We start from the raw sequence: 144,179 nt of genomic DNA on the forward strand, positions 1-144,179 counted from the left end.
GTGTCTTCCATGAAAATAATTCTGTTTACAAATTTGGAGATGTTCTCTGTACAAACACTGAAACCCTCGTATGCTCCCCGCCACCTTCCCCGTGCTTTAAGGCTGCACATTTCCATCTCGTACGTGTGCATCCAAGTTAGGAAAACCGCTGCTGCTGGGCTTTCAGCTGAACTGAAAATCCAGTCGCTTAATACCAGTCAGCCCACAAGGACGATTCATTGGTGCGTTCGACTGACTCTGGAGGCCTCAATACATTCAGTCGTTTTCATGTTTAATTCTAAAGTGTGAACTTATAGTCACCTCTAAAATAGCTAGAATAAACTCACCCTTTATGAAACCAATAGCAGATTTGTACTGGCTGTTCAGAAACAGGATTATCTCCTGGCTTTCCTCCCCCCCGCTCCTTTAAAAGAAAAGGTAGCTGGAGGTGATACACCGATTGTATCAAATTATTAACATACAAGCTAGTGTCTGCAAAAACACGCTTTAAAATACTGGCGTTTTCCCCTTCCATTGTATGATATTTAAACTCTGGAGCTTGGTGGATATTTGGTCGTTTGTCTGTGTCACATGCAGGCCGATAATGGCTGGGATTCCAGGCGCTGTGTATTGCGCATTACAGAGATGCCTGGTACGTAATGAAGGGTCTGATCAGTGTTTCTAGTATAAAACCCCGTCATGGAGGGTTTATAAATCAACTGCAAAAATTAGCTGCAGACTCAGACTCGAGACGCAAAGAGCTTTAATTTAAACACGAATTTTAGCAAGCGATTAGGTCTCACAGAGATTGAATTGCTCTGTTTAGAGCTCAGGGTCTCTCCGTAGTAGTTTCAGTGTCTCCATGTACAGTCCGTGTATGCTACCAATATTTAGATCATTGCGTTGCGAACTAGAGTATAAAAAGGGCTGCAAAACCAAAATAGTGTATTCTATTTTTTATCCCCTTTGAGAATTCTCAGCCCCCTCCCCTTCAGGGCCCTGCTTCGCAGCTGCATCTTCCTGCTAGGAAAACTGGACAGGATTTCAGACAGTAGTTCTTTCAGAACCTGTCAGCATCGCTCCTTGACTGGTTGTCAGAGCACTAGGAGGCTAACCCTCCCCCTCAGGATGGGCATGTTGCTGCTTCTGCAGCACCCCAGAAGTGACAGGCAGAGTCTAACACAACTCTGCTTTCCAGTGTGCCAGCAGAAAAAGCTACTCCTTGCTCATCAGTGTCTTCCCTAACTATTTCTAGTGTTTTGAACCAAGCCAACAATCAAAATGGCTGAAACATTAAAGTTCAAGAGGTGGGTACTGTTCACTCGCTATTTATGGTTTTGTTTCGGAGATATTAATCATGGTTTTTCCAATATGCTTCCTAAAAGAAGAACTCGAAGGGACAGCCTTCTTTCTCCAGGAAACACATATTTTTGTGTAATTTACCTATTCAAGGAGCTGATCAGGTACACGATACATAAAACTGCCCAAGTAGTGAAAATGAAGGGTTAGATGTACTAATCTGGTGACTACCGAGTATTTCAGGAAGGTGAGAATTATTAAATTAGTTGTTACAATTTTTTGTGCTTTGTGCCATCTGCCAAAACCAGCCAGGAAAAAGACAAACAAAGCTGACATACTATCCTTAACTTTTTTGCTGGGTTTGTTTCCTTAATATTATAAATTAAGGATAGAAAAACAGCCTTGGCTTTGAGTTTTATCTCTGTTGTGGATGAGTGTCACAACTTTTACAAAACCTAAACATATTTTTTCTGTTTGGTTATTGAATTATGCTGATCTGTACAAGCCATAGACGTTTACCATTATAATAGCTATTGTTCAGGATTTTTAACTGTAAGGTTCCAAGTAATCAGACCTAAACCTGAAATACAAATTATAGAAGTGAATCTTTTATTGTTAGTTAAGATGGTTTAAAACATAGTTGGGAGATGTCAAAAACATCAATACTGTTTAACTGGGTGGGGGAATGGTGTGAAGCAATATTTTTGTCACTTCCCTTTGGAAACAATCTCAGATACTAGCCATAAGGAACTAAAAATGGATCTGTTATGAACAGAATTGCCTTGTGCTACAAAATACAATTATAGTAGTTGTAATATGCAAAATCCCTTTGATTTCAATGGGAGTTTGTAGGATTTTGTAACAATATGCTGGCGTTGTCAGGCCTGAAAGAACTACTGTACAGACCCTGCATAAGGCCCACTGAAGGTTGTCTTGCTTTGTTATTCAGATTTCTCCACTTCCATTTAAAAACAGACTTACAATTTGCAAGGATAAAGGTTTGGTTTAAGACACACACTGGCAGGACAATTCAAAGCTCAGGATAGTGATCTGTTATTTGTAGGCTTTTTCATGGCACTAATCATCATAGTTTCTGAGCACCACGTATGCATTATTAATGTATCCTCACAGTATCTCTGTAAGGTGAGAAAGTATTATAATTTTGCAGATGGAGAACTGAGGCACACAGATATTAAAGTCCCAGTCTAGTGCACTAGCCATAAGGTTTTCTTTGAGTGCTGGTATGGGATTTAACCCGTCACCTTCTAGTCTAGAAGTACAGTGATAACAGAGGTACACACAGATTTCAGAATAAGGTATTATCTGTACTATTGTGAACCACAGAATGGCAGGTAAATGTAAAGAGGGAGTGAAATGTTAGAAGTCCCATTCTACCGTTAACAATGGATTTGTCTTTACGAAGTTAAGTGCTTCATGTTGTTGGAACAGTTGTGTTTGTGAACGTATTCTCACCATACTTTATAAAAACATCAGCGCAAGGACCCCAGCGTCTGTGTACGGCAGCGCTCTCTCTAAGCTTTCATTCAAATCCTCCCTTCACTGAGTGCAGTGTACAGCGGCCTGACCTCCAGGTCAGCTCCCTTAAGGGCTTGTAGGAGGGGGGAGGCGGCCTGATAGTCTGCAGGCAACACTATGCTCCGAATGTACCGAGGCGTTGCCTTCATCGGCTTGAAGGAAATGCAGCCCTGTGCGTTCAGAAGAACCGAGCCAACCCGGTTGAGGGATTGAACTGCAGCTCCAATGGCTTCACAGAGAAGTGTGGATCACATCTGCCACTCTCCAATTGCAAAGCTTTGGGACGTGAAAAAAACAACAATAAAGCAGACAGAAGAACAAACACGTTTCTGTTCCTCTGAACAACGAACAAAGTTAAAGAAAGTAGTTTTAAAAAAATAAGAGTGATCAGTTTGGTCTTTTCTCAAGATAATTTGAACGGAATAGTTCTAAAAATACGTGTGAAACAGGACCCTTTATAAACCAAGGGCCGGGGTAACTTTCATTACAACATGTAGAATTTATATACACTATGAATCAGGAAATGTAAAGAAAGAAAATATTTTTGACAGAGAATTAACTCAATCCAATAGCAGACCTTACCCACAAGGAGAGGGGAACCTATAGTTCTACTTTTCAAGGAAAACAAAAAAGGGCAATTTAATTAGGTTTTTCCCCAGGGGAACAAAAATACCAGAGGCCTTTCCTCCAGCTCTGTGTCTGTAACCACGTGTGTTCAGTCTAATAACTTCTCATGTTTAACCCTAAAACGTCTTTATAAAAAATTAGCTTTACAAGGTAATAGGCCAGGTGTCCTTCTGCTTGTTATCAGAGATTAAAAAAAACCGTGGGATAGTTTTCAGTTGTAAACCCGATAAACCTGGAATAAAATATAGAAACTTTTTTCAGTGTTTGAATGTGAACTCTTAGTATCATCACAGTGGAAAACATCTCAGATGCTCAGTATATCTGTAAGGCACTTGCAACTGTTTCCTTAAGCCTAGGTATCTACCTACTGCTTAAAAATGCCATTTCATTTGCATGAGCTGTTTTTAAGAGGTTCAGGGCAAGGCAATTCAGTTATGTGTCTAGAGTTTCGGGTTGATATTTCACTTCTGCTTTGAAAGGGAGGATATTTCTTAAATAGATACATACCGAACAGTATGAATAAAACCTCACAGAGTATCAACTCTATTGTCAGAACTTTTTTATTTTTTATCTGACTGATAAAACACTGTTGGTAACTAAGATTCACAACTTCATTTGTTTTTTAGTCCAGTCTTCTTTAGGGAACCTTTTTTTCCCCACCCTTAAAGATAAATCACTCCTGTCATTCCAAAATAAACCTTTATGAACCAATACCTTTTGCGCCTGTATTGAATAGACACCTTTTAAAGTCAAGGTTAAAGGTATGTAAAAGTACTAAGGTAAACACGTTATTACATTTCTCACACTGAATCCTCCGCGTAGAGATGAAAAATATAATAGGTTTAATTGCCTATGTTAACTATGCTCTATCTGGAAAGAATTAACAACGAACAGTACTAATAAAGGCCAGATCCTGCTCCCATTAGACGCAATGGCAAAACTCCAAGGCACTTCTGTGGGACCGGTATCGGGCTCCAAAGATTACTTGTGTAAGTAAAGCGAGCAGCAATTGTCCCTGAGCATCCTTAAATGGGCCGGGGGTAGGGCTATGCTGTAGTCTCTCTTCTACTGTTAATTTCAGCTACTAACGCTATGAAAAATTACCTAGCCCTTCATATAACTATACCGTTGACGCAGAGCAAGCAAATGTATGAGTATCTGTCAAGTCGGGCGTTAGGAACATGAAATTTACCAGCTGGGCTGCCTGAGCCGAAAGCTGCGCTGCCAAAGTAAATAGATGCAGTAGATAACCACCAACCCAGCGATTGAAGGGTCCCAAACCCATGCAGAAATCTTAAATCAGCAGTAGAAAATCCAGGAAGGAGAACTGCGTTCTTCACGCGCCACCCCGCCGCACTGTTTCCAAACACTTCACACTCTGTGAAAATGTGTTAAGGGGTCTCAGACTTGGATCAGGCAAAAGATTGATACTCGGGGGGAAACGGGAGAAGAAGGGGAATGTGGGGTAAGTAGAGCAGTCCAGTGGAGAGGGGGTGTTGATGAGAAGGGGAAGCTGAGCGCTGCGATGTGGAGAAAGACATTTTTGGGAAAAGGCTGGTGGACGCAGTACGGGAAAGGGGGGGGGGGCGAAGTGGAAAGTGTGTTTCGGAGCGGGGGGAATCCAGGCAATCTTCCACTCGAGGATGATTGTGAATGAGAATGTAACGAGTGGCTGTGTTGTGGCGCGGGGAATACACTTGTGAGGGAAAAGCGGGGGAGGGCCGCGGGGGAAAACTGGGGCGGTGGAGGGCTGTGACCGGGAATGAAGGGTCTGATGGGGCAGCGGCGGGCTTGCTAAGGAAAGCGAGTACTTCGGGAGGGAACAAAGAGACACGCCGGCTGGGGAAGCGGTGCTGCGCGTGGGGCCGGGGCGGCTGAAGGCAAAGAGCGCCTCACCTGGGGGGCTGGGCGCCCCCTCACCTGAGCAAGCGCAGGCGATTCGGAGTGAGGCTGGCAAGTGGGAGCAGGGAATAAAGAGCCGCCCCTCCCCCAACCCTGCCACTCGGGAAGGGGGCTGCCGCGGGAGGCTCCGTGTCGGGAGCAGCGGGAGGCCGGCGAGCCGGGGGCTGCTGAGTGCCGGGCGCGGGGGGGACAGAGGGACTGAAAGGTGCGCGGCGGGGGGAGCCGCGGAAAGGGGCCCAGAGCCCACGCGGAGCGGAGCGGAGCGGGGCTCTCCCCGGCGGCACCCGGCGCGCGGTCTGGCGGAGCGAGCCGCTGCAGCTGCCGGGCTTTGACAGCTTGGCGGAGCGGAGTGAGCGGAGCTTTATGGTAATTGCGGTTCTCCACTGGCCTTCTGGGTAGCGAGCGAGGGGAGCAGCGGCGCGGGCGGGGGAGCCACTTTCCTCTCAGCCGCTGCTGGCTGAGGAGAGCGCGGAGTCTCCCCGGGACGCCCTCAGCTTGGGGGCGGGGGCGGGGGCGGGGGCGGAGTGCCAGCCCGCAGGGGCGGGAAGGGGGAGCGGCCGGCCGGGGGGGACGCGAGAAGCCTCGGAAGGGAGACGCGGGCGGGGGGTAACTTGCTCCGGGAGAGCGCGGTGGCGGCGCTGCTGCTGCTGGCGGCGGCTCCCTGAGCGCAGCGCCCGCCCGCGGGGGGAGGCGGCGGCTGGAGCAGGAGGCGGAGGAAGGGGGGTGTGAGGGGAGCGCGGCGGGCAGCACACGGAGTCCGGGCTCCCAGCGGCAAGGGGAGGAAGAGCGGCTTTCCCGGCGGAGGGGGTTAAATCCCCAGCCCCACACACAAAGCCGCGGCCAGGCCACTGGAGACGCCGGCCCCGCGGCGGGAGCGCGATGTAGGAGGGCAGCCGGCGCCGGCAGGGGACACTCCGCCCGGAGCAGCCAGCAACATGGCGCTGCCAGCCCAGCGCCCGCAGCCCGAGTGAGCCTCGCGGGCAGCGGAGCCCAGGCAGCAGCGCAGCCCTCGCGGCGGCCACCTGCCCCGCCAACCTCCGCTGCCCCCTGCGCCGCACGGAGCGCCGCCAGCCCAGCGCCGCAGCGCGGACACACGCCCCGAGAGGGGGAGGGGAGCAGCAAACTTTTTGCATCCACCCAGCCTGAGCCTCCCTTCCGGGGAGAGGAGGGGACTACAGCCCCGGGACCCAGGCGGCCGCACTCGGCGCTGCTGCTCTCCCGGCCGGAGCACAAGGTCAGTGCTGCGCGGAGTCTCGAGAGTCCCTTCCCCCGGGCGGCGGGCGGCTGGGCTCTGGAGAGCGGCCCGGCCCTGGGGGACGTGGGGCGAGGGCTCGCTGTGTGGCGGGGCCAAGGGCGAGGAAAGGGGCAGCGAGCCGAGCGGGGCGAGGGGGCCTCCTGGGGCGCGCCTCGCGGGCGTGGGTGCCGCGGAGTGGAAGTTTGGCGGCTGTTGGCTTGTGGCGATGCCCCCGGGGAGGCAGGGTGGGGTAAGCGAAGGGGAAGCTGCAGGTCGCGCTCTGTCTGCTCCCCAGCCGGAAAGAGGAGGTGGGGGGGTTCCCGTCGTGTCTCGCTTTCCGATCTGGAAAGGGCGGTGAAAGCCCCACCTCTGGCAGCCGCCACGGCTTGGCTCCCGGGGGGAAGGGGGTGGGGGACACTTTCAGACCAGGGGAGAGGGAGGGCACATATTCTAGGGCCTCGTGTCCGGCTTCCCCTCCACGCCAGTGCAGCTGGGGGAGAAGCCCGAGCGAGACTGGCCACATTCGTGGGGAAGAGGCTGGGGCTTTCGGGCGCTGTTTGTTCCCCAGGTAAAGGATGGACTTTTAACACTATTTTTAAAGGAGCTGCTACTGCGTGAGGTTTTCTCGTTGATTTGCGAATGCAAAGGGGTTTTGTTCTTTGAAGCCGGGGCCCGCGGGGGGGGGGGGGGAGGAAAGGGAGCCAGTCACCGTGGTTACCCGTTCAAAGATCATTGCTGGTGTGGGGTCCAGTCTGATGTAGAAGTTTATTCATTTTAAAGCTAGTTTTTAGTGGAAAGAAAACTAGAGGGAGGATAGGAACTTGCTATCAAAGGCCGATCGGGGGAATTCAGACAGGTCTATTTTCTGCAAGCCTTCGCCAACTCCGTGGCTGGTCTGTGCAGCATATGGGTCATGCATTTGATGTTCATGAAGCGAGTCCGGGGGCGATATTTGCGAAGGTTTCACGTTCCTCTTTTCTCTCTCTCTCTCTCTCTTCCTTTCTTCTTTCCGCGATGTGTGTAGGATCCGAGGTTGCGGGCGGGGGGGGGGCAATGACTGGTGTAACACTGACGAACTGTGGGATTGTGTTTAATGGTCTAGCCTCAGAGCTTGTTGCAGCATTAATTTCTTCTAATTAATCTTTTGCAGAAAGTCCGCTCATTGCTTTCATGTGCTCCGCGGAGCCTGCAGCTTTGCATTCGTGTTTTGTATTAAAAACTAGAAGAGCTTAGCCCGCCTACAATCTGGTAGCAGAGCCTGGTTGTTTCAAGGCTTTATTAACTTTTCCGTGGTGAAGAGGTCATCGCTCCCTATAAAGTGGGGATTGGCAAAGGGTCTGCGTAGCCGACCCTACTAGTACGATCTGGGAACAAAGATAAAAAGGAAACCTCCCCATAAGGTGGTGTTAAGTGCAGTCTTGAGTATTTCTTGCTGTGGCGTTGGAAACAGATACCAGCCACCGAAATCAATTGTTACTAGGTGTTTAATTCAGCTTTGCCAACAGAACTGCATTTTCCCCCATATCGCAGACCATTTACATTCTGTTAACCTTGGAGAATTGTGTCTAGCTGCTTCTGTCACGCGAGGCTATTAATGTGGCTTCTTCACTGAGACGTTGGTGCTTATATATTTGTCTAGGATTCGGTGCAATTGCATTGGTGTACACGGATTAATTTTCCTTTCAGTTTTTAAGTGGAAGCCGTCGGTTTTTCTGAGAGGAGGACAAGGCAACGGGCACCTTAACTGCTTTTAGGGGATTAGGAAGGCGTGTGTGTGTGTTGTGGGGGAGGGGGGGTGTTTTTTTTTTCCAGGCAGGGGTTGCAGTTTATCTCTAGTTCAGCTCTTTGAATTGCTGTCACAAATAGGTGACTGAGAGTTAATTAGGAAGTATGCTCTGGATCAATGAGTTGCACAGCTCATTAGCTATTCCCCAGTTTTTTGCAGGATTGGACCTACACCTCTAATACCGTCCCTCTTGAATACGCAACTCCTAGGGAGAACTAGAGACAGAGCAGCACTTCGGTTGACTATAGATGGGTGTGAAAAGGGCGTGATTAAGAAATATTTAAGTTTTCCGGTTAATAGGTTTGTTCGCAAGGGGAGGGGGCTGTTCTTCTGCCTTCCACACTGACCCTATCTTTCTCGAAGGGCAGGAAAGGCCCTGGTACTTTGAGCTAAGTATTATGATTGTGGAGTAGAAAAAGTGTGTGTCGTAGCAAACGCTACAAGAGCAGACAAAATCCTATTTGTCAGGCATGAAGGTGGGCTGTTTTGAAGGCTACACATGTACAGTGAAGGATTATGTTGCGGACACTGTTTCTTTATTTCCTTCGCCATTTCTAAGGTGAGTGGCGGAGGCTGAGGGACCGGGAAAGGGCTTCTCCTGGTATTGTTTGTCCGGCTGTGATAGATCGGTCTAGACAGCCGTTCAGGCTCCCTGCGAGCTCAAGAACCGGAGCCTGAAAGGGAGAATGGGGGAGACCGAGAGGAAAAGGTCACCGCGATATTTTTTGTTAACCCTTAAAGAGGAGGAAAATCTAGACGGCTGGTGCGGTTAAAAGAACCGGAGAAGAGATTGGAATGAGCCCGGAGGGAAAGGGGGCAGCGCTGTGGATCGTGGGCTTACCCTCATGCATCTAATTGCATTTTAAGAGCTGTTTCCCACAACAGGAAAAGACTTTACGAGGCGAGTGCCAGATTATTTCGTTCCCAGAAGTTTCCTCTGTTTAGAAACTCCGAGGAGCGCGTTAACCCCGTGTCAGATTGGTGCGGGGCCAGACAAACACAGAGAGGCGCACGCAGGCTGAGCCTGGCGTGCAAGGGGCCCCGCGAGCGAGCGGAGCGCGCAGTTAGTGTTTCCCCATCTCGTCCCTCCGCCCCCCTCCCCCGGGTCACGATGGAAAACCCACCGCGGAGATTCACAACCACTCCGGGCGAATACCGAAAGGAAAGCGAGTTTCCGCGAGAGCTCTTCACATCGGATCATCTTCCCCCCTCCCACCCCGGAGCCTTAATGACCTGGGGGTGGGGAGGGAGTCGACTTTGTTTTATAGCACCGGGCTGCCCTCGACTTGTTTAATGTATACACTGAAAGGCAGGCGAACCTACCTCAGGTTGTTTTGAAGCATAGCGGACTTCACAGGGAGGGTCATACCTTGTGGCCCGAAAAGGCAAACAGGGACTAAGGCTTCCGTTCCTGTTTGGGTTACTTTGAGTGGCGTATGGGTTTTCCTTTTGTCACAAGACATTGTCAGTGGAATACAGGCGATCGTGTTGTGTAAGCCTATGCGGTGCAGATTAAAAGGAGTTAAAGGCTCCAGAGCCGTAGATAAAAGCTGGTTTGTGTTGGATTTGCCTGCAGCGCAGACCATCCTCATTCCTCTTTGTCTGAGCCCTGGCTCCAGGCGCTCCAGCCTTATTGGAAATATTTCCGAGGAGTCAGCGCAGAGCCAGGGCAGCAGGCAGCTCAGCGTTTATTTACACTTCACATCTAAATACATCTCTAATTAGATAGAAGCAACACCGGAAATGGCAGATTGGTACTCGTCTCTATTAGATATGCAACCAATAGGCCCTACAGAATTTCCCTCCACCGCCCAAAAAAAGAGCCCATGAAAACCAAGTAAAAATTTGGAGACTGAACTGAAATAACCTCGTAATAAACCACACAGACCTATTTTGAGGTTATTCTAATGTTAAAGAAGTACTTAACCGTTGGAGAAGCGAGGGCCCAAACTGCAGTGAGTGGTTATCGATGTATGTCTGGGGTCTATACTAGGCTGGTGGACACAGGCTAGAGTGCTATGTGCACTGAGTCCCCATCCTTCAGTACCAGGATGCTATCTTTATCTATAGACCTTGTGATTTGGCTAATTTCATAACAACCCTGCCCAAAACATTTCACTTTCTTCATAAACAGGGGCTTTAAAAAATCGGGAGGGTTTATAGCCATTCTAAGCTAGTATTTAGAAGATTCAGTAGAATCACTCATGGATAATTTTGGTTAGTCCTAGGATTGAAAAACAATACACAAGGTTTAAATCCCATTGGTCCTTAATTTGTGGACATAAAAAATGTAAGGCCACCATTAAAAAAAATTGAACAATACGACACTAATGTCTGAATTATAGGAATGAAAATCTGTGACTTTTTTTCCCCCAGAGAACCTTACAACTTTGAAAATGGAGTGGTTAAAGGATGAATTCAGTCTAAAGGCCTCATCTTGAGCCTGGTAGCAGGGGTGTAAAAATACTGTAATTCTGTTGACAAGGGAGTTAATTCCTATTTTACTCAGGCCTTTTAATGTTGGCTGATGTACACAAAAGGCCACTTCATTACACGGATGACATGTGATACTGTCTCTTACGTCTACATCTATAGCACATTTTAGTGTGGGCCTTTAAACAGCAGTACATAGGGTATGAACAACAGGCTTTACACTTTCTCCTTAAACTGATGTTGTTTAAAAATAAATGGTAGCTAGGATAAATGTTATACTTCTTGCTTTTTGCAGTAATCTAACCACTTAGAGATCAAGTAGATTCCTTCCAGCGAGCCAGACTAACCCCTTTTAACTAGGTCGTAAAGCTCTCGGTGTGTGTATAATGAGAGGCAGAGGAGGCCTCATCTGCAGATAGGGGGAGTTCCCTTTTCCGTGAGCAGCACTGGCTACATGTAATCCGTGTGTCCTTTCACCGAAGAGGCTGATAGGGAGTATTACTCTGAATCGACCTTTCCCTCAGACCTCTTCGGCTGTCAGGACTTGAACCTTTAGCTAGAAGCCTGAACGATCTTTCAAGCAGAAGTTAATGAATGTTTCACAAGGGTTTCTCTGTCATGTGTAGCACCTTTTAATGGATGAGTTGACTAGTTAGGGACAGAAAGCAAGAAGGCCAGCAGCTCACAGAAAACAGTTCTCTAAAGTTCTGTTCATTTGCAGGAGGCGGTTCTATTTTTTTCTTTTTGCTGCACAACAAAACAACCTTCAGCTAGTATTAAGATTTTCCTAGATATCTTTCCCCTCCAGTGGGACAAGTTAAGATTTTTGCATTACTACCTCTCTCTCTCTCTCTAAATAGCAAACACATACTAAAATGTTGTAGGGGTTATTTTGGTGCTGTTTTTCTCTATGAAATTTACCTTTATATATTATTAGATTTGGTGTCCTGTGATTAGGCATGCAAGGAAGTCCACTTGGAGAAGACCCTGGCAGCATAAAATATAATTTGTGATCTGAAAGACAGTTTCCAGTATAATCTCATTATGCACCACAGACTCCCGGTGTTATTTTGTAGAAGGCGGACAATGATCAATTTACATTGACCTGGGGCTGGGCAAGCTTTTAGATGGTAATTGCCATATTGATTTGCATGCAGAGAGGAGACCTGCTAAAATTAAAGACCGGAAGCTAAATTAAACTAAATTTATTGTCTAGGTGCAAACTAAAAGACCCGTTAAAGTGTAGGGTAGAGTTTAAGAATCTGAAACTTGGAGAGGAAAGACGTTTACATTGCTAGTCCCTTTAAAAATTACATATTCTTAAAAAGTGGAATGTAAATACCTGGTTTTGACAAAGTATATATGCCAATTCTATGTCATGTAAGCATTGCTACTTCTAAAAAAACCCTATATAATAAAATCCTTGCTTTTTTTAATCCCCTTCCCCCAAGTCCCTTTGTGATTTGTTTCCTTAGTGTGACAGTAAACACACAAGTGCTTTATTTGAGTAGAACAATTAAAGTAGAAAGTACAGACTCCACCAACTACACTGGAAATTCTTTGTATAGAGTTGAGTGCAACCCTTAGGAAAGAAAGTAGGCTAGAAGTTCCGCTCTACATCAGCACTCACACCAGTAAGTACTTCATGCATGTATTATCACCTTAATTGATCAGCAGGATCACTTTTAATAATAGCTAGCTCTTATATAGTGTGTTTTATAAGTAGATCTCAGAGCACTTTACAAAAAGGTCAGCATCCTTATCCCCATTTTACAGTTGCGGAAACTGAGTGGGAGAGCAGTGAAGTGGTTTGCCCAAGCTCACCCAGCAGATTAATGGAAGAGACAGGATTAGAGCCTAGGTCTGCTGAGTCCCACCCCAGTGCTCTATCCAGTAGGCCACAAATTAAACTTTCCCCTTAAATTATGCTTACCAAACATGTGGAACTCTCATGCCATTAAAAACTGCAATAACATAAAGCTCTATGCTGTCATTCACTTTACAGATGTCTCAGTGTATTTTAGTATGGCATAGGTATGTCAATACTGCCATTTAGCAGTTACTTGTAAGAGTTCTGGCTCAACTTTTGAAACGGATTAAAATTTAAAAAATATATTAAACTCTTATCCTAAGTGTTCATTTAAAATACTCTGGAATATATCACCTAGTGACCCTTGCCTTTAAATAGCTTTATACCACAAAATACTTAGGCTTATATTCTTAGTTTTAAAAGTCCAGGCAATGGGACAATTGAACACTCCAAAGTAATTGATATTTGCATTTACACATCAGGAATCATATTTTTGTACAAGTCCAACCACTCAGTAGTTCTGTGGTATAGGCACTAAACCCTATAGACATTTTACCTAAATAACTAAGAAAATATTAAAATTACATCTAGGTTCATGTTTTGTGTTAGCACTAATACCCAAACAAAGACACTACCTTTGTGAGGGTTTCTTGTGTACCCAACGGGAAGAAGGAAAGAATTAAATTCATCCAGTTTTATATTTGGTTAGTTGCACTCCCTCTGCTGAGGTTGGATATTAGTTGATGTTAATCTGTTTTTTTTTATGCTGTAGCATATAGACACACAGAAGTGAATTAAGGATTGAGAGGCAGATTCTCAGTATTGCTTTGAATTCTCAGAAAACTTTTTAATGGTATTAGAAGGGACAGAGACAAACCCATTTTCACTGGAAGATCTGATGCTGCTGTGACCCAAACATCTTCCACATGATAGTTTAGGATTTTGGGTAGGTACCACCAGGGTTCCTTAATCCACCCACTGGTGCTATAGAATCTAAATGTATAGGGACCTTTTAATGCACATATTATTGCTAAGACAGACAGTAACATGTTTTTAGAGTCACACTATTGAGCATTTAGGAGGGTATTTAAAATCATCTATAATCTGGGTACCATAGTTCACAACTATTTTAGAAGGTAAACAGATGTGTGTGTGCTTGCACACAAACTGCACTCTGAATCTCCCTACCTCATTCATCCCTCTTAGCTCTCATTGTGGGAACTACTTTTAACATGTCACTCCCAGCCATTATACGTTGTTAGGGTCAAATTTAATTGGCCCCTCAGGAAGCAGTACCTTTTACATACATCCCCAAATATATCAATCAAAACACTTTACAGGTTTATGTAGGGGCTTCATTAGCACAGTTAACTATAGAGGTATCAATTTGGAACTCAAAAAAGGCCCATATATACTGTACCTTGGCTTTCCAAGGTTTGCCTGGATATAAAATCTGGGGAAATAACACTTCCCAATTCCAGCCAAAGCAATTAGGTAGATCAGAACAGTACTATGCAGCAGGAAGTGGTCTTCCCCTCATTTCTCCTTCTTCTGGTCCAGTGAATTGTGTCCTACCTATGTGTGGCCAACATTTGCTTCAGCCATTTTAGCACGTCTTCCACAAGGCCTGTGTCTTTACCGGAAGGTGGGCAAGGTCTGAGCTCCCACAGCTTGGCCAGGGGACCTGAGTGGAAAGTTGGCATAGGCATCATTGAGGTAGACTTCAGCTAAAGCTGACCCAGATTACATCTGCCTTTTTAAAAAAACCAAAACAGCTGTAATGTATTTTAATGGTAAACATTTTAATAGCTATGTGACTTGACCTTAAAAAGGCCCATTAAAAAGTATCTGTTGGTAGATGAAGTCAGATGATCCAGTCAGAGAAGAAAATATGTGAGATGTAAGTTGTAAACTATCACTTTCCTCATAAGTTAGTGAGGTTGGGAAAGAGGAGAGCGCCCTCCTGAGCAGACATTTCAAGGTTGTTTTATTTTAGCTATAGAAAGAACCCATTACTATGAGATCGCATTTTTTAAAAAAACTGTATTGGCTCTCCTCTTTATACAAATTGCTGGTATGAAAGAAAAGCAAGCCTATATGCATGGAGGCAGGCATAAGCTAGTGAGATCAGGTTTCCGACTGAGCTCCCGGAGGAGAAGTGAGCATTTGATTGAAGCTACACTTGGTTCTTGGTTCCCAAGGGACAGCAGCCCTGAAACACGAGAGCTCTCCCTCCCTCCCGCTCGCTCTCTTCTTCCTCTAAAAGCCTTTGTGCTGAAAGAGCTTTAGTAGGCACGAATCGCTGGTCTCTCACAAGAATGTGTTGCAGCCTTTGCTGACATTGTTTTGTTAGCAATGGGTTTTACCAGGCAAGCAGATTTTTAGCTCCGTACAGGCAATGAATAGTCGATGCCACCAACCTGCAAATACCTACTGGAATAATTTTACGGGGGAAGCTGGCTGGGAAGTTCAGTGCAGACCCACCACGTCAGTAGTAGCCACTGTGCCTATCTTGAGAAACGTTAACCTATAGCAATAGCTGGGCCGAGATGAAAATGCTCTTCAAAACAAAACAAAACAAAACATCGTCAGTCTTTTCTTGCAGCCTGTCACAAAGCTATATATTGTGCATCCGGGAGCTATATATTGTGCATCTCAGTGCCGGTTCTCATAGTCTCTTTATCAAATTTAATCTATTTTTAAACTCTTAGGCAAAATGGCTTACTGTTAAACATTTCTGTAAAGATATACATTCCAATTAATCATACATACTGTAGCCAAGAATAAATTAAAGGGAGAAAATATACTTTCAGTCAGTTCTAGCGAAATCTCCACCTTTCCCTTCCCAATAGAAAATGTACACAGAACGGGAGAGATACTAGCACAAGTGTAATCAATGAAAGAGCAGGCAACTTGTAGCTAACCTGATTTTTAATTATTGTACAGAGTATTTCACAAGTAAAGTCAGATTTGCATCAAAATAGTAGTTTAAAGTAGGAAAAGAGAAACTGCACGTGCATGATTTAAGATTCAGTTTAGAAACATTCTTAAGACGAGTGGAATCAGTAGGGGTGACAGTTTATTTTAACTGGACATATGCAGATAGAAAATAAAGTACTTCTTCTGTTCAAGTGTTTGGGACAATAACGGATGTCCATCGTGGGATAATCAATATATGTGCAGAGCTCAAAGCAAGAGGGAGGTGAAAGGGTGCAGGAAACCCAAGGGTAGTCATGTAAATATGACACACAGCCCGTTTCATTTGCTATGTCAAACTAAAGGCAAACAGATTTGACTCAATATCTTAAAATCTAATCGTAGTTGCCTTACTCGCTCCTACAATCACTGGGGATATCAACCTGAGCAAAGCCATCTGGAATGGTCCATTATGTAGATTCGGTATTGTAATACAGCAAAAGAGGGTTGTTCTTTACTGTAGGCCTTCATGATGGAGAAATTTTATAACAAAAATATTTTGTCATAAAGTGAGGTTTATACTTAATTAAAGACGAGGTGGGGTGCAATTTGCTCCGATACTGACGATTATGGAAAGTCAGCTTAATACAAAATAAAGGAAACGTGTCCTCACCCCCCGCGCCCCACCCGTATGGGGGGCAGTCAGTGGTATCCATTCAGTCATGACATTTCTGCAGCAGAACAAGGGGCCTTAAGCTTCCAAACGCTACAATGACCGGGACATAGTAAGGGGCACGGCGTACTTTACACGAGAAAGTCAAAGCTGCAGCTGTACTTTATGGCTTCTTTTGACGGGAAATAAAAAACAATTGCAGTTGTGACAAAACTTTATTATCAAGGAGAAGAGTGTGTGCGCGTGCTTGGTCTGTCTCGAGTTTGGAGAAAAACCGAAATATCGTCTGGTGGGGAAATTAATAAAAGGAACTCCACTGTATCGGACAGCAGCAATATTCTGTTTGAAAAATCGGATGAAACAAACACGGTTCTCTCTCCACAGTAGGAGTGGGGTAGAGGAGGTTCCTTGTTTGGACTAAACCAGCTGCAGTACTTGATGCTACAGCACTGAAGGCAGACACAATGCTGCTGTTGTTGGTTTGATCTCGAACTGTGGATTGTTAGTCTGGATTTAACTATGCGGTGGGGGGGGGGGGGGAGGGGGAGAATGTGAAGGCTGTTTACAGCTAGTGCAAATAATGTGACAGCTGTTGGAGCGCGAGTAGCCTGCGCCTCTTCGGCACCTACAACAAAGCTCTCACTATGCAGGCAGCAGTAGCACTTCAGAGCGCTCGGACAGATAGCGGCCGCGCGGATTAAGAACTAATGAGCTGGGCTAGGGTGTGTGTGTGTTGCTTTTCAATGTAATAGTTCGAGAGAGGTGTGATTTTTTTTCCCAATCATAACTTGAGTGCACATACCTGGGCTAAATTTCAGATAGACCCCCTTGATATCGCAGTTGAGTAATACACCTGTAGGGGAAAAGCTCTTCCTGGAGTGGAGGGTCTCTATAAAACAAGAGACTAGATAATATGACTTCAATTCCTTTTCTTAAGCTTGAGAGTCTAAAGGTCAGATTCTGCCCTGGCTGTCAGCAAGGGCAAAGGCAGGGACAACAGCAGGCTGCTTGGAGTCTAAACCAGCTTGGAATTTCGCCAAAAAAAAAAATGTTGGCTACTAAACCCTGCTCACTTTCCTGGAAGTGGGTAGAGTGCTGAAATTTGCATATACCAGGCCAGATCCTATTGAAGGCAATAGCAAAGTTCCCCTTGAATTCCGTGAGAAGAAAAGCAGGCCCTGTGGTGCAGGGGATTGTACACATGGGATGATGATGTTCTGAATTTCCTTTGGACTCAGCTTGGACAGCATTTCTCAAAACAGTATGGTGAATCGCATCCTTTGTTTTTAATGCAGGTGCTGCTGTAATCAAAGTTGTTATCCTGAGATCAGTTGTAGGCATTCTCTGATCAACTAGACATGTTGTCAGGACGGTATGTAAGTAAGGTTCTGGGTCAAAAACAGCTCCAACAAAAGTAAAAAGGAGAAAGTAATTGGTCAGGCTAGATCTCTTAAAACAAAGGCTTTAAAACTTAAAGAGAAATATCTGATTCTGTCTGTCCTTAAGATTTCCTTATATATCCAAACCCAGCCCGCAGCCTTTATGGAAGTCTCCCAAAAGTCAGAGGGAGTTTTGTATGATTAAGAACTGTAGGATCTGGCCTATATTTTCAAATTAGGTAGTTTTAACTGCAACAGAGAATCCTTATGTTTTTACACACAAAGTAACCTCTAAAATCTATTTTCGTTTCACCTGGAACTCTTTAGAACGACAAAATTTCACATAGTGGCTATAATCTTGGTTTAAGGTGGTTGCCTTTATTATCTATCTTCAGTCTCTCCCCTCCATATACTATTGGGTCTTTATGAATAATGTGCTGTTGATGGCGGAAGTTACTCCAACAGTAATTCAATAATCTTAGCGTCAATGCTATAAATTAATCTTTGTATATGATGTATGTCGTTTCTGTAGGAACGTTGCTTGTGAAACTAGTTTCGCCTTGAAGCCAAGGTGGAAAGATAAACAAGTCTAGATCGCCAAAATACTGGCACTCTCTTCCTTCTTCCAAATCTTTTAAAGTCACGGAGCAGTATTTCCAGGATTATAGTGCTGCCTCTGCGGTGGGACTGTCGCTGGCTTTAAAAAAAGCTAATGCAAATTAGAGAAAAATAATTTTCTTTCAGAGATATGCAATGTATTAGTCACTTGTTATCGTGCTTAGAGGCAGACCTCATTTGCGCGTCTGCCAACTCGCTCACATCTGCTCAGAGCTGTTCAGGGCATTTTAACCTTGGCGGTGTAGTGTCGTAGTCCCACGGATCAAGAGCGAGTAATTAAAGCTCTAAGCAGCAGCAAAAATTCATAGCGCCCATCTGCATAGCAGTTGCTTCAGTGCTTTGTTTCGGTGCTGAGTTCTAAGATGAAAAAGCAGAGATTGCAATAGTCCGTAGTCTTTCCCTCTACGACCGATGTCTGTGTGAGTCTTCATACAACTGGGGGGTATTAACCCAGAGGAACATCGCAAAACTTTGTATAGAAAGCCTGACGTTGCTTTTACAGTAACTTTCGGATTCACGTGATAAACGTACGTTTCGGCTGTTTGAACAAGAGTTGTAAAATCAAATGACTGGCACATCTCTCTCTACCTGCTCTCTATAGGATAACTATGTCTTTACACGGTTTGGAGAAGACGATGTGAGGGTTTGGGACCAGTAGTTATGTAAAAACGTATAGCTGTGCACGCAGCTCCTTGTTTATAACCGTTGTCTAAAATGTTCCGTGATTTTCAGAAGTACTCGGAAAGTATTTCCCTGGAGGGGGAAACAGTCGAATTGGAAACACTATATATATTTTGAGGCGGGGCGGTACTCTTCAAGTATTGCTAAGCATACGCCGACTGAGTTGTTTATAAGCCGCTCCAACTTCCCAAGCGCATGTCTTAAATGATCGCTGAATATAACTGTCTGTCTTGTGCCTAAAAGAGTGCAGTTGAGTTACGCCCCCCGACAAACCTCGCTCCTGCAGGGAGCAGACGGACCCCAGGCTAGTTAAGCTAGATATGCTAGACGGGGGACCAAGTTTAATATCTCGCTGTCGGCGCGCCGGCCATTTGCTGTATAATGAGGAGCTGCTTTATTCTCCGGAGAGAATCGCCTTCAAACTGCCTCCTCTTGGTGATGGGTTGTGTGTCTGTCTGGGGAAAGGGGGGGAGGGGGCTGCTCCTAATCAATCAGCCTCTCAAAGCTGTTGCTCCGTAAATGAGGGAACCACAGGCACTGTCAGCCACAATTATGCAAAATCAACTCGTCCTTGATCAATATCTGCTAACGTCCCCCGTGGATACTGCGGAGGGAGTGTGTGTGGGGGGGTTCCTCCTCTACCGTACAGTACAGCTTGAGCTGGTGACTGCGAGAGAAAGCAACGTGGATCAGGGGCGGTCAGAGGAAAACCAAGGGCGTACGTCCTATTAATCATTCTAGCAGGGGGTGCTGTGTGGGGAGAAGGGGCCCAGAACGGTGGTATTTATAGCCAGATAATGCTGCGGAAATGAGTGCACCATTTCGCTCGGCTCTCACAGAAACAGGCGGACTTATCTATTCAATGTGTGTGTGGGGTATTTTTTTTCCAACCTGAAGTTTCCTGTCAGCAAAATAAGCGGGGAAGAGGCGGGGGGGAAGATGGAAAATGCGTTTGTGAAGGGAGCGGAGTTAGATGTGCGCAGCGAGCCTCGCCAAAGCCAGTCGTGTGTGTGGAGGGAAAGGTGGCTAAAGATGTTTTTTTTTATTCTTCAAAGCAATAGCCATACGAAATCAACCCAGCATAGGAAGCTCCTGAGCTGTAAGGACTCTGAAGGGTTAAGGGGGGGGGGGGCGGCCCTGCGCGCTCTCCCTTCTCCCCGAGACTGCGCTCGGCGGATGCAATGTTAGCTTAATTACCTGAAATGCACATTTGTGCCAGGCCGGCTGTATCTATCTCTCTTCTCCTCCTGCTCCTCCTGCGCAGCTCAGGCTAGGCTGCTGCCTGTTGTCTCTGGCAGCAGCAGCGGAAACCCTCGCTCCTCTGTGTGTCTCTAAAATGGCGCGGACGGTCTAGGAACTGAGAGATGCAGAAGAGGGGGTCGGTGGCACAGGAAGCCTAAACTATCGGTTGGAAAGGGGGGCCAGACGGTGGCTAAGAGCCATCGATAAAAGGGGTTCAGATCTAGTGGCTCTGTAGCGTATGGTGCAGGAGCTCCCTTCTCTGGCAAGCATGTCCGCCTAGCTGCCTCTCTCCCCAGTCATCTCCTCCCAGGAGCAGGGGGCGTTATTAATGTCGCTGCTGGAGAAGTGGCAGGATGAAATGCGAAGCTGCCCTTCGCGATTTATACTCTAGAACCCTCCCCTCCCCCGCGTGGAGCCGAAGCCTTTTCCGCTTCAGCTCCGCCATTCACACAAGGGAAATGTGTGGCGGGGCGGGGGGAGAGACGCAGAAGCGCAATGGAACTGGTGTCGCCACTTACCGCTTGCCAAGTACACGTTTCGGCGGTGACCCTTATAACACTCTCACAGGGTGGCCCGTGGAGGGTCCGCTCCCCTGTGTGGCCTCTCTTCACCTTAAACAACCCCAACTTGGGTGCCAGCCGTGTCTCTGCTTCAGCAAATAAAATGTCCTCCTTCCCCCCACCTCCTCGATGTTTTTCAGTGGGGTGCTCAAGCATGTGCTTCACCGTGCTCCAGATCTAATAACCTGCAGACACCGGCACCTCTGTGAACTCTCCAAAGTGAGCCGGGTGCTTCCTTCCCCGCCCCTTTTGCCGCGGGGTTCCCCCTGAAATAGGTGGGGTGGTTCCCCAGCGCTGGCAGGGAAGGCTGTGACTCTGTCGCGTACGTGGGCTAGGCGGCCAGGGTTATTTGAAGGATCGCCAGCCATTTTAACTTTCCCTCGTTGGCCTCCTCTCCGCCGCCCTTCCGCCGATCCCAGGTTTATCATTAATTTAAAACTTTTGTTTGCAAATGGCGGTGAGAGCTCGGCACCGCTTCGCCTGGTAGTTCAGGCAGCTGCTGGGGTGGGGGTGCGGGGCTACCGCCGCAGAGTTACTTTCTGTAGCAGGCTCGGACGCGCGACAGAGACCGAGCGGAGCAGACGCTCGTGACCCAAGCGCTGCTGCTCTGCCTCCTCCCGGGCGAAGGGTGCCCCTGCCCGCGCCCCTGATCACGCACAGAGGCGGAGGAAGGGGTGCATGTGGGAGGGCTCCCTCATAGGGCAGGGAATCGTCACTGGGTCAGGCAAGGGGACAGTGCCCGGCCGTGAATGGGGATCGATTGAAGTCCTCATTGCTTTCCTTCCTTCCCCACGTCTGCCGCCCCCGGGAGCCCCTCGTATCCTTCGCCCCAGTGGGAAACACCCTCCTCTGCCCCCCAATGTCTAATCCCTCATATCCCTCCCCCCCTTGATCCTCTGTGTCTGCCCCAAGGGCGGAGGCTTGCCCTTTGCGGCCCTCCCCCGCGACTCCAATCGCTAGCAGCTGGAGAGCCGCAGACAGAGGCCACAGTCATCTCTGCCTCCCCACTTCCCCCTCCCGTGGCTGCAGCGTCTGTCTGTGGGTGGAGTCCCTCTGGGCGCACCCCTGTCCCCGTCCTCTTCCCAATGTAGCTGATGCCGAGTAGCAGCTCTGGCTGCCCTCAGATGGCTCCGCCGCGTTTTGTTTACACGGTAGAAAGTCCTGATAGCCTCGCTACACGTGACTGTGTGGGAGCCTCGGCAGGAAAGGAGTCAACACGCAGAGGAAAGAGGTTGTTTTAAAATCTTAAAATAGACACCGACCCTCGTGTGTGTGTGTTTCTTAAACCGAAATGCACTAGTGTTGTGCATGACTCAATATGTATTTTAAATCGGTTTAGAGACTAGCTGGCACATTGTACTTAGTTTTATGGTTAAATGAAATGCCACACGTCCCGGGTAAAGGTCAAACTTCTTTTTCTAATCCGCAGATCCATGCGGCGGCTACTTAGCCTGCTGCTTCCTAGCCTGGCTTGCACAATGTGTGTCAAATCAGTGATAGCTGTGTAGATCTCGCAAAATATACCTTGGGTATTTTTTATTTAAAAAAAGCCCTCCCCTTTAACTGCCTGTCTAATATTGGACCGCCGATCGCAAAGTTCTACACTAGGTATCCTAAACTGTGCAATATAGTGTCTTTAAAGTAATTTCTACCATCAGTAATTGTATAATTTGTAAATATATTAGCCATGGGTATAAGAGAAACGAGGTGGCTAAACACGTTTATAAGTAGCTGTGTCGCTGTTTAAGCTTACAAATACTGTAGGAGTTCTGCCCTATAAATCAAAGTCCGGCTGAACAGTTTGGTCTAATCGAAGTCGATTGCTATGAATCCCCAATTGCTTTTCACTTCTCTTAGGGATTTTCACAAACCTAGAAATGATCCTCCCAGTGGCCTGGAGACAATCAGGACGGGGTAATTTATTGCGCTATTTTCATTTCCGAGGGCCAGATTGTTTGTTTAACTACCTCTTGCTCTGTCGGTGCCACTCGCTTACTACGTTACTCGCAGACTTTAACCCATTCAGCTTTCTAGCCGCCTGCAGTCGCACTGAGGGTGGGTCTGTGGCTTTTGCAGTGGAAACTGGCGAGCTGCCAGAAGGAGCTGGAGGTGGAAAGAGTAAAGGCGCCAAAAGGGAACTCGTGCGCCGTTGCATTCTCTCCCCTTCCTGGCTCTCTGCAGCTGCCTGTTCCCAGCCTGGCTTCCTCTCCTTTCTTTACCCTGCTTTCACCTTTTCCACTTGTTCCTAATCAAGAAGACGTCCTCACAATAGAGACTCCAGGGAAGGCGGGGGGAGGGGCAAGGCGCTACCACTTTGCACTGGCTTCCCTGCCCAAGAGGCAAGAATGAGCGGCGGCGTCCCCTGGCCCGCGGCATCGGGTTTTTCTAGTTTCCAAGCCAGGAGTGTGTTAACAAAACTTTGCTGCTGCTGGCGTCAATGGCTGCCAAAAGTCTGTTGACGTTGCGAGGGAGACCCAAACGTTTCCTTTTTTAATCAAATGCCCAAACAGCGCTGTATGTGTCTGTGCCTGTCTCTGCATCGCCGAGCTCTGCCTGCGTGCGGAGAGCACCGAGAACTGGGTATTCCGGGCACCAGCGCTGCCCTGCAAAGTGAGCACGTCTGGTGGGGAGGGGAGGGAGGCAAGAGGGCAAAGGGGCTGCTCAGCGGTGTGCTTGGAGCCTGCTTAGTGTTTGTAAGTGGTTCTCACACGCCGGCATTGCTCTGAAATTGTGTGTGTATCACGCTCTATATATAGCGCCAAAGGGCTCGCCCAGCCAGACACCTCCGGGAGGAAATTCCGTGCTCGCTCATATTGGGCTGAATTCTGCTGGGCACCCCTCCCGCAGCAGGCTAGTTTGCGAGAAGTTGGCGGAGCAGCGCTCGGTAATTCCTGCCCCCGAGGGGAACAGGCTTTCCAGTCCGTGCTGGTACGTACGCGAGAGCTGCATGGCAGCAGCCAGCAACTGCAGCGCTGACTCTTGTGCGGAGGCGGCAGGGTCTCGCACCGACTGACTCCGGGCTGGATAAACCAGCTTGGAAACAGCCGGCCGTGATGTGGTCTGTGGATGGTGCGGGAAACTGGATCCAAGGTGGGCGGGCAAGGGTTTAAACGCGTCCTTTCCTGCGCTGGGTGCAGTCACAGAGGCGCATAGGGCTGTGTTCGGAGCACGGCCGCTTACGCTTCAGATTAGAGATCGGGGCGATCCGTGGAGGAAAATACCAGAGGATCCGGATTTCTCCCTGCGGGGAGGGTGGTAGACCCGCTATAAATGGAGGGCAGGAGTCCCCCCCACCTTTGCGTATTAAGTGCTTCAGGGTTGGTGGAAGCGACAGAGGTTTCACAGAGGGATTTGCCTGCTGATAATGGGGTGCTGGAGGAGGTGGATTATTTGAGGGGAGCCATCCCCAGGGCTGTGGTTCACCCTCCTTCATCTTGTGACCCCTTGTCCGCAGAGGGGAAAAAAGGAATCGGAAGAGTTAACGTCTCTTGCTTGTTGCAATGAAATTATGGCTGGCAGTGGCGCCGCTGTTTGTTCAACAGACCTCCACTTTTAAACAGTTCACAAAAAGTTCATCAGGGCGGCGATTATAAATACAGCCACACGTACGTATCCACAGCACAGCGCGACCCCGAAAGCGATCGCAAAGCCCCTGCCTCCCCCCTCCGCTCCGAAAGGATAACTGGGATCAGTGTAGCTCTGTTAGAGAGCATTAATATTGCACGCCCTGGAGAAGCTGCTCAGTTGCACACGCGAAACGACTGTGTATGGGGAGGCGGGGGGGGGGGGGGAGAGAAGACGTTTCTTCGCACGCTCAGGGGACTGCAGTGCTGCTTCGGAGAAGGGATTGCAACATTTTCCTTTGCAAACGCTCAGTAGCAGGTCTGTGCTTCCAGCCGCACGCAGCCTGCCGGCACAGACACCTCGGCCTCAGGCAAACTTCGTGCAGCTGGCGGAGGAGGGGAGGTTCTTGGCTTGCAGTCGAAACGTAGGTTTTTTTTTTTTGTTTTTTTTTGTTAAATACTTCGGGCGTTGGCTGCCTTTTTATGGGGCACTTTCAGTTTGATCTCTCGTATTGCCCGATCCAGCGAGCCAGTGAACCTTTAAGCCGCGAACGTAATTTTTAGTATTTCATTATTTGCAAATGGCAGGGGCTTGACAGGCTTTAATTCAGGCACCGCAGCTGATGTTAATAATACACTTCCAGCGAGGAAACGAGGAGCATTAGCAGTTCCGCTAATGAGTAATATCAGTCTGCCTTTCGTGCCCTCCGTTTAAAAAAAGGGAGAGCAGTGGGCCTCTTTACACACAGCCCTATCTATTTGGACTTTGTGTCCATTCCTTACAGATGAGGCAGCGCACGGGGCGGCTACTAACCGTCTGTAAAACCCTAAATCACTCTCTCCATGCTGCTGCTCTATTGAAAACATTACGAGCCGTGCATCTGGAAACCAGTAAATCTGTCCAGAAACCGTCTTTCCAGTGAAATAACTCCTTTTGAGTGATAGTGCGCTATCTAATCTACAGATTTTTGTGTCCTCAGCGCAGTTTTTGTGGACTTCATTATTGAAAACTAACTATTCTGGAGGGAGGAGGGGGAGCGTGTTATTGTATTAATATGCATTTGTTCCAGGCATGGGGCTTTATACAATAGTCTTCTCTAAGGGGGTGTTTGAGAACACGGGGCTTTCCTGCCGTTTTATTTCCTGAATCTCGCTGAACGGGTGTGAAGTGTTGTGTTAAACACACAATGTGGGATTCTTCCTCCTTAAATAGCAAAGTAATCATTTGCATACCGTGGACTCTGACAAAGGAAATTAGTTTACTCGAGAAGCATATATGCTTTGGGAAACCATCCATTACTGGCTTGTATGCATGTGTAAAAAGAGTGCCGTGCCTCCCGTTTGAAGGACTCTATTTTTGTAAGAGAGGAAGAGCTGAGGGATATCCTGTGCATTAAAGTCTCCCCCTACTTATTAACCCAGCATTTAACAGCAGGATGCAGGCTGAAGCTCAGTCAAAAGAAACGACTCAACCTCCAAAGAGCAATTAAAATCCTGCACTGGAATAAATCATGCGCCGCGATAATCCTGTTAATAAAACGCAGCTTGTCCTGACACTTCACTCATGCAGCAAACTAGAATTTAATGGGGGTGGCGATGGCATAAGAAAGGAAGAAAAGGCATTCCCTCTCCGCGACAATCCGGTACCTTTCACCTGCCTTTGCTTCTGCACCACACAGCGCCTATCCTCTCGGACTGCTAATACTCCTCCAGTGAGCCCGCTAATGATTTCTTTCCCTGGAGTAAGCAGGCGTCATTTGAGTTACTGAAAGCACTCGCAGCAGCTCCAATGCAAAAGCCATCAGGGTTTGGTGTTTAATCAAATCAAGGGGTAGGGAGCTCAGCTATTTTTAACCCATGTGCAAACGTTAGAAGGGAGTTTTCCTTTAGATCCATTTCACAGAGGCACCTCTTCAGTTTAACTCCTACTGTGCAAGCTTTCTCAGCAGTTAGTAGGGTGGGTGATAGGGAAGGTATATACTTGTTATTGTAATGCGCTTTCTGCTATTGTGTATTCCTAATGTAGATTTTTTTTCCAGTTTAAAACGCATGCAGAATTTCTCCTTATTTGGGTGTAGGTAAGGTGCATGGAACATGTTTGGGGATCAGTGTAGACTTTACCAGTCCAATCATTTCTTAGTTCAAATTAAATGCATTGGAGAAACTTTTTTTTTGTAAATTGTCGATAGCTTGGAATGATTCTTAATTTTGTGGTTGTGCACTAGGGAAAAGATCCATCTCCTCTGACCTATAAATGCCCTCAATTTGCTCCTTTATTGCAGGGTATCCCTCCCTTAGCATGTTTAGCCTAGGCAGCTCACTCCCCACACCAATCCTGCATTCATTATTAATTACCCGGAGGGAAGGAGGGAGGCTGGCTGCCTGCTCCACTGTGCTGTTTGCCCTTCCTCCTAGACTAATCTTCTCAACTTTTGTTTTAATAGAATATAAAATCGTGAAGAAAAAGCAGCGCTTTTAGGACGACGTCATGCTTTCTGCAACTCCCCTGTATGGCAACGTTCATAGCTGGATGAGCAATGAAAGGGTCCGCATGTGTGGAATTAATGAAGACAGGTAAATATTTAAGCTTCTGGCAAGTTAAACCAGGGTGAGATTCTGTGATGTGAGATTTCAGAGTTCATTCGCTTTCCTAATGCCTGAGTAGATAGCTGCCTTCTTGCATCGAGATCAGGCCAGCATATGGGGGGGGGGGGGGGGACATGTGCATGACACCAGTAGACCAGCTAGTGATTTACTGTTTAACAGGCAACCTGGTTCAGTGAAGCAGTAACGCCCTTTAAAAAAGATTACTCCCCTAAGCAGCCTTTAAATGCACTTTTACACTTAATTTATTATTTCGTTCTTATGAAGAAGTATTAATCCAAATACATATTCTTTAAGCTCTAAATGCTAGGCATGCCAGTACCATGTGATTTGTCTCTCAGTGCCTTAAAACAAATGTCTTGCCCAGTGATTAAAAATAGAAACAATGGCCTTTTTATCTAGGTACTGGATTCCTTATTGTCATCCCATATGTTATTTTTTTTTCTCCTAATACTATTAATTCAAGAATCTTAGTTATGCTTCTTAATACATATTTTCCAAGTGGACTCTATGGCTAAAGGGACACCACAAACTTGAAATCTAGTTTATTTAAAAACAATAAACCTCAACAGTACTTTCAGAGACTACTCTTAACATTGAGTAACCCTGCCAACTTTTGTGATATACATTTTTTTACAATAATATTTTCCTGTTTCTTCCACCTCCTCCTCCTGTTTTTTAAACAACTTTCTCCTTTGATGCTGACTGACAGCCCCCACAGAAGCAGGGTGTTTGTGATATATGCAGGGGAAAACAATGAAGGTGACTATGTGCTAGCTCTGTTCAAACACAAAGTAAACAAACTGGGTTAAAAAGTTTTGCTATTGTTTTTCCTAATCGTTTCCAGGTATAGTAATATTAGGAGTTATTTGTATCATTAACAGATTTATAAAATCAGAAGTGTAATTTTAATTTTTTTCAAGTTGTTAGTTCTTTAAATATCAGATGGTTGAAACTGTCTCTTCTGGGTAATGATGAAACTTTCATTCTGCTTCATGTCAGCTGTTTTATTCATGGGATTTGAAAGTTGGCACTAAGGTATATTCTTTATTGGGGCTTTCTGTGATAAGTCCCAGCCCTGCAAAACTGGTATGGTGCAGATGTGGAGCTTACTCTTTAGCATGGACTAGGTGATGCTTGTATGATGATAGTCTTCTCTAACATTTAGAGATGGTATGTGAATATGGTACATTAAATTACATAATTATCACTACATATGAAGTTTTAAAAAAACTAACACAGAAGCCACTTGCCTTTGGGATAAGTTCTTTTGAAGTGGACTAAAATTTTCTTAATGTCAAAACCTCTTTTACCTTGAATCTGTTCTCAGGCAATATTTAAATATCATAATTTTTTTTGTGAGTTAACAGAGAATGGAGACAATTTCATATGGGATTGTTATGGGGAAATTGAAATATAGAGCCTTACAATATTTTATTAATATTATATGCAAGGAATATTTTCAAATAGTAAGCTTACATTTTTAATAGGAAAATTCCAGTAAATGATGGCGATGCTCCGAAAAGCAGATTGGAATTGAGGGAAGAAAATCACCTGAATCACAGTGTGGTAAGAGATTAATAGCTTTAGACTGAAATAGCATCTGATTATTTTTATTTCATTTTTGTATGATGACATTTCACTTAAAGAAATTATTAAAATATCTTGAGTGCAGCTAGGACTACAATTAAGACACCAGTTGCTTCAGGTAAGAGGTCGTCTTCAAGTTGTAGTAGAAGATTTTTATTTTTCAAAGGTGTGAAGAAGTCCTCATGGTAGAAACAGTCTCCTTCAGTCTGTTCTGTTATCTTGTTAATTCTTTTGTATGCTGAGTGGTACACCATCAGCACTGCTATTCCTAATGGCTTAGGAATAATGTGTTGTGGTACATTTGTGATTCTGGCAGGATTAGTTTATAAAGTCACTAAATAAATCAAAACACCAGCTATTTGGCTTTCTGTTTAAAAAGTCGGAAGTGGAAATAAAAAAATTTCAGCACGGTTTCATTGATGTACTTTTCATAGAGACATGGTACTGGAAGAGACCTCCTGGGTTATCGAGTCTATCCCCTTGCTATCATTGTCGACCCCCTTATATAATCCTGTTAATAAATTTATTGAGCTCCATCTCCAGACAAGTCAGATTGTTTGTTTGTTTTTCCCCCACTACTGCTGTTGTAGAAAAGGGGTGGTGAGTTTGGGTGTGAAGCACATGTAGCCTCCTATCCTGGATTTTCCCTTGCAGACAGACTTGCAAAAGTGATGCCTGTTGGATATTTCAAAAGGCTTGTGCCCCTGAAAGGACTGCATTTTTGAGATGACCTAGTTGTTGTCTTCTGCCTTGTAGTAAGGGTTTCTGCTGAGAAGTGGAATTTAAGGAGATGATTATTTAAAGGCAGTAGTAACATAGTTAGGTTCCAAGTGTGTAAGGGTCAACACATCTCGTCATATTATTCATTTTAAAAACTTATTTTACTAAATAGTGCCCCTTTACAGCTTGTCAGGTTCTCCAAGACACACATTAAGCAGCCAACATCTTAATTAATTAGATTTATTTCCGGCAGTCGTGTTCACCAGTTCAATCAACCTACATACATTTTAACAATGAACAGTGTATTTGTATTAGTGTTGTTTCTCTTTGAAATTAAAGATGTTTATAGTCTAGAGAAATGTTGTTTTGTTTTAGCAACATGCAAAAATAATACATTTCTTATTCTACAAAGGTGGATGCCACTACAGCACATCGCATTGACAGTCTTGCAGCTCTGAGCATGGACAGGTCTGGACTTATGCGGGAAGGACTTAGAGTTCCCAGTAGTATTGTCTATTCCAGTTTATGTGGACTTGGCTCAGAGAAAGGACGGGATGCTACAAGTTCCATAGCTGGTCTTGGATTTACTCCTGAAAGAAATCCAGAGATGCAGTTCAAATCGAATCCCTCTGAAGCAATAGAAAATGCAGCTGTCTCTGCAAAACCCCCAAATGGCTTCAGTGCTATATATAAAACACCTGGAATACAAAAAAATTCTGTTCCAACAGGGGAAACACTAGGCTTGGACAGAACTTCAAGTGACAAACAAAGTCCTCTTAATGTCAATGGTGCTAGTTACCTAAGGCTTCCCTGGGTAAATCCTTATATGGAGGGTGCAACACCCGCTCTATATCCTTTTCTTGACTCACCAAATAAGTATTCATTGAACATGTATAAGGCATTGCTACCTCAGCAGTCCACATACAGCTTACCACAACATCTGACGTATTCACCTGTATGTACAAATGGCGAACGTTTTTTATATCTACCGCCTTCTCACTACGTTACTCCCCACATTCCATCATCTTTAGCTTCACCAATGAGGATCTCAGCTGCTTCAGCATCTCCAGCAATTCCACCACTAGTGCACTGTCCAGATAAAAGCTTGTCTTGGAAGATGGGAGTCAGTCCTGGAAATCCTATTGACTCTCATGCCTATCCACATATTCAGAACAGCAAACAGCCCAGAGTCCCATCTGCAAAGTCAGCTGCTGGTAATATGTCAACAGACCCTGCTATCTTGTTATCTCATTCACCAAGACCATCTCCTAGAGTTCATCTGCCCACACAAGTTGGGGATACCTACTCGGAGTATCACAAACAGTTTACCAGAATTTCGACGTCCCCTTCTTCAGTTACGCTCCCAAAGCCATATGTGAGTGTAAGTAATGAATTTCCTTCTTCACGACTATCTAATGGAAAAATTCCCAAAACTCATGACACTGGTGAAATTTCACAGCAAGCTGCAACACATGTAAGAAAAACAGGTCATGATAGAAAGGACAGCCGGTCACCTCTGCCAATAGAAAAACAGACAACTGCCAAAGATGTCATAGACAAGCCATTAGACTTGTCATCAAAAGTTGTTGATGCAGAGACAACCAAATCTGACCTTATTAAAAAAATGGCACCTACTGTTTTAGTTCATAGCCGAGGTGGAAGTGGATTAGTTTTACCTGGAAGCGATGTTCAGAAAGAAACTATTTTTCCTTCGGGAAATGGTTGTCCTCTCTATAGACCTGAAATAATTAGCACTGCGCCCTCATCCTGGGTTGTTCCTGGTCCAAGTCCGAACGAAGATACCGGTGGTAAAAACATGCAGTTGAAAAACAAAGCATTAGACTGGGTGATACCACAACAGAGAAGTTCTTCTTGCCCTAGGATGGGTGGAACAGAAGCAGTAGTCAGTAATATTTCAGGGTCTGTGTCAAGTGGAGGTCGGCCAGCATCTGCTTCACCAGCCCCAAATGCCAATGTAGATTGCACCAAGACAAACAGGAGTGCTATGGAAAGTACTGCATCTGTCATACAGCATATAGGACAACCTTTAGCAACGTCTGCAAAACATAACAGTAAAGTGACTAAGTCCAATAATCAAGAATCTAGTTTTAAAGCAAATGAGAATGCCCTTGCATCGAGTTCCATGTTTTTACCTCCAAATGAGGCATTCCGATCTCCACCATTGCCATATCCAAGAAGTTATCTCCCATTTCCGGTTCCAGAGGGTATAGCTATAAGCCCTTTATCTTTACATGGAAAAGGACCTGTGTATCCTCATCCACTTTTGTTACCCAATGGCAGTCTTTTCCCTGGGCATCTGGCACCAAAACCTGGCATTCCATACACCCTGCCAGCTGCTAGAGGAGAGTTTATGACCTATCAAGATGCCCTGGGGATGGGGATGGTACATCCTATGTTGTTACAGCATTCAGCTTTGGAAATAAATAAGGATGAAAAATCAGAAAGAAGATCTAGATCACACGAAAGGCTCCGCTATGAGGATCCTGCTACAAGAAACAGATTGCCAGAGATGCTGGAAACCAATACAAAAACACATTATGAAGTACCTATTGATAAGAACACAAAATTACACCAAAGTTCAAGTCATAGTAAGAACGCAGCCAAAAGTGACAAACATATCTTTTCAGATCTTCTGCGAGATGAACAAGATGTGAAAAGTGAAACAAATGTAGCAAAATCTGGCTTTACTACTGAAAGCAGTAATCAAACTAGTGACATCACGAAGCGCAAGGTAGAACACGTGTTTCAGCACAGAGATTTTATTGTAATGAGAGAAGAGTTTGGAAGAAATAATGATTTCCACGAAACCTATAATTTTAAACAGGCCCAGAATTCATCACTGTTCAATTTAAGGAAAGAGGACGTATCAGGAAGCCAAAATAAAGAAAGATTACCAGTTCAGCCTTCCTCTGCTTTCTTAGAGAATACTCATGGAAGTGATGGTCCAGCTATGTGTTTTGGCAAAGTACAGGATGGTGCAAAACAACTTTGTATGGGAAATATACAGTCAAGTATTGAGTCTAATCAGACATATACCAAAGATGGAACTGATGATCTAGAATCTACTGATGGCAAAATATTGAAACCCAAGCCGTCTAAATTGGCAAAAAGAATTGCAAACTCTGCTGGCTATGTAGGTGATCGATTCAAGTGTGTTACAACTGAACTGTATGCAGATTCTAGTCAACTCAGCCGAGAGCAGCGGGCACTGCAGGTGAGTCTGTGAAGTTTAACTACCAAAGCATTTTTTGTGTTTTTGTTTATAAAGTCACAGTCAAGTATTAAATTTGATATATCCTACACAGGTGGGGAATATGTTGTTTGGTCTAGATGTTGCCAGAAATGGTAACAATAATTTTTTGTTTATAAAATTGTGAAGCCAGGTTATGTGAATAATAGTAGATGTGAACTATATGTATTCACTAGTCAGTTTAAAAAATGCTTTAAATGAGAACTGATAAAGTGCTGATAACATAAGTATTAACTATTCTGCGGTTAGGGGAGCTGAAGAATGCATGATATGTTAGACTAGTGGTTGCTTTAGCTTCTCAAGTAGGCCTGTACTGTAAGATAGCAAAGGGTATCCAGACGTTCTGATTGCTATACCATACGTGACACTTGATGGAGAGGAGAAGCAGCCATGTGTTGGTGGGTTTTATGCAACTTTTATGCAACCTTTTCACCAATCAAGAATGTAGTAAAGGAATAGAAGCAGTATTGAATTTGATGTTGAGCGATGACAGATATTGTGTAGGAATTTCCTTAAGATACTTTACTTTTAATTTAAAAGATGAGTTAAACCAAATTGTTGTGCAATGTTAAGAAAAGAATTGGTTTATGCTTATAAAAATGGATGAAATTATTTAAATGATCCATTGAGTGCCCATTTTAATTACATAGATGGAAGGATTACAAGAGGACAGTATTTTATGTCTACCTGCTGCTTACTGTGAGGTCAGTTCTTCAAATTTTTATTACTAGAATCTTACATAAACCTTTGAGTTAAATTTCATTTCCAAATACACAAAGGGAAGTTTGTGGGCCATGGTCGTCTTTATTCATTGTGCAGTTTCTGTTTTTATGTTTTTGTTTTGTTTCTTATACCTCCAAAACAGAATGTTATTGTTTTATATACAGTATATCTTTATATATGGAAGAATTGTGTGGATTTTTACATATAGATACTAGAAATTTTGAATATTTTTATACAACTGAGATATTTTAAACTTTATATGTTAGATATATATCTCAAACTTTGGTTTTGAGCAGATTTTTCTTTGGAAATACTTTCATATAAGGTAAGGTAAATGGAGTAGCTTTTATTGTGAGATTTTTTTTCATATCAATTCTCTTTCTAGCGTGCAATGATGCGCTTCTCAGAGTTGGAGATGAAAGAGAGAGAAGGCCACACAGCAACCAAAGACTCAGAGGTCTGCAGATTCAACCAGGCAGACTGGGAAAACTTGAAGGGAAATAATGAAAAGAAGCCAAAGTCTGTCACTCTGGAAGATGCCATTGCTGATCAAAATGACAATGATAGATGTAAGCACATTAAGATGGCTTTTTGAAGTGTGTGTGCGTGTGTATGTATGTATACTATAGCAGTTTGTCCTAAAACAACATAATACATGGAAAGTAGTAGAATTTTTATCACTACAGAATGTTGTAAATAAGAATGATTAATAGTGACAACAGTAACTAATACAAATTTACATAACAGTATCTAGTCACATTTTTATATATAGAGTTGTGACCTCTGCTGTTTTCCATGCATTTTTTATTTGATCTATGAATGTCTGTCTGTTGAAAAGTTGCACCTTTTGGCAGTGTCGCTTCTGTGAAAATAGCAGGTTCTTGTGATAGCACTTATCACCCTACACGGATCTACTTTGCAGTAGATGAACTAGTACCTTAACAGCTGAAACTAAAAACTCAGGGTCTTGTTGCACCATTAGTTTTTAAGTAGAACTTTCCCATGTTCCCTTTGTGAAGTTCTGTTTTAAAAATGAGTGGCACTGTTAAGTTCCAATAATATAACTTTCCTTCACTATATGGGGGCAGGCAAAATGGAAGGGTTGCAAGGGAAGTCAAGTAAATAATCTACCACATCTACTTATTTATAAATAAACTGTAGCTGTGAAATTGAAAATGCATTTGTAACTGTCTCATCCCCTCCACTTATTACTGTGGCAGGGTATGTATGTGTTAGATCATCAGAAGTCCTCAAGGGCAGTCACCATGCTGTGAAACTGTCTGTTGCTGATGCATTGTTGTTTGGGCCGAGGGAAAGAGGTTTTGCAGTAGCGTGGGACAGTGTATGGAAGTACTGTCATTGAGCTCTATTGCAAAAGGCACAAAACACTTTTTTCCTAAGTCATATTAATTTTTTAATGGATATTTGTAAAATTAGTTCCAATTCATAGCAAGTAGTCTGGGTTCCATCAGTCTCCAAACTGTTTTCCTTGCAACAGCTTGTAACAAAGTAATTAAGGAGCTTATTACTGTTTTATTCTGTATTTTCAGAAAATTCGAAGTTTCAATTCAAGAAAAATGTTAGTAAAACACTGGATGGTCTATGTATATGTATAATTTAATGGGTTGATGTGCCCCTTCATAGTCGAGGATTTAAGAGTAGGGCTGGTAGAAAATGTCATCTAAGCAATTTAATAATTGTGAGTTATTGTCCTGGTCTTTGTTTAATAATTTTGGTGGACAGGGTGATCAGCACCTGATCAGTTCCTCACCTCAGTCAAGTTACTGTGGTGCTGTGGCCACTAAAATAAAAATATGTGAATAAAAAGATAGCTTGGCAAAGTAACAGCAAAGATTTCATTGTTAATCAAGCTTAGCTTCTAGAACCCTTAGCCTTCTGTTCCCTTCAAGGTGTATTGAGTGAGTTTCCAAGAGGAAAGAGGCCTTGTTGTTCTACAGTATCCCATTGCCTGGTCATAAGCATGATAGACTTTCTACAGGGTGCTACTGCTAGAGCTTTCTTCAATTCTCAGCACTACTCGCACCTCAGAGTGCACTGCACACTTGTAATGCCCTCCATGAAATCCCCCACACTTCCTGAAGTATCAAAATGTTGTAAGAGCAGCAACATTTGGGTCCTGCCACCTGGATGCCACTGTTGGAGGAGGGCAGGTCACCTAAGTGCTCACAGGGGTAAAGTGAAGGGAAGAATAGGCTATTGCCAAAAGAAGATCAAGTTGATTGAAAGAGAAAACAGGGAATAGTCTGGAGGGTGAGGGAAGGAGAGAAAAAAGTTCCTCAGATGCACTTGTTTTCAGATTCTCGGACTTGTTTGAGGATTATCCCTCACTATTATAATGTAATCTTAAAATTACACTTTTGATGCAGAAAATAGCAAAAAATGAAACCAAACCCCAAACAGTACAATTTGCACTTTTCTCAAATCCATAACTTCGCAGTGTTCTGGCTCATGAGACTCCATTGGATGAAATGCATTTGGAACTAATAAAGAATTGTTGGGAATGGGAAGGGTATTATGATTTTTTGTGAGTATGTTCTTGTGCGTAATTAATTAGCTATGAGTTGATGGGAAGTTTTATAGGCTTGTTAAAATTGCTAAATCTATCAACCTTTAAAAATGCAGCTTTCTTTTAGTACGGGAGTTTCTCTTGCACATGATGGGCTTTGCAGCGACTACACTTGCAGTTACTAATTCGGTTCTCAAGGCAGGTCTGCACTTAATCTTTGTCTACACTGCTGAGTTAGGTTGACGTAAGCCGCCTTGCATCAACCTAACTCTCTAAGCATCTACACTAAAATGTTGCTCCTGACGATAGAACTCGTCCGCTATGCCAACCAGGGCTGACTCCAGGCACTAGCATTCCAAGCAGGTGCTTGGGGCGGCAATCTGTAAGGGGCGGCAGTCCATGTGTTTCTGCCACCCTAAGCAGCGCACCAAATTGCTGCTGCGGGCAGCGGAGGCAATCCATGTGCCCTTAGAGTGGCATGGGCGTTTCTGCGGTGGCGGAAATTCGGCGGCAGCTTCTGTGTTCAGCTGCCCGCAGGGGCAATTTGGCGGCTTGTCTTCTGGCTGAAGACAGAAGCTGCCACCGAATTGCTGCTGCCGCCGAAATGCTTGTGCCACCCTAAGGGCACACGGACTGCCTTTGCCATCCGTGGCGGCAATTTGGCGCGCTGCTTGGGGCGGCAAAAACAGTAGATCTGGCCCTGATGCCAACTTAATAACTTCACCTCTGTGAGAGGCATAGCACTTAGGTTGACATACTTAGGTCGACGCAGTGTCACTACATTGCTTACGTGGACTGTTGCTAGCTTTCAGAAACCATCCAGCAATGCCCCACACTGACAGTACAATTGGTGCAAGCACTCCTGGTGAGGTTGTGCGCCACCAACACGAGCATATGTGGCTATGCAAAAGTTATTTAATTACTGCAGTGATTGTACGTCAATGTAACTTAAGTCAACATCATTTTTGTAGTGTAGACGTGCGCTTCAAGTGCTGCAGTGGCCCAGCTGTGCTGTTGTAGAGCTTCGGTGAAGATGTTACTAGCTGACATGAGTGTTTCTGCCATTGGTGTAGTTAATGCACCTCTGCAAGAGGCGATAGGTAGCTATATTGACGGGAGAAGCCATCCTGTCAACATAGCATTATCTACAGCGAGGGTTAGGTCAGTGTAACTGCGTCACTCAAGGGTATGGATTTTTCATACCCCCGAGTGACTTAGTTATACTGATATAAGTCTGTAGTATAGACTTGGCCTCAGTAAAACTTTTTACTGCCCTGTTTCACCTTCTGCCCCTTGGTATAGCAGTTGATTAAATCAGGGATATGAAGTTTGCACTTCTTGAATGCCTCTATCATAGTCTTTTTGGTGCTCTGGTGCAGCTTGAATTGCTGGGAATCCTGACACATCTCTCTAACAGAATAACAACTGGCAAAGATGAGATAAACCTTGCCTAGTGTTCTCCTCAATTTACCAGCTGTGGGTTTCAATAACGATGCTCACAGGAGAACATATAAATACTTTCTTTCCTCTCTCCCCTCCCCCCACAATTCCTGATCTCTGCTGAAAGGTTTAAAATTGAATAGAACTCTAAACAGCTGTATTTCAGAACTTCCCCCAGCTTATGTTCTGCCTCCTATGTTGGATCTTGATGCTGAAAAGATGCTACATTTTGTTTTATACATAAATTCCTATCTAATGTTAGGCAGTAGACCTTCCCGATGCTAGCAGGAAATTCATGAACAAAATTAATTGATTAATCAGTAATTTCTGGTAAAATGTTAAATTTGCACCCTGCTGTGAACCTTTAGCTGGCTAACGTGCATTTGAAAGAAAAACAAATACAATTTAAAGCCTGATCCTGTAACATGTGGTATGCAGCTTGACTGCTGTGACCTTGCAAGGCTCCAGTCATGTCAGTGGGGCTCTGTGCAGGGTTCAGTAGCCTTTGTGCATAGAACATAATACAGGATCATTGCCTTAAGATCTAGTGGCTGTTTCAGACACTACTTCTATAACCCTTACCTCTTACAGCAATAATAACAGTATTATAAATATTTTGCCACTTTTTTTTTCCTAAGAGAATTAGTACAGCCCTCTGATAACCCCAGTTTTTTTTTTCCTGGGCTGTCTTGGGGATTTAGTCAAGTGGCACATGGATAAAGCCTTGCCCTCTCAAAAAACCCTGTGATAATTTAATAAACTGGTCCACATTGTCTAATGACTTCTAAAATATTTCTTCAGTGTTTAGAATGCAGACTATTGCTAGGAATAGTCTCTCTCTCTGCAGAAGAGTACAAAGATTCAAACTTGGTTAAATAGAGGGATAAACTGTAAGTGTCTTAATACTCTTCCATCTTGTTTAGGACTCAATGGGAAATATGAGAATAGTAGTGAAGCTGCTTTGTTGCTAAGGTGACTAGTAAATGTTGCTGTGGCAATGCTTCTATGGAGCATTTCCATAGCACAAACACGATAAATTATGGGATGCATGTGTCGTGAGTCATAGAATTGTTCAGTGATCAGTGGTTTAAACATGCAGATACATTTACTTGAGAGTAGGTCATGTGATGCAAGCATGTTGGTAGATAACCACAATTTTTGAGCAGTACTAAAATCATACAAAAGTATGTAAGAGTAAATAAATTCTACAAGCTGAGAATGTCTTGATAGACAAACTGGTAGTTATGCTCCTCTAATATTACAGTAGAGACATACTGTTTGATCCTTAGTAGAGAAAAATAAAAACTGGTATGTTAAGGACCAGAGATTTTGGGCAATGTGGGTGTGAGGAGGAGATTATGGTAATTCTGTGCATAGAAGCATAATGCCTTTATTTGCAAGGAGGTTAAGTCAGATGTTAACAACTGATCTGCAGCCTCTTTGCTAGGTGTCTATGTTCCTTAGCACACAGAATAGGTAATCCTTCAGTTTCTTGCCTGTATGCATGCCGAGTAATGAAAGATCAAAATGGCAAACATTCTGTTGTTGTCATTTGGCCTGGTCAGAATTACCTTGCTATGACTGGCAGTGGTGCAAAAAAGCATCAGGATTCTGAATATAATGGATTTAGGTGAAGGAAACAAGGATGGAAGACTTTCGGGAAATACATTTTCACTCTCTGAAAATCTAACTTTTTCCCCCCGTGGGATAGTCAGAACGCTGCTTGTTTTATCCTGACAAGTGGCTTGGCTGAAATATTCTATTTTTGTTGTGATCTTGGTGACAAATGCTAGTTCATGTTCAGATAAAGCGTCCTGCGAAGAGTTGGGATGAGGACTTAAAAGGCATCTTTCTTAAATGCCTGCAGTGAGAAGTCACTGAAGAGAAGAGAGGAAAAGCTGGTTCTAGTTGCCACTTTATCTATAAAAAAAGAACTGCAGTTTAAAAACTAAAGTATGGGTTTCCTGTTCATATTGTATGGAAGATGTGTTGTTAAACAGTGTTTGTGCTGGCAGGAAAAGGAAGATGGAGAAAATGAAAAAAAGTTTTTAATAATTTCTTCCTCACAAAATGTGACCAGTGCACTGGGGATACTGCTTCAAGTAGAAAACAATACGTGTAGAGTGGTCATTTTTTCCAGTTTCCAGTTTTACAGGATAGTAAAAGATGGTTTTTGTTGCTGAGTTAGTATGACTGGACTGAGGTTAGTAAATGATGTCGGGAACGTGTTGCCCTTCACTGTAGCAGCATTTTCTGTTTTAGAGTGAACCTTCTTATGTGATGTGTTGATATGAAAACTAGCATTTACTATTCTATCAGTCTCTTTCTGCTGCTTATTATTTGAATAGTGATAATGATTTGAAAACTCCAAAGTGTGTGTGCTGTTTGCTTCCTTAACAGAGTAGAAGGTACAGGGGAGGCGTGAGAGCCTGAGGAAGACCAAACTCTTATATGGGCCCAAAGAGGGAGACTGTCCTTGTGCTAGTGCCCTTCTGTTTGATATTCATACCTGGATTTTGGGAGTCCTGTGTCTTTGATCCAGATGGCTTTCCAAGCCAGATTCAGGACAGAGTGGAATCTGGTGGTAAAATATGAATAGAGTTGTGTTCTATGAAACTACTGCAGTTTTTCTGAGCAAAAAGCAAAAACCAACAACCTCTCGGCATTTGACATAACTAGACCTCGTAACGATAATGCTTTGATGCAGGGTACATGCCTGAGAAGACCGTGCCAAACTGTGGGCCATCTGACAGCTCAGACTTTCGTTTCTGGTTTGTCCTGTGGATTTGTCATTCACTTAGGCACTTGTAGAAAAATGTATTTTTGGTAATCTGCAAATACAGTATAGTCAAGATGCTTTCCAAAATAGTTTAATAACTTTACAGTTCTGCCTGAATATCTCTTCCCTCACTTTGCAACCTTGGTATAGGCAGATTATAATGTCACACGTTTTATATACATTGAGCATCTGATGTTCCTAATCTTTTAAAATGGGTCAGTAAAGGACTGGCCTGCTAGCTTGGCAGCAATGGGATGTCATGCTGCCCTCATGGGGGCATTACTGAGTTTCCTACTGTCCGTGTGGTAGAATCAGGGAGAGGACAGGAATGAGTGGAACTACTCCCATCAGCTATTTGCTACAGACATTGACTGGTAATGGTAGTTGTTTTGCTCTTCTCTCTAGAAACAATGCACCAGAAAAAATCTGTGAATGAAGGACTAAGTTGAGACTAAATTGAACATCGCCACTTCTTCATTCTTGGGGCTATCCTTTGCATGGCATAGTGGGGCATTCTGGGTTTCTGGGTCAGATCCTGACTGGAAAAAAAAGAATTAGGGAGTTGAATGAATTTGATGTCACTTTGTTTCATTAGTAATGAGGGGGTGCTAAACGGCTGTTCCCTGCAGATCTCATCTGCAGTCTCTGGATGGTCACAATAAGAGCTGCTGCTTCTCCAGGTCCTTACAAGGATCTCTAGGAAACAATCAAGGTGTTCCTCCTCTTTCTCTTTCCAAAGTGCATTATCAACAGGGAGACCGTTCCATAACAGTGATTTTCAATCTGAAAAATGCTACATAATTTGTGGTATTAGTGAACACCTTAAAAAATGTAACTATTAGAAATGTGATTAAATTCCCTCTGACTTTGTCTGTTCAGGGAGTTAAACACAAAATAAGAGTGTAGATCGCTTTATTAGATTTTATTTTGTTTTTAGAAACATTTTTGAAGTGATAACTTAATGTTGCCAGTCCAAGTTTTTTTAAATTTGTGCACAACAAATCTGATTAATACTGATGTGCTGGATCTTGTTAGTACATTGTTACCAGATGTACAGGGGTCTAATATTTACAAGTCCTTTTTGATTTTGGACAGTAACTTTTTGGAGAAAGAGTTTAATAAACTAAGGTAGCTGCTCCACTCTTTGTATTTTGTTAAAAAGAAAAAGACGTATCAGTGTTATGTATATGATGAACAATCTAAAAAATGAGTTCACTTAATACCAAACAGCCACAGAGAGGTATGGTTTGGGCATGAGCATTCCATAGAACAAATATAGTGCTTTCTTGAGAGAGTGCTTCTGGCTTTTACCTCTTGTCCTTTTATTAGTTGAGTTTGTAACCGTCTAAATGGAATTTAAACTTTTTATGCAGTGTTTTTTCTGGAGCCTGCAGACAGCTGAAGTGCCCTAACTGCTGCTTAAAGCTTTTCCAAGTTGCAGTAAGTGGAAACTGACCAGAGGCAGCTTCGCTATCACTGCTGCTAAAGCAAACCCTAAGAGCAGCAGTAAAACTGACAAACATGAGGTCAATTTAGCTTTGCTTCAGCTGGGAAAAACTGTGATCAGCAGGGGACAGTAGCTTTGGAGCTGCACAGTGGTGTGGCAGAACATAGACAAAGGCTAAGTAAGAAAGGACTTGATACCATCCTTGTAGTAGTTAGCTCTGAGGTAGAGGTTGGAGGAACACACTCTTTCTCTCCCCCACCTTCCTTCCAACAGCCAGACTAGTTGGGTGCTTGGCTTTGTCAGGAACGTATTAGATCGAGGGTACAAAAGATGTCACAAGCAGGGTCCAGGTTCCTACCATTCTGGTAGGAAAACCAGCATAAACTCCTCAGGGGGGGAAAAACTTTCTCAAGCTCTGTTCACTTATGACACACTGTGACAGGGTAGTCAATAAGCAGACTGTGAGTGAATCCAGACCAGCAGACTGAACGGACTATTAAATCCTTTAATTTACTACTACTTATTTATTATCATCATTTTGGCTTTTTTTTTTTATTGTTTTCTCTGGAGTCTGGACCTTGACTATACTTTGACCAAAAAATTTGGACCTTGGCAAAAAAATAATTGACTATCCCTACACAATGAGATGCTGCTTGTAGAATATCTTTGAGATTTTCATAATAGGATAGTCCTCCTTTGTGTGCTTTAAACAGCAGTAGAATAGTAAATAATGAAGACCATGTAAATGTCAACATTAGACTTGAGCACCAGCACCCATTTAAGCAAATAGTGTGCACTACACATCATTATTTCATTCAGTCTGCAGATTCAGGTAGACATGATTGAGTTGGTTTATAACTGATTCACATTTTGAAGGTTGTCTTTGTAATCATGAGAGCTAGGATCTAAAGGGCTAAGCGTTCACTTAAAAATATATTTAAGTTCAGGAGCAGAGGAGGCACGAACCAAGAAGTAGTACTGGCAAATGGAATAGTGGCCAGCCAGCTCAGTTTACCCTCTGCCTTTCCCAGTCAATGGGGCCTGGCTTTGCTTCTTGCCTGGGCATCGCCAAAAGGAGAGTGAGGACCCTTAATCTAGATCACAGACAGTTGGGTTTCTGGAAAATGTGTCAAGCCCTGTGTAAGAAGGAGCAAGCATGAGTAAGTAGATGGGATGGGTAAGGATGAGTAAATGGGGCCAGGGTGAATGTAAGGAAGAGGATAGTGGGTGAGCCGATATGGTTGAAGTTAGAAGAGATTGATAGGATAAATTAGAAACTAAGTGGACTTTGTGTGTGTACATGAGAGCAGTTTTGAGGGGAGAAATGGGAGAGACTGAAATTAGAGGGGCTGAGGAAGAGACGACAATGTATTTGGAAGCAAAAGGGATGTGAAATGTTGGGAGATGGGGGCGAGAAAGAGGAAATGGACTGTAAACGATACGAGAACAAAAGAGAGTGAGCCAAGAAGGGTAAGACTTATGAGAGACCTAAACTCTAATATATAAAAGTGTTTGTATATAATATAAAATTTAAAGTTGATTGACATGTTACTTATGTATAGTGCATAATAAGTAGTATGCATCTATTTTGTTTGTTTAGGTCCTGTTTCAAGAAATAATCTCTTTTCAAAGAATCCCTGTACAATGCTTAAGTCCCACTGACATTAAGCATGCGCTTAAGCTGATCCTGAATCACAGTTCTTAAGTTTGAAGGGGCATGGTAGCACAGGCGTTTTTCTCCTTGGCTAGTAATCTTACTCAAGTAGTGTCAGGTAAATTTTTCAAGGCTTATATGGTCACTGTAGCTGGAAAGCATCATGGAATAAATGAGTGCTGGATTTTTTTTGAAGGAAGAGATGAAGGAACTTTGCCAAATGGTGACTGGGAGATTGTTACAGGTATACAGGGCTTCATATAACCTTCACATAAATGCAGGTAGCATTTTATCATTTCACAGCTATTCTTGAAGTGTTTTTCCTATCAGAGTGAGTGCTAGAATGTGCATTCACTTCTGTTTCCCATTTGTACATCCAAGGACACAGTGGCGGGGTTGAATTCTTGTAATCAGGCTCTGCAGTCTGGCATGATTAGTCTTGCATTGACTTAAAGTATCAGAGCTGCTGAAATTAATTTTATAAAAGCCATTGCAGAAATGAAGCTTGCATTGCTATCTGATTTTTAAGGTTACTCTTTTGAAAGAGTATGTGCTTTTGATATCTAAAGGTGATTCTTTAAAGTCATGGAAAAACCCTGAATTGAAAAGAAAGGTAAGTATACTGTGGCATTTCTATGGCTACTTGTATGGTGAAGTGCCTGATTGGATCTTATCTAAAAATTGAAGGCCAAAAATTTGATTACGTGCTTGGTTTTCAACTTGACTGCTGGGAAAGTTGCTGTTTTACAGCTGACTGTAACAAAATTAGAATCTAAAGTAAACTATTTCTTGTGTGGTTCAGAAATAATAAGGATATATTGTTAGGAGATGGACATTGAAGAGATCAGAAATGAGAGTTATTTTACAATAGACTTTTTTGTTTTGTTTATTAATTATTTTTAGGTGATTTTAATAGTGCAGAAAACAATCAAGATCACTTTCTTGAAACCTCAGAGGAAAGAGATCCTCCAACTGAGAAATATTATCTGGAGAGACATCCTCTCTATGAAAATATAGGGGACCAGTCAACAGAAGATATCAGTCAGCATCCATGCCCACGTCTGGATAGAAAGCGTAAACACTCTGGCGAGAGATTACAAAATGAGGGCAGCCAAAACGAAAACTCTGTGGATGAGCTGCAGGATGAAGCTGTGTCAAAGGCAAAAAAGAGGAGAAGCTCCAAAGGTAACCACATTGCTTTGGTGTCCCTTAAGGAATTTCTTGTGAAAGGAATATCCCTATGAATTAATGTCTCCATTTATTAACTTGATAGTTACCAGTCTGAGCACTGTCATTTCACTTAAAATAATATCTTGGTATCTGAGGGTAAAGCACTAGTCATTGGACATGGTAGCCATAGCATTGCAAATGACCCTAGTGCATGTGACCCTTAATGACCAAACCTTTTAAAATGCATAGTGTGGTGGTAAAGCTGAGACTATATGCCCCGCAAGTGAAATGTAGCTTTTGTTTTAAGTTGAGGGGGCTTTTTGATTAATTTTTAGTTATTTTTCCATTAGATGACTGGCCTGAGAGGGAAATGACAAACAATTCCTCTAACCACTTAGAAGAGCCCAATTGTAATGAGGTGACCAACCTGAAGGTGTGCATTGAATTAACAGGGCTCCATCCCAAAAAGCAGCGTCACCTGCAGCATCTTAGGGAACTATGGGAGCAGCAGGTGTCACCAGAGAGATCCCCATCCGGCAAGTTGGGCCGGCAAAGCAGGAAAGATTTAGCTGAGGCTGTTCAGCCAGAGGCCACTGCAAAGGTCAAAGACTGCACAGAAGAAAGGCACACCAGGAAAAGGTCAGAGGTCAAAAGCAATAGAAGTTGGTCTGAAGAGTCCCTCAAAACAAGTGACAATGAACAAGGTATGCAGAGACTACTAGGGAAACATCAGCTGGCATAGCATTAGTAGTGATGCATGCTGCCACCACTGTTAAGGAATTGTCAGCAGTTTTTATAGAAGTCCACATGTATAAGGACTTACAGCTCCACTATTAAAAAACAAAACAAAACACTAGCTAAAATTTGTCAGATGGCTGTGTATGTGGTTTTTGTTTGTTTTAAAATTGTGGTTTAAATAACTTTAAAATTGAAGTTTTGTGTCTGCAGATGTTTTGGCATTCTTATAATTCATGAATAGTTCTGATTTAGAGAAAAAAAAACAAAACCTCAGGTTGTTAGTCCATGTAAGAATACTTACTGCATGTATAGCTAAATGGATTAGTGCCTTTTGGGTATAACTAAAAACAACCAAGAGGTCCAGTATGAGTAGCATGAAGACTTTGATTCTCTATCATGGGAATCTGCTGTTCCATCAGGTTAAGAACTGCTGAGTTTTTCTGCTTTCTCAAAGGCTTAGAGGCAGTCAAGAGCTTACTCCTGTTTTTTCCCTTAGTGCAGTCTGCCTGTCTGTTTTCTCTACAGACATGCCCGATGAAGAGCCCTGATGTTGCTCCCCAGTGTTTTTCCATGCACACGTGCAGAGCTTTCCTCAGTGACTCTCTGAGGGCTCTGTTCTTCAGGATATTTTGCCAGGATCTTTCTGTCTTTCTCTCCTGCTTCTCTAGTTCACTCTCCATCTCAGGCCGGGTCTGTGCTGTAAACTTACATTGGTATAACTACGTCACTCGGTGTGGAAAATCCAGACCCCTGAGTGACGCAGTTATATCGACCTCACCCCTGTGTAGACAGTGCTATGTTAACGGGGAGATTTTCCTGTCAACATAGCTACCGGCCTCTCGGGGAGGTGGATTAAGTACGCCGGCAGGAGAAGCTCCTCACTGTATCACTGAAGCATTTTAAGTGTAGACCTAATCTCAGAGGGCTCCTGGGAGGTTGTGTGGAGGGGCTGGGGTGTTGAGTGACTCTGGGGATTCCCCTTGACTAGCAGTGTGATTCCTTAACACCCCCACAACTGCTTCAATAGCTGAGCAAGGCCCAGCCACATCAAAGGCTGCTGTTCCTGTGTTCAGCTCCACATGCTGGCAGTCTTCTCCCACAACCTGAGCTTCTATTACTTCATTCTGGGGGCTTCTCCTAAGCAGGACTGTCTCCCCGCTTGCTCCAGTCTGGGGCTTGCTCTCTCCTGTTATTTCTGCTTCATCACCATAGCAGCCAGCAAGTGTTGAGCCAGTCGGTGGAAGAGGCGGGCTCCCTGGGACCTCCCCCAAACTGTCACAGTGGCAAGCTCCAGCTGCCCACAGTATTCCAGGGAGGGGCCAAGCAATACAGCTTTTTCCCTGTTTTGCTGCCCCTCCCTCCCACCATTCACCTGCTGCTTCATTTCTGTCTTCTCTCTCTCCTTCCCCGGCTCTCAGACCTCAAGTGATTAGTTACCTCAGTCACTTGAGGAGGTATTACTCCCACAAACCTAAGCAACTTAAAATCTTATCTGCACTCAGATGTCCTCAACGTGCTTTGTGCTGTCTTGACTGGCATCCTGCACACCCAAATCATGTGGCTGTTTCTGCTCACAGAGCCTCCACATCTTCTCAGATAGCTCTTCCTTCTCCCTCCATCCCATTTTCAGAAGGAGAGGATGAGGCTTTCCTTCTCCCTTTCAGGATTTGCAGATCAAAGGCTGTAAGCAATCTCCTCCTCCCTCTACCCTCCCTAAAGCAAATTTAGTCTTTTTTTTCTGAGGACTCCCCTAAATGTAACTAAGGCCTGGGTTACATGAGGAAATTAGGTCGATATAACTATGTTGCTCAGGGGTTTGGATTTTTCACACCCCTGAGCTACGTAGTTAAACTGGCCTAACCTCCAGTGTAGACAGCGCTATGTCGACGGGAGAATTCTGGCATTGACCTAGCTACTTACTGCCTCTCAGGGGGCGGATTGCCTATGCTGATGGGAGAATCCCTCCCATTGTTGTTGGTAGTCTTCACAGAAGTGCTGCAATGGTGCAGCTGTGTTGGTGCAGTGTTTTACATGCAGACAAGCTCTAATATTTGCCCCAGTTCTTGGAGGATGAAGAGGAGCTTCCCACCTGCTCTGAGCACTCTGAATCAGATGTCCCAGGTTGCTTGTTCACTAACAGACTTGGTTGATTTGATACATTTCACTCTCAACATAGCCAAACTTGCAACTCAACCAAGCCTCAGTCAGAACCCCGTCAAGATGAGGCATAGGTAAAGCCGCTTCACTTGCCCCATACCAGAATCTCTTGAGAATTGCTGAGGCCAGGTGGGAAGTCCAGTCAATAAGGTTTCTAAAATGGTATCCAGTCCAATTGGATAAAGTTACCAAATTGTCCCAAAGATTATAGAACTACAATTCATAGAATATCAGTGTTGGAAGGGACCTCTTGTCCATCCTTCATCTCAGTCAGGATTGTTTGCGGGGGGGAAAGAAAAAGATCTTGATAGTAAATCGATGGGGCAGGTTTTAGTGGACCTGAAGATCGACAGCTGTCTTAGAGTCAAAGACTCTTTTTTTATTATTTTGCGAGCTACCATGGTGTGTGGGGCTCTGGCTCAGACAGACCTGTCCATCTTCTACTCCTTCTTGTGCTCTCAGAAGAAGAGGTCTTGTAGAACTCAAAAGAGGGGAGGCCAGACAACTGGATTCTGTAATGTTGATTCTAACTTTCCTTTGCAATGCCTGATATGATATTACCAGATCGTCTCTTCTCTTTGACATGTTGGCTCAAAGAAATATGTGGTTTTAGATTCCGATGCCATTTCCAGAGGCATCCTGGCACCCTTTGACAATGTGAAACAAGAATAAGCCCTTAATAGCACCTTATACCTGTTTTAAATTATCCCTGGCCAACCCATTCTCGAGAGACACTTAAGGGCTTTCAAGTCATTTTGCTGCAACTGCTACTTCCATCCCCACTGAACTGTAAATTTTTTGATTTGTTTTTCTCTGTTTGCCAGGGCTTGGAAATTCTTCCTCATCGTTATCTAGATAAGCCTCTCCGTGTACAGAAGTTGCATGAGGAGGAAGTTGGCCTTAGCTCTTCTGATCCAATAGTCCCCCGATTTTTCTCATGGTTCATAGATCTCAAGCAAGTTTATCTTATATGTCCCTGTGACATAGTGGCTTCTGTGTGTTGCCGTGCTGGGGCAATTGCAATTGGGAACAAACATTATCAGCTCCAGGCAGTGCCCTTGGACATATCATCCTCTTTTTGGGGATTTGTAATGGTGATGGCCATCTAGGGAGCTGGACTGAGGCAACAGGAGCATCTAGATCTGCCACTACATGCACAGCCTGCTGGTGACTGCTCAGTCATGTGAAGGGACAACATGCTTGCCAGATTTGGTCCTGGAACATCTTAGGTTCATAGCGAATGACCAGAAGAGCTCCCTTATCCGATTTCAAGACTTGTGCAAATCAACCTGGGCCTCATGGTTTTACCAGAGGAGAAATTTGACCAAATTTTACCCCACATCAAACAATTCCCCAGTGCCTTCCAGTCAACAGCACACCAGTACTCTCAGCTGGTTGGCACAAGTGGCCTATGGGGCAATTCCCCCTTCCTAATCAGGCATTGGAGCTTCCAGACTTAGGATATGGACTGTCTATTGACAGTCCTTCGAGGCACAAGTCCCTTTTAATGATGGTGTCCACTCCATTTTCTCTTCAGAGGCGGACCTGTGCCAGAGCTATTAGCAATCTGCATGGTGACTAATGCTGGCTTCTCCGGATAGGGAGTGCAGATGGGTCCTCATGTAGCTGAGAGCAAGTGATCTTCCCAAGAATCCCAGCTCAGCTTTAGCCTCCTGGAGTTGCAGGCAGTGAGGAATGAAATAGACCTTGTCCCAAGAGTCCATCTGGGAATTGCAGCCACTCATATGGAGGATAACCACAGGACCACTATAGTTTATCACTGCCACCTAGGCAAGACAAAAAACAAAAGCCTGAACAGAGAGAACAGAAGGATTCTTCTGTATCTGGAATACCAGCCTCTGCCCCTCAGTCATGTACATCCACAGCATGTACAACAGTCTGCCTGGCTCAGCAGTTCTAAGATGGATGCTAAACCAGTGGCCATTCAGTCAGATTACACAGAGGTGGTTCCTTCCACAAGCAGACCCATTTGTAACTCAGTCCACTGAAAAGAAAACCAAATTCTGCTTCCAGCATTGGTGCCAACATAGGGTCAGTGCCTGGTTATTCCCTTGTATGGGTGTCTGAGGATGTTCCTATCCACTTTTCCCCTCAAATTCAGAGTGGCCAGAAAGATCAGACAAGATGGAGAGAAGGTTATAGAGTGACTTGATTACAGTCTGTAAGTACCTGCATGGGGAACAAACATTTAATAATGGGCTCTTCAGTCTAGCAGAGAAAGTTATAACACAATCCAATGGCTGGAAGTTGAAGCTAGGCAAATTCAGACTGGAAATAAGATGTAAGTTTTTAACCATGAGAGCAATTAACCATTGGAACAATTTTCCAAGGGTTGTGGTGACTTCTCCATCATGGACAATTTTTAAATCAAGGTTTGATGTGTTTTCTATAGAAGATGCTGTAGGGATTATTTGGGGAAGTTCTGTGCCTGGTGCTATACAGTTGGTCAGACTGGATTATCACAATGGTCATTTCTGGTTTTAGAACCTGTGGATCTAGGAAGAAGAACTGCAATCTCTCTCACTTCCCCCAGTGACTCAGAAAGTGGTTCAATATAATCTGACTGAAGTTTCCCTTCTTTGTAGCCATCAGGATGGGAAATGTTTTTGTCCCCTTTCATCAGACAGCTTTGCTTTAATTTTTTTCCAAAGAAGGTGGTTCAGAAGTCAGCCCCAATTCTGTTTCTTAAAAGAAATTCAGATTTCTGTTTAAAATTATCATGTTCTTTGTCCTCACTTTATCCTAGACCCCCTTGCATCCTAGAAAAACTACACACTTTACATGTGGTCCGGGCTGTGAAATTCTACTTCTGTAGAACTAAACCCTGGAGGAAGCCCAATGTTCTGGGAAATGTAGAAGGGGTATAAAGCATCAAAATGTTTTGTGTCTAGATAGTTTATTTAATTCATCCTCCAGTTTTCCAAGGCATCTAATCAAAGTAGTCTTGAAGGTATAGTTGCTCGCTCCACTAGAGATCCATCTACTTTATAGGCAGAAAGTCACAGCAAGCCTATTTCAGAATTATTTGGAAAGCACTAAGAAATTGACCTGGTGCTTTCTTCATCCTTTGTTGTCTTTGAGGATAGAGTCCTTTGAGTCTTCCCTCAGGACTCTCCTCCAGCCATCCTCTCTGACTGCTAGATGCTTGGACTAGATGATGGGATGGATCGCTTGATAATTGTTCCGTTCATTCCCTTTGAGGCATCTGGTATTGGCCACTGTCAGAAGGCAGGATACTGGGCTAGATGGGCCACTGGTCTCACCAAGTATGGCCGTTCTTATGTTCTTTAACTAGAACACAAAATATCTTCCCTTCCCATATATCTCTTGCCTGCCACTTAAACTTGGAAAAGGCAGAAAAAACCAGCAGTTCCCAGCCTGAAGAAGAAGGTGAGTTCCCATTCAGATGAGACAATTACAGGTAAGGAAACAAATTTTGTCATTTACACCCACCAAACCAAGAAATTCACAGCTGAGACTTTCTGCTCCTTGTTTTACCCATTGAGGCTAGAGGTTCCAGTGTGTATGTTGCATATCAGTGCACTGATAGGCCTCTGCAGGACTTAGGCACAATAGTAATAGAGAACTTCCTGTAGTAGTTTTATCAGACAATTACAACTACTTTAAACTTAGCATCTTGTGAGTTCACATATTTACGTTTTGAATGTAGAACATTTAAAATATTAATGACTTGAAAATGTAATTGGTGAATCTCTTAAACAGGAAAGGAGTTAGTGTTAAGTGTTAACAATGTGTTTTCCTCTCAACACACCATGCAACATGTAATGCCTTTCCTCCCATTTAGGATTGCCTCTATTCATGGTCTCTCCGCCCGCGAAGAGCCTTTCATCCACCAATGCAAACAGCAAAAAGCAGACTCAGCCAAGCTGTACTCCAGCCTTGAGGTTGGCTGCCAAACAGCAGAAAATTAAAGAGAGCCGGAATACAGATGTGCTGTGCACAGACGAAGAGGAGGATTTCCAAGCTACATTCCTGCTGCAGAGATATTCTGAGTGTGAGAAGCCATCAGGGAAACGCCAGTGTAAAACAAAACACTTGGCACTACAGGAGCGGAGAAGGAGGTCATCTCTGACAGGGGATGACACCACAGATATTGAAAATGCTGAAGATAAGGTATCTTTATGTAGATTTAATCATCCACTAACCTCACAGAGTGTACAGCAGAGCCAGCCTTCTCAAGCTGACATGTTATTGTGCTATGTAGCAATACAGGACACCCTCGCTGTAACGAACCCATTGGGATCCAAACCATTTGTTCATTAGAGCTAGGGGTTTGTTATAGCGAGAGTGCTGCCTCTGGGGCAGGAGGGCAGCTGACAGCTCCTCCAGCCCCGGGGTTGACAGCTCCTCCAGCTATGCTGTCAGCCCTCGGCACAGCGGTGGGGGTCAAGGTGGGATCTAGGCATCGGGGTTGTTTATAGCCAAAGGGTCATTATTATGAAGGATGTTCTAGCGAAGGTGGACTGTAATTTTATTCAAACTCATCCCCCTTTTTACTATTTGCATGTTTTGAATTTGTTCTCTTAGTCTATCTGAGATAAAGCCTAGTGCGGACATAAAGACTGAGGAGTTGTAAACATAGTAACAGTAGTAGGTTTTTGTAATGAGAACAGAAATGTAATTCTTAACTGGCAAAATATATTCCCATCAGTGTATTGTTAAAAAGGGAGGGAAATCCAATAATGATTTTGACAGGTCACAGTAACAAGAAGATTCAGAAAGCGACCAGAGCCTACTTCAGACTGTGACTCTTCACCAGCCAAATCATATGAGCAGAAGCTGTATGATTGCCTGCAGCAGACTTCCTCATTATTATTTGTCTCTCAGCCCTCGCAGTTGCAGATTGCAAGCACCCCTCAGGAGACCACCCCAAGTCGTCCCATGCCGCCTGAAGCACGAAGACTTATTGTCAATAAGAATGCTGGCGAAACTCTTCTGCAAAGGGCAGCTCGTCTGGGATATGAGGCAAGAATCCCTTTAAATATTCTGAATTGAGATGCGGAGCTGTTTGCTTTTTTTTCCTTCTCTTTTTCTTCCCTTTTTTTTTTTTTTTCCAATTTTATTTGTACACAGGATTAAAGTCACTTAGTGATTCTAGTTTATGTAATCCTGGTGCACTGATAGGTAGCTACAAACAGATTTGTAGTTTATGCATTACTCGTCTTCGAGGGGTTATTATTTTTTTATTATTTTAATTAAAGCATCATTTAATTTGAATGTTTACAGTGATGAGGGGCAAAAAACTTGATAACTCTCTTGGTTATAGTGTGTTCAATACTGGCCTAAATCTGTTGTGCTGTGCACCCTGAACTCCTGTTATAGCTGTTGGGAGTGGAGGGTATGCAGTGCCTTGAGAACTGGACTCCTACCTAGGAAGGTTTTATAAGGAGTTGAAGCCCCACCACTATATTGTCTGACGTTGCATAAAATCACAAATTAACGTTCCGTGTGATGTATGGAGAGCTTTAATGAGCTGTGGTTTTGCTTTCCTTTTATAGTAAGGACATGTAATTTACAAAAGAAAATGGACAGTTTTGATACTTGAGCCTGAACATAATGTTTGGTGTGTCCACTTGCATGTTTGGATATATTGCAGAAAGTGTTCTAAATGTTTTTAGAGTTTGACCTTCTCAGCATCAATACTGCTCTAAACAAACAGACCTGGCTTCTACAAAAATCAGTAGTTGCTGAATCCACCAGCTCTGCTGTCTCACAAACATGGTTTTATTTATTGGGGGAGGGGATATTTTGTAATATCATATTAGGGTCCCAATCCTACGAAGGATTGCTGTGACAAAAGTGGTTCATCATGAGTGTGATTACTGATTTTGATGGTATTAGTCAGAGCAGGGATAAGGAGCTATAAAACTTGCACTAGCTTTGAAAGAGGCAATTTGGCCTGGGAGCTTGGGTTAGAGAGAGGCCTGCTCCAGTTTTGAAGATTGAGTCAGCCTGGAAGTCAGGTTTCAGCAGGGGCCTGTCCAGCTTGAAAGATTTGCTCCAGCCCATAAAGATTTTGTCTTGTTTGGAACCCTAGTTTAGGCAGAAGCCTGTTCCAACTTTGGAAGGCTGAATTTAGTCTGGAAAATCTTTTGTTTAGCCTAGACCAGTGATTCTCAAACTTTTGTACTGGTGACCTCTTTCATATAGCAAGCCTCTGAGTGTGACCCCAACCTCCCCATAAATCAAAAAAACTTTTTAATATATTTAACACCATTATAAATGCTGGATGCAAACTGGTGTCTGGGGTAGGGGCTGATAGCTCACAACCCCTCATGTAATAACCTTGTGATCCCCTGAGGGGTCTCAACCCCCAGTTTGCGAACCCCTGGCCTAGACACAAACACATTCTAGTTCTGGGTTTTCTTACTTTAGCTAGGAGTTATATTATTATGCAGTTGCTGTGGGAATCTTTATCATTTGCATTATCTCTGTTCCCATGGGACCTGAAACATAAACATTTTTAATGCTCCAGAGTCTTTTTCTCCCTCTTGCTCCTTCTTAGTAGCTGAGTATCTGACCCACAGTTCCCATGTCAGACTGCTGTGTGATGCTCATGTGCACTCTGAGTAGTCTCATTGATGCCAATGGGACTACACACAGTGCATAAGGTTAAAGCACATGCATAAATCTGGATAGAATCCGGGCCTAAAACTCTCTCACATAATAGTAAGGTAAACAAGCTCCGTGCAGCGCTTATCTCAAGTGGCTCTCGGAAGCAGCGGCATGTCTTTCCACTCCCCACTCCTCCCGGCTTCTACGCAGAGTTGGGGCGGACAGCTCTGCTGTGTGCTGCCCCATTGGCAGAAGTCGTCCCTGCAGCTCCACTTGGCCCCAGTTCCTGGCCAATGGGAGCTGCGGGGGTGGCGCTTGGGGTGGGGGTAGCGTGTGAAGCGGAGCAGAGCCCCTAGCTCCCACTATGCATAGCAGCCAGAGAGGGGACATGCTGCTGCTTCTGGAAGCCATGTGCAGCGCCGGAGGGGGGCAAGCCCCAGGCCCCGCTCCCCAGCTGGAGCTCAAGGGCCAGATTAAGACAGCTGGCGGGCCAGATCTGGCCTGCAGGCTATAGTTTGCCCATCCCTGATCTAGAGAGCATATATCCAAGTATACTGAGAGAGCTCGATGTAGCATTCTGTGAGTCACCAGCAAATAACTCCAAATATAAATTTAAGACACTTCATCTGTCTCTCTAGGCAGGACTAGATCTGTGATTTGCAGAGCTCTGTGCAAAGCAAGACAATGAGGCCCTTTTCAGCTTCCTCTCCACCTGGGACCAGGTCCTCCTATTGTAGTCCTTGCTCTGGGGATGCATTTGCTGAAATAAATTATATGTGCATGCAGGGAGCCTTCAGTAGACATGTAGTTGAATGATGCATAGCATAGGTCTAAGAAGAACCCCATTATGCTTATGTTGCATCTAACTGTAATTTGCTCTTTGTATCTAGTGAAACAGTAGGAAAGACTCATTGGAAAATGGGAGCTTAGCTTCATCCAGAGAAATTACTGGAACTCCCTATTCAGTGTCCTTCTAGATAGAGGCTCTCAGTTGTTACTCATTCCCTTGCCAGTTCTGCACACGAACATGATATTGCAAGTGGGGAGGACTCCTTGGAGTTATAATGGTATGTCTACACTGCGATGATAAACCCGTGGCACTGGATCTCAGAGCCTGGGTCAGCTGATCCAGGCTTGGGTTGCAGGGCCAAAAATAGCAGTGCAGACATTTGGACTCAGGCTGGAGCCCAGGCACTGAGACTCTCTTCCTTTCGTAGAGTCTTTGAGTCTAGGGTTCAGCCCAAACCCAAATGTCCAATTTTATAGCCCCACAGCCTGAGCTTCGCAAACACTATTCACCTGACCCAGGCCAGCTGTGGCCATGCTATAGGTTTTGTACTGCAGTGTAGACAAATCCAAATAATCCCGAAGAGGGTACAACACTGATGTAATGTTTTAAATGAAGGCAATGTATTTGACACAGTTTACAAGTCTTTGATAAAACTATTCTCTCCCTCTATGCTTTCTTACCAGGTAAAAATGTGCTTTTCTCTCCCTTCTCTCCCAAAACCTTGCCATTCTGAATGATAATTTGTAATCCTGCCATCAGACCCCATTGTAGGTGGCTAGTATAAAGAACATGCCTAGAATTTCAGAAAGTTTAGTGGTTTATGTTTGGCAGTAAAGGGGTCTCTTTCCGCAGTAGGGCAGAGGAGCACTGGAAGCTGTAGAATCTCTGCAGGCCCCCTACCCAGGATGTCCATTGACTTGTCTTCAAATGAAGCCTTACTTTACCTCCTTGACCATGTTTGAACATTTTCAATTCTAATTGTTGTGTAGTACAGTGTAGATGATTTTGACAGCGTCACTTTCCCTAGATTGGAGCATTTGTTTGTGTTTGTGAGTGGGTGTAAAAACAGAAACGGGGTAAAGTATCTAGTGATAAATCTGACATGCATCTATGCAGATGTGTAGCCTGGCTGCAGCCAGTAGGGCTACGTAAGCAAGTAAGATGGAGTAGATTTTGGCCCTGTATGTCTTTAGGGCCTGATCCAAAGCATGTTGATGGGAGTCTTTCCACCGACCTCAAGGCGGTTTGGATCAGGCCCTCAGTTAACTAGGATATTAGTATTACAAATATATTCTGTATGGGTCCATTATTTAAATATTTATTTAAATGACTTAAGTACAATTTTAAGCACACACACCCACACACACACACACATCCACCCACCCACCCCATAGGGAGCATAAAACCACATACTAAAGGCTTGCATACTGAGTTTGATTTGAGCTCAGCTGCTACTTTTCATTCTGCTTGGTGCTTTTAATTAGTGTTTGTACCTGAAAGTTTTCAACAGTCTTCGCCCTAAGCCAAATCAGGATTACATCGTGCCAGGAGAGGCAGTGGTATTAGGGAGACACCTGGTAGCTGATGAGGGGAGGGCAATAAATGTAGGAGGAGCCTGGGAGAAGAGGACTGAAATTCCCCTCAGAGAGACTACCCATTGTTTCAGTGGAGACAGAGGATGGGGTTTGTCTCATTACGGATCATGCAAGAGGTTTGGTCTGCACAATCCATGGATCCCCATGCTGCCCTGAGGATAGGGCCATCTTCCCAGAGCCTTGTGCTTCTGTGCCGCCTCCCAGCCACATATTGCTCTCCCCAAAGTCCCCTTTCCACAAGGCTGCATTGGAGCTGCACTGGCTGCTTCCCCTGGGTTTCCTTCCGTTAGGTCAGGAGGAGGCCACTTCCATGATGCAGAGTGGCTCAGCAGAAAAGGGAATACAGACTTCAGCTGTATTATCTTATCCCATGGTTTCCACACTGGATTGCATGGAGGATAATCCATATAGTCCGTGGGTCCAGGGTGAGAGAGCATGGTGCACAGAGAAAGCTGACCTGCATTTTCATGTGGAAAGGAAGAGATTTCCATTTGAGGGGGGAGGCGGGGAAGAGAAATCTGCCCTCATTATTTTAAATATGTTAAAGTTGTGGTGTGCATCTTACTTACACTTTATAATTAGGATGGAATTAAAAACTAAAGCTTTTTAAATGTGTGGTGTTTTGTTTATCATTACTGTTTTACTAGTTAGCTAAAGAAACTGCAGGCAGTGAAAACAGCTATGGTGTAGCTTTTGCTGGTGGCAGGCTAGCTGGTTCTTTGGATTTATTAAGCATGTGATGTTCAGATCACTGCTTTAAATGGGCCATGTGAATATATCTAAACTGACCCATGCGAGCTTCACAACCTTTCTCTAAGATTAAAGAGGGGGAGGCTTATGAATCTAAAATGTTTGTGCTGCCACATGTTCATACATTTCAGCAGTGATGGTTAAATTTTCTATGACTTGAGTAAATCATGTTAAAAAATGTTAATGAGGCATATAATTAATTAACAATGTAGAGTTTTACAGTCTTCATGCTTACATTTTGTGGTTAATAACCTTCTTCTTGTTGCCTCTTAAAATGAACTTGTCCAACAAAATTAGCTTTTGGTCCAGTAAATGTTTTGTCCTAGAAAGTCTCCTTTCCTTTTTACAAAAATAAAAATAACATTAATAAAAACTAAATTTGGAAGCTTAAAAATTGTTTTAAAGAGTAACTTCATTTTAAAGCTGCAGCTCAATATTATAGGAAGTGCTGTTAGCTAAAAGGCAGCTAACTTGCAACCAATAAGGGCTTTATACTTAGTCCAGTAAGTGGGCTACATGCTACCCATCTTTTAAAGAGGATTGTGCCATATTCCACTTTCAAATAAGCACATGCAAATCTGAGCGCATAATTTGACCCATTGTGTTTAACTATATACAGTTGAGCAGTATTATATTTGAAACCAACATTATTAAATCTTTACCTGTTACAGTGAAAAATTACTACCAAAGTAAAAATCCGTTAGTCTGAAAATTTTCAATCAACATTTTTTATGTTTTAAAGCGAATTCATGTGCCAGAATTAATTATACAGACCTTTTCAGGTAGACATGGGGGAATTCAGGTAAAACCATAGTTCTTTGATTTTGGCCTTCAGAATTATTAATAGGAACAATAAAGCTTTTGGTTGGTGAGACACCAGACTGCTGGAATCGAGGTAAATTGATTGGTGCACCAGCAGTAAGTGGCTGATGCACTTGATCTCAATGTCATGTGATTGGGTTTCTTTCCTTGGCCGGGATAGACAGCTCATTAGCTTGCTGCTATCCACTTTAGCCTGGTTAGTGAGGGCCTGCTAAAAGAACAGCTTCATGCTGTATCCTAGATACCAATTCTCAGGTCAGGTATACCAAGAGCACAGATTATTGTAGGCTTTCTGGTAGATTTTGAAACTGAAAGAATATATGCCTTGCACCCAGTATTTTATTTCTTTCTGTCTGAGAAAGGAAGCAACCCCACATTGCTTCCAAATAAACATGCATATAGTGCACTGCTTGACCTTTTAAAAGTAGAGAATACAAAATTAATGGATTGCAGCTAATCTTAGAGCACATGAGCTATTTTACCTATTGCATCATTTGTTTGTGCCTCCCACAAAAATAAATGAAACTTGCACCAATCTGAAATTTTTGGTTGAGTGATGGAGCAGTCATTGTTTCAAGGTTGCATGAGAGTTCAGAGCTGAGGATGGCCTAGGCCTTCAACCATGGTACATTTGACTGCAAGATGAATTGTGTTAAATCCACATGGCTTCCCACAGTGATAGGTTATTTATTGGAAACGAGCATCTGGCTCTAGTTCTGAATGAAGAAAATCACTGTGAGTGAAATCTGGCTCCATTGACTTCATTGGGGATAGGATTTTCTTATGATTAGTTTTCTAACAGAAACCATTGTCCTTCATGTCTTTAAAAACTTTTTTATATCAAGCTAACATTGAATGCATTACTACTGTGCTTGGAACATTTTCGTATTAATATTTTAATACATAGGGGGTAAGATTAATAACCTTTCTAACAGTTTACACCAAGCAAATTCTGAGGAAACAGAGGCCATAATTTAGTGTGAAATGGGTACATCCTTTCTCTGTGTTTTCTATCATTATTTAATGCAGAAAATCCCCCTAGTGTGCATAGAGATCTTAGTGCTGCGCAATACAATGCTGCCTTGATTGTGAAAAAATAGCAGTCTTTGACTTTCAAAATGATACTTCTATGGGGATGAGAGCCACATGATTCTTTCCCCCCTGCACCCTCCCCACACACATACACACTTGCTTTTCTTTCCAACCTGAGACAGCCCATTCAAAGAGAGATAACACAAACTTGTTAAAGGTATGCACATCTCCACAGCAACAAATAACATGACCTATCTATTCTCTCCCCCTTCTCTATTTTCAGGAAGTGGTTTTGTATTGTTTGGAAAACAAGGTCTGTGATGTAAATCATCGTGACAATGCAGGTTATTGTGCCCTCCATGAGGCCTGCGCCAGAGGCTGGCTGAACATTGTGCGACATCTCCTAGAGTATGGGGCTGATGTTAACTGCAGCGCTCAGGATGGAACCAGGTTAGCAGTGTTATAGTTACTAAAATAAAATAGCTAGTGCTTTGTGGCACATGAACGAAATAACACATGGTGGGATTAATGTCACATACATGGTATTAGTTGTTTTGAAAGAATGATTAAAGGAAATTCATTTCTCCAGCAGTTGGTGTCCTTTCTAGATCTCTCTCTCTTTGGTCTTGTAAGTTCTGGAGTTAGCTAAAGTTTATACGCAGGAAAATTTAGAACTCCTCTAAAATAGTTATGCCATGTTTCTGTAGCACATATAGCCTCTAACTGCCAGTTCATTTTTTTTTTTCCTATTGTCCAAAACTGATGAGAGAATCTTCACTCTCATATCACTTTCTTTTGCACTGTGGGAAACACATTTTTGTATTGTGGCTTGTGTTTGATTTACTGCCTGTTCTACCTGTGAATTTTAATAGTGTTTGATATACTGGTATTTTTCTAGGAAATAGTATACTTGCTTTCCTGGAGCTTTATGAAGTTTCTTATTGAACAGCCAGAGGAAACAATACCTGAAGGTTTTGATCCTTTTTATATGTTCCACATCCTTTATTTCTGCTAAAGTTGTGTTTTTCCTCCATTAAAATTTGTGCCCAAGAGAGCCCCTCTTGCGTTAGCTCTATTTGTGTGTGTTGATACTCTAATTTGATTTATTTTTAATTTAAAACAAATTGCTTTTAATTTGGCAAACATGACTTTTTTAAAGGAGGTCTGTTCCTTTGGTGTTTTGAGTTGATGGTTCCTCTGCTGGCATATTTTGCCTTCCTCAGAATCCCCGTATGCATTTAGTTCCTGTTTTGAGTAGATATTGAGCCTCTTTCTCTAATGTGGGGTTGAGGAAGTTACCATGCATGATTTCTCAAGCTTTGAATATATATCTCTTCGTGCTAAGAAAGTTCTTTATCTAATTTAATCATGAATAGTTCATCCTCTACTGTTTTGGAGGAACTGATCTGATGACAACTTTTCTTAAATGTATTAAGGAGCATGATTTCTTGGGGGCAGGTTATTTTATCAGATTTGAAAATTTTTATTAAGATGTTATAAAAAAAAGTGCACAGTACAGAGTTTAAGCATAGAAGTTTCTGGTTATCAGGGAATAACATACAGATTATCGAGGGTGCAAAGTCTGGCTTAAAATCAGGTGGCATAAGGAATACATAATCTGCAATATCTATTCTTCTTCTTTTTAAAAATCTAGGGGGTAAGGTGCTCCTGCAGTTAGTTAACTTGAATATTTTATCAGATCCCACCTTCTGGCCAGGACATAAAATTAGCATAACTGTGAAACTGTCTCTTTTGTTTTAAAGTTTTTGCATATCAATTTGAAATTGTTGGAGGGAGGATTCAGAAAAACAAAGCTCCAAGAGTCCTGCTAGAGATGGTCCATTAGAAGTCCATGATGGTCTGTCATTACCAGCCCATCAATTTGGAAAGATGTTTCTGGAGAAACATTGAATCTAGGGCTGAATAGTAAAAAATTCCTTTCCCATGACCCACCTCTTAAATACAAAGGAGAGAGAAAGGAGGAGATTTTAAAGATGCAAACAAAAAACCCTCAACCAAACTGTTTCCTGTCATCTCTGGGACTCCCTAAATCAGTCACGCATAAGTAAGGTTGCCATAAAAAAGAATTCTAAATGGTTTCTAGCTCACTTGCCAGAATAATCCGTATAGAAAAATGTCTTAAGAGAGTTTCCAAACAGTTGTTAGTATGTATAAGTTCAAATTCACAAATGGAGATTATTCCAGTTATGTCAGGGAAGAAATATTACTACATATACACTCAGGAGCCAGTCATATTTCTTTGCTGTGTTTTGGAAAAAATGTGTTTTAAAATACAATTTATCATTATCTTGTCTGTTTAACAGCTCACTCATGAGGTGTTGCCCTCAGAAATCATCTTGTGGTTCCCTTTGCTTCCTGGTGGCAGAGATTCCCTTAGCTTTTTCAAAGGCTTCTTAGTAGAATAGCGTATTCCAAATCAGATCTGCTTAGGTTGTTTCTTGGAGTTCAGCAGGATACAGAGCACAGACTTCTGTGAAGGATTCCTTGACGAGGATCATCTTCTCCTCCTTTTTGGCTCGTATAGCCAAGCTTGTATCTGAGTATAAGATAAATACCATTTCTCCTTTGGAGCCTTAACTGTATTTTCCCTGTAAGCTTGTATGTGCGCAAAAAAAAAAAAAATTCTCCACCACTTTGTGTTTTTCATCTCTTCTGCTACTGAGTATGTTCTTCACTTATCAGACCAGGAACAATAGTCAAATACAAAATGCTGACTGCCTTATTTTTTATTGAACTAAATATGCATCATTGCCCTCTGATGGGGAACACTGTTGTGGCCAACCAATGATTCTCAGAGTTCCATCGGATTGTTGAAGTGAGTTCGTTAAGGCCAACTCACAGTGACACATCTACGTGCGCGATCTGTTTCTCTGGTCTGCCTGTCTTGGCTTTCAAATTGATCCCAGTTAACCAAATGTAGGATCTGAATTAGTTATTGCCTTCTGTCTTTGGTCAGCTCTGTTGGTTGCCTCTGTCAATGAAAAGATCTAACAGCTGAGGTTATTGCTGGAGTCTGAACAATATGACATTTTCTTTGTGGCTTCCTGAAATCTGAGGGTTTTATGAAATCACTGCTATAAAGTCTGCTATGGAAAATTGTCATGCATATAATTTCCCTCATGTTCAGTGCCTGGATACTATAGTGATGTGTACTTTTAAAAATAACTTAGGTTTGATAAGACACTGGTTGGTCTCTTCTTGTCTCTGGCATTTTTAAATATACATATTTAAGATAGAAAATAAGTCAAAGAACATGAATGGAAGAAAGTTTCCTGAGTAATAGTTGGGTGTTCTTGTTTATTACTTATCCGTATATTTTTGAAGGGTCCAAATCCTTTGAAATATTGCCGAACTAAAAAAAAATCTGAGTAACAGAAGAAATTAGATGGTGCAACTGCGTTTTGATGTCATGAGAGGGCACAGTCATGTTACTCATACTCCAACTGAGTAGTAATTTAAATCAGTGATACCGCTTGTGGATTAAAGTATCATTCAGTGAGAACAAAGGTGGCAGAATCTAGCCTGTATTGAATACAGTGATTTTGGATGTTAAATGTGGTTTTAGAAACCCAGTGCTATGTGAATGTTCACTAGAATACTTGTCTTTGCTGTAGTGTGTAAGCCTTTGCGAATACATGTCTATTTTGTTGCTAAACTATTGGCTAATCAAAGATTATTGTAGAAAACGTTGATCTTTAAGTTATGTCTCAACTATACTCTTAACTGTAATTCCCTGTAAATAATAGTAGTAGATAGACTATGCGTAAGGGGTTCTGATGAACATTTTCTTTCCCAGATAGGAATATATTTGCTCAACAATAGGTGTAAGACAGCCATCTGATATTTGCAAGTACCATTGTTGGCATGTTTGGCCTTATCTCATTCTTCTTATTTGTAAGAACCTATGTGTACTTTTTGCATTTTTTCATGAGGAGCAGACATTTTTAGCTGAGATGCAGGCTGTTTTAAACCTAAAAGTTTTAGGCTTGGGATGTTGAAGTTTGATGCACATTGCAACCATACATCTCTATTACCAGGCTCTATCTCTTGTCACAGATTCTGTGGTCAGTGCTTTGGGACATTAGATTCACTCTTCACAGCTAGTTTTTTTGTTGTTGTTGTTTTAGCAGCGGAATTTAGTCAGTCCTCTTCCTTAGAGGACCATGCCAAAACTGGTGTCTTCCTATGCTTTTTCCTGTGTTAATCTTGACAAGATGATCTCCTGTAACAGCTAATTTACTAGAGGAACTTCAACTGGAGTAGCCACCCTCCAAGCAGGTTACACCTCTCATATGCTCTATAGAGCAGCCCCTTATGTAAACGTATGTATTTAAATAAAAATCTGGCACAGAGACACTACAGTGCCTAATAGAATAATAAACTACTAAATTACAGAGCTATCATTGCATTGAATTCTGATGGTGTCATAACGACTGAGCCCAAAATTTGAATGGCTTGCGTGTTGCCAGAACCCAGTGATGGAATTACATACCACTGCTTGCAAATTTCCCGATAAGAAGAGGTGATACATGGTAGAGAATTTGAAACTATGCTTTGTGTAGGATGCTACTGCTTTGGCAGCCCACCTCTGTTCGCAAGGAGGGGCCTCCTGCTTTTGTAAGGGCTTGTCTACACACAGGTTGTACCACATTAATTGTACTCGTAGGTATAGGTAGCAATTCTTTTGGAAATTCCCATAAAATAATACTTCCTGAGGGAGGTAGTGAATAAAGCCCTGTATGGGGATTCCAAGGGAACTTTTTTTAAAATAACTATTATTTCATGTAGTCTGTTGTATCTTTATGGACCAGAGGTAAAAGTTGTCATCCCAGGCAGAAGGCCTTTAGCAGCTTACAGAGAAGGCAATAAACTCCACTAGAAACAGGAAATCTCCTTATATCTCCCCTTCATCAGTATAAATATTAGTACCTGCTTGTGCCTTTACACTGTTTTGGTAGGGGCTTCATTTGCTAACCCCGTATGCTGACAATGTTAGGACTGTCCATATTTTATTCTCCCATCTTTCTGCCTCTTAATTTTCCTTTTTCTATCCTGTCTCTGGCTATATTTTCCTCTTGTTCTGAGTGTTGTTCTCTTTCCTTTTCTCATTTCCTCCTCCTGTGTCTCTCGCTCTCTTCCTTTCCCTGCGTTGTGCCCTCCCCTTCTTCATGGTCTTTTATGTCCCTTTTTTTTTTTCTCAAGCCATCTTAACTTGTCACTTCTGCTACTTTTTTAAAAAAGCACCATCCTCTACTCCCTCCCTCTGCCACACTCTCTCACCCAACTGCAGACAGCTGAGGGAGACAAAGAAGAAGTGCTTCTCGGTGGCAAGCAGGGAGGGTTAGGAAGCTCAAACAGTTCTATTTGCCACTGGGGTGTGTGTGCATAAAAAAGATAGGGCTCTGAGGCCCTGAAGAGCAGCTGCTTCCTGTGCAGGCTTCCTGCAGCACTAAAGTAGGGGAAACAGTTCCTGCAGGTCACTTGCTGGCGTGGGGGAAGTTAGACAGCTGCTCTGCACAGCAAGCTGCCGTCATCACAGGCCGGTAACTAAGGAGGAGATAGAGGAGCAGGGCTGGCCCTCTGAGTCCATCTCTAGTGGCCTGAGCCAAGCCTGCTCCCAGAGGAGTGGCAATGAATGCAGCAGGTGTTCTACACTCTCCTCTGCTCAGTCAGACTGCTGTGACAGACCTCTTCACAATCTGGATGACCCATGGAGCAGGAGCGGCATGCTCCCATAGAACATACAGCGGATCTGATACTGCTTCCCCTGTGTAGGCCCTGTGAGGGCCACTACATTGATTTAGAGACACTAGTGCAACTTTTGGACAATGTTCCTTATGTAGACAGACTTTCAGGGACATCTCAGACAAATCATTTCTTTAAAATGTAGTTACGATTGTAAATAAATATCACTTCAATAAAATCATTGTTAGAAAATCATAATGATAAAAGCCACTGAAAGCCAAAGAATTCAAAGTTTAAGGCTTCAATGAATTTCACTAATTTTATACAAATAGAAAATTTGTACATAATGTCTGTAAACAGCCTGACTCTGACCTGCTATCAGTGTTCATCCCCCCCCAGGCAACAAGTATCTACTTTACTCCACTACAGGTACCAGACCTTGTGTGCATTTTCAACATAGTTCATAGGTTGTCCCTTCTGCTGTTATCAATCACATATGGGCCAGTGACTCAGACTTCAGCTTCTCTTCTATATACGTTCTTGTACCATGCTCATCACCAGAGTATTGGAATGCCTTATAGTAGTACATTAAGCCACTTGGCTGTACATCTGTCACATGTTGTTTGTTCTCTCATCTTCCTCAGCAGGAAAAGCATGGGTAGTGAAGTGTCTTGTTTTGGTAGAGTTTTACACCTGGTTGTCTCTTTTTAATGCATGTTGCTATGTGTTTGTGTTGGAGAAGGCAATGTCAAAGAAATGCACCTTGTGCTTGGATTGGAAAGTGGTGAGGTTTGTGGTGATCCTTGCTTTCTGGGGGAGCTCACTCCACTGTCTCAGACCAGCCCTTGAGAAAGTTCTGTCTCCAGCACAGACAAGCTTTGCCCTTATTGTACAGAGTTTCATTGTGCCAGAGTTGCGTAGAAGCAAGAAACTCCAAAATTTCTTCTTCCCCATAGCAGCCTCAGCTGTATGGGCCACCAGAAGCATATTGAACTGGTTCTCTGCTCACTACACTACGGGCTTGAAGTAGGAATTACTGGGTGATGTTCTATGGCCTGTGTTATGCAAGTCATAGTTGGTGATCATAACGGTCCCCTCTGACTTTAAAAATCTAGGATATGACATAAAATACCATAATCCACATTTTGAAGCATTCATTGGTTTGGGACCAGGATGTCTTAAAAGATCTCATAAAGCTGTAGGATGAGGACCAGAGTTGACAACTCCGTTCCTCCGGCACAATTTGTTTGTATAGTAGAGGCAGAGTTTTCTGAGGGGCCTGTAAAAAAAAAAAAAAACAAAACAAAAAACACACACACACACACACACACACACACACACAAAAACTTGTGGGACAAGTTTCCACAGGAACCAAGAACCACCTCAAACCTCACCAGCTTCTTCACCAAGTCTAACGTGCATATCTTCCACTTACTTGTCTAATACCAACACACAGAATAGTGTACATAACATTTATAAAAGTAAGACACTACACTAGCACAATTTTCCGTCTGGGGAATGAGACAGAGAATGAATCACGTGACGGATGTTAGTACATTGCATCATGTGCTTCTGGAAGGTACTTGGATGCTACCGTGATGAGGGCAGTATAAGACACTGTATAATGTAGAATTGAATAAAAAGCGCACACCGTTTTGGTAGTTACACTCTAAGATGGACAACCCAATTAACTTCATCCACCAGAAAAACTATGGAGTTGCTGGAAGATGCCACTTTACCTTTCTTTTCCAGTACTTCTGATGCTACACCATTATGATATACCCACATCCTCTCCTGAAGTTACTTAGAAACTGCATCATAAGATGACCATATTAATTCAGGAAGGACTTCACCCCTGTGTGGATGGTTAGCACAAGACCTGTGCATCACCAGAGTCCCAGTTAAGCCCCATTTTGAGGATGTAAATGCCCCTCAACGCTTTCGTTGGCCCTCTGCATGGGAGTGAATTTCACACTCAGTTACTAGTGAGGGGTGCGCAGCAGGTCGGGATGCAGAGTCAGAATTAAGAATGTTTGCTATTTTTCCGGTTTCACATTTTTTCTAATGTCTATAATCTTCTGAGGGTTTTGGAAAGTAATAATTATATGCAATACTAATTGTAAACAGTATCTTACTTTTTCTTGTCTGGAAATACTTGAGTTTGAAAGCTTAAGTTCCCTTGTGTGTCATGTTTAGTGGTAACAGTGCTCCTACCTGGGAGTCTAAAAGTGGAAGTCTATGAAAGGACTCTTACTTTTTGGAGAAAGCGAATTTACTCTGCTCTAGAGTCTGTTGAATGTAAACACCTCTTCTGGATCCACATGCCTCCTCTACCTGTTTCCTTATAAAAGCTAGGATTTTAAGACCTTTCTCATTAGATGCTATGGTGTAGTATGTTGACTTTAAAATAACTCCAGTTACGTGCACTCAGTATTTTTAAAGACAGAAATTAATTACAATTTAGGGAGGGGTCTTAACTTAGAATTATATGCATGCTTAATAATTACTGCTTCTGTAGGCTCAAAGGGTATTTTTTAAGTTTTTTCACATTCTTAATGTTCGTTGCTGTAAAACTTCTAACTTTATTTAATAACTTTATGTATTAATCTTAATGCAGCATTTTTTATTTTTAGATTAATAGTATTCTGCAAGTAGAATTTATTAATCATGGTGTGAATATATGAACTACCACTTAAATAAATATACTATGCCATATTAATTCATGGGAAGTTTTCACAGATGGCTCCTATGTACACAAGTTAGAACCTTTGGGTAACTTTGACTTTCAGTTATCCTCTGGGTAGGTATGTAAGTGTGTCCTCCCCAGCCCATCCAATTAAGTTAAGTTGGCTGAAATTTGGAATGTTGTTGTGCTTTGCCTATAGTAAAGTATATTGTGATGATACAAATTTGTTCAATTTCTGCACTCCATTATATCAGTGTAATTACAGTAGCAACTGAGAGGTGCTAGGCAATGTACTGGCATATAGCAAAAGTGCCTTTTCCAAATTGCTTTCACTCTGAAAAGACAAAGTGTGGGGAAAGATGAAACAATGATGCACAAGCAAACTGTACAAGGCAATGATTGGTCGATCTCTTGATAGTTCTATGTTTTTTTAAAATTTGTCTTGTGTATATATTAAGTGCGTGTATACTATATATAATCCTGAACTGAAGTCAGTGGAGTCACTCCTTAGTTACGCTAGGGTAACGGGGATGTGTAAACTTGGCCCACTGTTTCTAAAATTTTAACACCAAGACATTGTTTTTCTAGGCCTATCCATGATGCAGTAGAAAACGATCACTTAGAAATTGTCCGCTTGTTACTTTCTTATGGCGCTGATCCAACACTTGCTACCTACTCAGGTAGAACTATTGTGAAAATGACGCACAGTGAACTGATGGAAACATTTCTAACAGGTGAGTAACTCTATACTCTGTCTGCTATTGCGAATGTAATGTGACATTTCCTGTCTCTGCCTCCCAGGCACCAAACAGCCAAAGTTTTATTATTCAATGTAAATAACAATTACTAGAACACACTTAAGTGACTTTATATTTTGCCTGCCAAGAAAACACCGAGTAGTAGAAATTAGAAGCATGTCTATGGATACTGTCTCCTTATATGCTATGTGGGATGTATGATATGCTGCCCTCAGATTTTATTGTTTGGAGACCAGCTAATTGGACATTGATCAGTGTAGTTTCTATTAGTACGTAACATTTTGCATGAAACGAAAATAAAATTACCAATATAATAGCAGTGTGTTAAGTATAATAGTTACAGCTATTGAGGTGATACAGATTTTTTCCTTTTAGTGTCAAGTTTTAGAGAATTTTTTTAATTCCCCCTCTTAGTTTTTACCTTTATAAAGTTCAACCTACCATTTTATTTTTTAAAAAGCTATGATATGAAGGAGTTGAACATGTAAATACGGTGGGTGAGTGTGGAATCATTTTAATAAGTTCACTTTCCCTGTTTGTTTTAAGGTAAACACAATTGAAAATCCTTTTGTCATTTCATTGGCTCACAACTGAAAAATATCCTATCCTTTTATTGTTTGTAGTGAAGGAGTTTAAGTACTTGTGTATAAATACAAAATGGTACTGTTTGCAGAATGGTTAGTTGACGTTCCCAAATTAATCCTTATGTTCTTCAGCCTTATTCTGGTAAATGCCCCAAAATTAAGGCTATAAACAAACTAAATATTGCCTCTGGAACCTTAGGGCTTGTCTTCACTACCAGGGTAAGTCGATCTAAATTACGCTACTCCAGTGATGTGAATAACGTAGCTGGAATTGATGTAGCTGAGATCATCTTACTCTGGTGTTTTCACTGCACTGTGGCAATGGGAGATGCTCTCCCATCGACTTACTTTACTCGGGGAGCTGAAGTACTGGAGTCGACCAGACAGCGCTCTGCCATCGATTTAGTGGGACTTCACTAGGCTTGCTAAATCAACCCCCACCCCACCCCCCGCATCGATCGCAGCAGCCTGGATCCCTAGTGAAGACCAGCCCTTAGTGTGAAAACCTTTTCCCTTCTCCTCATGTCTGCAACTTACCTCCCAAATTCCTTATCTTCAAGAATTGTGGCAGATGAAAAGTTTGAACTTTTTCAAGGGTCAGGATTGCATCTCTCAGAAAATTAAGATGCTGCAGCTTAAAGCTCAGGAGTCCATGGGTCAAAATCTGTCGCTGCAAAGAATTGGGTTTTGTTGATGTTTTTGAGTGGGTGGAAGGGACCCATCGGGGCTAGGGGGAGATGAGGAAAAGTGTATTCCAGGAATATTCACAAGAATGGTATTCTTCATAGTATGTGCATCAAGAATATGTTTTGGATTTTAGATAGGAGATATGAAATATGCATATTGGGACTCGGGCAAGCTTAGCAGGCAGTGTATCATTCAGCTTTCCATTCTGATTAGTTTGTTTTTGTTGTTGTTTCCCTCTCTAGAGTATTTAACTGACCTGCAAGGTCGAAGTGTTGATGACCCTGGTTTGTACTGGGATTTCTATGGCAGCTCTGTGTGTGGTGAGCAAATGTTATCCTTTATTTTTTGTATGTGAAGGAGTTTCAAAACATTATCTAGCATGCGGTTGGGGGGGGGGTTCTTTTGCTGTATGCCAGAGGCAGTTTTGAAGGGAAGTGTCTAGTTTTATTTACTACATCGGTTACAGGATGATAAAGAAGACTTGCCATATGCTCCTAATGCTGATTGGACCTGCCTTCTTTTTCTTTTTCTTTTTCTTTCTTCCCCCTCCCCTCCCCTCCCCTCTCAAACTAGATCCAAAAGATGAATCTGGATTTGACATCCTGGCAAATCCCCCTGGCCCAAGTGATGAGGATGAAGATGGCTTTAGCGATGTCTTTGAATTTGAATTTTCAGATGGGCCCCTCTTGCCATGTTACAACATCCAAGTGTCTCTTTCTCAGGGGTAAGAACTGATATAACTTTATGAAATAATCTGTTTGGGGTAGCAGGAGTCAGTGCCTGAATGCGGTTTTTAGAATAGCACAATTTAAACTCTGTTGTATTTCTGTACAATTATTCATACACAGTGTGCTACTGTGCTAGATGGTAGGGAAGAAAGCTCATATGTCAGCTCCCGGGTGGAGTTCCAAAAGTGTAAGGGTACGCAAAGAAATTGCAGTCTAAACATTCTGCGTGTGCTAACTGTATTTGCCACAGTATAAAGTGCTTTACAAAATGCTGTTAGCATAGATAGCTGGTTTTACATCCCAGAAAAGAGTGAATTACTGTTTTAACCTCAGACATATCAAATGTCCTCCCACAACCCAAAAAAGGATCTTGATGGTCCCAAAAAAACACATTTTGCTTCTGTGATTTGACATTTTATCTTGAAATTTTTCCTTGTGAATTTGCATCCCTTTATCACTTAATAGACACTTTGAGTGACATGGCAGCGTTATTACAGTTTTAACGCTCCGATGCAAAGCTGGGTTTGACCCATGAATAATGCATTGAATCAAACACATCGAGAAATGGCTTATAGCATGTTGGTTGTATACAGATATTGGAACACTATTAATCACAAGCAGAAACCTGGGCTGTTTCAGTTGTGTAGTCTCTCCTAAGTGTGAATTAGCTCAGTAAACAACTGTTCGTAGTTGCAACAGTTGCATAACTTAAAACTACAGTGTTTCTTCATAACCCATTATCTCTGAAGAGTTTATAAGCCATGTTGGATTAGCTTTTTGACTGTGGTTAAATGACCATTAATCAAAATTTGACACACGTGAAAATTGAATATTTAGTATTTAATATTAATCTGAAAAATCCAGTGTTTTTTCCCATTAATTGCATCTTTATAATTCATAGCTGCCCAAGGTACTGATTGTTTAACTGTAAGATAATTCTTGACTGCTAAATAAAAAGCAAGGCTTCATTGTGTAAACATTTACACAGGTGAGTAGTGGTCAATGTGACTATTCACCTATATAAAATTATGTACCTCAATTTACAGGGTCAGGGCCTATGTTGAGATATCATACAACCAGCCTGTCACCCAAAAGTCATGGATGACATTAGTATGCGTGTATGTCTATCTACATGCATCTGGACACTGCTAAATTCTAATCCCACAGCTACTCTCATTGATGCCAGTGAAAGTGTTCGCAGGAGTATGGTGATCAGGATTTGACACACAATGTAAAGCTACTGCTTACATAACCCTCCCTCCTTTTGTTCTGCAGACCACGAAATTGGGTATTGCTGTCGGACATAGTAAAGAGGCTGAAAATGTCATCCCGCATATTCCGTTGCAATTTCCCTAATGTAGAAGTTGTCACAATCACCGAGGCAGAGTTTTACAAACAGATATCTTTGAGTCAGTTGTTCTCTTGTGCTAAGGACCTTGAAGCTTTTAATCCAGAAAGCAAGGAACTCTTGGACTTAGTAGAGTTTACAAGTGAACTTCAGACTTTACTTGGATCTTCACTTGAGTGGTTGCATCCGGATGATGATAATCTCTCTGATCTCCATTGGTGAGCCACCAGGCCATTTAATGTATAGTACCATATAAAGTTAATTCTTTATGTATATGTGTTAAAATGCAATTGTTTCTGTAAAGAAAGGACACTATTAAATATTAAAATATCTTTCCTTTATATAAGAGATTTGAATTCCAGTTTGATGGACTTTGGAACATTTTTTTTTTTTTAAGAACTTTAATCGGTTTTTACAAAATTGTTGTATAATGTTTCTTTAAATGCACACAGGCTTTGGGATACTTTTGTTTTTACTTGGAACACATTTAAAAAATAACACATCCACACATTGACTTTGTTTCATACAAAGCACTGATTACACAGAACGTACTTTTATAGGTGATGTGATCAAAGTCATGTGGCTTGTTTGGGAGAGAGAATTTGGTAAGGCACTTCATGATATTATTTTTGTTTACAGAATTACCTGCGTGGCCAGGTAAGTGCTATTGAATGTAATTCAGTAGCTTGTAATATAAATTAAAACCATATCCATAAACACCAACTAATTGTATGGACTTTTATATCCTAATTTAAAAACTGTGAAATTTAGTTTTCACACATCAAACCGGATTGTTTATATATGTTTAAACATTTTATGCTCTTTATTTAAAGAAGACTTTGAACTATTTTTTCTGTATCTTGTAAAATATTGAAAAACTAACATATGTTGAAGTTGCTTGAAACTGTACATAAACTAAAATTTTCTGAATTGTGTGTTTACGTTTGAGATCTGTGTTTTAACTTTGTAAGTAAATTCTCCTGCCTTTGTATTTATATTTTACAAAAATTTTCTTAAAGGCAATAAAACTGTTGAGAAAATTAAGATATTGAAATGAGTTTTATTCTCTGCACGATTATAAAACAAACTGACTTATTCAAGTTTGTAAAAGGAGGATCTGATCTCATTTACTGGAGCCAAGCAGGAATGGCACAGGTGCTGGGAAGCAATTTATAAAATATGATGTGGAATCTATATTAGCCTTCTACTAGCAAGGTCAAAAGAAAAATATCTCATAAGCCTTTTACAGGGTCAGATGTTTCAAAACCAGTAGTCTCAAGACTTTCTGGAGTACATTTTATTTGAAGAACGGTGAATCCATTTAATATGTTTTTCCCACTTGTCATCTTTAAAGTTGGACTGATAGAATTTTTTTTTCTCAGTGGTTCCTAAGGGGGCAGGAGGAGAGAGAGGATAGATGTTCTGTTAGATAATTTCTGTATAGAGGCATCGAGTATGTGAGCACACTGTGGGCTTTTCATGTGTGCTCTCCTGTTACATTAGAGACAGCCTTGAACCAAATTCCTGGTTCTAAACGTCATACATTTATGAGTGCCTTACCAAAATATCCTGAAACCCAAATCCTTCAAGATCAGGGGTTTTGGCCTGCAAATGTAGATCTAAACCTTCCTAATTGTCTTGGTCTTTTGATTCGGTGTTCAAGTTTGGTACATTAGAGGAACAGGTTCCCACTAAACCAGATCCTGAGTTTTGTTTCAGATCCATCTCTAATATTAAAGTCAGCCCTGTGTGAAAACCAAACACTTAAAACTCCTCATACGTCTGTTTTGCATCTATTGGATGTGATCTCTGACCAGTACTACCGTAATGTGCTTAGATAGGGTTAGAAGCAGCGCAGTTAGCCAAACCAAGTAAAATGCCTCCAGGACTGACATCTAAAGGAACTGTTGAGGGCTGTCATACAAACATCTGACTGTCTATAGACACAGTAAGATTTTTATTTTTTCTTGGATTGGTTTCTATCTTTTGTACTGCTGCACTGTGACACTTCCTCCATTGTATTAAGATTTGGGGAGATACAGCAAAGATTCATATTGTGCCATCTGCAAGTTATAACTGAGTGTTTTTCCTGAAAAAGAATATCTAAATTTCTCTAAATGCATGAGGACTGAAAAGGAGGTCAGAAATGGATCCCTGAAAATACCTCCTGTACCCTTGAGTGTTCTCCTCAGTTACCACAAAGCTCAGTGTCGGCCCCAGATGTACAGGGAAGCACGACTAGTGGCATGCAGGGGTTGTGGCTGGTTCACAGTGTGCAAGTGAAATCTGCTTTGCAGGGCCCACAGGGGTCCCTGAGAAGCAGTGAAGTTAGTGCAACCTCAGAGATGCACTAACTGATGCTAGAGGTTGGCTGACTCCTAAAAGGGCCGAGAATATGTGAAGCATTAGGGTTAAAGCCTCTTCTGGCACCTTCCCCCATTGACTGCTCCCCCCAACTAGGAGTGGTGTTACTCATAATGCGCTGGTTCTGATCTGGGCATCAATTTAAATCTAGACTACCTCCCGTCAGAGGAGTTATGACAATGGGAGATCAGAAATAGGCCCAACACCCACATGTTGTGGGTGGCGGAAGCCAAGATGCCTCTAGAACAGGTAGGCAACCTATGGCACGTGTGCTGAAGGTGGCACATGAGCTGATTTTCAGTGGCACTCTCACTGCTCGGGTCCTGGCCACCGGTGCAGGGGGCTCTGCATTTTAATTTATTTTTAAATGAAGCTTCTTAAACATTTTAAAAACCTTATTTACTTTACATACAACAATAGTTTAGTTATATATTACAGAGACATAGAAAGAGCCCTTCTAAAAATGGTAAAAGGTATTACTGGCACGCGAAACCTTAAATTAGAGTGAATAAATGAAGACTTGGCACACCACTTCTGACAGGTTGCCGACCCCTGCTCTAGAAGGTCATAGGATATCTAGGAGAAATGCCTTCACTTTGCACAAAAGCAACCTATATTTAAAATGCAAGTTCCCCTGTTTATAAAAAAAAATAAAAATAAAGTACATGTCTTAGAGCTCCTCTTTTGAATGCATAGTGTGCAGTTGGATTTTGGAAACAGGCATTTTGCTTTGCTCGGCTGTCTGCTAACAGCTGAAAGTGGCAAGTTCTTGTTCTTAGTTGCTGGTTACATTTCTACTCTTGCCGTGGAAATGAGGGTTTGAGCATAGAAATTACGTTGTGTGTAAGTATTAAAAACAAATGTTTCTTGGACCTGTTTTCTCTTGTCAGCTGCTTGCTGATTGGCTGGTGATTTCTGGGTATTTATCAGCTGTATACGACTTTATGGTGTATTGGCAGAGACCACATCTCTAGGCATGGAGCGCAAAGGAGGGAAATCTGTGGGTTTCATGTTCAGTTGGTAAACAGGAAATGGAAGTATATTTCCTTTTCTGAACCACCTTCTTCGGAATGGTCTGAAATGTGCTCAGAATAAATATCTGCCTAGTCAGAACCTTCAGCATCAGCCAATGGGGTCCTTTAACAATGTTCAGTACACACCCACGCCATGTCCACATCAGGACTTTATTTTCAAATACAGTTAGAAACCTGCACTGTTGTAACAAAGTTTGTGTGCACATTAAGGACTTGTCTATGCTATATAAATACAGCAATGGTAGGGGAATTCCTTATAACACTTATCCCCTGATGTGGTTTTGAAAAAAAAAAATTCTCTTTTGTGATGCAGCATGTAGGACTACTTCCTTCTAAACACCTGCCAGAATGTGCGGTGGTGACCTTGCTGGCCCAGTTGTCTTCGATCAACATCTTTCGCAGTCAGTGGAGCTGCTCTCTAATTCCGAGTCTGCCCACCTGCTTGTCTGGAATCATGTTGCTCAGAATCTGGCATTGCCCACAACAGTTGCCCTCAATTCCCATCAGTAATTAGTCAGATTCAGCTGCTTACAAACCAGATGGGAACTGTGGTGGTGCCTGTGGCTACTTTTGCTCTCTCAGATCTCTCAATGTACAGTTTATTTTGGTTGGTGTTTACTTGGTGATGGCTGAGGAAGTCTAGAAAACACCCTGCTCCAGGCTAGGTGAGGAGTAAGCCTGATCCTGGAAATGGTTCCTTAGAGTGATGCACAAACCTCAGGTCTGTGATGCTTAAACCTACATTTTACCCTCTCTAGCTCCCAACAGGGCTGAATATTTCTTTAGGTCCCTGACTACAAATGCAGTCTTCCATTTGAAATCTTTCTCCCCTAAAAGGGTGCCCTTTTTTCTGCTGGCTCGTTGTTTTTGTTTTTTTCATCCATACACACTCCAGAATCCTGCAGCCTGGCTGAAGTCCTCTTTCCAAAGAGCTTTGAAAGTAATACTTCTAGCTATAGACATGGTAACTGGCACAAAAGAATCTGAGAAAGGTATCTGGTGGCTTAAAGGTGGTGAAAATGTCCCTTGGAGAGTGCACTCCATGTAATGGAGTACCCCTGCCACACAACTATTGAAGCAATCCTATAGTAGCTCCCAGTGTAGAACTCAGGGCCACAGGAAGCAGAGGGTAAAGCAGAGCAGCCGTGAATCTGCTCTAACCACAGCTAGAGGCCATGCTGATCCCATAATAGAGAAAGCATGAAGATAGCTACTCCCCTCCCCTCTTTCATTTCTGTGCCAAGCACAAGTTGTACTTGAGCACTGATCTGTGGACTACGCATTAATATGAACTGATCAGTAAGTCAGAGTAAGGTAAATATAGGCAGCAGTAACTCTAGTCCCTTACGGATTCTGTAATACTTGTTGAAACAGTCTTTAAACACTAATGTGTCTACACTATGAAATTAGGTCAAATTTATAGAAGTTGATTTTTTAGAAACTGATTTTATACAGTCGAGTGTGTGTGTCCCTACTTAACACCATTAACACCATTAAAACCATTAACTTTGCCGAGTGCATCCATAGTACCAAGGCTAGCATTGACTTCCAGAGCATTGCACTGTGGGTAGCTATCCCACAGTTCCCACAGTCTCCACTGCCCATTGGAATTCTGGGTTGAGATCCCAATGCCTGATGAGGCAAAAACATTGTCGCGGGTGGTTCTGGGTACATGTTGTCAGGCCCTGCCCCCCTCGCTCCGTGAAAGCAACGGCAAAAAATTGTTTCGAGCCTTATTTCCTGGGTTACCTATGCAGGCGCCTTACCACAGCAAGCATGGAGCCCGCTCAGCTCACCATCACCATATGCCTCCTGGGTGCTGGCAGACATGGCACTGCATTGCTACACAGCAGCAACTCATTGCCTTTTGGCAGCAGATGGTGTATTACGACTGTTAGCTGCTGTCGTCGTCTCCTGGGTGCTTTTGTAGCCAACCTCAAAGGTTAGTCAGGGGCACCTGGACATAAATGGGAGTGACTCCAGGTCATTCTCTTTTTAAGCTTTTGTCTCATGGCGATTCAGTCCTGCTTGCAGTCATACTGCACCGTCTTCTGGTGAACAGCTAGGAGACAGGGATGGCTGGCAGTCGTAGTGCACAGTCTGCTGCCAGTCTAAGATGTATGAGAGAGATGGAGTGGATCAAAACAAGAAAGAGACCAGATTTGTTTTGTATTAATTTGTGTCCCTCCATGAATAGTGGGGGGAGGGAGAGCTCAGTGATTTGAGTATTGGCCTGCTAAACTCAGGGTTTTGAGTTCAATCATTGAGGGGGCCATTCTGTGCCACAGTTGTGTGTGTTTCTCCTTGATGCAAACTCACCCCCTTTGTTGATTTTAATTCCCTGTAAGTCAAGTCGCCCCTCCCTCCATCAGAGCAATGGCAGACAATCATTTTTCAGCGCAGACACCATAGCATGCAAGCATGGAGCCTGCTCAGATCACTGCCGCAATTATGAGCACTGTAAACACCACACACATTATCCTGCACTATATGCAGAACCAGAACCTGCAAAAGCAAAACCAGATGAGGAGGCTATGGCAGTGCCGTGACGAGAACGATGAGGATATGGACACAAACTTCTCTCAAAGTACGATCCCCAGTAATGTGGACATCATGGTTTTAATGGGGCAGATTCATGCCATGGAACGCCGATTCTGGGCCAGGGAAACAAGCACAGACTGGTGGGACTGCATAGTGTTGCATGTCTGGGATGATTGCCAGTGGCTGAAAAACTTTCACATGCGTAAGGGCCCTTTCATGGAACTTCATGACTTTCTTTCGTCTGCCCTGAAGTGCAAGAATACCATGATGAGAGCAGCCATCACAGTTCACAAGCGAGTGGCGATAACCCTGTGGAAGCTTGCAACGCCAGACAGCTACCAGTCAGTCGGGAATCAATTTAGAGTGGGCAAATCTACTGTGGGGGCTGCTGTGATGCAAGTAACCAACACGATCAAAGAGCTGCTGCTATCAAGCGTAGTGACTCTGGGAAATGTGCAGGTCATAGTGAATGAAATGGGATTCCCCTAACTGTAGGGGGGCGATAGATGGAACCCATATCCCTATCTTGGCACTGGAGCACCAAGGTAGCCAGTACATAAACCACAAGGGGTACTTTCAATGGTGCTGCAAGCACTGGTGGATCACAAGGGATGTTTCACGAACATCAACGTGGGATGGCCAGGAAAGGTACATGATGCTCGAATCTTCAGAAGCTCTGGTCTGTTTGAAAAGCAGCAGCAAGGGACTTTTTTCCCAGACCAGAAAATAACCGTTGGGGATGTTGAAATGCCAGTAGTTATCCTTGGGGACCCAGCCTGCCCCTTAATGCCATGGCTCAGGAAGCCGTACACAGGCAGCCTGGACAGTAGGCAGGAGCTGTTCAACTATAGGCTGAGTAAATGCAGAATGGTGGTAGAATGTGCATTTGGACGTTTAAAAGCGCTCTGGCACAGTTTACTGACTCGGATAGACCTCAGCAAAACCAATATTCCCATTGCTATAACTGCTTGCTTTACGCTCCACAATATCTGCGAGAGTAAGGGGGAGACGTTTATGCTGGGGTGGGAGGTTGAGGCAAATTGCCTGGCCGCTGATTACTTGCAGCCAGACACCAGGGTGGTTAGCAGAGTACAGGATGGCGTGGTGTGCATCGGCGAAGTTTTGAAAACCAGTTTCATGACTGGTCAGGCTACGGTGTAAAAGTTCTGTTGATTTCTCCTTGGTGAACCCCTCAACCCTTGGTTCACTCGACTTCTCTGTAAGCCAGCCACCCTCCCCTGCCCCCTTTGATTACCACTTGCAGAGGCAATAAAGTCATTGTTGGTTCACATTCATGCATTCTTTATTATTCATCACACAAATAGGAGGATAACTGACAAGGTAGCCCAGGAGGGGTGGGGCAAGAGGGAAGGACAAGGCCACATTGCACTTTAAAACGTATTGAATGCCAGCTTTCTGTTGCTTAGGCAGTCCTCTGGGGTGGAGTGGTTGGGTGCCTGGAGGCCCCCCCCCTGTGTTCTTGGGCATCTGGGTGGGGAGGCTATGGAACTTGGAGGAGAGCAATTGGTTACACAGGGGCTGTAGCCGTGGTCTGTGCTCATGCTTCCTTTTCTGAACCTCAACCATACGACGGAGCATATCAGTTTTTTCTTTCAGTAGCCTCAGCATTGCCTCTTGCCTTCTGTCACCAAGCTGATGCCACCTATCATCTTCAGCCCACCACCTGTCCTCTCATTCATATTGTGCTTTCCTGGACTCTGACATTGTCTGCCTCCACGCATTCAGCTGGGCTCTTTCAGTGTGGGAGGACTGCATGAGCTCAGAGAACATTTCATCGCAAGTGTATTTATTTCGTCTTCTAATCTTTGCTAGCCTCTGGGAGGGAGAAGATAGTGTAAGCGTTGAAACATTTGCAGTTGGGGGAGGAAGAAAAAGGGAGATTGGTAGTTAAAAAGACACATTTTCGAGAACAATGGGTAGACTCTTTCATGGTAAACCTTGCTGTTAACATTACATAGCTCGTGTGCTTTTGGTACACGGTCGCATTTTGCCTCTTATTGAGGGTATGCTGGTTTGGTGTGAGAGATCTTTCATGCAGGGCTGGGCAACAGAATTTGGCTTGCAGGCAGCCATGATAAGACACAGTCTTTTGGCTTCTTTAACCTTCTTAACATTTGGGAATGGTTTCAAACAGCAGCACCCTCATTTCCCATACCAAGAAGCCGTTGGGTTGGCCATTTAAAAGGAGGAGAGGCTGCAGTTTTTGGGTTAATGTGCAGCACAAACCCAACTAACCCCTCCCCAGACACACACCCAATTATCTGTTATGATCGCTTCACCCCTCCTCCCACCGCGTGGCTAACAGCGGGGAACATTTCTGTTCATCCACAGGCAAGCAGCCTTAATAAAATTACCCTATTTCAACCAGGTGACCATGAATGATATCACTGTCCTGAGGATAACACAGAGAGATAAAGAACAGATGTTGTTTGAATGCCAGCAAACACCGGGACCATACGCTGTTATGCAATGATTCCAGACTACATGCTACTGGCCTGGCGTGGTAAAGTGTCCTAACATGGAGAATGGAATAAGGCTGCCCTCCCCAGAAACGTTTTGCAAAGGCTTTGGGAGTACATCCAGGAGAGCTTTATGGAGATGTCCCTGGAGGATTTCTGCTCCATCCCCAGACATGATAACAGACTTTTCCAGTAGCTGTACTGGCCGCCAATGCCAGGGCAAATTAGTCATTAAACATGCTTACTTTTAAACCATGTATAATATTTACAAAGGTACACTCACCAGAGGTTCCTTCTCTGCCTGGCAGGTTCAGGAGGCAGCCTTGGGTGGGTTTGAGGGGTATTGACTCCAGGTCCAGGGTGAGAAACAGTTCCTGGCTGTTGGGGAAAATGGTTTCTCCGCTTGCTTCCTGTGAACTATCTTCAACTTCCTCCTCCTCCTCCTCATCCCCAAAACCTGCATCCCTGTTGTGTGCTACTCCATTGACGGAGTCAAAGCACAAGGGTGGGGTAGTGGTGGCTGCACCACCTACAATGGCATGCAGCTCTTCATAGAAGCAGCATGTCTGGGGCTCTGAACCAGAGCAGCCATTTGTGTCTGTGTTTTTTTGGTAGGTTTGCCTCAGATCCTTAAGTTTCACACGGCACTGCTGCGGGTCCCTGTTATAGCCTCTGTCCTTCATGCCCTTGGAGATTTTTTCAAATGTTTGGGCATTTTGTCTTTTGGAACGGAATTCTGATAGCAAGGCTTCGTCTCCCCATACAGCGATCAGATCCCGTACCTCCCGTTCAGTCCATGCTGGAGCTCTTTTGCGATTCTGGGACTCCATCATGGTCACGTCTGCTGATGAGATCTGCACTCACTTGCAGATTGCCACGCTGGCCAAACAGGAAATGAGATTCAAAAGTTCATGGGCCTTTTCCTGTCTACCTGGCCAGTGCATCTGAGTTGAGAGCGCTGTCCAGAGTGGTCACAATGGAGCATTCTGGGATAGCTCCCGGAGGTCAATACCGTCGAATTGCGACCACACTACCCCAAATTCAGTACAGAAATTGATTTTAAGAGTCCTTTAAGTAAAAAAAAACAGCTTTGTCATGTGGACGGGTGCAGGATTAAATCGATGTAATGCTGCTAAATTCGACCTAAACTCATAGTGTAGACCAGGGCTAAGATTATTTCGGTTTATAAAAGAAAACTGAAGGCATTACTATTTTTAACTTGTACAATGTAAAGTAGTTTTTAAAATAGTATCTAAATTTAAAATTATGTCTGTGAGCCCTATATTTTTACGTCAATGTTGATTCATAGGCAGAAAAGGGGAATTTTTGGTAAGATTTGATGCCACAAATATGATCGTATAATTTTTGATATTTTATTGGAACAGATTTGTATTTACACTATTTCATTTCTACATATTCTGGAGATACACCTATTTTGGGGAGGAATCAGACAGGACACACACCATGAGAATGGGTTGGCTCATTAAGGGATGAAAAACATCCCCAGAGATCTAAAAGAACTGTTGCATGTAATGCTTCTCAGCATGTATGTGTGTGTATATAATGTTCACTCCTAGGTTAATCATGCTAGTTTTCTATTCCAATCTTTTGTTTGCTTTGTACTGGTTCACTTTGATGGCAGAGTGGAGAGATTGTATCTTCTTGCAAGTGACAACCATGATGAACTGGTACAAGAAGCACTGCCTTTCAACTTTGATTTCACTAAGAGCTCTCTTAGAAACCTTTTGCTGCTTCTGATGCTTTATAGAGCTGCAATTCTTACCTCATTCTACATGGTACATTTCCTTGTTCTCCTTCCAGCAATGCCTGTGCCTCAGTTTCCCTGATCTGTAAAATGGGAATGATAATACTTTGTAAAGGGCTCTGGAAATGGTGAAAAGTGCTACATGAGTGTTTAACTCATAGCTGGGTAAATAGTGTAGTATGGCATTAGTCTAGATCAGAGGTGGGCAAACTATGGCCTGCGGGCCACATCTTACCCATGGGACCCTTCTGCCTGGCCCCTGAGCTCCTGGCCTGGGAGGCTGGCCCCCTCCCCCCCTCTTCCCCCTCCCCTGCAGCCTCAGCGCGCTGCGCTGTGCTGCCAGTGCAATGCTTTGGGTGGCCAGGCAGCACAGCTGCAGAGCCGTGGCCTGGCCCAGTCCTCTGTGCTGCATGGTGGTGTGGCTGGCTCCAGCTGGGTGATGCAGCTGTAGCGCTGCCAGCTACTGGTGCTCCAGGTAGCACAATAAGGGGGCAGGGAGCAGGTGGGGTTGGATAGAGGGCAGTGGAGTTTGGGGGGGTGGTCAGGGAGTGGGGGTGTGGATCGGAGTCAGGGCAGTCAGAGGGTGGGGAATGGGGGGGTTGAATGGGTGCAGGGGTCCTGGAGTGCAGTCAGGAAGGAGAGGAGGGGTTGGATGGGGCAGTGGTGGCAGTCAGAGGCAGGTGTTCTGGGGGTGGTCAGAGAGAAGGGGTGGTTGGATGGGGTAGAGGTCCTGTGGAGGCCATCCGGGAATGGGGGGGGAGCTGATGGGGCAGGAGTCCTGGAGAGGGACATCAGGGGGTGAGAAGCAGTGGGGGTAGGATAGGGAGTGGGGGCTGGGCCATGCCTCCCCTAACCATCCCTCCATACAATTTCCGAAACCGGCTGCGGCCCTCAGGCCAAAAAATTGCCTGCCCCGGTCTAGATGTTAACTTTCCCCACCCACACACATACACTCCATGAGACTGAAGTGATGGGAATCGGCTGCTCTCTTTCACCAGATATGAAGTACAGTTCTGCCACTAAATAGATTTTCCTTTTGTTGTCACATTAATTTGCAACTCATTAATAGTGACAGAAGTGAAGTATTGCACTGATGCAGATTTACATATTCATGAGGAAATTATTATTAAACAAATAAGATTTTCCTAGCTTAGGAAGCACCCAAAATAATGCTACACAGTACATTACAGCAGCCTGGATGGTTTAGTTTCTCTTAAATATGTTAATAGATGCAGTTGTGGGGGTTTTTTTTTAAAGTAAATATGCATCTATAAAATAACGTAATTTAAAAAGTCAGAATAATTGAAATACTAAGCCAGTCACAAAATTGTCAATAATTGAACAGGAATATCTATTTAATACAAGAATCAATTTATACATTTTAACTTTGGCTAATGAATGCTACACTGGCAATGTCAGCAAGAGTACAGCAGAATTTCTTCAACCGTGGGGTGGCAATAGGCAGATTAGTTGCTACTGTACTGTATGTTTCAGTCAGGCAAATTGAAATTACAGTCAAAAGTTTGGTACTGTTTTTGCCCTTTTTTAGGGTGGTTAAAATGTCCACCAGTGCTGGGAGGGCAGAGGAAGAGAAGCGTAACACGTCCATCTCGCTTGTCAAATATTTCTCAGGATTCTCACAGATGTTACATGTTCACTGTAGTGTCTTTTTTTAAAATGGAAAAAGACAGTTACACACACATCCAGGAGCCTGACTGCAGCACGCAGAGCTGCTGATGAGAAGCTACTCACCACTGAACTGACTGGCTCAGCATGCACTGTTTGTTTCCGCAGTTTCATCTTACTCTCACTTCACCATAGTCTGTCCTTTGCTGTCATGGGGAAACGTTTCAATCACAGCTAAGTAGGGACCTGCACCACTCACCCTTATCTCTGCAGTCAGGCACTCCCCACATGGAATCTGTTGACATTTACTAGTGTTCTGTTAAGTCAGTCCCCCATAGGAAGAGCGGTAGGTAGGACTAGACCACCAGTGTGGTGTGGCAATGTATTCAGCATAAAATAAAGGGAAGCTTTTTAGAGTGGCTGGCGATTCGGAAATGTAAGGTTCAGCCAAAGGTAGGATCTTAGGCCTATACACCAGTCAGGATTGGGGAGATGGTGCTAGCTGCAGGGCCCCTTCTAACTCACAGGACATTGGGTCATTGTGTTTCATCCCTGACCACTGATAACATGCCAAGCAGGGAGGGTGAGCGAAATAAGGGAAAATGTCCATGTGCAAAGAATAGGCTATTAAAGCACCATTATTATTTTATGCTCTGCAGAAAATCAATTTAAAAACTCAGAAATTCAATAGCCACTTGAACTCTACTGGCACATGCCAGGAGAGAGGAGATGGGATGCGTATGAAGGGCTATGTATTGAATAGTTGTATTGCGGTTCATCAGCAAGTAATGTGTGTTAGTCACTTTCAGCAGACTTACACTTTCTTTTTCTGTGGGCCTGTTTAAACACAGAGAAACACAAGCTTTCTTTCCCCCTGAGCATGGCTGGCATTTTAGAAGCAGAGAAAGAAGAACAAAAATTGACTCCACTGAGGGTGAGAAATGAGGGTAATGGGACGGTTTCTTCACTGCCCCAGTGCATGCTGAAATCCCTCTTAAATACCTCATTGAACCTATATTTGAGTTTATTTCTGGCTTTGTGAATTTGATAAGGTAATGAGTATTACTAGGCACATGGGAACACATTGAACAGAACTTTGCAGTAATCAATCTTCACATATTGTTTTTCTCTCTCTAGAATTTCCAGATGATTTTACAGAGCTAGCCAACTATTCGACTGGAAAGCAGGCCCTATAGCTCTTCCTTTTTCTGGTGCCCTCTGACTTAGCCCCCACCATTTCCGTACCAGACATGGGTCAAAGGCTGAAGTGAAGTCTCTTTTGGACATGAAACCAAGCCCATTCTATTGCTGGCTAATCTCAAGATACCCAAGGACTTTATGGCTCTGGTGGGATGTAGTTTCACTCTCCATGAAGAACATATACTAGAACTGTAATCTCAGGCCTACCCTACACTTAAAAATTAGAACTACTTAGCTACATCACTCAGGGCTGTGAAAAATTGTGCACACTAATCACTGTATTTGGGTTAACCTAACCTGCAGTGTAGATGAGGCCAGGGCACTGGAAGAATTCTTTCATTAATCTAGCTACCATCTTTCAGAGATGGGGATTAACTACGCTGATGGAAAAAAACCCCTTCCATCTATGTAGAAAGTGTCTAGCATGCTGCTGTAGTGTAGGCATTCCCTCAGTGGTTGTATCCCTGGGGACATGGTGCAAGGTGGGGCAGTTTTAAGTAACATTTTCAACCTTTACATCTCCACGCGCGTTCTCCAAAAGAGAATAATTTTGTTTTCAAGTGCAGATGGTTTTATCTTCATCTTATCTGCTAGGTTTTTCTCCAGCAGAGGCAGGAATTCCAGCCTGTTTATTAGACAAGGTGGGTGAGGTAATATCTTTTATTGGACCAACTTCTGTTGGTGAGAGAGACAAGCTTTCGAGCTGACACAGAGCTCTTTCGTCAGGCCTGTTCAGTGTCAGTGGTTCTAAGGGCTGATTCCTTGGCTTCTTGGTTGGAGCCATTTTAATGTACTGCGGATGTCGATGTAGAGCTAGTCAACACAGGGAGCAGACACTCATGATGTAAGAGCTACAGTTCAGTATTTGTAGCTGTAGACATTTCAGGGAAAAGGCTCTAAAATGAAAGCCCTATGCCTGTGTGCCGTAAAACCGTTGCTGATGTACAATTTACATGAAGGCCTGTCCTGACAGCCTCTGAAATGAAAAGGGCAGATTATTTAACAACTCATCAACTTTAATGACCCTTGGCAAATAAACTATGCAAATGTAACTCCATAGCTAGAGTGCTCAAAAGATGCGGGCTTAAATAGTCTGGCTTAGCCTTGAGAAGCCCTTAAATAGCCTGCATAAAGGGCAACTATGGTTCTATTGACAGAGCATGGTGTTGGGAGTCAGAAGACCTAGTTGCTAATCCTAACTTTGCCTTGGATTTGTTGTGTGATCTTGGGCAAAACATGTAACCTCTCTGTTCCGTCGATACCCCTTCTGTACAATGGGGAAAGCAATGGTTGGCTTTGAGAGCTGTGGCTGGTAATTGCTATAACACTACAAAGACACACACCTGGCTTTAAACGATTTGAGACATCACATGACTCCCCTTGAGATGATCAGTTCCAAATACTTTTGTGTTTAGCCCCCAAAATCCTGCCTCTTAACACTTGGCCCAGCAATGGCTAGGTCCAAGCACGCAGCTACGTGTACCACTTCACCCCTTCCATATTGCTCCTGTCCATATTACCACAGGACAGTGCATAGTAAAGTACAAAAATTGAACCTAAAGTGAGACTTTGAGTTTGTAAAGGTTCCTTCCCCACTTTGAACTTTAGGGTACAGATGTGGGGACCCACATGAAATACCCCCTAAGATTATTTACCAGCTTAGATTAACAGTAAGCTGCCACCAAGCATGTTCCAAATCTTAGGGGAGAGCCACTTGGAACTCTGCCTTCCCCCAAATATTTCCCAAGTCCCCAATCCTCACTTTCCTGGGAAGTTTTGAGACTAATTCCTCCCCCCAAGTCCTTACACCCCTTTTCCTGGGTAGGTTTGAGAGTGTACCCTCACCAATTAGTCCTGATGAACACAGATCTAAAACCCTTGGATCTTAAAACAACGAAAAATCAGTCAGGTTCTTAAAAGAAGAATTTTATTAAAATAAAAGGCAAAGTTCATCTCTGTAAATTCAGGATGGAGATAACTTTACAGGGTAATCAGATTCAAAGAGCCCAGAGGAACCCCCTCTAGCCTTAGTTTCAAAGTTACAGCAAAACAAGGATAAACCTCCCTCTAGCAAAGAAATATTTACAAGTTGAGAATACAAAGATAAACTTAACATGCCTTGCCTGGTTGTTACTTACAAGTTTGAAATATGAGAGACTTATGCAGAAAGATTTGGAGAACAGGATTGAGGTCCGGTCCCTCTGAGTGCCAAGAGCGAACACCACCAAAACAAAGAGCACAAACAAAAGCCTCCCCCCTCCGCCCCCCAAGATTTGAAAGTATCTTGTTCCCTTATTGGTCAGGTGTCAGCCAGGTTACCTGAGCTTCTTAACCCTTTACAGGTAAAAGGATTTTGGTGCCTCTGGCCAGGAGGGATTTTACAGAATTGTATACAGGAGGGTTGTTACCCTTCTCTTTATAGTTATGACAGAGTTATTCATATTTTATTTATTCTTCTCAGTCACGATGCCAGTGATGAGTTTGTAAATACAGCCACGAGGTTGCAGCAGATGATTGACACTGCCTTATGTGATTACAGTATGCAGTGCCGTTGAAGCTTTGTCAATCCCAGGATATTAGAGAGACAAAGATCCAGGAGGTAATATGTTTTACTGGATCACCTTCTGTTGGTGAGAGAGACAAACTTTTGAGCCACACACAACTCTTCTTCAAGACTTAGTGTCACAGCTAAATGCAAAGTGTAGCAGATTGTTTAGCATACGTAGTTAACACATAGCCTAAGGGCCCATTCAAGGTATAGGGTTAACAACATTGCAATTCTAGGACAAAAAGTAGGGGTTAGTGGGCGACAGAGTGTTGTAATAAGCCATAAATCCAGTGTCTATGTGCAGCCCATGATTTCTAGTGTCCAGCAGAGTTATAAATTTAAACTCCCAGGTTCATCCTTCGAAAATGTTGTGCAGCTTTCCGTTGAGGATTAGGACTAACGAGTCAGATGTAGCATGATCGCTTTGTGACTAGTGTTCAAAGACAGGCAAGAGGGTTTTTGTCTTTTATCATTCTACTGTGAGTTCATTCAAGAGCGTTGTGATTATATGGTTTTACCCACATAGTTGTTATTGGAGCATTTAGTACACTGGATGCGGTACACCACATGTTGTGACAGGCACGTGTAGGACTCATGGATCCTGAAAGGTGTGTTGTGGGGAGTGTTGTAGCAGTGGAAAGATGTCTGCAGGTTTTGCATCTGTTGTTCTGGCAGGATCTGGTGCATCTCTGAGTTGGTGCATCCTGGGCGGTGCGGAGCTTGCTTCTGAGGATGAGCTTCAAAGGTTGAGGGGTGGAGCGGGATTGTTGAAGGCCAGAGGAGGGGATTCAGGAAAGATTTATTTCAGGATGCAGCCCCCCATTGGGTATGTAGTTGTTTGATGATACCCTGTGTGGATTCCAGGGTGGGGTGATAGGTGACAACTAGAGGCGTGCAATCGGAAAAAGTTTTATTTCTGTGTTGAAGCAGGTTCTCTCAGGGTATTTGGGTGTCCCATTCCATGGTGTGATCTACTTCTCTGGTTGCATGTCCTTGTTTGGTGAAGGTGGTTTTACATGTGTTAAGGTGTATATCCCGGACTTTCTCCTCGAAGCATATTCTGTGGTATGGTATCTGAGTGCCTGGCTGTAGAGCACAGCTTTCTTGGTGTGCTTAGGGTGGTTACTGAATCTAGCCAGGTAGATATAGCGATCTGTGGGTTTCTTTTATATAGCTGTTTTTAGGGTTCCATTGTGGGAGCTGATTGTGATGGAAATCTGTGAGAGTTTAAGCCATCCATCCAGAAGATAAAAATATCATCAATGTATCTCAGGTACCTCATTGGTTTTGTGATGCATTTGTCCAGAGAGTCTTCTTCAAGGTGGCGCATGAAGAGGCTGGCATGTTGGGGAGCCATCTTAGTAACCATGGCTGTTCCCATGGTTTGGACAAAGTGTTTAGTGTTTAGTAAAATTGTTCTGGGTGAGGATGAAATGAATGAGTTTGGTGATGTGTTTGGGGTGGATATCTGAGGATTGTCCATTGTCTTGTAAATATTTGAAGCTGCCAGCTATGCCGTCATTGTGAGGGATGTAGGTGTATAGGGAGGTGAGGGTGGTGTTCTGAGGGAGGTTGTTAATGTTGAGGAGTTTGTGGAGGAAGTCAGTTGTGTCCTGGGGAAAACGACCCTTTGTGTGGTGAGTGGTTTGAGGATGATTTCTATGAGTACTGATATTCCTTCAGTAAGAGTGTCATGGCCAGATACGATGGGTCTGCCTGGGTTCCCTTGTTTGTGTATCATGGGAAGCATGTAGAAAGTCCCTGGGGTGGGTTCGTAGGGGATGAGTTTGTAGAGTTTCTCTTCCGGTTGTTTGGGGAAGGATTTGATGATATCCCTAAATTCCTGGTAAATTGTGGTGTGGGGTCTTATTTGAGTTCTTTATGTAGGTGGAGTTGGCAAGTTGTCAGCTGATATCATTAAACTACTCCTCACGATGGAGCACTACAATTACAGTTCAGCCTTACCCCAGGGCATTGAGATACCCTGGATGTTATGAGAAGCATTTCAAAATTCACATCCTTAACTCTAAGGCTAGAGTTAAGCACAGCCACTTCACCAGTGACATCAGACACTAGCTGGCTTCACGTAGTCTTCCTCACCCTTAAAGGCAATTTACCAGGGGATAGCCATTGTCAACACCAAGGGATCAAAACAGAACCATGTCACAAGTGACTCTAGACTCTGAGTGCTGCAAAGACCTGAGACTCAGCTGGTGTAAATTGTCAGAGCTCCAGTGGTGCAAGGTGTGCAGTCTCTACAGCGATTGAAATGACAGCTGTGTCCACAGAACAAAGGGCCTTTGATTATCATTGCTTTCAAAGCCTTAAAAGTAAGTTTGATTAGCAAAGTCAATAAATAGATGTCAATACAATGCATTATAAAGGCACATTATCTTCCTCAGGCAAGCAGTGATTGTTGGTGCTGGAAAGCACAGAAGAGGAAAGGGTGTGTTATTTGGGAGACACTGGTGATTCAGACCAGATTTTATCTTGATATAGACAAAACAGTTTATCTGTCACTAAGGGTACATCTACACTACCCGGGATTGATTTATTGTGTGTAGTGTAGACGTGATAAATCAATCCCCGATCGCTCTGCCGTTGACTGCTGAACTCCAGCTTGGCGAGAGGGGGTAGGGTGACCAGATGTTCCAATTTTATAGGGACAGTCCCGATTTTTGGGTCTTTTTCTTATATAGGCTCCTATTACCCCCCACCCTGTCACGATTTTTCACATTTGCTGTCTGGTCACCCTAAGAGGCGGAGGCGGCGTCGACGGAGGAGCCATGGCAATTGACCCTGCGCCATGAGGATGTGAGGTAAGTCGAACTAAGATACGTCGACTTCAGGTATGCTATTCTCGTAGCTGAAGTTGCGTATCTTAGGTCAACCCCCCCACCCCCCAGTGTAGACCAGGCCCAAGATTATTTCATAGCACACAACTGCTGTTTGAAGTAAATAAAATCTACCCATCTGGGCACCAGGCCATTGAAATGTTCATGTTTTCATTATTTCCAGAACGTATAAGGCGTTTCAAAGAAAACAAAACAAGACTGAGCCCCGAAAAAAGCCCAGTTCCAGGATGGGCTTACTTCTCAGATGAGTGTTCAGAGCTAAAATACACTGTTCTGCCCTTTTCAGGTATATATATAAATTCAGTGGAGTTTTGAGGGGGCAAGTTGCTTTTTAACAAGATTATTGTGTTTTGCAGCACAACATTTGCAATATTATTACTGACTCTTCAGAAACACCCAAAGTGTGTTAGACACTGCTGCCATAGTGCAAAAGATAGTCCCTTTCCAACAGTTATTATTTAATAAAAAAAAAAGGGCTAGTTTATTACTTATCTTAATTCACCATTTTTGTCACTATTCACTCAAACCCCCAAAGTGATTCAGCATCTCAGTCAGTTTCTGTGAGAGAACATGTAAGATATACTTTTAAAATACACAGTGAAGACTCCTCCAGTGCCAGGCCTCTCTGTAAAAGAAATAAACCTGTCAAATAAATTTACTTATCAGGTATTTGTTTAACCCCACGACACCAGGAGAGTTGATTTCCTGGTACTAACCTTAAAATGTAGACTCTCAAAGTTACTAACCATAGCAGTCAGAGTCCGCAAACCCCAGCCCCAGTGCTACAGGTTTAATGATGTATCCTGGGTAACTTCAAGGCAACAGCTACAGATTCCAGGTATTCATTTTAACAGTGCATTTTATACGTATCTCTTTGGGCTGGCATGATACACAAGACCTGTGAAAATAAAAGTTTGTGATAATGCTATTGTAAACAGGTTCAAATTAGCTCTTCACTAACATACATTTCAGAGTGTTTTCTGAAATGAGAAGTGGGAACTGGGGATGGCATTAGGAGGGGAGGGATAGCTCAGTGGTTTGAGCATTGGCCTGCTAAACCTTAGGGATCTAGGGCAAAATCAGTACTTGGTCCTGGCTAGTGAAGGCAGGGGGCTGGACTCAATGATCTTTTGGGATCCCTTCCAGTTCCAGGAGCTAGGTATATCTTCATTAATTTATTTTATTTTCTGGATCCTATGGAGCTAAAAGAAGAATGTTCACATGTGGCTCCTAGGGATGGGAGCATTAGGAACACATACAGTGGATAAAGTTTCTTCTTTACCATGCCCTCAGTTTTGCAAATAGTGTTTGTGATCTGATAGTGACTGATCAAATACAAATATCTATATCAAAAATCAATGTAATTAAAATCAGATTTATTTACAAATTAGGGATGGGCATTAAATAACTTAGAATATGATTCTGTAGTATCAATGTGGAAAACTCGTGAATTGTGCACCTTAATCAATTAAAGGAGGAAGGTGGGTTCCTTATTTATTAAATATGCTAATTTCTTTTAAAGATATCTGATAGCTTGATTAGTAATAATACAGTAATATCGTATACCATATCCTTCATCCAAACATGCATTACAAATAAGCTTGGAAGGATTATTTTTTACTGATAAATATTAATAAACATATATTTCACTGCATACACAAACAAACCGGTGAAAAAATGGTTCAGTCAATAATGATTAAAATTTAGAGATGAGCAAAAATAAGAAAAATGCTGCTTATTAGAGTTTGAAGTAAGGATATTTACTTTTGTATCTTTTGACATGGGATGTTGACAATTTGTGTTTTAATGGTTACCAAGCTTTAACTTTTTAAATCTCAACAGCTACTGTCATTAAATAATTATTGTCTGACCTCCTTCATAATTTCTCAGAATTATGAAAATGTAAATCAATAAAAAAATTTAAAAATGCACAATTTTGTGCAACTGTGAAAATTGAAATTGCTAAAAATTTAAAAAATGTTTACAAATAAACTGCATTATTATCTGTCAAAATTAGGGTTACCAAACAGCAAATGTGAAAAATTGGGAAGGGGGTGGGGGATAATAGGAGCCTATATAAGAAAAAGACCCCAAAATTGGGACTATCCCTATAAAATTGGGACATCTGGTCACTCTAGTCAAAATTATGAAAATATAAACTTGAATTCTGCTAACCCAATTTATAAAGTATAGACCTGCTAATCCCCTTTCATGCAAATTTTGTGCAGAATGAAAAAAACAAACATTTAAAAAAACCCACAAGGCTTTGGAAATCCAACCTACCAGCCCTTTCAGGGGAGAGATTTGCAGATGAATGGAAGAGGCAGGGGTGTGGTCATCTAACAGTGTATGCACTCTCAGCTCCAAAGGGAAATCTATGGATTTTGAGTATTTGAATATGAGGCCTGCAAATCCACACTGCTGCCAGAGACTTCCTTGCCCCTGCAGGGCCCCTCACCATTAGGACCTCACCTTACCATTGTCCTCCTCTGGCTGCATCTCACTATAGAAATGCCCCATTTCCTGCCTGCACTGGGGTGAATTGCACTGGTTCAGGGCTTATTTCTGTTCTGCATGAGGAGCTGTGAATGTGCCATGCTGGGCAGGAGTTACATCCTCTGCAGATGCCTTGGTAGAGGGTCTCTGGCCTCCCTGCTGGACTGGCTCTGAGCCTGGAGGCCTGCTATGATGAAGGGAGGCTACCAGGTTTGGGTGGGAGGGATTGCAGAGGTAAGGGGCTTGATTTCATTCTTTTAATTCATCTCTTCAGTAATTCTTTTCATTGTAATGGTGTGTTTTTAAGTTTTTGGTTTGGTTTGCAGCTGAATTAACTGCCCTTCCGGTGATTCCTTCTAAGCTCCAAAAAGAGGAGTGAGCCAGCCCCACATTTGGAGGGACTGCCGCGTTCCAGAACTCTCCCTCTTTCTTCCAGCCCACACGTAATGCAGAGGGGACTTGGGATGACAAATGAACGGTAGCACACCTGGGGAGTTAAGTGGATCTACCTGGGCTAATAGGAAGGATGGGGGAGGAGGGGAAGAAGGAAGCTTTTAATTTAGCTGCAAAACAAACAACAGAAAATCAAACACAAGGATAAGAATTACTGACTAAAAGAACAAAATGAATGAAACCAGGCCCCTTCCCTCCTTGACTCGTGCCACCCAAAAGGAGTGGTGCTCCTCATTATGTATCCCAGGCCTGCAGTGGCTCAGGGGCCAGACAAGTGGTTCTTCACCAGAGTATCTGCACTAAAAGCGTGAGGTAGATGGGTGTGGCCTCTATCCTTCACAGCACGTGTGGCTCCTGGTACAGGACAGAACCATTGGAACGAACCACGAATGTGAACAGGTGCAAATAGGGACTACTGAACCAGACACTATGCACGTGCTCAAGGAGCTTTGCCAAGCATTATGGGATAGATGCAACAATTCACAGGCCCACAATGTTGGCAGGGAGAGCTTTGAGTAGCCATGCTGCATTGTGTTTACCTGAAACCGGATGGCTGGTGTAGACACACTAACCTGACACACTTGCATGAGTTTAATGAGTCTGTCATGCTATTATGCTTGTGCAATTCTTTAGCAGATACAGCTTGTGTGAGAACTGGTGGCTACTGCTAGTGGCTTGTTTAATCAGGCTTTTACAGAGAATTCTAAGAGGTTCCTCTTTCTGGACTATATTAAGGAACACACAACAGTTTAGGGGTGGAGGTTAGAGAACACAAGAAATTGTGAAAGAATAGCAAGCTGGAGCCATTGAGTAAGTAAGGCGATTTGGCAGCATTTCAGAAAATGGGGTGGTCCAGTAAGGGAGTACAGGAAATTGTCTGAGCTAGATTAAACATTTTCCAAAACCTTATGGGTGCTTGAGATTTGACTTGAAAGTTGGCAAAGTTAAATTAAACAAAAGTTAACACATTCCCCTCAATTTATTTTGTTATAGAACTCGTATAAAGTCAAGTCTAATTTTCATTATTTTGAATGTATCCTTTAATATGAAGATATGAATACATGCACTATAAAATCCAGGGCTATTTCGCATATCTGCTGCAGGCCACAAAAGCTTTTGTACACATTTCAAAATATTTAACTTTTAGGCATAAAAGTGGATTGTTTCTAATGGAACTTGGTTTTAGAAGAATCTCGGTGGGTCTGTGGCTCACTGCTGTATTACTCCTGCACAAAATCCACGTCAGAGCTACAAATGGTTAGTAGCCTGCACAGACGTAATGGCTGTTTTCCAGTAGCTCTACTCTGGTCTGGAACCAAACCAGTGGGTTGCGTATTCCTAGTGCCCGTTCCAAGCCCAGACAATGTTGGAAAAAATGAACATAAAACTTAAGTGGTTTGCTTCATCTGCTTGGGCAGTTTTATCTGCTACTCACAGCAGAACTAAGCTCCAAGATTAATCTATTCTGTGATATGTAGAGGAGTTGGACTATATGATGATGATGGTGCGGGAGAAGGGAAAACACCTGATATAAAGTGTATGTTTACGTCTTCAGCAATGTCAGTATCTGAAAATGGGATTGTGGAATGTTCAATCATTAAGAGCGGTGGAACAATGACTGCGGTGTGCAGGAGACATGGTGGAATTTGAACATTGAGAGCACAACTCTGACTCATAGTGGTCAGAAGTTTTGATTACTGCATACCTGTAATACAGCTGATGGACACATTGCAGTTACTCTGGTTTTGTCCCTGAGGGTGCAACCTGCACAACTGGCTTGTCAGTCTTATTCTCCATGCATAATAGCTGCCATTTTCAGGTTGAAAATAGGATGCAAGGTAGTTATTAGCAGATATGTGCCACATGATGCAATGCTTGATGCTGGAAAAGATACTTTTTGTGTCATGTTAGGTGGCGTAACTAGAATGTCACCCTAACTTCATATTGTCATCTAAACCTTAAGGAGATGTGAATTCAAGAACTGTCCATAACAGAACTAGATATGAACTGGTAGTGGGATCACAGAGCTGAGCAGAAGAGAGCATGGGGCATGGGTCACTTGCAGGTTAAAACTAGTGTAAATGGTGGATTGTCTGTAACTCGAAGTCTTTAGATCATTATTTGAGCTCTTCAGTAACTCGGCCAGAGGTTAGGGGTCTATTATAATAGTGGGCTGGATGAGGTTGTGTGGCCTGCAACGTGCAGGAGGTCAGACTAGATGATCATGATGGTCCCTTCTGACCTTAAAGTCTGTGTATCTGAGATCACATAGTATTGTGCATCTACAGAATTTGCTTCCACATACGGACTATTTTTAATGGCTGCCTGGTTCCAGCACAAGAATTGCCATAAGAATACATACTGATATCCACTGGGTGACAAAATGCGACCTTGATCACATTCTAGTTTGGAAGCCCTTGATTAAAGTCATCCCGGATGTACATGTGTTTAGTAGTACTGATCTTGCTCTGGAATCTGATAGACTCCTAATAGCAACAGTGATGTTCTGTTTAATAACGTTACAGAGATGGGTATCAGTTGCATAGAAACGCTTCAGTGTTGATATGCTTCATGATTAAATGATTACTAATAGTTATGCGGTAGAGAGTTCCAATAAATATTCTAAAGTAGATGACTAGCTATCCATGCCAGAGGAAGAGTGGACTTTATTTTAGGATTCTATTGCAGAGATTGCTGGAGGACAGCTGGGACTAAGAAAACTGAAAAAGCAACGCTGGATTACAGATGATACCATCTAACTGCGGGAGAGGAAAAAGAAGTGTGGTGCACAATGGATGCACAATAAGCTCAGATTTGAGTCAGTAGAAGAAAATAAATGTCTTGAACAAGCAGCCAAGAGGACCTGTCGGAATGATCATAATCAATGGTGAAATAGTATAGTGGAAGAAGTTTCTGAAAGACATGACCAGAAATGTGTATTTGAGACTCTGAAGGTGCTAATTGGGCATCCATTCTCACGGTTTCTGCCAGTTAAGGACAAAAACAAAGAATACTGCCAGGCTGTTGATGTACAACTTAAGGACAGGATGAACATTTTTGTGAATTAATGAACAGATCCCCACCAAGATGTAAATTTACCACTTAATTCAAAAATGAATCCAGCAGAAAATAGACCAATCACATCAGAGGAAGTGATGCTTTCAGTCAAACAGTTATAAAATGATAAAGCGCCTGGTAGTGACAAAATGTCATCAGAATTGCTAAAGAATGGAGGCCTGAAATTATTTCACTGGCTTCATAGAGCTGTCTTAAAAATATGGGAAACAGGTCACATTCCAGAAGATTGGATAAGGGACTGCATCATCCCTTTCAAAAAAAAAATAGAGAGTGATAAGCTTGCTCAAATTATAGATGAATAGTGCTGCTGTCAGTCCCAAGGAAGGTGTTTATGCTCATACTACTGAACTGACTGAAATAGTGTCTCAACCGAAAACTGAGAGATAACCAGTGTGGTTTCCACACAAGCTCTACAGTCCATGCAATGTATGCTCTGCAAAATGTTACTGAGCAATGACTAGACCAACAAAAAGAAGCTTTTATACACTTTGCAGCCACTTTTGATACAGTGCATTGACCAGGACTTTGGAAACTGCTATGCCAGTCTGGTGTGCTAGAGGACCTAATGTGAGTAGTGGAGAGGAACTCTCTCACAGTACACTTAGCTGGGTATGGATCAAGGGATGTATTACAGACGGGTTCTCAGTAGAATCAGGAGTATGCCTGGGATGCATTCTTTCACTTACATTACTTAAGGTTCTAATAGACTATTTGATGACAAATCTGAGTGAGGCCAAAGTAGGAGGTGTGACATTTATAATTTAGAGGATCTTGTGTATATGTATGGTATTGCCTTACTTGAAGAGACCAACTACAGCTGGAAGAGCTGCGAAAACTGCAGAATCTATGGGACTTAAGATCAAGGATGATGAAACCAAAGCTATGCATGCCCCCTACAAAATGAAAATGAATGACTTGCCAACACTGCATGTAGCTGGCAATGACACTGAGTGGATGAATAATTTTATTTATCTGGGTAGTCGGCTGACAGCAGGAGGTTCTATATCTGAAGAAGTCACACATCAGATTGGTCTTGCATCAATAATATTTCAGACTCTTCAAAGGCCTCTGGGTGGCGGGATGTCTATGTGACAACTAAGATATGAGTGCTCATAAGATATGAGAGTTCAGTGCAGTAGTGATAACTCTGTTATATGGAGCAGAGCAGAAACATGGCCATTAAAAACAGTTGAGGAGAGTAAACTAAACAATGTTCAGTGTCAATAGTTATGGTGTATTCTCACCATCCGTTGGTTTGATATTGTCACAGATGAGGAGATATTTAGATGATCCTGAGCAAGATGACTGCAGTGGTGGGGTCATGTCCCATGTGCAGAAGAGGCCCAGGGAAGCAGAGCACAAGGCCAAGCATGACCTAGGCTGGAAGCAGGGGTGGCTCCAGGTCCCAGCACGCCAAGCGCATGCTTGGGGTGGCAAGCCACTGGGGGCGCTCTGCCGATGCCACGAGGGCGGCAGGCAGGCTGCCTCCAGCGATGCCTGTGGGAGGTCCGCCGAAGCCGCTGGACCAGTGGACCCTCCGCAGGCAAACTGCCGGAGGCAGCCTGCCTGCTGTGCTTGGGGTAGCAAAATCTCTAGAGCCGCCCCTGGCTAGAAGATGCAATTTTGACAGATTTATGAAATCTAAATCCTCCCATACTGACCCTTGCCAAGATGGAAGTCCATTCTATGCACCACCATAACTACATCATGGCCATGAGAATCTGCTGCTGTTGTACTCTGTTTTGGAGCAAAAAGTGCTGCCACTGTTCAGACTGGGGAAGTGAGGCATTCCAAGCCTGATGGTCCATCGTTTCTGAAACAGAACCAATCACAGTACAAACACAGGGCTCAAGAGTCAGCTAGAAGACATTTAGTATGACAAACTCCATTCTAGGATTTACCTGTCAATGTAACACGTGAAAAGTGTTTGCTAATGGAGTCAGAATTAGTGTCAGACAGGGCATGCACTTCCTTAGTTTGACAATTCCCTGGAAATAATGAATTAAGGAAGTCACTTAAACAAATAAAGTCACAAGTAAATCTTTGACTAGCATTTTTTTGCCTATGCTAAATACCAGTTAGTTCCTGTGATGTTAGGGGTAGACTGAACACTGCTTCATTTAGCCAGCAGAATATTATTAGTTGTAACTGTATTATAGCTGAGCTCTTTTGGATGGCTTTGTGTGAAGAAAGAAAGGCAGTGTGACCTGAAGAGAAATAAAATAAATGCAGGTATAAATCAGAAAAATGCAAAGCAGTAACAGCCTCTTAGTGGGTATATTAGAGAGAAAAAACCAAAACCTCTTCTCACAGTAAGAGCAAAGGAGGCCATCCCACTGAAGAGAGGCTACAAGGAGGACAGCTGACATCCTGCAGAGAGAGAATCTAAGGCCTGGAGGAGGGAAAGCATAGCCTCAAAGAGGAGGCAGCCGTAAGAGGCTGTAGCTCTTAAAGGGTTAGTTGCACCAGCTATGCTGCTTCAGAAGTAGGGGTGCTGACAGGCAGTCTGAGAAAAACAAGCAAAAGAGCAGTTATGGGACAGTTACCAATGCTGATGGCAGGTGTGAGCATGTAGGTTTTTAAATAATGTGTTTTATAGATTCTTTGCTATCCACAAAGTCCCAGGGGAAACAGAGTCTAAAGAGCCAACTGGAATCTGTTCAGATAATGGTGAATTATTAAATGAACAGATTTGGTGCTCTTTTATTAACACAATGGGGAAAGCAATTGTGAATTCCCTATATCCACAATGGTAAAAGGAACATGGAGAAGAAGAAAGTTCCACCTTAGAACCAGGGAGAAGCCAGTGACCTGCCTCCGGACAAGTAGCAGTCAATAACGTGTCAGTTCAAGCTTGGTGCCCAGTCCATTTTGGTAGACTGCTAGCTTCAGAGGGACAGTGCAGTTGGAACAAGAGAAAAAGCTAAGGACACATCTCCTACCAAACATGGAAGCTGTAAGGCAGTCGCAAATTATGAGACGTCAGGGTAAGTATTTCCATACTAAGGGCTGCACTGATCAGCATTTGGAGGATGACACTCTCAAATCCACTGTCAACCATTCACTCTCCAAAATACTGTCTGCTTATAGTAGGTGATCACCCTCTGACCTCCATCACACTGGTCTGGGGAAGGAGAAACTCCATTAGAAGGGAAAGGGCAAAACAGAGAAAACACCAAAGATAAAAATAGGGGAGAAGGGACAAATCAAAAAAGAAAAGAGTCTTTGAACAAAGACAAACATCTTAAAGAGGATGAAAAATTCTTGAAGAATTTGTAGGAGAAACTCTGAAAACACTGACAATATCATGGTGGAGATAAAAGTGAAAAATAGTTGCAAGCTACCTTATTTTATAAAGGGTTTATTTTATGCAATATTTTGATGCTATGATTTAATGGGGGTTTGGCTGTTTTTAGAATTTAAAAATAAATCTGCAAATGTTGCCAGCATTGGCAGGTGAGGGGTCATGACACACACACTCCAGCTTTGAACCGACCAGGGATGCTAGAGAGCAACATAATTTTCTTTTTGGAAAAGTTGACACATATGTATTGCACATACGCAAAAGAGGCTTGGGTGAAGGAGGGGAAATGAAGCACCCTATACACAACGCTCTTACATCATGTATTTGGTTGAATATAAGAAAAAATTATTAGTGAAAGGTTTAAAAAAGCTGATTCTAAGGACACTCACCCATTAATGCTGCTAGCCAGATTGTGATTGCTTTGCTTTATCTGTCCACAACTTGATGACTATTTAAGTACATAGGCCATTTTGGTTTATCTACTGCCTGGAAAATAGGACTTAATACAAAAGGTGTTAGATGAAGACAATTTTAACATTCCACGATGTCTGTTTAATTTCAAGAATTCACCTTCTGGTATTCAGATGACACTGTATGGGACTCACTAAGACAATGAGCGTCCAGTGATTGCTGAAGTGTAGAATTGTAATCTTGCATCATATTACCTGCCAGAAGTATACAGCCACAGCCATCCTGTTACTCAGAAGGATTCATTATACTTCCTTCAGTGTAAGACTGCCAACCTGTAAGAGAGAAATATTTTCTAAAAAACGTTTATATTATTCACTTCCCAGAATATACGATGTTACAGACACTTCAGTAAATATTTTCTGGTAGGCAGTAGAGATGGTAGGAAGTCAAAATTAATACTTGCTGTGTATACTTCTGAAATACCAAGAGATAGCAATTACCTCTCAAATTTGGATTCCACTGTTCAGTGCCTAAACCTACTGAAGTGAATGAAATGGTTTGTCTTGAGGGAGCTCTCACATTTCTTCCTTCTTTTTGAAAAGGGTGCTAAACACTTTCTCTGATGGCAAGTGTCTCTTGTCCATAGATAATGTTCTCTTGAGTGAAATCTTGGCCCCACTGAACTCAGTGGGAATGTTGCCATTAACTTTAATGGGGCTAGGATTTCACCCTGTATTTATGATCTTATGTTCACCTACTTTAACTGTCTTTAAAAGCTAAAGCCCCTCTTAACATGCACAGTTAGAATGAATGAATGATAAAGCTGCAGCATCATCACATCTCCCCCAGTCACATTTTTTGACTTTTCATATGCTGTACATTTATGACAACACTGCATGGGCTAGCCCCATGTCCAAGCTATGTGCAAAAAGCAATTATTTCAGGGAAGTCCTATGTCCTATGTTAGGCCGGAGCTCAGACTAGATGATTTCAGTGGACCCTTTGTTGGGTAGGAAAGGTTCCATTTATTAAGTGTACATAGTTGCCATTTTGGACTGGTAAAAGGACAACCTGTCCTCCATCTTGGCGTCCCTTCTCCTTCAACTTTTGGCTCTGTTTTCGAGTTTGGTGCCAAAACAAGGAAAAGGCGGGAAAGATAGTGTCTCGTGGCAGTAGAATCAGCCTAGCAACAGACAATGCATGTAAGGGAGTGTCACCCTGTCATAAACAGATAGTTAAGGGTTAATGTCTCTTTTACCTGTAAAGGGTTAACAAGCTCAGTGAACCTGGCTGACACCTGACCAAAGGACCAATCGAGGGACAAGATACTTTCAAATCTTCATGAAGGGAAGTCTTTGTTTGTGCTTTTTGGGTTGTTCTTTGTTCTCTCTTGGGACTAAGAGGAGCCAGACGTGCAACCAGGTTTCTCCAATCTTTCTGAAACAGTCTCTCATGTTCAAAATAGTAAGTACTAGATAGAAGGCGGAGTAGTCTTTGTGTTTGTTTTCTTTATTTGCAAATGTGTATTTTGCTGGAAGGATATTTTACCTCTATTTGCTGTAATTTGTATCTTAGGCTAGTGGGGAGGGAATCCCTCTAGTCTATATAAGCTGAAGACCCTGTAAACATTTTCCATCTTGATTTTACAGAGATAATTTTTATTTTTTCTTTCTTTAATTAAAAGCTTTCTTTTTTCAGAACCTGATTGATTTTTTCCTTGTGTAAAACTCAAGGGGATTGGGTCTGAACTCACCAGGGAGTGGTGGGGGGAGAGAAGAGGGGAGAGGAAGGTTAATTCCTCTCTGTTTTAGGATGCAAGGAGTTTGGATCAGTGTATCTCTCAGGGTAACCCAGGAAGGGGAAGTCTGGGAGAGGGGAAAGGAGGGGAAATGGTTTATTTCCCTTTGTTTTAAGACCCAAGGGGTTTGGGGTCTTGGGTCCCCCAGGGAAGATTTTGGGGAGACAGAGAGTGTACCAGATACTGGAATTTCTGGTTGGTGGCAGCGTTATCAGATCTAAGCTAGGAATTAAACTTAGAAGGATACACGCAGGTCCCCACCTTTTGGATGCTAAAGTTGAAAGTGGGAATAATACCTTGACACACCCTCTGAGGGGTGCTTTGTGTCTCTGGATGATATGGAAGTAGGTCATCCCAGTGAGGCAAAGAAGCCCTCCCACAGTGCACCAGTCCTGCTATCAGCTAGAGCCCTGAGGGATTAGGACTGAGGTGAACCAGTAACATCTACCAAGCTTCCCTTAACTTATCTCCACTCACCTATTCCATCATCACGTGAGATAGCATTCACATTCAGCATGCAGGATGACAAGATCAAGAATAGAAGACAGAAGATAACATACTGAAGATCTACTTACCTGTCACTGAAGTTCCTGAGGTCCGGTTCCAGTTGTGTTCCTGTTCCTGCCACCTGTCCCTCAGATCCTGGTTTTCATCTGTGTTCCTGTTCCTGTTCTCCTGTCCAATGTCTGCAAGATATGGTATAGTCCTTCTTGTTTAGTCCTGTGTTCCTCACTGTGTATAGGGTTTGGGGCTCTGGGGTTCACCCCCATTTACATCATTGGTGTTAACAACTGAGCTGTTATTGTGTTATTTTAGTTTGCAGGGAGTCCTAGCCTGTTATTGTTACTCTTAATAAATACCACCTGACTGTTTGCAACCTCAGTCTGCCTTTGTCTTAACTCAGGGGTGGGCAAACTTTTTGGCCTGAGGGCCACATCTGGGTGTGGAAATTGTATGGTGGGCCATGAATGCTCACAAAATTGGAGGTTGGGGTGCAGGAAGGGGTGAGGGCTCTGGCTGGGGGTTTGGGCTCTGGGGTTGTCATAACATTTTTCCCAGATCTGGACCTTAGCGTCCAAAATATGGGTGTTAGCATGAAAACCTCCAAGCTTAGTTACCAGCTTGGACCTGGTAAAGCTGCCACCAGCCAGGAATCTATACAGTGCCTGGCGCACTGTGGTCTCCCCAAAACCTTCCCTGGGGGACCCCCAGACTCAGATTCCTTGAGTATCACAACAAAGGGGAATAAACCATTTCCCTTCCCCCCTCCGGGTGTTCCCTCCCTGGGTTCCTGGAGAGATATACAGAAGCAAGCTCCGTGAATCTAAACAGAGGGACTCCACCCTCCCTATTTCCAGTCCTGGAAAACACAAGTACCGAGAGAGAGCTAATCTCTCCTCTTCCTCCCTCACCCAGAGGGTATGCAAAGTCAGGTTAATAAATCTAACACAAAGAGATTTCCCCCCCTGACTTCTTCCTCCCACCAATTCCCTGGTGAGCTGCAGACTCACTTCCCTGGAGTCCCCACTAAAGAAAAACTCCAACAAGTCTTAAAAAGAAGGCTTTATATAAAAAAGAAAGAAAAGGACATAAAAATGGTCTCTCTGTATTAAGGTGACAAATATAGGGTCAATTGCTTAAAAGAAAAATGAATAAACAGCCTTATCCAAAAAGAATACAATTTAACACATTCCAGCAACTACACACATGTAAATACAAAAGAAAACAATATAAACCTATGGTCTTCCTATCTTTGTACTTACAACTTGGAAACAGAAGATTAGAAAGCTGGAGATAGAAAAATCACTCTCATAGCCGAGAGGGTCAGACCCAAGACAAAGAACTCACACCCAAAACTTCCCTCCACCCAGATTTGAAAAAGTCTTGTTTCCTGATTGGTCCTCTGGTCAGGTGTTTCAGGTTACTGGTCCTATTGGCATCCAGTGGGGGTGGGCGGGTGAAGCCCGCCCACTTCTAAAGGGCCTCCCCCCAGCCTAAGGGGAGGACCCACAGGTCTGGGACACCAAATAATTACGGGGGACAACTAATGAAAAAAACAGGATCGGGAATGAGGTCATAGGGCTAAACGAAGGGAACCCGATGGGGACACCGAGCAGAGAACCCCGGACAACGCCCACTGCTCCTCGAAGGCGTCAAGGGAGCCAGTGGACGCCGCCCAGAGGAACTCTGCCCGGATGCGAGAGCAGACGGAGGAACGGAAATAGGCCCCACAGTCGCAGGAAATCCCTTCGGCCATTCAGGTTACTGGTGTTACCCCTTTACAGGTAAAAGAACATTAACCCTTAGCTATCTGTTTATGACAGGTGTAGGACCAGAAATTAAGAGTTCAGGGTGCGGGAGGAGGCTCCAGGCTGGGGCAGGGGGTTGGAGTGCAAGAGATGAGGGCTGCGGCTAGGAGTGCAGGCTCTGGAGTGGGGCTGGGGATGAGAGGGTTGGGGGTGCAGGAGGGTGTTCTAGGCTGGGACTGAGGAGTTTGGAGGGCAGGAGGAGGATCAGGGCTAGGGTAGGAGGTTGGGGCACAGTAGGGGGTCAGGGATGTAGGCTCCAGGCAGTGCGGACCTCAAGCAGCTCCCAGAAGCAGCGGTATGCCTCCCATCTGGCCCCTACAGAAAAGGGGCAGCCAGGCAGCTCTGTGTGCTGCCACGTCCACAGGTGCCACCCTTGCAGCTCCCATTGGCCGTGGTTCCAGCCCACCGGGAGCTGCAGGGGCGACACTTGGGGCAGGGGCAGGGTGCGGAGCCCCTTGGCTGTCCCTATACGTAGGAGCCGGAGTGGGGACATGCTGCTGCTTCCAGGAGCCACGTGGAGCCACAGCACATGCGGAGTGGGGCAAGCCTCTGACCCCACTCCCCGGATGGAGCGCCGGAGGGGCAAGCCCCGGCCCCTGCTCCCCAGTGGGAGCTTAAGGGTGGACTAAAATGTCTGAAGGGTGGGATGCGGCCTCCAGGCCATAGTTTTCCCACCCCGTCTTAACTACACAATTACTGATGATATATGTGGAGGGGATAGAAGCCGGCAGATAGCCCATCTTCTGTAAAGGAAAACCTAGTTCCAACTGTCTCGGGCTAACACCTTCTGGCCTTCAAATCTATTTACTGGGGTTTTCTCATGAGCTTTTATTTTTAATTTTTCCTCCCAGAATCTGGGTGCCCTTATTTCATTAGTGTCTATAACAGTTACTTTGCCCATAATGTGCTAAATGTAAATGAAACAATTTGCACAGGTTGATTTATTTTGAGAGCTAGCCTCTTTGCTTGATCAAAGTGTGAATTCCTCCCCTCTCTAATTTAAAAATAAAAGGTGCAAAACAAAATTACTGCCGTTGTGTGTTGTAGCAAAGTCAATCTGGAACCATGGCAAAAGCTGCAAGAGACGTTTCTCTCTGATCCCAGCAGTTCTGGTTTCCAAACCAGACGGCAATATTTGTGGCATTGTGCATGTGTAGGGGTGGCCTTCAAACACATTAAGGTACATTTCTGCAGTAGGCCAACTGTGCTGATATTTACAGCGTGTTCAGAAACAAAAAATACTTAAAAAAATTATTACATTGAAAGTGTGTTTTGATGGAATTCAGCTAGCAATTACAACCACAATCAATATGCTCCATTTTTTAAACAATACCGCACCGTTAAAAAATCCTGTTGTCTGGAAATGAAAGCTAAGGCAGGGGCGGGCAAACTTTTTGGCCTGAGGGATGTATTGGTTTCATAAATTGTATGGAGGGCTGGTTAGGGGAGGGGGTCGTGGCCCAGCCCCCACCTCCTATCTGCCCCCCCAGACTCCTGCCCCATCCAACCCCCCCCTGTTCCCTGACGGCCCCTCTGGGACCCCTGCTCCATCCACACAGCCCCGCTCCCTGTCCCCCCCCGGACCTCCGCCACCCCATCCAACCCCTCATCTCATTCTTGACAGCCCCCCCAGGACCCCTGCCCCATCCGACCAACTCTTCTCCCTGTCCCCTGACTGCCCACAGAACCTCTGTCCTTGACTGCCCCCTGCTGCCCCATCCAACCCCCCTTCTTCCTAACTGCCTCCCCGGGACCCCTGCCTCCAATCAACCCCACTGTTCCCCCTCAACCACCCGGCATATCCATACCCCCTCCCCCTGACCACCACTCCAAACTCCCCTGACTTCTATCCAACCCCCCTGCTCCCTGCCCCCTTACCATGCTTCCTGGAGCACCGGTGGCTGGTGGCACTACAGCCACGCCACCTGGCTGGAGCTGGGCCACCCGCTGCTGCCACCACGCAGCACAGAGCACCAGGTCAGGCCTCAGCTCTGCAGCTGCACTGCCCCAGGAGCTCACAGCCCCGCCGCCCAGAGCATTGCACCAGCAGTGGAGTGAGCGAGCTGAGGCTGCAGGGAAGGGGGTCAGCAGGGGAAGGGCCGGGGGCTAGCCTCCTGGGCCAGGAGCTCGGGGGACAGGCAGGACTGTCCCGCGGGCCGGATGTGGCCAGTGGGCTGTAGTTAGCCCACCTCTCAGCTAAGGGATCCAGCTTGTTTCCCACTGCCAATCTTTTGTCACTCACTCTCAGTCTACCTTGTAGCATCACTCAAATATAATTTTGGGGATGTCTCCATTTGAGCTGGGAGGTGTGATTTCTAGCTCTCATGGGTGTACCCATGCCAGCTCTGCTAGAGCTAGTGTGCTAAAAATAGCAGTGTAGCCAGGGTAGCAGCTTGGGCTAGCTGTCCAAGTATTTACCAGCTGCTCACGCTATGCCAGCTACACTGCTTTCAGCACACTAGCTCCCGTCAAGCTATAGCAGGTATGTCTATGTGAACTGGGAATCACAAACCTTCATTAGCATTCGCTCTCCTTCCACCCCCCCCCCACCCCCCACATCTAGGTCAAGCTGTTTTAGAGATAATATCAGCCAAAAAAAGTTGATGAGGTAATTTTTTTAAACACTAACTTTAAAACTCCTTTATTTGGCTTTTACCAGATTGCCTAGTAAAATTCTACTCTGGAATGAAATATGGCAAGTGACATTTCAAGGAGAGCCATTTCCTTCTGAGGTGGGGGAAGGACTGAAAATTCAGACTTATGATGGGAAGCTACCTTCAGCCTCAACTGTAGAATGGCTACCACCCTTCCATAAGTAAGACTAGACTACACGAGGCTCAGTGTCTAAAGTTTTGAATTAATCATGGGTGTGCTAGAAATACCTGATTCGCTCATGGAAGCTCAGTTACTGCTAAGCTCCTTCTCTCCACCCCAGCACCAACACACACACACCTTTTTTTTTTTTATAAACTACACTAATTAGCAGCAGGCAGTGAATATGAAAAGTGTTTATCTTTCCACCCTCCGTTCGCCATCCTGCTGCGTTATGACAGATGGAATGTTAATTAACATGACCTGGCAGGTAATATTTAATACAACACAGAGTATCACAGAACTATCTGACTTACTCAAGGAAGATGACCTACTAATCATCCGCCTAAAACCCACTTTTGTGCATTTCCATACCTAGCAGTGTCTGCATCTCTCTTTTAATAAAGATAATCCAGAAGTGGACTTTATGGCTTTGTCTATGCTACCATTTTTCTAAAAATGTCCCTTTAAATACAGTTTCATTGGTGGTAGCACTAGTGTAGACAGGCCACAAATGACCACTGAGTCATCTAGACATGATCTGAGCAGTTAGATGCTGATCTATCTATACTGCCTATCTATCTTAGGCCATGTCTACATCTAAAATTTTGCAGCGCTGGTTGTTACAGCTGTATTAGTACAGCTGTATAGGGCCAGCGCTGCAGAGTGGCCACACTTACAGCAACCAGCGCTGCAAGTGGTGTTAGATGTGGCCACACTGCAGCGCTGTTGGGCGGCTTCAAGGGGTTTTGGGGAAGGCGAGAGCAAACCGGGGAAGGAGACCAGCTTCGCCGCGGTTTGCTCTCGCGTTCCGCGAACAAGCAGGTCTCCTTCCCTGCGGTTTGCACGGTGGTTCGCGGAACGCGAGAGCAAACCGCGGCGAAGCTGGTCTCCTTCCCCGGTTTGCTCTCGCGTTCGCCGAACCCCCGAGCAAGCAGGTCTCCTTCCCTGCGGTTTGCAGGGTGGTTCGCGGAACGCGAGAGCAAACCGCGGCGAAGCTGGTTTCCTTCCCCGGTTTGCTCTCGCCTTCCCGGAACCACCCAGCAAACCTCAGGGAAGGAGACCTGCTTGCTCGGGGTTCGGGGAACGCGAGAGCAAGCCGGGGAAGGAGACCAGCTTGATTACCAGAGGCTTCCTCAGGTATGCTGGGATACCTGCTTATTCCACGGAGGTCAAGAAAAGCGCTGGTAAGTGACTATACTTGATTACCAGCGCTGGATCACCAGCGCTGGATCCTCTACACCCGAGACAAAACGGGAGTACGGCCAGCGCTGCAAACAGGGAGTTGCAGCGCTGGTGGTGCCCTGCAGATGTGTACACCTCCTAAGTTGCAGCGCTGTAACTCCCTCACCAGCGCTGCAACTTTCTGATGTAGACAAGCCCTTAGGGTTTTAGATTGCACTCATCACCATAGTATTTGGGCTCTTTACATATCAAATGGATAGCAATAGTGAAGTCCTTAGTGGACTTCATGGAGTCTTTGGAACTTCTTTCTTTTTGGGGTAAAAACAAACAAACTCTGCCTGGTTTTTATTTATGTATTTATTTGTGGGTTGGTTGATGTATTTGTTTCAAGGGTAATTTTTTTTTTTTTTTGTCAAGGTAAAAGGGCCTATCAAGGGTGCGAGTGTCATACTTGCAATGGTGAAAAGGTTTTTCAGAGGAAGGTTTTGCAGCATTTTCTAAAGATAGTCAGACTCTGGATTTGCCTAATCTCTTGTGGAAGTTTGTTTAATAGCCAGATCCCCATAACAGAGAATGCTTTGTTCCCAGCTCCCATGTGCTGTGTCCTGGGCTTTGTGATCTTGTCCTAGAGGAACACAACTGTCTCAGTGGTTTGTTGCTTGAAATTCCATTTTTAATGTAGCTGAGGTTTTAGCCATTAATAGCTTTTGAAGATTGGGACCAAAGCCTTAAACTGGCATCAGAAGCTGACGGGGAGCCAGTGGAGGGATTTGAGCACAGGCCTGACTGCTCACAGTGGGCCTAGGCAAGGGAGGAGGTGGGCAGCTGCATTCTGTATCAGTTGGAGCCAGTGCATTGTCTTCCCATTCAGCATCAGCTGCAGCGAATTACAGTAATCCAGCTACTGATGCTTCCAATTTTGTTACCACCAGTGGAGCAGAAGCAATGGCAATACAATGTGGGGAAATGGGAGGAAAGGAGATTTAAGAAAAATACCAGACACAGTGTATGACATCTAACCAACCAAAGATACTTGCATTCTGATACAAATAAACTAGATGCCATGTTTATTCAAGGTACCAGGATAATGCATTGTTTTATGTGTCTAAGTGAAAGTACGGTGTTTTGCCCTTGGAGGGCTTCATTAACTTCTCTCAGAGCTTCTGAAAAAATGTGCAACATGTTTACTTTCTACTTACCAGATCATCTCTCTAGGATACAGCCAACATACAATGAATAGATTCTCCAAGGAAAACTGCAAAGCATGTTGAAAGAGAGAGACATTGTACAAGTATAATTTAGACCAAAATTTAAGTTTTATAAAAATAACCTTTTGTAAATGCTAAGATCAATACAAACATTTACACAATTTAAAAAACAAAAATATCCAGTGGAAGCTTTTTACAGATAAACACCCTTCTTTGTAACATTACATCTCTGTTACTGCATAAGAACTTGTATGTGAAACTCACTAAAAATTAACAGTAAACAAAAGTAAAACCGACTAATTTATTTTAATTGTTCAAGCCAAGAGAAATGCAGAAACTAGACAAACAGTGTGAATGGTAAGCTTTGAAATTATGTCTGTATTCACAGGTAGATAGTTCTGAACGCAAGTCAAGAAAAGCTTTTTTTAAAAATCATGTTCAAAATTTTCAGACTTGGTTCCCTAAAGTTAGGTGCCTAAAGCCATATTTAGGCACCTCTGATTTTCAGAGCTATTGAGCATCTGCAGCTCCCAATTGACTGCAGAGGAATGGCATAGACTTCTATGGGAACTGCAGATAGGCAGCACCTCCTAAAATCAGGCTACTTTTATTTTGGTGCCTAAATTTAAGCACCTGCTTTTTAAATGGAGTGTCCCTTTAAAACAAAGCATTTCATTTATAAAGAGACATATTGAGATAATAAAGAAGACTTTAAAAAGCTCCCCCCCCACATAACTGAACTATCAGAATTGTGCTAGCTTTGAGATACTACCTAATTTAGCAGAGTAGTAACTAGATATTGTCTCTAAAGAGATCTGGGCCAGTGATTTCTAATAATTTTAATAAACATGAGTAGTATGACACATACAAACCTTCTAGAATTGTAGGAATAAAAATAGCTACTTCATCTGTAAAATCCTATATACTTTTACTGGCATGAGCAGGCTTTCTGACCACAGCTATCTAAAAGACAGAGTGGTCTTTGGGTACTATTTAGTTCCAAAGGGGCTATAAAAGGCAGATGGTCTCATTAGAAACAATTTATGCATATATATTTCTAGGAGTTGAATGCTGCCAGAACAGGTTTAGCTCTTTCACCATAGAGGAGGAAAATATCACCACTTGCAAATGTTTCCAGTTTGCAAAATAATGACCTATGCAAAGTAGCTAAGCAACTAATTACTCAAATACTAGAAGGTTATATGCCAATATTATCACATTGCTGGTCTCCTGGGCAAACAACTTCACATTCCTCAAACTGCCATATAGTGTCATTAGATTTTGCAGGAAAGGCCTTTCTTAATAGTGCAGCAGCAGCCCCAGTGCCCCTGTGCTTATGCCATCATTTCAACTATTATTTCCAATCTCCAAGTCAAATCACTTATTAATTAGAGAGGCAACTCTAGCAAACTCAATTACCCGCAGGCAGTTTCTTCCCAGATGTGAAGCCCCCCTTGGAAGCAGGCCATGGTGTTCCCAGCTGCAGGGAAGTGTTTTGAACTTTTGTCTCTCTCGCTTCCCAGCTGACATCAATGGCCCCCAGAATCCACATGCCCAACCCCAGAAATATCTTTCCCAGCCCTGCCTCCCACATCTTCTCACTGTATTCCTTTCCCTGTCCCCGAACCTCAGCAAAGAGGATACATTGTCTTCTTGATTTAAACATAAAATATATAAATTAGATGGGGGATTTTCTTCAAATGGCAGAGATGGAAACTCCCTATGTACTAGAGAGGGAGTGTACAGTATGCATGTATCTATAGAAGGTATAGGGTATGGATGTGCTGGGGTTTATAGGGAACACATATTTAATTTTTCCCTCCAGTGGTCAGCAGAAGGGAACTTTCAACACCAAAGCACAGACCTCTACTAGTTGAATCGAAGAAGTAATGCCATTAGCTGAGAACAGAATGGGGCTGTTCTCTGTGGGTTAGCAGTTAGAGGGGACGTAATGCATGTGCATGTATGAAGCATGCATATGTTCTTTATGTGGGGTGCACATGTATGGGATGTAAAAGGAGCATCTGGAAAGGGGTGTATGGAGATTGTATAGGGTGCATATAGGGTGCCTGTATTGTGTGTGGGAGGATTTGGGTTGCATACATGGTAGTGCTTTCTGATAAATATTGGATGTGTGCATGTGGTGCATATAGGATGTACTGACATGCCCATGGGTGCACATGGAATATGGGGGTATGAAGAGCTCATATGAGGTTTGTGGGAGGGGGTATCTGCCTGTTTCATTCAGATGACCTGATCATGCTATCATGTTCTCAGGATGGTACTCCAGTCCAGACATTTCTCTGAGCTAATGGTCGGATGAACTAAATACACAAAAGCACAAATGTCCTCAGTCCGTATAGCTATAGAGGAATCTGTGTTTGCATTTACACCTGTAACATCCTTAAAATAGATTGTCCTTTTATTAGGTAGTTATTACCGTAGGCGCCCATTGCTGTAATATGTAAGCACCACAATCGAACGTATTAATCCTTACAATACCCCCGGAAAGTAGGGAAGTAATATTTATTGCTGTTTTACAGATGGGGAACTAACAAACTGACCCCAGGTCACACACAAAGTCTGCAGCACTGCAGGGACACAAACTTGGGTCTCTGAAGTGTGTGACAGGCATGCTAACCACCAAACCATCTCACTAGCATGCATGCTAATAATGCACTATCTGACTAACAACAATGTATTCCTGCCAGTCAAATTGGATTTCTCCCTGAGAAATGAACCACTGGCCACATGTCTACCTTACATTTGATCACGAACAAATATAAAACAAACAAACAAAGATACTTGCCAACTTTATAGATAGACAAAGAAACTGCTTTTGACTCAGTTTGACCCTCAGGACTGACCCTTAAGTTACACAATATGGCTTTGGTGGAAAAACATAGGGCATCATTAAAAATAAGCAGCTGTCTAAGAGAGAGCAAACAAGGATGTAACCCCAACCATATTCTTTCCAATATATATGCCACTGACCTATCAACCCTTTTGGAACAATTTCAAAATCCGGGACTCCCGCTAAACAACTCAAAGATAAAATGCCTACCGTATATCTGAGAACTGGTTCATACTATCACCTGTGCAAGATGCTCTCCAAACAACGTGTGTGTTTTGGAGTCGGGATGGGGGTCAGGGAGATGTGTGCTTGGGAAAGGCCCCACTGACCCCAGCCCCTTGGGAGATTAGAGGGATTTAGTCAGCTGAATAGCAATTTCCCCTAGAAAGACCTCTCCAGAAATTTATCCGCCTCCTGTTTCTATCCCTCACAGATCCGTCTCTTTATCAAAGCAGCTTTGCTGGCTCAGAATGTAACTCTGAGCTAGCAGTAGGGGCAGCTAAATCAACTTATCTAATTTATGTCAGGGGGGTTGTTGTGGGGAAAAGGGGAACTGTAGTGGACCCCTTGGAGCAGTCCAGAATTAGAAGGGTGCAAGGGCGACCTGAAACCCACCAACTCCCTGGGCTCTGCATTCTGTGCTGTACGTCCTGGAGGTACAGAACAAAATCTCAGTGCAGATCTCTAGGATAGATGAAGCCTGAAAGTTTAGTGTCTTCTCAGCCAAAGCAGCGCATGCTCACTCCACCACAAAGCACCAGAGAATGAAAACTTAAATCCACATGAAAGCACGATCCATTCATATATCACTTCCTGGGCTCAACAACACCAACTTTCTGACCAATGCAGCAAGCAGCTCTGCTGTCAACTGAAAAATGACCAAGACACTAGACATCTAAACAACCAAGAAACAAATACTAGCAAGACCAAATAAAAAACAACAACCTAGAGTGCTACAGATCCCACATTAGCAGACTACCCCATTGCAATAAAATGTGCAAAAAGGTACAAGACATTCTCACCAAATACAGAACCAGTGAACATAAACTAGAGATGGAAACTACAGAGAAACAAAGATGAGTAGTGACTACAACCAAAGGGATCAAGAAGAAACACCTTCTTCTCCACTGTCCAAATTACATTATCAGGAATGACACAAGTCTTTTAATCAAAAAGTGATGACGTAAAAATATCTAACCCTGGGTGGCGATAAAAGAGATCGGGGCAGCAGATTTGTAGAAATTTTGGTGGTGCACAGAATACCCAGAGCCCGCCCCCCCAAACTCCACCCCCCGCCTGCCTAAGGCTCTGTGAGGGAGTTTAGGTGGGGGAAGGAGGTCTGGAGTGCTGGCACTGGGCTGGGGCAGGGGATTGGGGTGCAGGAGGGGTGCAGGGTGCAGGCTCTGGGAGGGAATTTGGGTGCGGAAGGGGGGAGATGTTGGGCTCTGGGAGGAAGTTTGGGTTGGGGAGAGGGTCTGGAGTGCAGGCTCTGGTCTGCAGCAAGGGGTGGGTATGCAGGAGGGGGTGAGGGGTGCAGGCTCTGGGATGGAGTTTGGGTGCTGGGTGCAGGCTCTGGGCTGTGGGAGGGGATAGGGGTACAGGATGGGAGGAGGGATGCAGGCTCTGGGATGGAGTTTGGGTGCAGGCTCTGGGCTGGGGGTGGGGGTGCAGGTTCTGGGAGGGAGTTTGGGGATGGGAGGGAGTGCAGAGGGAGAGGGTGCAGGATCTGGAAGGGAGTTTGGGTGTGGAAGCGGGTGTGTGGGAAAGGAGTGGTGGGGCGTGATGCTTACCTGGGGCTCCTAGGCAAGGCAGGCCAGGGGGCCTCCATGCGCTGCTATCCCCAGGCACTGCTCCCACAGCTTCCTATTGGCTGCAGGGGTGCTTGTGGTGGGAGCAGTGCACGTAGACACAGACCCACCCCGCCTAGGGGCTGCAAGAGGGGTCCGGCAGCCAAGTGGAGAGACCAGAAGGAAGCCGCTCAGCTCCACTGCACTGCTGGTGGTGGGTGGGGGCTCTGGGCCATTTTAAATCACCTGGGGGACACGTTGGGGGGAGTGCCCGGGGGTGGAATGCAGGGCCGAGGGAGAGACCTGGCCTCAAACATTGCTGGAGCTGAGTCCTGGGCCAGGAATATTCCTCGTTTCCAAGCACCAGGGGTCCATAGAACTCGCCGCTTATGGACGAGATGGCATCATGCTCCCAGTGTGTAGCACCCCATCACTAGAAAGAGAATGGACAAACGGATACAAGGAATAAAACCCAAACAATGTGAATCCCCATCCTGCGCAGCTTGTATCTACCTCTAATAGGTAGCTGAGGGAGCTGATTCTTTTAGATTTTGTTCACACACTTGTACTGCCTCTGTGATCCTGTCTTGGTTCTGATTCCCAGACAGAGACCTGTGAGGTCTTGTCTTTCACTCATACTTTGGCAGGCTGGCATCACTTGCCCTGGCAGGCCTCGGGTTGCAGGGATATGGTGTGTCTGTATGTACCAGGGTCAGAGGGTCTGTGTGCTGGGCAGTGGGGGATGGGATGTGCATGTGCAGAGTACAGTTTGGGGTTTCTGTGATTATCTGTGTGTGGAGGGTATGTGTGTATGGGCAGGTATAGTGTGTCCGTGTTTCAAGGGTACAGGATGTGAGGGATGCAGGGGTGCAGGATGTGCGTGAGGGGTGTTTCTGGAGGTGTATGCATGGCGTATATGAGTGTATCGAGGTTGCAGGGGGTTTGGGCTTGAAGTACAAAGTGTATGTGCAAGTGGTATGGGAGTCACAGTGCAGGGGGTATGAGGTATGTGTCTGTGTGTGGGACTACAGAGTGTGCATGTGTGTGGGGATATGGGCTGTGTTTAGTGGGTACTGGGTATGAGTCTGTGGGGGGTATAGAGTGTGTTCAAGGGATACATAAGAACAAAAGAATGGCCATACTGGGTCTGACCAGTGGTCTGTCCAGCCCAGTATCCTGTCTTCTGACAGTGGCCAGGGCAAGATGCCCCAGAGGGAATGAACAGAACAGGGCAATTATCTTGTGAGCCATTCTCAGTCATCCAGTCCCAGCTTCTGGCAGTCAGAGGTTTAGGGGCACCCAGAGCATGAGAGCTGTATCCCTGACCATCTTGGCTAGCGGCCATCACTGGACCTATCCTCCAGGAACTTATCTACCGTAATTCTTTTTTTAACCCAGTTATACTTTTGGCAACAAATCCCACAGGTTGACTGTGTGTTGTGTGAAGAAGTACTTCCTTATATTAGTTTTAAACCTGATGCCTTTTAATTTTATGGGGTGACCCCTGGTTCTTGTGTTATGTGTTGGGATAAATAACACTTCCTTAGTCACTTTCTTCATTCCATTCATGATTTTATAGATGTCTATCATATTCTCCCTTAGTTCTCTCTTTTCTAAAATGAACACTCCCCGTCTTTTTAATCTCTGCTCATACAGAAGCTGTTCCATACCCCTAATAATTTTTGTTGTCCTTCTCTCTATCTTTCCCAATTCAAAAATATCTTTTTTGAGATGGGCGACCAGAATAGCATGCTGTATTCTGGGTGGGGATTTGTACAGCGGTATTTAATATTTTCTGTCATATTATCTATCCCTTTACTAGTGGTTCCTAACATTGTTAGCTTTTTTGACTGCTGCTGGACATTGAGATGTTTTCAGAGAACAATCCACTATGACACCAAGATCTTTCTCGAGTGGTAACAGCTAATTTAGAACCCATCATTTTGTATGCATAGTTGGGATTATGTTTTCCTATGTTCATTTCCTCACGCTTATCAACATTGAATTCCATCTGTCATTTTGTTCTCCAGTCACCCAGTTTAGTGAGATCCCTTTGTAACTATTCCCAGTCAACTTTGGACTTAACTTTCTTGAGTAATTTTGTATCGTCTACAAATTTTGCCACCTCACTCCTTTTCCAAGATCAGTTATGAATATATTGAACAGCAAAGGCCCAGTACAGATTCTTGTAGGACCCCACTATTTACACCTTTCCAATGTGAAAACTTAGAGTTCATTCCTGTTCTTTGTTTCCTATCTTTTTACCAGTTACTGATCCATGAGAGGACTTACCCTCTTATCCTATGACTGCTTACTTTGCTTAAGAGTCTTTGGTGAGGGATCTAGTCCAAGGCTTTCTGAAAGTCCAAGTACACTTTATCAACTAGATCACCCTTGTCCACATGCTTGTTGACACCCTCAATAATTCTAATAGATTGGTGAGGCATGATTTCCCTCTACAAAAGCTGTGTTGACTCTTCCCCAGCATATTGAGTTCATCTATGTCTAATTCTATCCTTTAGTATAGTTTCAACCAATTTGCCTGGCACTGAAGTTAAGTGTACCAGCCAATAATTGCCAAAATCACATCTGGAGCCTTAAAAAAACCAAAAAAAAAAACCCAAACCAAAAACCAAAAAAACCTATTACCTTAGCTATCCTCCAGTAATCTGGTACAGAGGCTGATTTAAGCGATAGGTTACATACCATTGATTGTTTGGCAGGCTTCCTGATTCTGAAGTCCTTAATTTTTCATTTTTTTGTGCTGTTAGTTTTAGTGTCTTTTTCTAAATGCTTTTCAAATTCTTCTTTGCACTGCCTAATTATACCTTTACAATTGACCTGTCAGAGTTCATGCTCCTTTCTATTTTCCTCAGTAGGATTTGACTTCCATTTTTTAAAGGATGCCCTTTTGCCTCTAACTGCCTCTTTTACTCTGTTGTTTAGTCATAGTGGTATTTTTTGGTCCTCTTACTGGTTTTTTTTTTTTTTTTTTTTTTTTTAATTTGGGGTTATACATTTAGTTTGAGCCTCTATTATGGTGCTTTTAAATAGTTTCCATGCAGCTTGCAAGCATTTCACTCTTATGACTGTTCTTTTTAATTTCCATTTAACTAGCTTCCTCATTTTTGTGTAATTCCCCTTTTTGAAGTTAAAAGCTACTGGTGGGTTCTTTAGTATTCCCCCCCTACAAGGATGTACATTTAATTACATCACGGACACTGTTACTGATTGATTCAGCTATATTCACCTCCTGGACCAGACCCTGTGCTCCATTTAAGACTAAATCAAGAACTGCCTCTCCCCTGGCTTCCAGGTGTAGCTCCTCCTTTCTCAAAAAGTTCTCCAGTTCCCAATAAACCTAAATCCTTCCAATACCATTGTCTCATCCATGCACTGAGACCTGTAGTCTGCCCATCTAACTGGCCCTGTGCATGGAACAGACAGCATTTCAGAGAATGCTATCATGGAAGTCCTGGACTTTAATCTCTTATCTAGCAGTCTAAATTTGGCCTCCAGGACCTCTCTCCTATCTTTCCCTATGTGATTGTTACCTACATGTACCAGACCACAGGCTCCTCCCCAGTGCTGCACACAAATCTATCTAGATGTCTCAAGAAGCCCACTGCCTTTGCACCTGACAGCCAATTTACCATGTGGTTCTCTTGGTCATCACCAATCCAAATATCTATATTTCTAATAATAAAATCTCCCATTCCTATTACTTGTCTCTCCCCTGGAAGGGTATCCTCAGTGCAGGAGGATTACATTATCTGGAAGGAGGGTCCCAACTATTGGAGCATTGCCCTCCACTCCAGCTTGATTTTCTTCCCCAAGACATTACTCCTCCTCAACAGCATCAAAGCTGTCAGACTGGGTGTGGGTCCGTTCTACTATATCCTGGAAAGTCTTCGCTAAGTATCTGTCTCCCCTAGCTCCTCCAATTCAGCCACTCTGGTCTCAGCATCCCGTACTACATCACTGAGGGTCATGAGTTGCTTGCATCAAATGCACACATATGTCACCTGCCCACAACAGAGGTAATCATACATGCTGCATTGAGTGCAATAAACTGGATAGTCACCACTCTGCTGCTGGACTTCTGCCTGCTTTTTTACTCTTGCAGAGTTTGTTTCATTGTTCTTTGTTTTTTCGGGGTTACTGGCATTATGGCCTAAGTGTATTAGGTGTATATGGTGCTCCCGCTCCCTAAACACCCTATTTCCCGCTCTTGTTCCCTTGCTTCTCTGTTTTGTGTGTGTGTGTGTGTGTGTGGTCAGGGCCAGTGCAAATATTCAGGCAACCTAGGTGGTTGCCTAGGGTGCTGGCATTTGGGGGGGCGCCATTTTCTTCGGCAGTATCTGCGGCAGCCTCGGTCACTGCTGGCATTTAGATGGAGGGAGCTGGGGCAGGGGAGCATGGGGAGGGCCACCTGCAGCAAGTAAGGGAGAAGTGAAGCAGCCACGCCATGCTTGGGGAGGAGGCAGGGCAGGGGTGAGCTGCTTCACTTCTCCCGCCTCCCAGGTTTGCGGTGCCAATCAGATTAGGCACCGCAAGCCTGGGAGGTGGGAGAAGTGAAGCAGCGAAGGCATGCTTGGGGTGCTCGTGCTTGTGTGCGGAGCAGGAGTGAGCTGGGGCTGTGAGGGGTGCCTCAGGGTGGAGGGTGGGGAGTGGGGAGCTTGCAGCACCCGTCAGCTTAGGTGCCACAAGCCTGGGATGCGGGAGAAGTGAAGCAGCAAAGGCGTGCTCGGGGTGCTCGTGCGCGGAGCAGGGGTGAGCTGGGCCGGTGGGGGATGCCTCAGGGTGGAGAATGGGTAGCTGCTGCAAGGGAGGCGCCTCAGAGCAGAGGGAGGGAGCTGCTGCAGAGGGTGGGCACCTCAGGGTGGGGCCGCAGAGGGGAGGAGGGTGCAAGGTGGAAGTTTAGCCTAGGGCGCGAAACATCCTTGCACCGGCCCTGTGTGTCGTGTACCGGATGCACGCAGAAGGCACAGATGGAGATGGCACCCTGGCAGGGGCGGTTATTAACTTTATCCCTGCACAGGGCTCAGGCTGCGCCTGCTGTCCAGGCACCAGGAAGATGGGCGCAGGGTGTGCAGAGCCAGAGGGGTAAGGAGCGGCATAGGGCAGGGTGTGCACAGAACTGGGGGGCATTTGGGGAGTATTCGGCAGCTACAGAGTGTCCATTGGGGAGCAAAGTGTGTGTCTTGGGGGAGGTACAGCTCTGTGTGGGGGCCCAGGGGTGTTGTGGGGGGTGTCTGTCAGGTGTACAAGGGATGTTTGGGGGGGAGTGGCTGTGGTTCTGAGGGTGTCTGTGAGGGGATGCCTGGGGGGTGTTTATGGGAGGTGTCTGTGGGGATGTGTTGTGGGGGGTACGCGGTGTGTCTGGGAAAGGCTCAGATGTGGGGGCCTGGAGCCGGCTGCGCGCGGTGAACGTGAGGGCTCGTGGCCCGGGAGGCAGCACCTTCCTCCTCCTCCTCCCGCTGCAGCCGGGCTGGGCGCGTGATGGTGTTGGCTCCCACCCCCCGGAGCGCCCTCCGCTACCGACTCGGCTGCACCGCAGCCAGCCCCGCCCGCGGGCCGGCTGCATGCGCTTCACGTCCGGCTGCTGCCACACGCTCGCTCAGCCCGCTGCAGCGCCTAAAGGGTTAATTCCTCCCCCCCCACCCCCAGGAGAAGAGGGGGCACGGGCCCAGCTCTGTGCATGCCCTGCCCTCTGCAGCTCCTTACCTCCCTGGCTCTGTGCACATCCTGAGCCCATCTCCCTGGTGCCTGGGCAGCAGGCACAGGCTGAGCTCTGCAGGGATAAAGTTAATAACACTGGTCCCTGCCAGGGCGCCATCTCTACCAGTACAGTTGCTCTGCCAGGCATCGGGGCACCATCCCCTCCCCGCCCTGGTGCTTCACTGACCCAGCTCAGAGGGGGGCTATTTTTACCTTAACTGCAGTAGCACCAGTCTCAGACGTTCAAAAATCATGAATCAGGCCCCTCCCCAATCATAAACTTGATGAAAAATCACGAGATTTAAAAAAAAAAAGGTAATGAATTGTGGGGTTACTACAATTTGCTCTTTGAGTCTTGAGCTGTTGCGCTGCACTTGTCAAATTTTCAAGCTTTTTTCAGTCATGGGGGCCAGACAATTTTGTTCATGAATGCTGAGGCTTTAGGGAAAACGCCAAATATCACAATACTTAGCACTACTGCGATTGCCAGCTCTGGAAGCTAGGTGCTTCCCATATCCTCCAGTAATAATGGCTCTATTTCTGTTCATCTACTTATACCGCCCTCATCACCTTAGTGTCTGCTTCTTATATTAATGCTCACAGCTGCCCCGTTTACAAAATGCGAAAGTATTAGACCCCTTTTGTTGATGGGGATCTGAGGGTATATCTACACAGCAACTAGACAGCCACAGCTAGCCCATGCTAGCCAACTTGGACTGGTGGGGCTAAGGCTGTGGGACTGTTTTATTGTTGTGTAGACTTCCCTTCTGTGCTGGAACCCAGGCTCTAGCACCCTGTGAGGTGGGAGGATCCTAGAGCCTGGGCTCTAGCCCAAGACCAGAAGTCCACACAGCAATAAATCCGGGGTATAGACATACCCGGAGGCTTGGAAAGATGAAGGGCTAGGTCTGCAAAGGGAATTAAGCATTGCAGTACTTCATGGGAGAATGCCTGTTTTGAGAATGCTGTGGGGGATTAGGTGTGAGTGAGGGTGCAGAGCAGCTTGTTAGCTGTGTGGCAGGATCGGGTGGGTTTGGACATGCCCTCTGGCAGAAATTTAGGCACCTAGAGTGTTAGGTGGCAATAGAGTGGTGGTTGTGAGAATGTCAGTCGTGCCTAAATCCAATTTAGGGCTACATCCACAAAGAGCTAAATATTGTATTTAGTCACCTTTTGTATCTTTGTGGTTCTGCTCTAACTGATTTGTCCAAACTATTGGCCAGAGATGGGAATTAAACTCAATTTTTTTAGGGGACTATAGCAGTGTTTTAAGCACAAGACTATCATTCCTCTCCTTATGTTTATGCAGTCCCATATGCTGTGTAACTCAGCTAAAGACAATGGTGTTGCACAGATGTCATGAAAGGTGTACATTTGGCCTTGAGATTATATGTTGATGATGTGTGGGAAGGAAAGAATTCAGCTTGATTTTCTAATTCCAGGGTGAGTTTGCAGGGGTACAGCATGGAACCACGACATAAATCCTTCAAGTATTAGGAAAGTAGTAATATATTACCATTTTTTGAGTGGGTAAACTGAGGCACACAGCAGTTGCATAAGTAGTTCAAAGTCATTGGAAACGTATGGCAGAGCTGAGAATAGAGACCATTGTTCTGCACTCTCAGCCCTGTGTTTTAGCAAAAAGACCTGAATTCATATTGTGGGCTTTGTTCCATGGTCTAAAACAATACGCTATTATAAACGCTGCAGTAACATGTCACACTGTACACTTAATCACACAGTCATCTTCCATCACTGTCCATGGCTCTATCGTGAGGATCCAGGAGCGGCGCCAGGGTTTTTGGCGCCCTAGGCAGGTGTCCTTCCACGTTCCCGGTCTTTGGGGCACTTCGGCAGTGGGTCCCGGCTTGAGTGAAGGATCCGCCGCAGAATTGCTGCCACTGACCCAGAGTGTGGAAGGACCCTCCACCGCCGAATTGCCGCCCTCCCAAATCCTGGTGCCCTAGGCAACCGCCTAGGTCAGCTAAATGGAAGCGCCGGCCCTGTGAGGATCCACAAACAGCATGGTAAGCGTGTCATTTTAAAGCACTGCTGCTAGATCCCTACGTGTCTTGCAGCAGTTCATACTATGCTTGACATTTTGCAGGCATTTGATTTCAATGCACACTTTGCAAGAAGGGAAGAAACACGAAGGAACAGAACACAGTTTTATGTGTGAAGTATTAAGGGGAAGTGAGGACAGCAGGTCCAAAAATTCCAGTTTTTGTAGCCCATTTAGCTTCTCTCTTCAGGGCTCGTTTGAAATCCTCCCACAGAAAGATGTCTGCCCAGAAACTTCAGTGTCACACACAAATAAGATCTATTGCATATCCTTCTCTCAGATTGTAAAATATGTGGGTAGATAACAGCACCTAGAAAGTTTTTCATCTTTTTAAATGGGTGCACAAAGTACACAGGATAAAACCTTTTTTTGATGTTGAATCTGAAAGTTGGTTCTCTGGTAAATTAAAAAAAACCTTTCCTTTTACTATCACTTTGAGAACGGCTGCCAAAAGAAAAGCAGGTAAAGACTTTCACTTGTCTAGTGTGTTGATCTTTACAACTCATGAGTTCAACACTAATGAGTTATGGGTTGGCCCACGAAAACATAATGTGTAAATTAGGAATTTAATGATGTGTAAGATTAAAAGCTGTGCAGGGTTGCATTTATTTAAGGCTGCCATCTTGTGTTCAAAGAGGAATTACTTTATCAGACAATGTCCCTTTCACTAGATTTAAATTGATTCTGTTATGCATGTTATGGAGGATACTCAAACGCCTGAGAGTGCTGGCTGATAATATTTCCCACTGCATGTCCTCTCTGTTCCTTTCTTAGCTGCCTCACATAAGCAAAACATACTGTAAGGATATGGCTACGCTTACAGCTGTACAGCGCTGGGAGTTACAGCTGTCTTCATACAGCTGTGTAGGGAAAGTGCTGCAGTGTGGCCACACTGACAGCTACCAGAGCTGCAGGGTGGCCATATTTGCAGCATTTGCAGCGCTGTTGGGAGTGGTGCATTATGGGCAGCTATCCCACAGAGCAGCTCGTCCCATTTTGGAGCCGTGGGTTGTGGGAAGGGGACGGAAGGATGCGGGTCATTCCGCTTCCTGTCCCAACGCCCTGTGGTGCATTGCTTCACATCCCAGCAGTCACTGTTTTTCCTTCCACTTTTGGCGCCATTGTGAGTCTCCCAATGGTTTCTGTGCAGAGCGATTTCTGTGGGAAATGGAGCCCGAGCTGCTGAGGACTTTGCTGATGAGTGTCGCCAGCACATCACTTTTGGCAGCTGAGCTATTCCTTCAGCTCCAAAGTGACAGTGAGGAGTCCAATGATGATATCGAGTCACCTGACGCGTATGACACTAAATTGCTTGTGGCATTCACAGAAATGCTCAGCACCATGGAACGCCGCTTTTGGGCTCAGGAAACAAGCACTGAGTGGTGGGATCACATCATCATGGAAGTCTGGGATGACAATTAGTGGCTGCAGAACTTTCGGATGAGAAAAGCCACTTTCATGGGACTGTGTGCTGAGCTCACCCCAACCCTGCGGCGCAAGGACATGAGATTGAGAGCTGCCCTGCCAGTGGAGAAGCAGGTGGCTATTGCAGTCTGGAAGCTGGCAACTCCAGACAGCTACCGATTGGTCGCGAACCAGTTTGGAGTGGGAAAGTCGACTGTTGGAATCGTGTTGATACAAGTTTGCAGGGCCATTAATCGCATCCTGCTAAGAAGAACCGTGACTCTGGGGAACGTGCAGGACATTCTGGATGGCTTTTCACAAATGAGTTTCCCTAACTGTGGAGGGGCGATAGATGGGACGCATATTCCTATTCTGGCACCACTTCACCTAGCATCCGAGTACATTAATTGGAAGGGGTATTTCTCTATGGTTCTCCAGGCGCTTGTGGATCACCGTGGGCGTTTCATTGACATTAACACAGGCTGGCCTGGAAAGGTGCATGATGCACGCATCTTTTGGAACAGTGGCCTGTTCAGGAAGATGCAGGCCGGGACTTTTTTCCCAGACCAGAAGATCACAGTAGGGGACGTCGAAATGCCCATTGTGATCCTTGGAGACGCTGCTTACCCGTTAATGCCTTGGCTCATGAAACCGTATACAGGGAAGCTTGACAGCAGCAAGGAATGGTTCAACTACAGGCTGAGCCGGTGCCAAATGACTGTGGAGTGTGCTTTTGGCCGTTTAAAAGGGTGCTGGCGATCTCTGTACGGGAAGCTAGACTTGGGGGAAAGCAGCATCCCTGCGGCTATATCTGCGTGCTGTACCCTCCATAATATTTGTGAAGGGAAGGGTGAAACATTCAGTCAGGAATGGACCTCCGAGGTTCAACATCTGGAGGCTGAATTTGCACAGCCAGAGAGCAGGGCTACTAGAGAGGCCTAGCACAGGGCTACAAGGATTAGGGATGCCTTGAGGGAGGAATATGAGGCTGAAAACCAACAGTAATATTTGGTGCCTTGACCGGGAGTGAAGTGTAGTGGTTACAATGTTAGTAGGAATCTGTTTTTCCTAAGCTGATTTGCAGTGCCTGTTTCTTTCCTGGGCTATGGTATCTTTCACTTTCTGCAATAATAAAGACTTTTCAAAGCCAAGACTTCATTTATTGAAAAGAAAATAACTTTCTTGACAGACACACAACATTTTGGGAACCTAAAAGGGCAGAGGAGTGGGGTGGTGAACTGTACAGTCACAGGTTTGAATGTGTCCTGTCTGGAGTGCTGTGCAATGACTGCTGCACTTCAAGATGCCTATACTGCATGGTGATGGGGGTTGAGTGCAGAAGGTAAGGGTCATAGTTCTCAGGGCTGGTTGATGAATGTACAGGTGTTGGGGGCAGCTGGTGGTGGTAAGAACCTGGATGCTGGAGAAGGGGGTTTGGAGCTGACATTGGGGCACAAGGGAAAGAGCTATGGGATGGGAGGGGGCAGCACGGTAGTGCTCTGCCTGCATGGCTACGAGTGACTGGATAGAGTCCGCTTGGCACACCAGGATGCTTATCAGCTGTTTTGTGCTTTTCTTCTTAGCAGCTGCGTTTCTCTGGCGGATCCTGCTTTCCCTTTCCCTCCAGTCCTGCAGTTTTTTACTCTCTCTGGCAGAGTGATCCATAACTGCTTTCAGCATGTCTTCTTTGCTTTTTCGCGGCTTCTTCCTGAGGTTTTGTAGCCTCTGAGAAGTGGATGATACGGGCAGTCGAGTAGTCAAGGACACTTTTGGAAAGGCAAAAATGGCAACAGTTAACAGAGGCTGCGTTGTTTATAATCTCACCCAGACAGTTATTCCCACACAGTGAAGGAGTTTACAGTCTTCGCTTTAGCATGCTTTTCCCATACCAAACAGAGCGCATATAACCCACAGGAGCCAGGAAATGGTGAGTAAGGGGGACTGTGCGTTGGGGAAAGCAAACTGCTGCAGGGAGCACCTACAGTGAACAGTCTCCCAACATTTTCCACAGAAGTTAATTCTGGAAGCTGTCTCGCTGCTGTGGGTCACCTGGGAAGGGGGAATGATTGCTTCTGGGCTGTGCTGGGGTTTCTGTGCGTTGGGGAAAGCAAACTGCTGCAGGGAGCACCTACAGTGAACAGTCTCCCAACATTTTCCACAGGAGTTAATCCTGGAAGATATCTCTCTGCTGCAGGTCACCTGGGAAGAGCGGGAAGGTCTTCTACAGCAATGCGGATTCCACCCTGGCCCCTATGCAGCTTGCCTGTGTGCAGTAATGGTCCTCCCCCCCGCCCCGCGGCACAGTGGCGTGGACGCGTTAGCCTGACTGGGACAAGGACCGCAGTGGCTCTCCCTATAAACTTGCGCAAGTGCATTGCCCACGCTCTGGCAGAAACTTTTGAAGAGATTACTGAGGCCAACTACCGCGAAGTGATAGACCACATCAATGGGCTATTCCACATCTAGGCAGGCATGCATGGAGCCCTAACCCTCCCTCCTTTCCCGAAACATTTCCATCCTGAAAATAAAAGCTGCTTACCGAGAACCTGCTCCTCTGCTTGTCCTTCACCAAGTACTGGCTGCTGCGACTGGCTACCTTCCTCCTGGCTTGCGAAGAGCTCCTGGCTGCATGCCTCCTGGGACTCTGCGGTGTCTCCCTCCACCCCAGTACCCTCACTCTTGGTTTCCTCTCCCTCCTCCCCCTTCCTCTCTCCCTGCTCCTCCTCCTCTCCCCCTCCCCCCCCACTCTGAAGTGTCCATCGTGGTCGTCGGACTGGCAGTGGGGTCACCCCCAAGTATCGCGTCCAGCTCCTTGTAAAAATGGCAGGTCGTGGGGGCAGCACCGGAGCGGCGGTTTCCCTCATGGGCTTTGCAATAGGCACTCCGCAAATCCTTCACTTTAACCCTGCACTGCACCACGTCCCAGTCATGGCCCCTTTCCAGCATGGCCTTTGATATCTGCCCATAGGTATCGTAATTCCTACGGCTGGAGCGCAGCTGTGACTGCACAGCTTCCTCACCTCAAACACTGATGAGGTCCAGCAACTTGCCATTGCTCCATGCTGGGACTCGTTTGGCGTGTGGAGGCATGGTCACCTGGAAAAATTCTGATTGCACTCTACACCTGGCTGAGCAAACAGGAAGGGGCATTTAAAGGGTGGGTCACCTGAGGCCAGGGCAGTAGAGTGTGAACTGATGAGCAGAGTGGCTGAACAGGCATTCTGGGATACCTCCGAATACGCTGGAGGCCAATTACAGTGCTTTTGGTGGCCACACTGGCGGAGCAGCGCTGCATCACCAGCGCTGCAATCGTTATTCCCCAGGCAGAGCAGGAGTAGACAGCGCTACAGCCAGGGAGATGCAGGGCTGTATGTGCCTTGCAAGTGTGGACGGTGAGTAAGTTGCAGCGCTGTAAACCCACCACCAGCGCTGCAACTCTCCAGTGTAGCCATACCCTAAGAGTGTTAATGGCTTCACCATAACTTGCAAAGGAATAGACTACGGGGATCTTTTCGGCCATGAATTTGCGCAAAGAAAAGTCAAGATCTTGTACAAGAGATGTAGACAAGAAATGCAAAAATTACATTTGTTTTCCACATTCTACTTTGTTTCCAGGTGTATAGTTGCTAACTCTTCCCAAACCCCAAAAGTACAGTCCCCTCCGAACAAACTAGGTAAACCTATAGGCTAGAACTATACACCTCTACATTAATCACTGTGATGCATTTGAAGTTCTAGCTTTATACAGGGTGACATCATAGCATCACTTGGTAAACCAGAAATCCTAGTTCTTGAGCCATTTTTTGCTGACTTAGGTAACTGACGTGAGTTCATTTGGCACTGAGTCAAGCAGGTGTGCTCTAACTCACGGAGATGGTGAAGGGAACCTGTGTGGGAAGAACTAGAGATGTTCTGTAAGCCTGGAGGAAAGTTTCAGGTTACATAACTCCTCCTTGATACAACAGAGAAAAAGAAGGCAGATGGGTGGGTGTCCACTTTATCTGTATGGACATGCTGGAGAATGACTCTAATCTGATCTGAGACTACATATGTAGCAAAGTTTTAAATACAAGCAAGGGTGGGTTTACTATAAAAGTGATTTTAATAGCTGTCTTGGATAGATTTTCATATGGCTTGTCTTAAATTGTAATATCTTTGGAGCAGGGACCATGTCTTCATAGGTATTTTTACAGGGCCTAGCACAATAAAGCTCTGCAGTCAGGGGCGGCTCCAGGCCGCAGCACGCCACGAGCGTGCTTGGGGAGGCATGCCGCGGGGGGCGCTCTGCCAGTCACCGGGAGGGTGGCAGGCAGGCCGCCTTTGGCGGCTTGCCTGCGGAGGGTCCGCTGGTCCCCACGGCTCCACCGAAGCCGCGGGACCAGTGGATCCTCCACAGGCACGCCTATGGGAGGTCGACCACAGCCGTGGGATCGGCGACCGGCAGAGCGCCTCCCGCGGCATGCCGCTGTACTTGGGGCGGCGAAATGTCTAGAACCTCCCCTGTCTACAGTCTCTGGGCACTATTTCAATAGAAATATTAAATGAGGCATATGTGCATATATATACGCCCCCCATTTAATATTTCTACTGAAATAGCATGTTTGTGCAGTGCTGAGAATGTGTGGAGCCCTTTATATATATATATATATATATACACACACACTTTCCATATATAATACGTTCATATAGTTCATACTACCGTTTATTTTTATAACCTACTATTATTTTTACTTTGTAGTTCTAAGTGCTACAGATTTCAAAAGTTTTATTCTTATTTCTATAACCTTGTGACTGTTGTTTTACAGGAAATCTTATGTGGGAGAGATTTAGTCTAAAAAGCCCTTGATAACATTGTTATTATTTATTTGTATTATGGTAGTGGCCCCAGCCAAGGGTTCCCACACCTGCTTGGCACTGTACAAAGACACTAATCTGTTACAGTTAGCACGGGATGCTGGTAAGGGGGTCAGAGAGGCAACACTTTGCCTTGAGTAGCTTATACAAAGAAGAGATTTGGTGGTAAGGTAAATAAGTCTAGATTATGGCCTCTGGGAAAAAGCTCCAATAGTTGCTGTGTTTGTGTTTGGCTAGAAGAAGCTGGTCCCAACACCTATGACATATAAAAGAGAGAGATAACCAAAAATTTCCATCTGATTTTCTTTTGCTATCTCCTAAAGGTATCCATTGGAAATTTAAGGAGAAGTGAACACATCTCATGGACAGAGGTCATCCACTCCACTTGCAAGAATAGTGTGAAATACTGTTCTGAAGCTGCATGGCAAGATGCTTTCTGCACTTTAGTCATTGACTGATCACCTCTCCCAATGCCAGTGTGTGTGATTGTAGCGCCATTGCATCTTTTTAACAGGATGAAACTATTTAGCATGTTTCTGGCTGATATTTTTACAGCAGAGGCTTCTGCCATGAGCTCCAGACAATTTACGTAGAATAATAAAAGCTCCTCTCAGGATCACTTTGAGCTCTTCAGTCTAACAAATTGGCATATGACTGTCATCAAATCTGGGGAGAACTCAAGTGTCACAGCTGAGTCCAAGGCTTCCATTTGGTTCAAGCACCAGCACAAATTACAGAATTCTTCCTTGTTTTCTGATGGCAGGGATATTTGATGATCATAATGCTGTGAGAACCTTCCCTGTCGGTCTTTGCTCACAGAATATTACAGTTCCATGGCTGTGTAGGAGAAGAAACATGACAAGGTTCCCTTCACATGTGGAACTGTTTTGATGTTTCATAGATAATGTTTTATTTTAAACTTTAAAAAGTTTTGTGCCAGAGAAGAGAGAAGCAAACAAAAACATATCGATTGATGTTTCTAACATAACATGGTGTAAGGAGACCTGGGGTGAAATCCTGGCCTCATTGGATATGTCTACTCTGCAATTAAAAACCTGCAACTGGCCTGTGCCAGCTGACTCGGCCTTGAAAGGCCTGGGCTAAGGAGCTGTTTAATTGTGGTGTAGATGTTCCAGTCAGGCTGCAGCCCCAGCTCTGGGACCCTCTCACCTTGCAGGGTCCTACAGCCTGCAATTGAACAGCCTCTTAGCCCAAACCCCGCATGCCTGAGCCATGGGTATTTAACTGAAGTGCAGACATACCCATAGACTTTACTTAGAATTTTGCCACTGACTTCAGTGTGGCCAGAATTTCATGGTCTGGGATTTTTAAAGTGTCAGTGATGTGTTTATAACAAACTTTGGATTGAGTTTTTCTATTGGCTCACATTGATTTTATTTTTTAACATCTGTAATATTGCTACTGTTGGAAATTGAGGAAAGAAGAAAAACAAATAATTTTGTCCCTGCCCTGGCTGTAAAATAAAAGCTTTTAGCAAGCATGAAAACAAGCAGAACTTTATGGCCATTCATTATAGGGCCAGATTCTGATACCCTTATTTATGAGGAATGCTGCCTCATTTCACAAGTAGATCCTTTGAACCCAATGGGGCCACTCATAGAGCAATACTCAATTTGTGTATATGTAGCATAATCTGGTCCATAATTAGGGTCACATCAAGAACCAAATATAAGTCTGAACCATTTTTTTGTTGCAAGGCATTCTCTCCCACATAATGATATGACTGAAAAGACCATACTTTTGTCTGCCACTTTAAGACATCTAAAGTGTTTTATTTTACTTCAAAATACTTATGAACTGCTACAGTGTTTTCCAAATACAATATAAAGCGATGTTAGCAAGCATTCCTTTGGTGTGTTGCACATTATAGTGAACTCATTCTTGAGCCAACCCCACTCCCTGCACATCATTTTCATGTATGGATATTAATTTATGTGTTCACTTGAATACAAACTCTCTCTGTCTCTGTAAGTTATAGAAGCAATCATCCAAGGATGATCAGAAAAGCCTAAAGTCAATTCTGGTGTCATAATTTCATACTCTCATCTGAGATGCCAAATAGTGGCTCTTTTAGATGAGAAGTGGGAGTGTGAAAATACTCCCCTCTTCAGAATGACAGACTTCATTTCTCTATAAAATATATTTATGTTTTGAAATAAGATGTGGCTAGCCTGGCAGAAGAACAGTGGGGATTTAAGTCTCTTGGGAGGGCTGCAGCAGCATGCTCAGATCCAGATGAAAGAGAGCACCAGAAGCTTTCAGGCAGGGATTCCTCTCATTCACAAGGTGTCTTGTACAGTGCCTGGCACAATGAGGCACCCCGCTCTCAGTTGAGGCTTCTGGGTGCTACTGTAGTACAACTAAATAATGATGGTGAGTAACAACCCTTCATCTGCCCTGCCTCAATCATGTGAATCTCCCTACCTGATGAACGTGAAGAAACACTTCGTAGATGTTTTGAGGCCCCTGATTTCACAGCAATTGTCCATTAGCTAAACTTGGCTATTGCTTGGACAGCTTAGTGCTCCCTCCTGAGCAGCTTTTATACTACACACTTTTGGTACCTTGCCTGAATGTATCTGTTGGTGTGTTTTCCCAAGGTAAAACACAACCCTCTAGGAATAAAGAGCAGTAAGTATTACCTGGGGTGACATTCAGGCCTAGTCTACACTGGGGGTGGGGAATTGATCTAAGATACGCAACTTCAGCTACGAGAGTAGTGTAATTGAAGTCGACATATCTTAGATCGAATTAAAATCACTTATTTTGCGTCCTCGTGGTGCGGCTCCCCCATCAACTTTGCTTCCACCTCTCGCCAAGCTGGAGTTCAGCAGTGGATGGGAGAGCGACTGGGGATTGATTTATCACGTCTACACTACATGCGATAAATTGATCCCCAATAGATCGATCGCTACCCGCCGATCCGGCAGGTAGCATAGACATATTCTCAGTTAGTACAAATCCTTTTACAGACCATGTAAAACAACATACAATGCAACCACCACCCATTTAATTTGATTTGTATAGCAGTGTGGTAAGGTCAACCACCACAGCACCCCTGTGTGGCCCACAATGACATCACTCGCCCTACGTCAGTTTCCCCAGGGATATTTAATGAGACAGAGATTAACCCTCCTTGCCTCAGGGCTTTCAGCTATAGCCTATCTTCCTTTTAGCAAGGTTGTGGGCAGGCAACCATCTCTGTCAGTATCCTCAGGCAGGTCACTGACAAGCTTAAACAATAGCATCAAAGGAAACATAAAACCAAAGGGTCTTCCACCCTCCTGGGCCACCCTTCCACCCAGTCTGGTTTCCTCCCAGGCTTGCTCCTTCGTCCCTTGGCCATCTCCATAGCCTGCCTCAGGAGCCTCTTCCACTCCCAGGAGACAATGACAGAAACTCTCCTTCCCCCAGCTCTTCCAGCCTTTTAGGGACATCACCCATCTCCTTTCCAGCTGAGCCTAATAGCTGACCTAAGCCAGCTCATCCTCAACTGCTCAGGATGAGCTGGGGTGGAGTGGGATTGTAGCTGATGCATCACAGGCCAGGCTGAGCCTAGCTCCCCACCTTTGACAAATGAGCAACAAAAACAAAACAAAAACATTGGAGGAATGGGGAGAGAGAAGGAAGTGTCTTCTGGGATTAGCCCCGTTTCACTCTCTTTACTTTCTTTTCCTCCATACTTAGCTCTTAAAGGCCATGGAGACCACAGTATGTGAGGGAAAGATTGGCCCTCTTCTGAATTTAGCACTGTCACTTCAGGCCCTGGCTGGTTGCTCTTGAGAGACATACCAGTTCTTTCTCCTTGCTCCCCAGGTCCACTGCAAACCTACATCCTGCCAGCCCAAGGAGCTATGCCCACATCCACAAAGGTATTTAGGTTCCTCATTTCCAGCATAAACACCTTTGTGGATATAGACCCTTGTATCTAACTCAGATTCCCAAACTTGAATGTGTGAGCCTCTATGACTGCTTGCTAGGCTGGTGCTATGTAGTAGTTTTAGCCCCAGCGTCCCAGCTGCACTATTTGTTAGTTCAGAGCTCACCGCAGTACTTTGCTATAAGCAAATAATTTTGGATTCATAGACTCTGGGACTGGAAGGGACCTCGACAGGTCATCGAGTCCAGTCCCCTGCCCTCATGGCAGGACCAAATACTGTCTAGACCATCCCTGATAGACATTTATCTAACCTACTCTTAAATATCTCCAGAGATGGAGATTCCACAAACCTCCCTAGCCAATTTATTCCAGTGTTTAACTACCCTGACAGTTAGGAACTTTTTCCTAATGTCCAACCTAAATCTCCCTTGCTGCAGTTTAAGCCCATTGCTTCTTGTTTTATCGTTAGAGGTTAAGGTGAACAAGTTTTCTCCCTCCTCCTGATGACACCCTTTTAGATACCTGAAAACTGCTATCATGTCCCCTCTCAGTCTTCTCTTTTCCAAACTAAATAAACCCAGTTCTTTCAGCCTTCCTTCATAGGTCATGTTCTCAAGACCTTTAATCATTCTTGTTGCTCTTCTCTGGATCCTCTCCAATTTCTCCACATCTTTCTTGAAATGCAGTGCCCAGAACTGGACACAATACTCCAGTTGAGGCCTAACCAGCGCAGAGTAGAGCGGAAGAATGACTTCTCGTGTCTTGTTTACAACACACCTGTTAATGCATCCCAGAATCACGTTTGCTTTTTTTGCAACAGTATCACACTGTTGACTCATATTTAGTCTGTGGTCCACTATGACCCCTAGATCTCTTTCTGCCATACTCCTTCCTAGACAGTCTCTTCCCATTCTGTATGTGTGAAACTGATTGTTCCTTCCTAAGTGGAACACTTTGCATTTGTCTTTATTGACAATTCCACTTCATCCAGTTTACCTCAGACCATTTCTCCAATTTGTCCAGATCATTTTGAATTTTGACCCTGTCCTCCAAAGCAGTTGCAATCCCTCCCGGTTTGGTATCATCTGCAAACTTAATAAGCGTACTTTCTATGCCAACATCTAAATCGTTGATGAAGATATTGAACAGATCTGGTCCCAAAACAGACCCCTGCGGAACCCCACTTGTTATACTTTTCCAGCAGGATTGGGAGCCATTAATAACTACTCTCTGAGTACTGTTATCCAGCCAGTTATGCACCCACCTTATAGTAGCCCCATCTAAATTGTATTTGCCTAGTTTATCGATAAGGATATCATGCGAGACCGTATCAAATGCCTTACTAAAGTCTAGGTATACCACATCCACTACTTCTCCCTTATCCACAAGGCTCGTTATCCTATCAAAGAAAGCTATGATGGATGATACAATGTTACCCCACTGAAGAAACTGGTTTATTTACATAGAGCTTGTGTGGAATAAACAGGGGATAGGACTTACCAATAGATCTTTAACATAAGCCAAATTTCCTAACAACCAGTTCGTGGGGGAACATCTTGGACTTTAGACAGATTAGACACATGGATAGAATCTACACAAGAGATGCCAAATTTAGTAACAGCAGAGGGATTTATTTTCAGTAAAACAATGCTAAGTTGTGTCTCTCCAGGGTGGTGAGAGGTGTTTTGGTACACTAAGTTGCTTTGAATAACACAAACTATTAAGTGCTTATGAAATGTTAACTAAAAAAAAATGGAGATGAAATTCCTGTGAAAAGATGATGTACTATACCTATGTATTTTATAACACTAGGTAAGTAGTTTAATGTCTCTCAGACAATATCAAATCTGCGTTTGCAAATCTTAGTATGCTGAGCTCCCTAGTGTTCCAGATAATAAAATGGGATGGTTAAAGGGCATATCCTTGCATTAACTATTCTTTCTAAATTTGAAGGGCCAGCCATTATGAAAATATTTATTATAATTAACAGCTGAAGTTCTCATGTTGTCCTAGTTTGCAGCAGTTGTCTGCAGATACAATCATTCACAGGCTCTGGCTCATGATCTGTAAATGGTCAGTTTTTCAACAACTTGGAAGAGGAGGTGAGCAAAGAGGTGGGGCTTTGCTTGTCCTACTAATCAGAGTCATTGCTATTGATGCTAATCACCTATTTGCTTAAATTCCTTTGGTTAAGAAATACTAAATATAGGACCTATAGGCAGAAGCAGGTGAGTCATGGAAAGGTCACATAGCAGCAACATAGCATGTTTCTTTTCACATTGCACGTCACAATGTTATGGCCAGACTTTTATTCTGCCTTTAAAATATTGTTCAATTTGTTTGACTTCTAAGATTCATGAACACATGGGCTTCTGGAGCTCTATCTGAATCTATGCCCAGGAGGAGAAAGGATTCTTTAAAATTTAATACCGTGAGGTATCTTATTGGCAGAGCAAACCAAACTGCTGACAGGAGGACTCAGGATTGTGAAGTGGATTCAGGATCCTGGACTCTGGGCCAAGACAGGTGATGCACTCAGGCACTTGGTTAGAGGAAAACAGTCTGCCCCTTGGTAACAACGCTTTGGTTTGACTTTTCTATGAAGTTACAACAATGAAGGCTCTGTAAATAACCACTCTGTAAATGTACACCCAGAGGCAGGCTAAAACATTCTGTCTCCCCTCCTTATTTGCAAAATGGAGGAGTCAGTCATTCAGTAAAAGGAAAACATGACAAACTTGCACTTTCAATTTTAGTATCTACCCCAAAAAATGAAAACAGATATACGAGACTAGTTTGAATTTCATCTAGCAGCATCTTTAATGATCAAGAGCCCAAACATTCCCTTGTTATCCTTCCATCTTCTTCCCAACCTTCCCCTTACATTGTGTTTTGCTCTGTTCAAATTTTCCCTTCCCCCACCTCACAAGTCATGGAACACCAATCTGATCCTTCACATTAAGCTGCAGTGGTGGCATCCTTAATATGCTAATGCTGCCCTACTTTGGCTAGTGCCATATTTATTTTTACATGATGCATGTACCCTCTGGCTTAATGCACAGGGTCGATGTTCAAAGAGCGGGGTTGGTTGTGAAAACAGTAAGATAACCTCTTTTTTTTGTTTGGTCTTTGTCTTTTAGGCTTTATTAAGCTCCCAACATTTAATCTCCAATACATCTAGAACACCTTTAGCAGTCCTGGCATGAAGTTACAGCACAGGGACACTGAATCTTCAGTCTAAAGAATTCTGGCTGGTGTGACCCCTGCATGTCTGATGACTATGCTACGGAGGGAGCTGCAGTTTTATGACATTAAATATTAACAGCTGGATATTAATAATGAAGGCTGACAGCTCCTTCCCCAGTTTCTGAGGTTCTCTTTCCCCCAGCCTGCAAGTCTAGCAGGACTTGTGCTTTTTCATTGCCTAAGCAATATGGTCAAGGGCCCCTGATCTTTAAGGTCACAGAAGGTAAGAAAAATAACACTGCGGAGTCATCAATGTGAATGAGACTCATCTCCCTCTGACTGGCCCTGTACTGCAACAGCCTCTGGCTGCCTCTCTCTTTAGCCTTGTCAGGGAATGTTCATTGGAAAGCAATTTACAGTTAAAGGCAGAGAAAACGTACAACACTAATAAAAAGCATAACACCAAGGAACCTAAAAGCAGATCCTCATGCATAGTTTCAAGACGGAGAAGAATATGATATTTAATATGATTTATTTTAAAAATCCTCCCCCCAAATTACATCTTTCCTTTTTCTCTCCCTTTTCTCTCCTTTTAATCAGTTGTTGCTTTTCGCCAGCATAGGATGGTAACTGAAATGCTGCCTCAGTCTGTACCCAAATCAGTCTTAGTTCCTTAGATAATTTACATGTGAAGTTAATGCACAAGGCAGACTATCCCCTCCTACCGGCAGCTTCACCGCAGCTGAATAAGTCATGTCTGTGGCTCAGATCGAGTGGCCTGAGGACAAAAGAACACAAGTCCTGTCTTGAACTCATGACCCTCAGTCCTGCCTGGAAACATGCTAAATGTTGCTGAAAAGTAATGTCAGAGGAATTAAAACATGGCTTTATTTGAATAAAAAAAGGTGCTAGAAATACAGTTGACACTGATAAATCACAGGCTACTTTATATTACTAGTGCAATTCTCTCTTATTTTTTCCACATTAGACTTTTTTTTCCAAATTACATATTCCCAGTTGTGCATTCTAGCTCTTTTTACTGTGTGACAAACTGAGGTACCATTTATTATTTATATTTGCACTTTAATAGTAGTTCAGCTTTGGACACATAAGTCTGCTCTTTGCAGAAATTGCTTATTTGGATCAGTACCCTTCTTCTCTCTCTGCAAAAGTTGACATCTAATTTTGTCTACTGTACAGTGAAACCCCTTTTATCCAAACTGCTTTAATCCAAAGTGCTTTCTAAATCAAATCTAGTCTGTGTTCCCTCCTGTGACCCATGTTTCTAGTAACATTCCCAATTTTACCCAAACCCATTTATGGAAATTACTTTGAATGCCCTCAAAACACTGAAGATAAACAGGGTCATCCTGCTGTCAGTGGAGTTGCTCTGGCTTTACAGCAGTGTAGCTGAGAGCACAGTATGGGAGTGGAGATGAGTGGGGAGAGGAGGTTTGGGTTGAGCTAAGTAGAACTCCAAGTTGATGTTATTGTGCATTGTGACCTGAGACATAGGGAAGGGTGAGGAAGGAGGTTTGAGAGGGGAGTAGCCTTAGAACTTGGCCGTGGCTCTTTCAGCTTTTTAAAACTTGTTGAGGCAAATTCTGTTTCTCTTTTCCATGAGTCACTAAGGCCTGGTCTCCAATAAGAATGTTTCTGTGTGATTTATTCTTGTCTACACTTAAGGCAGTTAACATAATTTTGGAGAACTATTTTCAGACACGGTCACATTTTGCAGTCTAGACCAGTCCTATAGATTTTTTTTTCCATTAAAATTTCCCTGGAGTTTCTCAGGCAGTTTTACCCTGCTCTGAACAGGTATAGACAATACAATGGTTAAACAGTGGTAGTCTGTCTACACCATTTGTGCAACTCCACTGGTAGTAGCAATGGTGGAAAATGAAAGAAAAAGTGTCTATTGTAGATGAGGCTTGCTGTCTGAGCAGGCAGGGCTCCTGAGTGCAGAGTGGATAGAATGCTGATCTGGGCGCTTTCCCAGCAGCCTGTCAGAGGCTTTCACACCAATGGACAGAGTGGGATGTATTAGCCTTGGTGAGATGCTGGACGCTTTTTGCCTGTTACTGGAGATGTTAATGGCACTAATAAACACACACAATAAATAATAAGGGACTTGGCTTTTTCAGCTGATTGGCACCGACTCCGGAAGCATCATGAAAGGAAGCAGAGAAAAAGTCTAGACAGGAGTGTAAAACACATTCAGAGGTGAGGGCCAAATTACACCTTCAGTTACAGTCTGTGGGCCGGAAGTAAAAAGTTCATGTGGACGGGCATATTTTGTGGTTCTGGTGGACTGCAGATCGTGCCTCTTGATTTAGGCAAGCAAACTGTCCCCCTCGCCTTCCTCCCCCAACCACACACTTACCTGAAAGCAGTAAGAGCATCCCTGATGGTGCTGGAGGCAGCAGGAGGCTGCTGTATGCCGTTCCCTGGAGGAGAAGTGGCAGAAAAACAAGATGGATGATCCTGGAAGCCAGGAGCTGTGGGGCTTAATTGACAGCGCAGCACCAGGAACCACAGGAGGGTGGGGAGAGAGGAGAAGGAGAGTAAGAAAGAGAGTCTTCTGTTTACTCCCTCCCAACCTGAAGCAGCAGGTTCAGGACGACGGGAGCCCCAGAGACCCCTCTTCTCCTTCTCTGGTCCAGGAGAAGCAGCAGCAGCTTGAGGGGGAACCTAAGTAGACTTTGTCTCTGGTCTGTGAGGCAGGATTGGCAGGAAGGGATGGTGATCCTCTTCTCCTTGGTCCTGAGGGGCTCAGTAAGGGAGAGGCTCTGTGCTGGGGCAGGAAACTCATTGAGCTGGAGCAGTGGTTCTCAAACTTTTGTACTGGTGACCCCTTTCACACAGCAAGACTGAGTGTGACCACCCCTCTTATAAATTAAAAACACTTTCACACTATTATAAATGCTGGAGGCTAAGCAGGGTTTGGGGTGGAGGCTGAAAGCTCACGATCCCCCATGTAATAACCTCACAACCCCCCCAAAGGGTGCCGACCCCCAGTTTGAGAACCCCTGAGCTGGAGACTAGAGATAAGGAGGAATGTGCTTCATTGCCTGTGACTGATCAGGTATAAGCACCTCCCTCAACTCCTCATCTTCTTCATTAAGTGTCTACTTGCAGGAGCAGTGCCAGGGTTTTTGGTGCCGTAGGCGAGGGTCCTTCCGCGCTCCCAGTCGACGGCAATTCAGTGGTGGGGGGGTCCGTCCACGCTCCTGGTCTTCGGGGCACTTCAGCGGCGGGTCTAGGAGGAAGTGAAGGACCCGCCACAGAATTGCCGCTGAAGACCCGGAGCGCGGAAGGACCCCTGCCACCTAATTGCATCCGAGGGCGGCAAAATGCCACCCCCCCAAATCCTGGTGCCCTAGGCGACTGCCTAGGTCACTTAAATGGAAGCGCCAACCCTGTCTACTTGAGCTCCAGTTCTCTCCTAGCTCCTGCGGAGCAAGCAGAGAGCCAGACTGCACTGATATACGCAGAGTGAGCTGCAGGGTGGATGTGACCTGTGTGCCTCTGTTTGATGCTTCTGGGCTAAAATGGTGAGGGAAGAAGACTGGGGGTATGGCTACACTTGAAATTTCAAAGCGCTGCCGCGGCAGCACTGCGGGAGTGCTGCCGCGGCAGAGCTTTGAAGTGTGAGTGTAGTCGGAGCGCCAGCACTGGGACAGAGCTCTCCCAGCGCTGCACGTAAACCACATCCCTTACGGGTGTAGCTTGCAGCGCTGGGAGCCGCTCTCCCAGCACTGCAGCACTGTTTACACTGAGGCTTTACAGCGCTGTATCTTGTAGTGCTCAGGGGGGTGTTTTTTCACACCCCTGAGCGCGAAAGCTGCATTGCTGTAAAGTGCCAGTATAGCCAAGCCCTCAGTATCTTGTCCAAGTGTTGGAGCATTAGAACAGGTAATCTCCAAAGTTTTGTAATTTTTTTCTGTCCTATCTAAAGGTAGTTTAACTCCCCCTGCACCCTGAAGTGAGGGAGAATTTAGCATAAAACACTTATCACAAAACCAAGGCCGCTCTCATAGTCTTGCTATAGAAATTCCTCTCAATCTGCCAAGGCCCAGCTGTGGGAGGGGGACTCATACTGCAGGACACAACAATATGATCCCTAGAGGGAGCTTAAAATGATGCACAGTTCTTTCTTTAAGCATTGATGCCATATTCTATAACCTTGGATCCTGCAGGTTTGATGTAAATAATTTACAATGCTAAACATGGGCTAAGCACTACATTTGCATGGGATAGAGGTAAATTTGGATAAAAGGAAGAAGATGAGAAGGGCAACATCGTCAGTCTTTGTCGGGGACAGAGTGTGATAAAGAGGGGGCCCAGGGAGAGGCCTGCAGCCTGAATTACTCATTCACTCGCTTCAGCTGTTAGTTTTACAATAACCTTGCTCTCTTAGCAGAAAGTACCTCTCCTCCTAGTGTCAGTGAATTGACCACATCTGCTGCTGGGAGGGGAAGTGGATGGGGTTTGTAAGCAGGAGGAGAGAATGAATGTACATTGAAGGCATGGGGGGAAATCTTTGCTTCCTTCTACCCCCTAGGCTGCCTGTTCTTATCAGTCACTTCACAAGGGAGATTCAGGCCCCACTGGCATAAAGGCAGGTCAGGGTCAATGGGGTAAAGGTGAAGCAAAGGGAGCAGCTACCAAAAACAAACCAACCAATGCCCCCCAGCGAGTCCACTTTATTAGCTGGTACACTAACATTTTAATGAAATAACTAGATCAGCAGCTTGCAAACTATGGGGCGGGCCTCCCAGAGCAGCGCAGGAATGTGCCAAAGGAGGTGCGAGCTGTGTGCTTTTTTTAAGGGCTCTGGCTGTCAGCCCTGGGTGCTTGGGACCTGTGCAGAAGGGCCGTGCACACCCGGGAGATGGAGATAAAGGGGACAGCCAGAGCTCTGCCACCCATTCTCCTTCACCTCCCACCACCATTCCTCACCAGGAGGCATCCTGGACTCAGGCTCTCCTTCCTCCACCTCATTCTCTCACCAGGATGCAGTCCAGGCTCAGGGTCTCCTTCCCTTCCCCCCCAATCCCTCACCTGGAGGCATGGGACTCCGGCTGTCAGCCCCAGGGTGGCAACGGGGCACTAAGTCTGTTATGAAGAGTGATATTGACAAATATCTCTGTTCACATTGCGCCCTTCGTTCTCTACTGCTGCTGGTGTAGTGCTGCCTTCAGAGCTGGGTGCCCGGCCAGCAGCCACTGCTCTTCGCTCTGCCTTCACAACTGAGTGGCGGTATATGGACTTGTGGGGAGGGGAGCATAAAAGACTACAGACACAAAGAAGGTGGGCCAATCAAATAAGTTTGAGAACCACTGAACTAGATAGCTCACATTTGACTCATGGTAGGCTAACGTTCAGAGATTAATAAAATAGTTTCCAGTAATTTAAGGATGGAAAAAATTGTCCAGCTGAGACTTGCCTGCTTTCCAGGGACATGACAGATTCTGAGGCACTTTTGTAAAAGTGGAGGTTTGTCCCAGTGTCCTTGGTCAAAATATTTCATTATGTGCTGACTTCAGCCCTCACACCGCAGAAGCGGCTGCATTTCAGTGCAGGTATATTGTAGTATAGTTTGTCAAGTGTCTTGTGATTCTTCAGGATGGAAGGTGTTCTGTACATGTAGATATGATTGTCATTACCTTGCTTGGGTCACAAATAAAATGAGTCTGATGATCTCAGACATTAGTCTGAACAAGGCATTTGCCCATATTGTATGGCTTGTACACCATGCACTGAAAAGAGCAGGGATGTTAACAGCTAGCAAAATTGAGTTGTCCAGTCAGAGCTTTGGCCCCAACCCTACGGTCAGCTCTATGTCAGTCAAACCATATGCCTATGTGGAATCCTGCTGTGCTAAGTGGAGCTCTGCCCATGTGTCGGTCAAATTGCATGCTCAGGGCCTTAGCATGGAACCTTTTGTGTAGTACAGAGTCCCTGCTAGCCCTGGCTTTAGCCAACAGGGTTGGTCTTCATTTCTTCATAACCCATTATGTTTTTAAAATTCTAATTATAAACTGTCTGAGAGAAGGCTGTCGTCAAAGGACAAGAATGAAGTAGATGTGAGCTGGCAGGAGCTCTCACTGAGATTTCCTCCCCCTCCCCTTGTGCTTATATAGTCTGCAGCGCGTTCTACCGGAGAATGGGAGATACAGGAAGATGAGAATTTCGTGACAAGTTGTCACATTCTGTGCATACGTTTTTGTAAAGTGTGAGGCACTGGTGGTGGGAGGAGCTGTTAGGCCACTCAATACAAATCCTGGAAGGTTTAGAAGACTTTACATGGCTTTTATGAGTGTCCCTGGGATGGAATAAACATCGCCTTTCCAGCATGATTCCTGCACAGTGCATATAATCCACACATTATTTGGTAAAGGTGCCTGTAAAAAAACAACAGCCGGACAACACTCCCAGTACTAATATGAGTCCCTTTTCCCCTCTTCATTTTCATCCACATACTCACCAACCTTCTGCAGCATGAAATAATTCCAGAAGGAAAAATAATACTCAGTGCTTTTTTTCTTCAGAGCACATTACATATATTAACTAATTTATCTTCACAATACACCTCTGAGCTAGGTCAGTTGTCATCCTCATTTTTACAGAGTGGGAAACACAGGCAGAGAGGATAAGTGCCTGATTTTCTGAGGTTCTGGGCACCTACAATTCTAATTAAAGTCAATGGAGCTGCAGATGCTAAGCACAGCGGGTGAAAACTAGGACCTGACATTCCTAAGACCAGGAGAGGGCAGGGGAAACTATGAAAACCGGATTTAGAAATCAGATACTCCTAATTCTCAAGCCTGTGCTCTCACCAGAGCTTTATCAGGTACTGCTTCTAGAAGATGGCATATCCGGGAAAGGCATTGACAGTGTTGGCAACTCAGCATTTCCAGCAGAAGTCGGTTCTAGGAAGTAGTCCTCCAGCAGCTACACGTTGAAGGGTAATATTACAGTGTAGTGCATAACATGTAACCTCTTCACCCTACTATGAGGGGTGGATATTGGGTCAAATGGTACCCTGTGTGTCAGCTTACTCCCCTGCCTTTGAAAGTAGGTGGATTTTTCTTTAGCCATAATGGGACATCTCTGAAATATACCAGATCATAGGTGCTGAGTTTTACTTTTCCCTGGGGGTGCGCTGCCCTGAGGCGCTGCGCTCACTCCACCACCACCCCAACATCCCACCCATGCTCCGCCTCTTCCTGCCTCTGCTCTGCTCTTACCCCTAAGATCCCTCCTCAATCCGCCTTTTTCTGCCCCCACTCTGCTCCCTCCCTGAGGCCCCTGCCTGCCCACTGTTCGCTGCTCTCCGCCCTCCCCCAAATTCCTCCCCAAGCTGCCAAATAGTTCTGGCTGGTGGTTGCTAAGCACCCACTATTTTTTGTCTGTGGGTGCTCCAGCCCCAGAGCACCCATGGAGTTGGCACCTATGGCTAGAACTCCTCTCTGTAATCCACTATCTTTATTTCATGAAATGCATTCTCTGGGCAACAGGCACTCTGGAGAGGGAATAGGAATGGTTGTGCTGTGGCTGGGGCCCATAAGAGGATTTTTGGCTGAGTGGGAGCTCCAGCTCCACCATGTCTTGATGGGGTGAATTCTTGCCATTTCTTGCACAATAGGGAGTTCCTTGCACTCACTCCACTTTTGCACTCACACAGGGGCTGGCCAGACTCTGGCCCTTTATTTTTGTTGTATGAATATCTAAGCTTCCCAGGCCTATCATTTTCCTGCTGATTTCAATATTCCCTCCAACAGAGAGCAATAAGCAGAGTGGGAGCTTAGAATGCAGATGTGCAAAGCCCCTTAATGGGCTTCCCTGCAGCCCTTTGCACTGGCAGATGTAAGGCCCACTGGAACAGGAGCCCCCCCCCCCCATATACAAAGACAACTCTTCATTACCTCTGACAAAGTCCCTGATGTTGAGGAATCCACAGCAAGAGAAGATGGTCCAATAAAAGATATTACCTCATCCATCTTGCAACCATGATGCAGCGACATGCTAGGTGAATTAGGTGTGTGTGTAAGGGGCATCAGGAGGTGTGGCCAGAGCAACCCTCTGGCCTTACTGTTCTCTGACCATGCAAGGCTCAGAGGAACAATGGCAGCCAGGGCACAAGTTAGGGCTCTCTTAACCAGGTCCAGGGTATGAGTTGGCCCTAGCATATCATGAACTGTGGCACTGCAAGCCACCTCCTCTTGATCACTGCACTGAGCTTAGTGCCAGCAGAGGGATACGATCCTGTCACAGGCAGGATGGAGGGTGAGCTGCATAATCAAAATACAACCCATGATCAAAATATTAAATTCTGCATTTTTACCCCTTTGCTTTGCTGGTTTGATGCGGGGAGGAAGGCAGCTGCATTTTCATTCACTGTGTATGAGTTAGAATTCATCTCAGGAAAAAAATGATTGAGCAGGCTCTAGGAGTAAAGGTCATTGTATTACATGGCCACACCCAACTAAGGCTGTGCTGTGGAGAACCTGGAGCAAGCGTTTGGCATCAGGGTCAAGTCAGTGCACCCTACATGACCACAGTAATTCAATCCAGCATCCTACCTGTCCAGAAGAGAGTGTTGTATGGACATCAGATTTTACAGCTCTTCAAGGATGATAATAAAACACTGTTTATTGACACACCCCAAGGTTCTTTCCAAATTAAAATTCTAAACATTTATTTTTCTTTTGGTGTGTCTCATCAAAACTCTGCGCAGTTAACATACACAAGCTAAAGCTCTCCTTCTCCGTCATATAAGATCAGCTTTAATTTTGCTTTTTTGGTCTAATGATTTAGATGAAAATTTAAGCTCTCCAGCTTCAGTCCCTTTGGAGTCTCAGCCACAAGGTCATGTAGCTTGGTTGTGGGGCAGGTGTGTGTGTGAGATATGGATTAGCATAGAACTGCAGCCCACCTAGCATTTTGCCTCTCCCTGCTTGCAGTTTGGTTCCCAGGTCGATTTCCAGGAGCTGATTTGTGCAGGCTTGGAAGTAACCAACCTGTGGCAGCAGCTCCCATTCAGACTGAAGATACTCAGCAACCAGCTCAATATAGGTTGCTATAGCCAGGAAAGTCCTCCGGTGAGGAGCAGTGAAGTGAAGAAAAACAAAGACTGTTCCACTGCTGCTACAGCAGACAATGGTTGAGAGCAAAGAATCAGTCTTGTGTGGGTGTGATGGGGGAGAGAAAAGAAAATCAGATGGTATTTTCTACAGCAACCTCAAGATTTAAGTGGCTTCGTTCATTTTTTCCACAAAGAGAAGGAAAACGAATAGATCAAATATTACATAGATTTCCTCTTCTTTTACAAAAAGAATAATTAGCAGAAGCTTCTTCCTCCGATTAACTTCAAATGGAAAGTCTTTCTTTTTTTTAAAGCAGACAGTTCCCTTTAACTCTGCTTGTCCCTGCTCTTCATAGAAGCATTTCTCTGACTCCAGCAACCTAATAGGTTGATTGCTGAGCCTCTTTTGTTTCATTTACTTTTGACTGATTCTCAGGTCTATGTAAACCATTCAGTGCAGCCACCATCCCAGGAACAAAGCTGCAGCAGCTGAAGATGAAAATAGCTTTCATGAGCACTTAGGAGGGAAGTTCAAGCCTTTTTCCTGAACATAAGGTTGCTGCAGGCCTCTCTCATAAACACGTCTGTGTGGTGTCTGGTCAGTGCTGCTCTGGATCATGGTCATTCTCAGGTCTAGCCTAGGACATGATTGGGGAAGGCTACAATGTTTTTGTGGTTTCCTACCTAGGGACTATGAAGTGCTAATTTTTCC

The 144,179-nt window shown here is 44.1% G+C and overlaps 1 protein-coding gene across 10 annotated transcripts; it reads left to right on the plus strand.

Moving 5' to 3' along the window:
- Positions 1–6,350: 6,350 nt before the first annotated feature.
- BCOR (BCL6 corepressor) lies at positions 6,351–72,185 on the plus strand. 10 transcript variants are annotated; one of them, XM_050936450.1, is made up of 16 exons: positions 6,352–6,577; positions 22,533–22,589; positions 26,683–26,812; positions 28,333–28,411; positions 29,565–32,387; positions 33,074–33,127; positions 33,532–33,715; positions 43,897–44,178; positions 44,514–44,867; positions 50,885–51,213; positions 51,928–52,065; positions 58,928–59,094; positions 67,625–67,770; positions 69,308–69,385; positions 69,639–69,789; positions 71,069–72,185. In XM_050936450.1, the coding sequence occupies exons 3-16, from the start codon at positions 26,727–26,729 to the stop codon at positions 71,361–71,363; spliced, it is 5,166 nt and encodes a 1,721-aa protein (XP_050792407.1). In that variant the 5' UTR covers positions 6,352–6,577; positions 22,533–22,589; positions 26,683–26,726; the 3' UTR covers positions 71,364–72,185. The 10 variants fall into 10 exon arrangements, with proteins under 10 accessions (XP_050792415.1, XP_050792414.1, XP_050792407.1 ...); XM_050936449.1 differs by lacking the exon at positions 6,352–6,577 and adding an exon at positions 21,688–21,906; XM_050936448.1 differs by lacking the exon at positions 22,533–22,589.
- The last annotated feature ends 71,994 nt before the right edge of the window (positions 72,186–144,179 follow it).

This window comes from Gopherus flavomarginatus, chromosome 1 (assembly GCF_025201925.1).
Source record: "Gopherus flavomarginatus isolate rGopFla2 chromosome 1, rGopFla2.mat.asm, whole genome shotgun sequence".
NCBI classification, from domain to species: domain Eukaryota; kingdom Metazoa; phylum Chordata; order Testudines; family Testudinidae; genus Gopherus; species Gopherus flavomarginatus.

What these genes read in the sequence shown, in the direction of transcription:
- BCOR (XM_050936450.1), top strand. Translation starts at nt 26,727, where the DNA reads ATGCTTTCTGCAACTCCCCTGTATGGCAACGTTCATAGCTGGATGAGC. An exon ending in TCAAAATGACAATGATAGAT is followed by an intron (nt 33,716 to 43,896) that starts GTAAGCACATTA and finishes AATTATTTTTAG; the next exon opens with GTGATTTTAATAGTGCAGAA. An exon ending in CTATGGCAGCTCTGTGTGTG is followed by an intron (nt 69,386 to 69,638) that starts GTGAGCAAATGT and finishes CTCTCAAACTAG; the next exon opens with ATCCAAAAGATGAATCTGGA.